Source organism: Telmatherina bonti, assembly GCF_933228915.1.
Source record: "Telmatherina bonti genome assembly, chromosome: 21".
NCBI classification, from domain to species: Eukaryota; Metazoa; Chordata; class Actinopteri; order Atheriniformes; family Telmatherinidae; genus Telmatherina; species Telmatherina bonti.
Window position 1 is genome coordinate 10,190,538 of NC_136630.1, and position 131,601 is coordinate 10,322,138.

General features: G+C 39.0%; 1 protein-coding gene across 1 annotated transcript; it reads right to left on the minus strand.

Moving 5' to 3' along the window:
- Positions 1–32,670: 32,670 nt before the first annotated feature.
- LOC306771960 (glutamate receptor ionotropic, NMDA 2C-like) lies at positions 32,671–96,680 on the minus strand (the record flags this gene model as incomplete). The annotated part of the gene is made up of 15 exons (XM_079261327.1): positions 32,671–34,209; positions 35,331–35,563; positions 42,460–42,647; positions 43,859–44,019; positions 45,626–45,855; positions 49,299–49,424; positions 49,913–50,066; positions 52,691–52,859; positions 62,501–62,712; positions 68,469–68,583; positions 73,197–73,537; positions 74,609–74,797; positions 75,428–75,493; positions 93,058–93,156; positions 96,330–96,680. The coding sequence occupies 15 exons, from the start codon at positions 96,678–96,680 to the stop codon at positions 32,671–32,673; spliced, it is 4,173 nt and encodes a 1,390-aa protein (XP_079117453.1).
- Positions 96,681–131,601: the final 34,921 nt, after the last annotated feature.

The window sequence follows — 131,601 nt, forward strand, 5'->3', positions numbered from 1 at the left end:
TGCTAAAATATGCAAAACCTGTCCTGAGGAAGACATCTCTGCATGAAAGCAAAAAAAAGAAAAAAAAAAAAAAAGAAAAAAAAAGATATGTACATACATTAAATACCTATTAGCTCTGGATAAGCATGCTTCTACATAGAACAGCTGTCATTTCCAAAGGCACTACTTGTGGATGCAAATGTCAGCTTGTGGACAGGAGAAATCCCCAGTTATACTTGGAAAAAAAAAACTATTTATTCGCTGTCTGAAGTTTAGCTGGACTTATTGTGGGCTTATAGTTTAGTTGTCACTCTGCTGTTAAGGATACTGACTTCTTCACAAAGTATACTGTGTAACATGACTCTATACCCGTCAGTTTCTGCAAGCAGTGTTTTATCAGGCCATGGTTGCATAAAATGGATTATCTGGATTCCTGGTCCTGGGAAATAAAAGAACATGTTTTCAAAAGAAACTTAAACTTCTTATGTACAACAGACGTGATAATGAAAGAGCATAGATAATATCAAAGTATGCCCAGTGATTAGTTTGAAATAGCTACTGTTTTGTGAATAACTATAGATAGTGGTTTGTGCTGTTTTTTGTTGTTTGTTTTGTTGTTTTCTACATTGAGATGTTGTATTTAATTTTTATTTGTGCTTTTATATATGCGTGTGTGTGTGTGTGGGTGTGTGAATGGTGTATAAAACGATGTAAATAACAACATTTGTAATGCAATTGGGAGGAGACCCCAAGAAGAATAGTTCCTGATGTTTCAGACACTCATGGGGATCTTAAATGAAATAAAATTAAAAACTCATAGAGATACAGTCTTTGCATCTCGGCACCTACAGCAAGCCAGATGGTCCTTGTCAAAATGAAAACCAAGAAAAATATATATCTGATCTCTAATCTTTCATATACCATCTTTAGCAAAAGTGAACCAATAAAAATAAAAACGTCAGTAGTTTAGTAAGAACTTTCTTTTTATTAAATAAACTAAAACTAAAACTAAGCTGTGCAAGTAGAAAAGCAGAAGCTGAAATTCAGATTACAAAGCACTTACCTGGAAATTTACCCTTTACAAGCAGCTTTTTCAATTAACATCTATTTACAGTTTTGAATTAAGCTATTTACTCCCAGATCAAGTTCAGCAACTTGCTCAGAAAATGAGCAAAGTTACATGTCAAACGGGGAGGAACCCTCAAAGCCACACAGACAAAATGACGGTGCCTAATGTGATTAAAGTCAATTAAAGAGTATTAAGCGCTGCGGTGCAATTACTCCCTTGCTGGGCAAGTGTTTGAAACAGATGAACACATCAGGGTTTATTTAAATGCAGCAAAGGTAATTCACATCAGAAATTAAATCAGCATGAATAAGGAAGTAAACAAACAAGAACAGCCAGGCTCTGTGTTCATGAGCTGCACCACTTGCTGGGTTTTAATCGATTTCCATTTTGGCCTAGTATTGTTTATCAATAGGAAAACAGTGTGTATGATTTTTCTTCATGTTCCTGCTTAAACCTTGCTTGTGGGCATGTGTGGACCATCTAATCTGCGTCCACTTGAATTTTGAAAACTATTATTAAAATTCTTTTCTTTCTTTTTAGTCTCTTATCTGGTTTGACCCATTTGCTTCCTCTACTTGTCTTGTACCTCCCTACCATATCAGTTAGCAATCAGTAGCATACAGAGGTTGTAATTCCTGGTCCAGAAAGTAGAAGTCCTGCCATGTTTTTGGATGTACCGGTACATTTAGAACAGACGTTTTCACTAACAGGCTCGTTTACCTGCCAAATCAACTCTGCTCATTAAATCCAGCTCGTTTGGTGACTGGTTAGAACAGCTGCCGGACAGGACTTTTACTTTCTGGATCAAGAATTACCACCTCTGGTAGCATGGCGGTGACAACATGCAGGTGAAGATGAATGAAGCCCTGACTTAGCTCTGCAGGCTAAACCGGCTCTTTGCACAAGGATCACTGGCAGTGCTAATTTGGACATAAACAGATTCAAAAGCACACAAAGAAATTAATGAAGCGCGGCTGATTGGGCAGTGCAGACAGTCATGCTCATCTAAACGCCGACGCAGACAGATGAAAAAAAAAAAAAAAAAAAAAAGGAGGGCTTGGAAGTGCGCCGCTCTCCACTGAGCCATGTGCATGTTCACCTGTCAGTGCTTCAGGGAAAACTGATCAAGTGTGTACAGCTGTCTCACCTCCACGCCTCTTTTTAGCTTTTCTTTCCTGTAAACTCGTCTTTTTCTTGTTTCACCACCATACTTTTCTTTCTCATACCCCTTGCTTTGCTCTTTACCTTCCTTTTGTTTCTTATCTTCTTCTTAAATGATCTTCAACTGTCTCCATGTCCTCTTACCCTACTTCTGAATCTCTCTCATGTTCTCCTCTCTTTTCTCTTTTTTTTCTATTTTGTTTTTGTCTGACATTCTGTCTTCTCCTTTTCTTTACTTTGCCTTTTCTTGCCTCTCCTGCTTTTTCCCCCTCTTCTCTCATCTCATTACATCCAAACCAGTGAGTCTGGTTTGATCTCTGGCTGATGATGAGCTCTCTCCCTGAGCGCTGACATGTACGATGGGCTTCACATCCCCAACTTGGCGCTCGATGACTCAGGTAGGAGTGATCAGAAAGTGCAATGCTCTTTCCTCCATGAAATAAATAGGCCCAGATATGGGAAGATGAGAAACGAAACAGGTGACTGCAGGTGAAGACAGCGAGTCACGAACTCAAAAGAAAACTGAACAACACTCTATGCTTGCTTATGAATTTGTTTGAGAGAGGGGGATTAGAGGCATCTGGTGCAGAAAATGACTCAAATTCACTCCAGTACTGAACTGTAAGTGAAATTAGCTGTAATTTGTTTTTAGGTAAATTCGTTAAGACAAACATGCACGTTGATTATATCGCAGGTGCAACCTGTGAGCTATAAATTGTATTCCCCTCTTTTCCTCTCCACTGACTTTAACAAAAACAATCATGATTATCTCCTGAAGTTCACCAGAGCTCACTCCTCAAGTGTGTTAATAATCTGTTTGAACTGCGTCGACTGAATAAAAAGATCACAAAAAGATATTTAGACTGGTTTAAAGCTGGTCTAAGCTGAAAACACGTAGCCTGTAAATGAATGTCAGTCATTCCACAACAAAGTGTCTTCAGCTACGGTGTGATGCTGCTGGGATCTTTTATGACCCTAATCTCAGCCAGGTCAGCCAGATGTGATTGCAGCTTGCAGTGGACAAATCCGCTTTGTCTACCTGACAAATAGATTACAGCCAATATAATAAACTGCAGCGACTGTCGTGAAAACCAACAACAGTCATGAGGGAAGAATCACAGAAGACCTGTTTTTTACAACCACAAAGGAAGTCTCAGAGGTTTTGTTTGTGCCGGCATTTATCTATCTGTTTGTTAGCAACTTGATGCAAAACTACAGGATGGATTTTCATGATTTTTTTTTCTGAGAATGGGTCCTGGTTTAATTTAGATTAGTTTCAATTTTGGACTGATCCAGATTACCACCCGATCAAGGAATTTTTGAAAGGATTTTTTAATTGCGAGATAGGAAAATTTTCATTATATATGCATACAGCTCCACAATAACTGCTTGGCCAAACAATACAGAAGAAGATCTAAACAGGTTTGACAAGATGAAAGATCTGGATCCTGGCAAAATTCTGGATACTACGATCTAGAACAAGACAAAATTGGGGATCTTTAGAATTTTCACCACTGCAAGAGAACAAATGAAGTTGAAAACAAACACCACAGTATCTCCAAGACACTGTGGATTCATTATCAGTATATCTATTTAGCTAATAATGTGTAAATGTAAAATTAATTAAGGATTATAACATATGGTGGAAATCATAGTGTGGGTGGAAATGAGCTGCTTCTTACAGGCGCTTTTCTAGTTATTATTATTATTATTTTATAATCTGCTTTGAAAAATGACCTGGAACAGAGTGCAGTAACAAAAACAATATCAAAACTTAGAGTATTAAATGACCTTTAGCAAGTATCCTTTCAGTGTTGGATATATTGATTTATTTTATTTTATTTTATTTCATTTCTTATATATATGGAAGAAGTGTTATGTTGGATTAAAATCCAGTGGTGAAATTCAAGATCACATCAACTTTTTACACCCTTATGTTTTTAAATTATGTTTTTTTTCCTTCTTCTTTTATAAAAACATACTCTATACATGAGAAGCACAGACCAAGTGTACATCCATTAGTCGCACACTGTTTCCTTCTTACAGGTTTTGCAGATCAGTCAAATGAAACAGTGATGTCTCAGAGATAAAAAAAAAAAAAAAACAACTCTCTTGTTTTCAAAGTAGTCACACCATTTCAGATCTAACCAGGCCTCAGATGTCAGGATGCAATTCGAATGTGTTGTTTTATGTAACTGTGAACATTGTAAAAATTACATGTCCTTAATATAAACAACAAGTATTTTTGTGAAAATATGTGATATGTCTGTATTGGTTATGTTTACCATTGCCATAGAATTTAATAGAAGAGTGCCATATAATTGTGGCAGTAAACCTAAGACTACGTGTGAGTTTGCAAGCCAAAAATCCTAGTTTTTCTGTCCACTCAAGCTTCAGAGTTAATCGTAATATATCCTCATTTTTAACAACACTGCCATAAAAGGAGAAATGTTCTGTCACTGGCTAAAAAAATGATGGTCAGTTGTAGATGCAGTAAAAACATGTTTTTGTCGGTTTGGTGTACTGAATTTTGAAGATCTTAATGGTCATTTATTAAAAAATAAATAAATGCATAAATGTGGGTGCACCTGCTCATTCAGCAACTTACCTTAATTTGAAGCAATTAGGTAGAAATTCAAGCTATTTTCTTTAAAAATGTTTGTGCTGACTTGGATAAGGTGCATGTATCTTATCGTCTCCAGTAAACAGCAAACTTGTCCTCCATATCTGCTCTGTTCAGCTGTGATATCTCACACCAACATGCACACACTTTAGTGCAAGACATGACCTTCCACAAGCTTTTCTTATCACTTCTTGTGTACTGATAGCTCTCATCTGTGATACAACCTCAGCAGCTGGCAATAAATAGGCAGCACAATATCAGCTTCCTGTTAGGAGAATGGGAAATCATTCAAAATATGGGAAAAGTGTCATAATTAAGATACACAGTTTTTAAGACAGAATTGTATCTTCATTCACATTTTTGTCAAGACAACTCCTTACACCAGCTGGTCCTCGATTCCCGCTGCCATCAGGTTTTCTAAGTGTCCCCACTGCAACATACCTGATTCTAATCACTAGCTGCGTTTCCACAAACAAGAATTGCGATTTGCAGCTGTTTCCATTGAACGGTGTTTGGCGCATTAGCCTCAAGTCTCGTAAAATCTTGTTACTCTTGCGAGATTTGACGAAAATTGCGGTTTATGCAAAGTAGGCCCGCAGCGTTATTTTGAGGTTTTCTACTTGCAGCGGATAATTTGCTACTGCTTTTTGAAGCTTTTATCCCACATTTTCTTCTCTAAAACTGTGAAATTCTCTGTTGTTTGTTACACACCATGCAATTTTTACCGGAACTGAACTGGTCCTGACGCCCTCATGTCACGTCCGGGGACACTTTTGCGATATGTTTCTACGTTAAAACGTCTGAAGAACCACCTCATGAGAGTCTAAAAACTTTTTAGCGATATTTGAGGCTTTTTTTTTTTCAAAATTTAGGTGATTCCATTAGCAGTTTTTTATTGCGATATTTAGTTTTTGTGCACTTCTAAGTGTAATGGAAACGCACCTAATGTGGATTTAGCAGACATGTGCAGAGCTTGTCTGATTGTGAGTCAGGTGTGTTCCAGCAGGACCACTTGAAAAAAAACCCGGCAGGTCACCGGCCCTTGAGGACCAGAATTGAAGATCCTGCCTTGCATCTAGACAGAACCATCATTGTTAAGGCCTTACAAGCCTGACTTTCAGCAGGTCAGAATTATGTTTTTGTCCCATGGGTGAAACAAGGATCCTCTGAATGTGCGGCAATATTATCTATAATATCTGATAATGAAATAGAGTGAATATGAGGCCAATCCATCATCTCTGAAGAGCTGTTTGGCACATTTAGGTTTCATATGACAAATCAACACATTAGAGAAGCTGCTGGCTGATATTCTAAACAGAAGGGAACAACTACTATTCCTCCAGCGGGGATCATATCCTTCCTGTTACTCTTATTGCAGGCTTGTGTGGTGAAATGCATGCAGATGGCAGTGATACGGCAGGTCAGAAATATGCGGATTGTGTGCTAGTTGAAGATGTTGACAACTGTGTAAGTCATTGTGTTGCAGAAAATTGATGTCAAACACAGAAGTGAAAACTTGCTCAAATGTTCAGGAATACATTGAGGTTGTGTGGCAGCCCAGTGAGACGGTGAGTCTGGAAACATGACTGGGTTCATTTCACTTACAAAACAATAACACAAATTCCCCCAGCTATTTATTGACTCACGCCTAAAAACATTTTGTATCAGCAATACACATGAGTAAGTGACAGAATGAGTTTATATATTCACAGACTTTGTATGTGGTCCTGATGAGGGTCGCTGCGTTCAATGCGCCCACTGGGTTGGAATCATCGTTCCAAATTTTTAATAGTTGCAGCATCCTAACTGATTTCCTGAGGGTAACAAACCAAAGTAGACTCAACTCATCATCCCCCCCAGCCCCCTCCCACCCCCTTTCTGGTTTGATGTTGCTCCTTTAGATTCATTCTGACAAATTTGTCTTGTGCACATTTCCGTAAAAGGGTTTAATGCTTCCTAATGTAATTATATAAGCTATTCAGGAACTTGTTGCTGCCACTCGAGGAAAAAAATAGGACCTTAACACATTTTACTTTTTTTTTTGTTTTTATTTTTGTTATTATTATTATATTTATATTAAATGTGTAAAAAAGTGTTACCTAACGCTATAATTCATTGTTAAAACTTGAAACGCGTATGCAGATGTAACTTACTCAGGCTTAGCATTCAAGCTGCATGTGTCACATTTCACAGTTTTTTTTTTTTTTCACTTTCTTTTTTTCATTTAAGAACTTTACTACAAGCTCAGCGTACGGTTACGAGTGCAACAACATTTTAGAACTGAACTAAACATACATGCTTACATGCACATATACATATGCATACACACAAAGAAAAATGAAAGACAATTTATAACCAATATGTACAACCAGCGTCATATTGAGGGAAGAGGCCCATCCTAAATATATGAATAAAAGATTTCTATTTGAAATATACTTTTGTATTTCAGACCATTCATCCACGAACGATTCCATTTTCTTTTTTATTTATTATTTGTTATTATTTGTTCCATATTATACACTTCTTTTAAGTTGTTGTTCCACCGCGTAGCTTTGGGAGGCTGCAGCTTAAGCCAAAAGATAGTAATCTTCTTTTTTTTGCAAATAAAAGTAATATTCTTAGTGAGAGAAAAATACAATTTAATTGTAAAGTATTAGGGAGAATTCTCAATGCCATAAAACCAAGCTCTAATGGCTACTTCTGCATCTATGCATTTTTGTTTTATATCATTTTGTATGTCTTTCCAGTAATTTGCTGTTACAATTCAGTTTGTTCTTTTGTTTACTGTGATGTTCATGGTTCATGTTAATTGGTTTTGTGTTATGTTTCATTTTCTTTGTTTATGTTTTGCTGTTTCAAGTCCTTTTCTGTTTCTTTTTGCTTTCTGGTAATTAGATCACCTGGTTTGATTAGCTCATTCAGCTCACCTGTGCCTTCTTAGTCCCTGTGTATTTAAGCTCCTGGCATTCAGTTACTCTGATCCGAGCCTGTTCATTCCACTATTTAAGTAGTCTTGTTTTGCCAAGTCAAGTCTATATTAAACACCTTTTCCTGCTTCTCATCTCTGTTGTTCATCTGGGTCCCACTCTGCATCAACCCTTACAGGACTGTAAATTCTGTTGAAATAGAAGTTAAACACAAAGGCTTATCATTTGACCTCTTTTGAAAATCTTTACTTTCCTGATATAAATGTTCTTTTTTAAGCAACACTACTGAATGTTTGGCAAATTTTCTCTCTGAGAAACTCCCTAACTCCCTCCTCATCATGCTCTTGTGGTGGAAAATACTCTGGTCTTGAGAAGTTGTAATACATCTAAGAGTCAACTGTCTTCTTACAATGAACATTTTATTATAAACTAATACAAGCACACGCTGGAGCTTGGAGAGAGAACTCTCTCTGCAGATGCTGAAGTAACACCCGATTATAAACCATGCTTAACTCCTCCTAGTTGTTGGGCAGACCACAGAAAACAATCATTCTCTTCCTGACCTTTAACCTTAAGCAACTGGTCAACCAAGCAGTTGACAAAAACAGATGCCCTGCAGGAAACTCTTCCTGTCTCAGACTTTGTCTGCACATTCCAGACAAGGATCATATAACTTAAAGAAAGCTTTGTGCATAGACACAAAACACAGCAGGATCACAGCAAATCAATGCATATATGTCTAATACTTAATTCAAACCAAACTCATAACAATTTTCCCCAACACTCTCCCTCCTCTTGGTCCTACAGGACCAACAATAAGAAGAGAAATTGTTATCAGAACGCAAAAATACATACAGAAGACAACATTCTCAAAACATCAGGAGCCTCATGCCTATAAGGTTTTAAAAGAATCTTTCAGAAATTACAATAGTGAGGAGCCATTTGCTTCAGCTTCAAAATCTGAGTCTAACAATAAATGTAAGAAAAGTGGAAACAAATCATTCCTCTTAGGTGGTGACAGAGGTGTAGTGAAGACACTGTCGGCGTTCTGGTGGGACTTGGCATATCACAGTCGCAGTGGAGCGCTTTTTTTTTCACCTCTCACTGATCTTGCTTGAGAGCGAAGGCTGGTCTTCAGGTGTGAGAGTAGACTATCTCACTTACCCACGCAACCACAGGGATTATTCTGCCCTTTGTTGGATGGTGCGTTATTCGTCCATAACTTCAGACTGAAGAGCTTCAGGAGGTTCAAGCAATCTGTAGTGCCAAGCAGCTCACTCTGCGACCTTTACCGCTGTCTGGGTCGTCAGGAAAACCTGAAATGGCCTAAACCATCGATGTTGGTTCCAGCGCTGATGTTTAAAGCTTCTTATCAGGACAAAATCTCCAGGCTGAAGTGAATAGAGCTGCGTAGATGCTGATTCATGAAGGGCAGCTTTCACCTGTGTGCAAATGCCTGAAAAGGGTTCTTATGAGGTTAGGACAGTATGTTAAAACATTACTTTCACACAGAGCTGTGTCTGAACAGGCAGTCTTGGAAGGAACCATGCCCACTTGGGTGAGGGTCCTGCAAAAAGAATCACAAAAAGGCCCATGTTTCCATATTACGCATGCGCATATACATCAGAACCAGAAAAGGTACTTTTGGTCCAAGGAAGACCTGAAAAGAGAGCCAGAAGGAAATTTCCCCATCTGCAACCTGGGAGGAAAACATTCAGGAAAATGGCATCCAGAAAGTCATTCATAAGAGAGCACCAAAACATGGACTTGTTTTCAGCTAAAGAGTAAGCTCAAGTAACGAGAACTGAGACGGGAGAGCTGCAGCCTCCACCGTGTCACAGTCAGAGCAAACAGCATCAAAAGGAAAATCAAGTCAGGGTCAACTAGAGGTCGGTCAGGGGCCAGGCCTGGGGGGTGCAGAAGATAGTCAGTTTCAGCTAAACAGTCAAAGAGTAAATCATGAACAATACAAAGCAACAGTTAGGGCCACTCAGTTATCTGGTAGGTAAGCATTCAAAGTAACCAAATTCATTTAATTAATTATTGCAAAGTTCCTATCAGGTAGTCTCATCTTAACCAACAACCAGAAAAATCCTCTAGTACTGCATAGCAGGACATGTGTCAAACTGGACTCCCAGCAGTCTGACCAACACTTATCCATGCTGGAATTTCCTTTCTGATTTACTGCTCGTGTTGTTTATGTCATGTCTGCTAAATGACAGAAGCAGAACCAAACTGAAGAATCTCTGCATATATTAAATAAAGCTCATTCAGAACTGTTGATTTAATCAGTAATGTAGTCTAGTTTAGTCTCATGGTTTACTCTGATTTGTCTCTCTCAGACTCCAACAGACCCATTCAGGAGCAACACACACATGCAACAGCCAGCATCCTCATTAATGCATAACACAGACAAAACTGAGATCATGATAAGACTGGCTTTCTATTCCAAATATATTGTAAACATAAGCATAAGCATAAAGCAACAAGATGTAAACCCATCTTTAACAGCTGGACTTCAGGTACTGAACAGCCAGAGACCTTCAGGTCATAATAAAGCTGTTTGTTTTCTATCTACATTTGAACTAAAGCAGCATTTAGAAACAAACTTCTAATACTGATGGTAAAGCTGTTTTCATCTACAACAACACGACACACGCATGTACGTGCACACACTCACAGCAGCACTTCTTCCTTAATGATTTTAATGCAAAGAAAAGGCCAAGGCTAACTGTTTAGCATAGTTAGCTTAACTTTGGAAGTATCAATACTGTTACAAATAATCTGCCTCATATTCATGTTATTTTGAGGACATACAGGGCTTAAATGACTTGTTTGTTTACTTATTAAGCGTGTTAACTAAGAGACTGGTCTGTTTACTGGCAGCCATCGCAAGAGTTGGTTCTACTCTTTAAACAAAAATCATCTGATGTGTATTTTAACCGCTGAGCATATCTGCTTTATTTCAAAATAATGAATTCAGATTAGGGATAAAACACCAGCTGTCAGCAAATAAAACACGGAGATTGTTGTACTTGTGTTGCATTCACTGAAGTCGGGAAATTACAAAGCTACCTTCTTATTTAATGTCATACAGCGGCTTATTTTTTCTCTTTTGACATCTATTCTGTCTCAAACATTAAAAACGTAGTATTCATCACTTTTTTTTTTTTTTTTTTGAAAAGGCGGCAGAATTTGACACCTTTTTTTTGTTTTTTATAAGGCACAGCGTGCCAGAAGTTAACTTGTCTGTATGAACTGTTCAGCTTCCCTGCAGCAGAGCAGAGATGTCTGTGTCATTGTTCAGTTGCAGAAGTCTGCAGGAGTGCAAAATTTTATGCATGCTCATAAATGTGGTATAAAGCTAAGCAGAAACAGTGAGTAAATGTTTGGTTGTAGGGCCTCATTTCTTGGCCTGGTCTTGTGGATAATCATTCAGCTCGTATCACTCGATCTGCTCAGGAGTCAGACGCGCCACAGCCACCATGCTCTCCTCCAATCAGCATACAATCAGAAATTCATGCCAGGAAGTGCCCAACACATGTTCATCAAAGCTTCCTGGTAGATAAATCAGATTCGTATGTGTAATTAACAAAGAGTGACATATAAAGGATCAGAGAGTGGGCAAAAGTTCAAGGAAGCAGATCCAGGTTTTCCACAGAGAACTGAGTGAACCCAACAGTCTTTCTGACAGAATCAGGGTGCAGCTTATTCCAGAAAACATCATCTGACTCTGTAGTCGGGGTGGGACTTGTGCTGCCTGCCGGCCACATCCGTTAGTCTTTTACTTCCAGAAAATTCCACAACTGAAACACAGTCTGAGGACAAGGAGGATCCATCACCTCCAGAGGTCAAAGGTGAAAATCCAGCTCAAATGTCCACCATAGGAGCCATATCCACACTGTTCACAGTCACAACCAACAGGGCTCTGCCAGACCCTCTGGTTCTGGGATCTCCAGGCCATCAGCAGCGGCCGGGTCCATGCAGCCACATCTGCATATCAGGTTCTGCTCCAGGACTTAGATCGGTCACAGAAGGGAGGTGGAATGATGCTGTAGGTTGTAGGGACCGTTTCTGCTCCAGTCTCCTGACTGACCACGCGTGACACCCAGAACTCTGCAGTGACCCGGATCAAGAACTCACTCTCCCCCAGCCCCTCCTCTGAATCCCCTCAGGCAGGATAGACAATTTTAGGACCCTGTGGATCAAGCTGCATGCTGACAAGGGTTTAGAAGGGAACGCTGCAATGTGTCCAACACCATACAGCAGACGAGCTTTTGAGACTGAACCATTTGGTCATGTGGTGTATTTTCTTCTCCAGTAAGGGGAAAATAAAGATCATAGCCTCATAATTATAATAGTTTTCTTCTGAATCCTGTGGCAAACACATTATGTGGACCATGTTCTGTGCTGTGAACATCCTGTAACTTGAATATTACATTGTAATTGTGTGTGTGAGAGACTATATTGTCAGTGGATTCATAACTCAGTTCTCTCCTGGGAAAGCTGAACATGATCTTGCTAAGAAGATACACTTGTTCTGAGAACTTCTCTTCTCGCCGTTAGCTCACATTTAGCTAAAGTGAATTTATTGCAAGTTACGTTGGTTCACCATTCCTATTTTAAGGTCAAGAATTTTCTTTTTTTTCCCCTAACATTATGCTTAGTTTCAGCATCCTTCAGCTGCATTATTTATTACCAGTTTATCTAAATTTATTTAGACATGCTAGGTGTAAATTAATAATTGCAGTAGTAAAGGAATAAAAATCACCTTATGAATGTCTGAAAGGGAACAGACAGAAACCTAAGCTTATTGCCTACACAATGTACAGTAATTTAACATAGTAAGTTCCTAGTACTATAAATCACATCTCTCACATTTCTGATTTTTCTTTCTTAATATGTTGTTGCTCTTTAAAATGTTCTCAGGTGATAATAAAGAATGCTTTTCCTTAGGAAAAGGGTTCCACATTCATACAGGGAGTGGCTTTTATGCTCTTATAAAAGCTTTAGGAAGAAAAGCACAAGCAGCTATTTTACACAGGATTTATATGTTTGTTTCTGCCTAACATGCTATGACATCATCTCCTTCAGTGAGCAGAAGGCCTTTAATAAACACACTCTTTTCCTCACTTCCCTCTCTCATACATTTTTTGTTGTTTGTTTTTTTTTTTTTCTTACTGCAGTAAATTAGATTTTACACAAACAATTCACTTCAACAGTTGGATGAATGCATGTGAATGGGTCGTGCCCCCACGTTTGTCTACCCCCACACAAGCTTCTAGGCTCTCCTGCGAGAGTCCGGTGTGGCTTCACAAGACGTGGTTTTAATTCTCCACACAATCAGTCCAATCAAGTTTAACACAGGAAATTTTACACAACCACCCCAGTTTCCCCTCACATGAAGACAGAGATTTCAACTCTTTAATGGTGCTGTACATCAACCTCCTACTGCAAAGGAACTAGTTCTGTTTGCAGCGGATGTACACAGAGGGTCAATCCCACACCTTTGTAGAATTATCAGGCAAAATTCTCAATGTCTCCAGAAACCAGCCCACACAGTTTCTTCTCTGTTCCTCCTCACTCAAGATGGCTTTCCTCTCAGTTTTCTAACTCAAGGTTGGCCTGGTCTTGCTTCTCGAGCTCACAGGACTTACTGACTAATTTACTGGTCTCGGTCTTGTAACTCACAAGATTTACTGGTCTGGTCTTGCTACGTCTAGCTCACAGCACTTACGACTTGGTCTTGTTACTCACGATTTTTAACTTAAACTTTAACTTAAACTTAACTTAAACTCACAGGATTTTATTTATGACGTCAACCTGATCTCGTCTTAAGTTATTCTCTTATCCCTTGAGTTATTTCGATGAGGAGGTGAGGAGGAGAATCCCTGTCACAATGAGAATAATGAAGACAATTGACCACAAAACAGAAAAATATCGTGATTATTAATTAAAATATTGATTATTAATTTGTGATAAATTTCTAGTAATGTTTGACTCCAGTTTGAGTCTGAAAATTAATGTAAATTTAGAATAACACTTCTCACCATTGTCTTTTCACACTGGTTCAGAAGGAGTCCTGGCGCAGTCGACCACGGGTGGGAGAAAGACGTCCTGTCCTCTGAAATTCTCTAATTGAGGTTCTTAGGATGAATCTGTGGATTCAGGTGGCCAACCCGTCTAACCCCAACCTGGGCGGACTGACGCAGGATCCCGAGACGAGCCCCCAAAAACTGTGGTGGAAAATACTCTGGTCTTGAGAAGTTGTAATACATCTAAGAGTCAACTGTCTTCTTACAATGAACATTTTATTATTTATTATTATTAACACAGAAGGAATGTATGCTAATTTTGAGAGACTTCCTGCAGCACCCTATGTTTTTGAGCCTTTGTTAATTGCAGTTCTTACAAACTTTGTGATGCTTTTACAATCCTACTATACTACGGTACTTAGAGCATGTTATCTATAATACCACAGTCGAGTTTCAAAGAGACAGTGCTATGAAAACAATGAAGATCAACAGTAGGTCACATGTAGTAAAAATATATCTTCCTCAGCCCTGCATCGCCAACATCCCTGTTCCCTGCAGAAATAAACAATTTGCAAGTAAAAGTGGAATCGGTGGGAACTTGAAGGAACACAAGAGACAAAGATATCCTGTCTGTGTATACACACCCATGTGCATGAATCAGTGAACACATTTAGAGATGAACAAGTATAGATTCACTGATGTTCTGTTTCAGTGATCAAAAATGAACTATAACACACAGCTGTTACGCTCCCGCTGAGAGTATATCAGCTACTTTTTAAAGCAGGTCAAACACGGGTAGGTTGCCTGTCCCGTCTGTCACCACAGTTTCATAATGTGTTGTGATGATAATCAGACCACACTATTGCAAACACCATATTGTCAGCATAAATGATGATTTTTTTTAAGAAATCTGTTATAAATTTGTTTTGTAAATTTGTTGGATTGAAAGCTGGAGGGTTTCTTTCCTTTATAAGAAAATAATTCCTCAAGTGTTTCACCAGATAAAATTAAGACTTATATGAATCAAAGTTTGTTCTAAATAAATGTTATTAAATGAAATGGTATGAACATGTCATCCATTTATAAGGATTTTATTACAAATGATAAGCTTACATCCATCCATCCATTTTCTTAACTGCTTATGTCGAGGGGCTTGGATGTCGGCAGGATCCTCTCGAAGTACGGACAACATGGCAGATGATGAGGCACAGGGAGGGATGGATGGTACTTGTAATGTACTTGTAATGCCGTGGCTGCTGGGGGCACCCTGGATACCAAAGTTTGGAGAGAAAGAGAAACCAGAGGGGATATTTGACTGGTGTGCTCAAACTGAGATTTTTCTCAGGGCCCAGAACTTAAATCTGCCACAAAGGGTTGATTTTGTGTTAAGTGCTTTACAGGGGATGCAAGACGGGAAATATTGCTGCTTTCAGCTGCAGACCACAACACCGCTGGTATGACTTTCGACACACTAGAGAGCTATTATGGGGACCAGGCAACCGGGGTCCAGCTAAGAGCATCGCTTTTTTTTTTTTTACATGCGAACAGCTGCCTGTGGAGGAGGTGGGAGCATTCATTTTGTGATTGAGTGAGTGTCTTGCCAGGTGGCGGGTGAAGGAGCCTGGGTTTGTGGAGGTCAATGATGAAATGTTGCAGTCTCAGTTGGTGGCTGGACTCTGTCATGGGCCTGTACGTATTGAACTCCAGAAGCTGGTAAGACATAACCCCACCCTTACAGTTGCAGATTTAAGTAAGGAGGTGAAGGTGGTAAAGCGGGACAAACAGATGGAAAAGGTAGGCTCACGGAGGGCTTATGCTCCCACTTAGACTCCAACTGCAGCTCATGTTTCCATGTCTGCCCCACTTGCAGAGGAGTGGTGTGAGGCCCTGAAAGGCTGCTGACTCATGCAGGCCTTGAAACCAGAGCCCCACTCCACCCTGTGGTGAGTCACTATCCTTTTGAGATCCCGGCATTGGACTATCTCTCCCTGGGTCAAGTTGGCGCCACTTACCCAAACATACTGGTAATGACTGACTTGTTTTCTAGGTATGCTGTGGTAGTTCCAACTAGGGACCAGTCAGCCTCCACCACAGTAAATGTCCTATGGAAACATGTCCTTCAGATCTTTCAGTGCCCAGAGCGCACCCTTTACAGAGCAAGGGTGAGGGGGAAGGGCTTTGAGTCAGAGATAATGAAACAACTTTGCCAGTTGTATGGATGTGTAAAGAGCTGTATAACACCGTCTCAGCAGGGGATGGGTGCCTGTGAGCAATTCGACGAGAACCATTTTGGGGTTGTTGAATACCTTGGATCCAGGGGGCGGGGTGGGAGTGTAAGTGGACTGAGATGTTGCCATATCTGTTGCATGCCTACAATAACACCCCATACAGTTCTACAAGCCTTTCCCCTTATTTTGTTGGTTTTGGTAGGCATGCTCAGCTGCCGATTGTTGCCTTGGATGTAGCTCCTCCCCAAGTTAGAGTGCCCTTCGATGATTGGGTCCAACACCATCAGAGGCAGCTGATGGCTGCATACAATCAGGTGGGGAGACATAGTTGCCGCCACCATGTGTAGGATCAACGGCAGTACAATTGTATGGCTCAAGTCCTTCCCCTGGTGTTGGGTGAGAGAGTCTTATATCAGAACTTCCAGCAAAAAGCCAAGGGAAAAGTGGCACGTTTTTGGATCCTGGAGTCATTTGTTGTCTCTCAGTTGAGCCCAGATCATCCAGTTCATGTAGTGCCTCCTGAAGGAAAGGCTGGGCCTACGAGAACAATTCACCGGAATAATTTGCGCCACTGTACAGGGGGTTGGGCTCTGGGTAATGTTGGGGGGCCAGAGTTGCCACGAAAGGGCCCTGAGGTGATGGAGTATTTTTGGCCTGTTGATCCTTATCAAAATGATGGAACCACTGAGATCCCCCTGCCAGATATGGGGTTCCTAGAGGGTTTCTTAGAGGGGTTCCCCCAGCAAGGTATGGCCATTAGCTGGTGGTGACACAAGGGTCGGAATGAAAAAGGGGATGGAAAATGTTGAGGGGCATGGCTTTTAATTTGGGTTTTGTTGTCTTGTGTATGTGTGTGTCTGCTCAGTGGCATCTGTGTGGGTGCTGATTGTTATTCTGTAGTACCGTGACCAGTGTGTTCTCATCGTTACCATTTGCTCAACAGCTGCTGTGGCCTGCTAGAAAGCTGTTTGAGATGATTACAGTGGATATCGACCAGATTTTGTGATTCAAGATTTACCCATGATGCTTTGGTGGTGTGAGTGAAAGGAACATCAGTGTCTTCTGCCTCAGAATGCGTGTGGGGTTTGAGGATTTCTAAAGCCCTGCAAGAAGGGAGAATAATTGGGTGCCCACTCCCCTACAGGAACATCAGTGGGGTGGAACTGGACACCACTTCTTGTGAGGATTCCCTGCAGGATGTCACACTGGCTGCTTCCTTCAGTGGGAAATGGGACGATGAATACTGGTTGGTGTTAAAAAAAAAAAAAATAATATATATATATATTTACATATATATATATATATATATATATATATATATATATATATATATATATATATATATATATATATATATTTACATATATATATATATATATATATATATATATATATATATATATATATATATATATATATTTACATATATATATATATATATATATATATATATATATATATATATATATATATATATATATATTTACATATATATATATATATATATATATATATATATATATTTACATATATATATATATATATATATATATATATTTTTTTTTTTTTTTTTTTTTTTAAATTTATTTATTTTTTTTTCATTTCTTTTTTTTAAATTTTTTTTAAATTTTTTTTTTTTTTTTTTTTACACCAACCAGTACTTGCAGCCACGACACTTAGTCCAATTCATGGTCCCATGGTCCCAACAGTAATTGATTGAGATGCAGGGAACAACCTGGACAGCTGATAAGCTCGTATAGATTATCAGATGTAGAACTATGCTTACAACAGTGATGCTTGCAGGCTCAGGGGTACCAATGGAGGACCAGCAAGCCCATATGTGAGAAAATATTCCTTCTCTCTTAGTTAAAGTCCTGCAGGGTACAGATGAATGTTTGCTGGACTTGTTAATTCATTTTAAAATCATTTAAAGAAAATCAAACGCTTTCTTTGTGCACTTGATCTTTCTTTGTGCAAATGGCTGAGTGGTTGAGTTTGTCTAATTTATGTAGGTCATATTATGACCTTGGAACAAAAATCATGGGGCAGAGTTAGCAAACCCATTTTCTTGCCACTGATACCTCCTTTTTTCCGACCTGCAGCTGGAAAACCTTCTCTGATTGTCAAAGGGGCTTTAACTTTGAAAACCTCATATCTATCATTAACATCCTAACAAGTATCATTCTCCCCTTCATTTAGCCTCCCTACTTGAGGAGAGTGCCAGGCTGAGCCGTGTAGGAGGAAAAGTCTGAAAGGGGGAACGATGTATCTGATAATAAAACCGCTCTCGGCTGCTAGGTCAGGAGGGTGGGACTGGTTAATTAGAGGGCTATGGTTTTGGCTTCTGTAGCCTGCAGTGTGAGTGTGTCTGTGTTCATCTCGCATACCATAGGATGTGTGGCTTGATTCCTTGGCTGTGCATTTGGCACTTCTTTCATGGGGTTTAGTTAATTTGCTGAAGTAATCGTTGCCAAAACACCCCAGGAACTGTCACCTCAGAAGGACAAGAGAGGCATGTGCTTTATAGTGTTGTTCACAGGATGTCAACAGTGTAACACTCGCTATTCACAGCCACGGCTGTGGGCTGTTCACCCACACTACCTTCTCACTCAGAAATCTTTTAAAGAACTGATTTGTACTTCAGATGAAAAGGAGAAAAGTATTAAAAGCCCCGTCGTACCTCCTTTTTTTTCTGGCCGATGTTGCATCTAATGATATATAGCATGTGCACAAGCCAGACCACGATGTGCCACACTGAAATTGCTCCCCAAAAATCTCATTGAGCACCAGTGTGCCTCAGGATTGGAGCCTGTGGTCTAATAGAGATTGGTGACAGTTTGAAGGGGATGAAAAATCAGGCTTATCAATAGGGAGCTAGAGTAAATGCCACATCAGGTGCAGGACATAGAACCACATCATTTTTCAATCCTCCATTCTAAAACAAAAAAAAAAATCCCTTTATAAAGTATTCCTTTTTTTCCCCAAAAACAAACTGTGGTGAGACATAATTGCTGGATAAATTGTTTTCACAGTCAGAGCAGTTATCCCTTCATTTTGTCCTGTGGGACTTTAGCACATAGAGTAGCTTAATGTTTACCATACATAAAGGCAGCTGTATTGTGGTAATATCACTACATCTGCCAACAATTATGTTCTTTAGAATATGTGTGGAGAAAATTCAATTTCATTTGGTTTCTTATAAGAAACATGCATTTAATTTAGAGAAGTGTTGGTGTCTGAGAAAGTCCAGTTACGACATTGTTTCTGCAAAGTAAGTTCACAACTTAGTTTATCTAAGACATTGCTAAATGTCAGACACCAGATACAGTTTGCATCAAGAAGACACAGAACTTCGCTTTAGTTACCACCCGTCTGACACCTGAAACCTTTTCCCCATATGCTTTAGATATAAGGCCAATATCGTGGAAGCCCTTCGAGTCGTTTCCCCTCCTGTCTGGACCATTGTTTCTGCTTCTAAATGAGCCCTGTAACAAATGCACATCTCAGGCAGTCTATAAAAGCTCGGTTAAACCTTTGCAGATGATCCAGAACGCCGCAGCACGTCTGGTCTTCAACCAACACAAAAAAACCTATGTTACTCCACTGCTAATTACACATCACTGGCTTCCGGTCGCAGCATGCATCAAATTTAAAGATTTGACTCTGGCTTACAAAACAATAACTCAAACGGCTCCCGTCTACCTTTACTCCTTAATCCAGACCTACACTCCCTCTTGACTGCTATGTTCCACCAGTGAAAGATGACTCGTGTTACCACCACTACGTGGGACTAAATCACTAGCCAGACTATTTTCCTCTGTTGTGCCACGATGGTGGAATGACCTCCCAAATTCTGTCCGTTCTGTAGAGTCCTTGTCTAGTTTTAAGAGCAAACTGAAGACTCAGCTCTTTAAGGAGCACTTCTGCAATGAGTTTAGCTATATTTGTCAGAGGAGTTGGAGAACTTAGCCCAGTTCCTTACAACTGATATTATGGGATTCACTCTTTGTGTGGGGTGGGAAGAAAAGAAAAGAAAAAAAACAAAAGGTCTGTAGCACTTCATGTCAACACCTGCATCCAACTGGACTCCAGTGGTCCACTAACACCTTACAATGATGTCCTCTACTGTTTGATTTCATGCTTGTGTTGTTCTAACTCTCATATGTAAGTCGCTTTGGATAAAAGCGTCTGCTAAATGACTGCAGAATAGAATAGAATAAAAAAGGGTGAAGTGCTCTCCTGTGTGCAGAGTCCTCATTCAGATGGCTGGTGGATCTGTGTGACAGCTTTCCATCCTTATGCATAAGTTTTAACCTCATTTTGATTTTCTTATCGAGACTAAGGATTACCTTTTTCTTCCTACCACATATGATAAATGTGCATGTTGTAGTTGACTTTCACTTTGCTAATTAGATATTAGGAGAATGATATCTCCAGCTTGTCCATCCACCGTTTTGTAAAAGCCCCAAACACCTTGTCCACATAACACTTTGTGGTTTTTTTTGTTTTTTTTTTAGCACGTTCTGTCTAAAACTTGTAATGACCAAATGATGATTTAAACCACTTAAAGCAACAATCAACTCTCCCGCTGTGAGCATTACTGTGACAGTAATTCTAACGGCAAACAACCATCTTTGCAACATGGATGGAAGCTAAAAAAATTTTTTTTGACTGGTTAGTGCAGGAATAAACACAAGACTGTAGTCGCAGATTTAATCCAAAGCCATTATTCTTTACTAACTGTGGTGATTCCTGTTCCCTGGTGGGCGTGGTCAGCTGGGACCTGGAGGCACAGCTGATCCACATTTCAGCAATCAACGCACCACCTATTTAAGACCAGCTCTGCCTGCTATCCAGCGCCAGATTGTTGATTGCTCTGCGGTAAAACAGCTCTCGGCCTCAGCTTACGTTGTTTGTGCTTGACCTTGATTCGTAACCTGTCCTGTCTTCCTCCTGCCAGTGAAAGCCTGCCTGCCTGCTCGTTCGTTTGCTCCCCTGCCTGCCTCCTGATGCTCGCCGGTCTGCCAGTCTCTGAAGGTTCCGCTGGAAGAATTCACAGGAATCTGTGGGAAATCAATAAATCTCTCTCTATACTCAAAGTGTCCGCTCTTTGGATCCTACTAGCCCCTCACCTACAACAGAACAATCTGGCCACTGAATGGATCCGACGGATGCGAACCCGGAAGCCACCGCTGACAGCTTTCAGCGCACCATTTCAGGTCAGAATGCACGTCTCGCTCGACATGAGCAAATGATGCTAACTCTGGATCAGAACTATCGTGCGATCCTCTCTCAGCTAACCCAGCTTACAACACACGTCGCCGGCTTGGGCCGTCCCGCACCGTCTCAGCTGCCTGCTCCCGATCCACCCGCTTCCCAACCTGACTCAGCACACCCCGTAAGAGAGACGCATATTCCAGATCCCAAGCCGTATACTGGCGATTTAGGCAAATGTAGAGGATTTTTGCTTCAATGTTCACTGGTATTCGATCAGAAACCATTCACCTACGCCACGGATCACTCAAAGATTTCTTTTGTGATCGGACTCCTTGAAGGGAGAGCTCTGGATTGGGCGGAAGCAGCCTACGAACAACAGGGTTTCAGACAGCAGTCATTTTCATCTTTTGTCCAAGAGATGAAAAAGGTTTTTGACCATCCTGTAAAAGGCAGAGAGTCTGCTACACGTCTCCTCAGCCTCCGTCAAGGAAGTATGAGTGTGGTTAACTTTGCTGTTGATTTCAGGACAGCTGCCGCAGATTCTGGGTGGAATGATGATGCTCTCCGTGACGTTTTTGCTAACGGTCTGAGCAGCCGGTTGAAGGATGAACTGGCAACCTGTGACACGCCTGAGTCCCTGGAGGGACTAATTTCCCTCGCCATCCGGGTGGACAACCGACTGCGGGAGAGGGACCGGGAACGGAGATCCCAATCTAGTAACAAGCAGGAGTATTTCTCTGGAGCAATACCATCTTTCCCTCACACAGCCACTCCCACAGAGGAGCCAATGCAGCTGGGAAGAGCGCACGTTTCCCCGGAGGAGCGGCAGAGGAGAAGGACCTCGGGAGACTGTTACTACTGTGGACTACCTGGACATCGTATTTCTTTCTGTCCCAACCGATCAAAAGACCAGGGTCGTCAGCAGCAGTGGGGGTACTGACGACCACATCCTCTGAGGTACTTCCCCACACTAAAACTCTCATCCCAGCAGTCCTGTTCAGCGATAATGTCCCCCATTCTGTTGATGCCTTGGTAGACTCTGGTGCAGAGGCCAATTTTTTGGATAGATCCTTAGCTAGCTCGCTACATGTTGGCTTGAAGACCCTCTCATCCCCCATCTCTGCGCAGGCCCTGGATGGCAGTCTTTACACCATCACACTGCAATCCCTTCCTATAAAGATGATTGTTTCGGGTAATCATCAAGAACTTATCACATTTTACATTGTTGACTCACCTAAATCCCCTCTGGTTTTAGGCCACCCTTGGCTGGCTCAGCACAACCCCCACCTGGACTGGCAGAGTGGGAGGATTATTAACTGGAGTTCCTTCTGTCATGCCACCTGCCATCATTCAGCTGTCCCTGCTACCCTTGTTTCCAGCCGCCAACCTGTTCCCCTTGACCTGTCCACCGTTCCCCCAGTCTATCACAACTTAAGGGAGGTCTTTAGCAAGGACAACGCCTCAGCTCTTCCCCCACATAGACCTTATGACTGTTCCATTGATCTGCTCCCGGGGGCGCCATTACCCACCTGCCGTCTATATAACATCTCCCGACCAGAGACTGAGGCTATGGAAACATATATCTCAGATTCTCTCGCTGCAGGACTAATCAGGCCCTCTTCGTCACCCGTAGGGGCTGGATTTTTCTTCGTCTCGAAGAAGGATGGTTCACTCAGGCCTTGTATAGATTATCGTGGCTTAAACGCTATCACTGTGAAGAATAAGTACCCTTTACCTCTGCTTGACTCTGTATTCAACTCCCTTCATGGCGCCACAATCTTCACTAAATTGGACCTCCGCAACGCATATCATTTGGTGAGAATAAAAGGTGATGAATGGAAGACTGCCTTCAGAACCCCTCTCGGCCACTTCGAATATCTGGTCATGCCTTTTGGGTTGTGTAACGCTCCTGCAGTGTTTCAGACCATGGTTAACGACGTGCTGAGAGATCTTATTAACCGTTTTGTGTTTGTTTATTTGGATGACATCCTCATTTTCTCCCGGACTCACTCGGAACATGAGCAACATGTCAAACAGGTACTTCAGAGACTGTTGGAAAACTGCTTATTTGTAAAGGCAGAAAAGTGTGACTTTCATAAAGATACCATCTCATTTCTGGGCTATATCTTCGAGCGTGGACAGGTCAGAGCTGACCCTGATAAGATCAAGGCTGTTGTGGATTGGCCGACTCCTACCTCAGTAAAACAACTGCAGCGCTTTCTGGGTTTTGCAAACTTTTATCGACGCTTTATCCGCAACTTCAGCCGTACAGCTCTCCCCCTAACACGTCTCACTTCCCCATCAGTTCCCTTTTTCTGGTCAGACGTAGCAGCCCAAGCTTTCGACAAACTTAAGGAACTGTTCACCTCAGCTCCAGTTCTTCTCCATCCGGACCTGAACCGCCAATTTGTAGTGGAGGTGGATGCCTCGGACACCGGGGTAGGAGCCGTGTTGTCCCAGAGATCTCCTGAGACCCAGAAATTACACCCCTGTGCCTACTTTTCCCGACGTCTTACCCCTGCGGAACACAATTATCATGTTGGGGACCGAGAACTCCTTGCCATCAAGCTGGCTCTAGAGCACTGGCGGCACTGGCTGGAAGGATCCAGAGTTCCATTCCTCATTTGGACAGATCACAGAAACCTGGAGTATTTGCAGTCGGCTAAACAATTGAATCCCCGCCAAGCCCGTTGGTCTCTATTTTTCAACCGGTTCCATTTCACACTGTCATACAGACCAGGCTCCAAGAACCAGAAACCCGACTCACTGTCCCGTCAGTTTGCCCCTGAAGCCACCACCTCCGTGGAGGAAACCATCCTGCCAGCCTCCTGCATCGTGGCTGCAGTCTCATGGGAGGTCGAAAACCAAGTCATAGCAGATCAGCAACATCAGCCTGACCTGGGTACTGGTCCCCCGGATCGACTGTTTGTCCCCGACACCGCCCGATCCCTGGTCCTCCAGTGGGGTCACTCCTCCCGTCTGGCTTGTCATCCTGGTTCCTCACGCACTCTCTCCCTTATCAGACGCAGGTTTTGGTGGCCAACCATGGAGAAGGATGCGCAGGAGTTCGTGGCTGCCTGTACCACTTGTGCTAGGAGTAAGGCTTTGCATCGACCCCCAGCTGGTCTTCTACGTCCTCTGCCTGTCCCTAGCAGACCCTGGTCGCACATTGCAGTGGATTTTGTTACCGGCCTACCTGTTTCCAAAGGTAAAGACACCATCCTGACAATTGTGGACCGTTTTTCCAAGGCTGTGCATTTCGTCGCTCTTCCCAAGCTCCCCTCAGCCAAGGAAACTGCCGACCTGTTGGTGCACCATGTCTTCTGACTCCATGGATTGCCCACTGACATAGTATCTGACCGGGGACCCCAGTTCACTTCCCAGGTGTGGAAAGCCTTTTGTCTATCCATCGGTGCCACGGTCAGTTTGTCCTCTGGTTTCCACCCCCAGACTAACGGTCAAGCCGAGAGAGCCAACCAGGACCTGGAGACCGTCCTTTGTTGTGTGGCTGAATCCAACCCGTCATCGTGGAGCGACCATCTGGACTGGGTTGAGTACTCACACAACTCCCTCACATCCTCAGCTTCTGGTTTATCTCCTTTTGAAGGCTCTCTTGGGTACCAGCTGCCCCTGTTCCCTGTCCAAGAGGTTGAAGTAGCTGTTCCATCAGTTCAGTACCACATCCGCCGTTGTCGTCGGGCCTGGAGGACGACTCGGACTGCTCTGCTTCGGGCTGGGGAACGGAGTCGACGCCAGGCCGATCGCCATCGCACAGCTGAGCCCAAATACGCTCCTGGTCAGAAGGTCTGGTTATCTTCAAAGAACATTCCCTTGCGAACTGACGCCAAGAAGTTGGCTCCCCGCTACCTGGGACCTTTTGAAATCCAGCGGGTCATCAATCCCACGGTGGTTCGCCTGCAGCTCCCCCGATCTATGCGAATTCATCCCTCATTCCATGTCTCCCAGTTGAAGCCTGTCTGTGGTGATTCCTGTTCCCTGGTGGGCGTGGTCAGCTGGGAACTGGAGGCACAGCTGATCCACATTTCAGCAATCAACGCACCACCTATTTAAGACCAGCTCTGCCTGCTATCCAGCGCCAGATTGTTGATTGCCCTGCGGTAAAACAGCTCTCGGCCTCAGCTTACGTTGTTTGTGCTTGACCTTGATTCGTAACCTGTCCTGTCTTCCTCCTGCCAGTGAAAGCCTGCCTGCCTGCTCGTTCGTTTGCTCCCCTGCCTGCTTGCCTCCTGATGCTCGCCGGTCTGCCAGTCTCTGAAGGTTCCGCTGGAAGAATTCACAGGAATCTGTGGGAAATCAATAAATCTCTCTCTATACTCAAAGTGTCCGCTCTTTGGATCCTACTAGCCCCTCACCTACAACACTAACCAGCCTCAGACTGCTGAAAGTTTACATTTAAAAGCTCTATATGCAACAAATAAAGGACAAACATCCATTACAAATTTCACCATGTCTGTTATCAATATTATGCAGCCTGTCAAATTTGCAGGATGTGTTGATAAAATATTTGGTGGAGCGCTACTTCTTTCTCAAAGTATATTTGCAAATGCAAATTACAAACAGATGGATGTAATTTCATTCTTCAGTCTTGTACATTTTAACATAGTTTGCAGAAAAATGACAATCAGCCTGATACAGGGGAGAAATTTATATCAGATGACTGCAATTTGTTTAAAATAATTCATTTCTTAAGATACAATCTGCTTCATTTTGTCACAGTTTCTGTTTATAAAATCCATGAAAAACATTATTTTGCCTAGAAATGATGACTTATTAAATGAACATTCTGTTTCGTTTTGTGGAAGCGATAAGAATGGCAGAACTTTTCCACAGCCAAACATGGTCTGTGCTCCTTCCATATATTATTTGAATTCCTTTTCTCTCCAAACAGATTTGAATCAGGGACTCTATTTGAAGCTGGCCTTCCCGAATGGCCGAGCTCATTCCCATCCCAGAGATTGAAGTGATTGTGGGAAGTGAAAGTGAGCCTGAAGATTGCTGAAGTAATTAGCATCAGTGCTAGTTGGCAGATCCAATCGTCTTGTCTCGGATACGGGAGGAGGTGCTGCATGCGTGCATATACACACAACTGACTCCTAAATTCAAGGTTTAATTGCGTACTGAAGCATGATTAAAAATGCGGTATGCACAGACAGCTGTCACACAGAATGCTGTGCTGCTTTGATGATTTAGTTCATCTGAAAATGGAAGTGAAAACAACCAGAGCGGCCGTCATTTAAATAGTTTCTGCATGCATGTCGCTAATATACATTTGTATGATTGTGTATTTTTCTTAAATGAGACTTGTATTACAAAAATGCTGTTTTCTACAACAGGAAATGAAGATGAGTGGAATATTGTTTAGATTTCATGAGCTTTTATATCATCATCCTACAATCCAAAATATAATAGTTTTTCCTCTCAGACTCTCAGAATAACATCCCCTTCCTCCCTTCTCTGCTCACATCTCAACTCTTGTATCAGGTGTCTTAACATCTCTCCTTTCCCTTCATCTGTCCTCCCTCATCCCCTCATTTATTTTTCTATTTCCTTTCCTTTAGTACTCTTGTAACATAATCCTTTTTTTCCCCTTACTGCTGCTTTTGCAAACTCAAACCCCAGTTTTGCTTCTGAAAAATACTGTCATCCTTTGTCGAAGTATCCTTTTTTTTTTCCCCCTTTTCCACACCTATCAGGGTGTGTGGGATAGACTATGGTCTCAAGGTGACCCAGAGCATCTGGAGCTGTTGCTGCATTATGTGAAGCAATTTAATCGCAGGCTGAAGGTGTGAGGAGACCGGACTCCTGCCCGCTGGTGACTCCAGACGTTGTCTGGGTTGCCACTTGCACTTAATCTGCATATTGGAAAACTGACCATGCTACTAAATTTAGTTGATACTTTTTGGCAGCAATCTTATTTAGAGATTTCAAAAGCAAGAAACTGCAATGGATGAAAGAGAGTGTCTCTGCAAGGAAATTAGAAAGTTATGTGTCTCAGTGGGTGCGTGACTGAAAAAATAAATCATATTTCAGCTTCAAGTGTGGTCCATTTAAATTCCTGAGTGTTCCTGTGATGAATATTAAACACCCCCAAATTTAAAGGAACATAATTGTTCTTCATTTCTTTATTCGCTTCGCTCTCAGGGGAAAGATTTTTTGAACATGGACGTTGTTTTTGATGTGAGAATAGCGGTGTTATTTGGTCTGTAGGTGACGTAGGCTGCCTGTCCCGCAGGTGCTCCACTGATACTTCCATATGCATGACTCACATCTCTCATCACTCGGCAAGACGGGTCCTTCATCAGTCCTGATGATAGACGGACACACATGCTCTGCAATCTGTACAAGCTTTCAGGCGCCGCGTGACAAAAGGGATTGAGTGAATCTTAATTTACTGAATTTCATTATGAGAGTAAGCACTCAACATACATACATGTATATTGTATAAATGTTGAAAATAATTCCTGCCATTATCTAGTTTTAGTCATTTGCCAACAATTCCATCAGGTTTTGCCTAAAAATATAAGATGTTCCGATGCCTCTGCAGCCCACATGGAAGAGCACACACTCCACATTCCACGTTCTTTTTCCTTTCTCTCTTGTTTTTAATTTTAAATTATGCTTCTTATTTTCTAATGTTTCAATGCGATGGACTGGCAACCTGTCCAGGATGATCCCTGTCTCTTGCCTGCTAATTGCTGGGGTATTGTCCAGCTTCCCTGTAAGCATGAATTGGACTAAGATGTATAGAAAATGAATGAATGGATCAATGTCTCTGTAAAGGACTTGGAATCATCCTGTGGTTGTGCTTTACAATTAAACTTTCCTCACTTTGGTTTCCTTTTGATACCTGTTATTAATTACATTCCTGCCCGTCACTCTCCTGTTGATAAAGAGAAAAAAATTCCAAAGAGCAATTCAATCCAATTTGATGAACGCAACTAAAAAAGTGCTACAAGACGACAGTAAGGACAGTAACATCAATGAGAAGGAATAAAGAAGCTTAAGGGCTGAAATGGGAAGCTGAAGATGTGGATGGTGAAGGCAACAGTGGTCCAAAACACTTGTAGCTCTGAAAGCAACATGGGAGAACGGCTTCATTAAGCTGGACCTTCGACAGAGGCCCTCTCAACATACAGATGGATTTTGTGTCTCTTATTTCATTCACATCCCTCCAGCTGGATCTCCTTTGACCGTCACACTTACTTCTCCCCCAGTGCCAAATTATTGCAGCGGTTGTGGCAGTCCAAGAGTTTCCCTCAAATTGTCCCAGTCCTTCCTTTTCCTTGTGTTTTAGTCCTAAATTCCACAAAGCCCATGTTTGATTTGGCTACTAAAGTTAATCTGACTGTGTGTGCAGAGTCTTTAGGATTCCACTTTGGATTTGTCTGGACTTATTAACCTGTGTTCCAACCTCCACATGCACTACAACAAGACACTTGTGTTTTAACCCATCTGCTGAGCTTTAAAGTCAGATCCTAACTACACTGGCTCCACATCCTGTCTGAGCAGTACTTCTGTATGTTTTTAAAGACAGTGCACATTGTATAATTTTGCCATTACAGCTGCTAAGTCAGCAGATAACACCCACAGTTATTGGTAATGAAAAAAAATGCAATATGAAATCATGATAGTTAAATACACAAACAGATTACAGCTAAACATTAATGCTGCCATTGGAAAAAATGTGTATTTCTTCAATAAGTTCATTACTATTATCTTGGCTTTATTGTGGTGTCTAAGGGTGTGTTTCTAGTGTCAAGGGTTCTAAATAAGACGTGGCATCTATCCTCATGATGGAAATGGAGACATTAGATATCATATGTCAGATATGTATACATAAGATATTAGACAGGTGTACATGAGAGCACCAGTCTGGGGTTGATAAATGGTTGGCCTGTTGGGCGTTTCGGTTGCTTTTCTAATGTAAATGACTCGTTGGTTTGGCACAGGTCTTTGTTTTCTGAGTGCTTCTCGTATAAAGCAATGATATACTACCAAATCTATTTTATGTTGCTTTTAAACAGGTCAATTATTCTCAGAATTTCCCCCAACTTTGTCTTTACTGTTTAATTTCATTTTGATCAGGTTTGCTTCTTTCTTTTTTATTTATAACCCGTAACTGAAAATTGATTTCATAGTTACTAGGCCAGAAAATTGCAAAAACATGCTGCTAAACTTGTTGTCAGTTTTTAAGTGGTTAACCAATTATTTGCTCTGGTGTTAAAATAATAATCCATTCATTTTACAAAACATAATGGATGAAGTATTAAACTTCAAAGTGTAAATGGAGTGCACAGTTTTGCAATACTTTCCTTCTGTCCATAATGAATAACATAAACCTCTCCCAGAGCAAAGCTCAATGTTACACAAACAATAATGTTTTAAATACACAGTCACCAAAGATTCTGAATTCTTTTCATGCTTTTAATGGATAAATGTTATTATCTCCAACTCAGAAAATATGGGATCTGTAGCAAAGTAGAGGATTAAATCAATATTATGGCCCAGTCTAAAACATGCTCCTGTAACAAAGCAGAGAGTAATGGAAAAATCAGAGTGGTCAGTGTTTGGAGTCTGTAACATTATTCATCTGGTCTCCTGAATGGAGTCTTATCTTGTCACGAGAGCTGCACAGAAAGAGAGTAGTTTCCATGGCAACAGGTGACCTTGAGTTTAAATAACTTCTCTTTGAGTCAATTTAAGTCAGACAGGTGTTGGTTGAAAATTTACGCCATGCCATCAATAGGACTTGGTTTAATGAACCAAAACCTACAGAAATCTTAGCAGAAGCTGAATTTGACAGTGAATGTGAGGTGAAAGAACATCAATGCCAGTTGGCAAGTTTTTTTTTTCTTTTTTCCTCTGCAGTATGTTGCTCAGTGAGAGGCCCACAAGCGACCCAAATGCCAGACAGATATTCCTCCAGGACGCTGCTGCAGATGATTGACCTCCATATGACAACATCAGAGATGGAGGCTTTGGTCAGCTACCAGATCATTTTCTTCATTTGCTGTTCAATCATTTTCTTTCCCTTTAAAATACCCCCCAACACACAGCCCCTCTTCTTTACTTCTATTTTTTTCTAACAACCTTCAACTCCTCATGAATTTCTCATTGGTAACTGCATATTTATGTAGTTCTTGTTGGAGGTGTCCCAACCCAAAATAGACCATTTTCTGGCTGGTCAGTTAGTAGTATGCAACATTGATTATGTATTGAAATACAGAAGATGAGCACAAAGTCAAAAATCCTTTGTCTGTACATTCCACAACACTGCAGACATTTAATCTTCACCAACACGATGCCTTCAAACATCCCAAAAGCTATCAAAAGGAACTATCCCTAATAATTGTTTGTTTGTTTTTTTTCTGTATAAACTTCTGATTACTCATAATTTCTATTTTTAACTAATTGTGGTGATAGTGATTACAAATAGCTAGCTCTTTCAACTGTTTAAATTGAGCACACAAGCTACTAGCTAGCTAGCATCAAGTTAGAGATGCAAGCGGAATATCAATTTTTTCACCTGTAGCTTCAAAACTGTGCTATAACTTTATGTTAGAGTTCTAACACTTAAGTGTGTTTTTCCATATTTTTTTCTGTTTCTGGTCCACATCATATGAAAGATTCAGCCCTGGTTTACTTTTTGAGGTCCTGTTGGGTCTTGACAGCCTTCCCGATGTATGTTTTGTATACAGAGCTTACCAGCTATGAAAATAATGCTATGTATAAGCTCAAAGCATTTAAGATTTCAGTAAGAACTCTCCAAATGCATGAGTCAAAGAGTCAGGATTTCCTCCAATGCACACAACAAAACAATGTTCAAACATTTTCCATCACCTTGCAAAACTGTAATGAACAGCAAAAGAACTAACCAAGGTTGAACGACAAATGTTTCATTTGTAGGTTCCTACTGCTTGATATTTATTTAACTGCACCAGATAGTTTGTAGGGAAACTGCTTTTTTGGTGCACATCCAGATTTTGTGAGTATTTGTATTCAAATAAACTGTGCTAACAGAACCATTTATGTAAACCTTAAAACAAAATGCCTTTTTGTTCTTTATAGTACTTATGTTTGCATTAAGCAAAGGCTCTACAAAGAGAAAACACACATATATGTTCATCCAAAAAGGCTCTTTAATTGGTCTAAGTGATTAATTACAGGGTGAAGGAGCCTGGTAATAGAGATACTAGAATAGCTTTCAATTACCTCATTTAAATTTGATAATTAAACAGTTAGAGAAGATAGGGCAAAGAGGGATGGTAGGGAGATATAAAACAGTGGAAAAAGGGGAGTGATGAAAAATCTTCATCTGCCAACAGATAGATAATATAGTAATGGCAAATGATCCAATTATTCAGCAACAGTTTTTGAATTGAAAAACTCAGAATGTGCTGAGGTGCGTTTTAGAAAAAGTGTGATTATAAATTTCTATCATATGTAGAATACATGAATATGACACTAACCAACCTCAAATAACACATTCATCTATATTGATATAATACGTAGAATAGGGAATTAATCTGACGTGAGGCCCTGTGTGTGTTGTGTTGTGCTGTACTGTGGCCTCACAATGAGACCAGGAGAGGATGAAGAGTCCATGGTTTAAGACACCTAGTGCTGGTCAATACTGCCTCAATCTTGCAATCATTTTGCAGATTGTGTTCATATGGACTGCTTACACAAACAGATGCTTCCTCTCACTTACTTGTAAGTGAAGACGTGAGGGGTTTAACTCCAAAACATACACATATAACAAATGTCACGCAAATTTATTAACGGGTGTCTGAAAATGATTATTTTCAATCTAGTAAACTCCTCCTCTGCTGTGTCTGATGGCAAAGTGATTAAATGTTGAATGCCTTGTGTCAGAGTTAAACTCTTCACATCTGGATAGCAGTTGTCTTCAGATTACCTTGCTACACTGGCTGCTTGTTTTTCCCCTCCAGCTGTAAACAGTTCATTTACAGTACTAGACAACACCCAAAACTGAATCCCAACCACGCACAATGTAACATAAACAACACACACAGCATGAATAATCATGCGGTAATACCACAAACTGTAATAAACTTAGTGCACATTAAAGTGCAGAAAACACAAGTACTGTTCATGGGAAAGCAGCAAGTGAGTTAAACCAACAATTCCAGCTTTCTTGAGGATAAATTGGTGACAGTGCAGTCTTCTTGCACTGTATCAGTCCTTTGCACCAGTAAAGTTTGAAGACTCAAAACTATAGTCTTTATGACACAAAGTCACATTCAAAATTTAACAGATATTTTAACCATAACTATACCCTTTTTTAATCATACCCAACCAAATCACTTCTTTCCACAGTGGATATGTTTAAGTATTGTCTTCTGTACCTCCACAGTTTCCTATTAATTAGGTCTTTTATGGTTTCCAGTTATACTTCAGATTCCAGACTGGAAACCCGTCGCCACGGCCGAAGTACACAGGGGCTTCCCATAGGCTGGCCCCCAGTTCCATGGCCTGTCTGGGCTTCTGATCCAGTTTGAGACCCCTGATAGACACCATAAGCCCCATAAACACTGTCCTGGTATAACAGGGGCCCCTGCCCTCCACATGGCCCACCACCACAGGCCAACAGTTGGCACACTGGGCTGGAAGCCTGGCTGTGGTGCTGCAGGTCCAGTGGACCGTGGTAGAGCGGAAGCCCAGGGTATGAATTCAGGTAGTGTGCGTACTGTCGGCTGAGCAAGCTGGTGGCCCTTCGCATCACACCCCGCCCTATCCCTGTTCCATGTCGCACTGCTTCTCCATATGTAGGCAGGTGGGTGGACTGGGAGTATCGCAGCCTTTGGCCTTTACGCCCATTAGGCTTTCTCTGGTCCTCCCTAATGTGGAGGTAGGCCTGGCTCCTTGGGAGGCACAGGTTGTTTCGAATATGGGCAGGGTTGTAAGCCTTGGCAGATGTGGCTGGAGTGAGAATGCATGGAAACAGGTCTGGTAGGGTTGAAGGGGACTGGCTGGACAGAGAAGACTGGGATTCATCAAGCTGACGAACTTGCTCTGTACCCCAAGTTGCTTTGAGAAAAGAAGGGCGGCGGTTCCTGCGTCTCCCTCTCAGCACAAGCTCCTCTGGGGGCCAAGAGCTGTAGTTCTCTACCCGAGGACAAATCCCTTCTCCTGAATAAATGTTTTCAACAGGTGGGGAGGAGATGTGGTTGTCTTGGAGGTGGTTGGCTTTGAGCTCACTCAGACTGATTGGGCTTTTGTCACTCTTTATCAGCTCTCCATGTTTTCTCCTCTCGATATCGCCATCCTCACATTGAAAACTCTTGGACCTCCTTTTCCGTTGAGTAAAACCCATTTGGACATGCTGGTTTTGGGATGACACAGGATGAGATGCATATATGTCAGGAAGTTGGAGATCAGTGTATGGTATGAAAGGTGAATGAGAATGGGAATCTATATAGATTCTCCCAGTAGTTTGGTAGTGGTGTGGGTGCTGATGAGGCAGCGGCTCTCCCACTGCAAGGTGGGGACTGCTCAGGCTAGACACAGGAAGTGGTCTGTCATACAGACATGATGAAGAACGAGTTGGAAGTGTGTAGCGTAGTGGCGTTGGTCTGGTTACACCCCTGTGCTGTTTCAGAGTGGTAACACCAGTTAGAGGTGGAGTAAGGGAGCGCTGAGGAAGAGTACAATGGTTTTCCGTAATGTAAGCGAAGCCTCCCGGCACGGCCTCTGTAGCAACCTGTGGAACTCGAACAGGCAAGCTACCCCCATGGCGACTTAAATGCTCTATGGTCTTGGTGGCATTATCCAGGGAGCTCTCAACATTAGCTGTGGAGACCAGATCTTTGGCAGTGCGAAGCATCTTCAGCATGTTTGCTTGGGCATAACTGGAGGTAAGATCAGGTTTGGCCAAACCAGATGAACGTCCAGGATCCTCCACTCCTTTAAAGCAACTGTAAATACCCTGGTAGATGGGAAAAGACAGGAACAAAATCAATAAGATTACAGAGAGATGGTAAAATGAATTAAACATGTTTAATTAACCTTAAATTAACCTAGCAGTCTGAATGAGACAAATTGCTCAGAAATCATTTGAAATAATTTCAATCAATTTTAAGCAGTCTCAAAGTGATAACCCTCCTTGACGAGCAAAATCCCCCAGTGACAGAAAAGTAAAAACTTGATTTCATCAATGTCTAATTTCATCACTGAGACAAGTCATCCACACATTCATTATGCATTCTCCTGGGACTCAAATAAAAACCATTTAAGCTGAGAGGATTGCCCTAATAAACGTGCACAACACACAAACCTAATGTCCCTTTTGAAAACACACTGTCTCCTACTGCATGGGCAAATAGTCAAATCCCATGACTTCTTGCTTACAGTTGGCCGAGAGACCCTGAAAGAGACAAATTTAATTTGGTCCTTGGGGCCGCCCCATAAGGATTAATGATCAGATAGTCATTTAGCCGTTAATCTGATAAAACCCAGATCCAGGCACAATGGTATAATTACACAGTAGAAGAAGCTGGAGTCTGCAGACATTTCATTGGCTGTAACTTGAGCCAGCGCTGTCTGCCTCCATAACTCCATTGCCAAATAGCATCAATGAACTGAATTTGTTATTGCAATTAGCCTAAATTTCCACCCATAGTTAAATGCTGAGTAAACTGCAGAAGAAGAGCTTTATTTTCTGTTTTTATCTCATTCCTTGTAAGAGCACAGTACATTTTAGTTACAACTAAAAAAAGATTTTCCAATGAAACCATGTAATTAGATGCCAATACTCAACCATTTGCGTTAAAGTGGCTCATTTGATGAGAAATTATGTAAAACAGCATATCAAACAGAAAAAAAGCCAAACAGCCACTTAGCAACAAAATGATCAACCAGCCAGGCGTTCAATTTCTCAGCCAAGCTGTTACCCAAGTAATCCAGTTAGAAGGATAAACACTCTAATGACTTAATAATAAATGTCAATTATCTTGCTCCACTTCTATCAAAGCATGTGATAATTAATGAAGAACTCAAATGTTTCACTGAAACAACTTCACGGTGAATTGAAAAATGTGCAACTCTCACCCTACTGATGGCCAACAGGAAGTCAAGTTTGTCAGACTTGTGCAGGGAGTGTCGCAGCTTCCAGTAGAGCAGGTGTTCCCAGGCAAAGACCAGTAAGCTGAGACCCATAGCTACCAGAAGCATGTAGAAGACACCTGCCATGTTGTCTATGTCCAACTTGCTGCTCATTACTTCGTTCTTCTCGTTCTGGCAGATGCCTGATAACCAGACTGTCTCCAAGCGTTCAGTGTCTCCTATGGGTTGTCAGGAGGTGAAAAGGGGGTGAAGAAGCAATGACAGTAGTTGAGTTGAGAAAACAAAAAGAAAAAGACTTTAATTTATTATAATTAAGAATTCCTACTGTCTCAGCCAGACTGGATGTGTGATGGATATTTGTTGTCAGAACAGTCACACTGCCGAATTACAGGTCTTGAGGTCTTTTTTTTTATTTTTGTGATCACCTTTTTGATTTATTTTGGGTGTTATACAAAATAACTTTCCATCCCCTGTGATGGACTGGCGACCTGGGTGTACCCTGCCTTTTGCCCAAAAGACTGCTGGGATAGGCTCCAGCTTCCCCACAACCCTTCATCAGATTAAGCGGTTAGGATATTGAATGAACTTTCCATCCCAAGGGGATCAGTTGTACATTGGCACATATAAGGTCAAGTTCCCTCTACCCTCCCACACCCATCCACCCACTCACCCGCAAAGATGGAGACAAGACAAAGTGCAAAATGTAAGATGAAAGAGATATACAGTATATCAAAGAAAATCTTGATGCTCACATAGGCATTTATATGTCAATAGATATATTATTTTACAAATTACATAAGAGCAACAAATAAATAAATAATAAAAAAGGGAACCAAACTAAAGACAAAGTAAATAGTTAAACAAATTAATGGGGGGGGGTAAGGGGGAGGGCACCATTCTTACTTGACATAGATTTGACAAGTCAGAAATTATCTCCTCCATCATGACAATAATCAGAGACGAACACCTTTATTAAAAATATTGTTCTGACGAACCACAAAATTACCTTTTACAAGATATAAAACATTTTTATATACACACACACACACATATATACGTGTGTGTATATATATGTGTGTGTGTGTGTATGTATGTATATATATATATATATATATATATGTATATATATATATATATATATATATATATATATATATATATATATATATATATATATATATATATACACATCTTTTATTTCAGCTGGGGTTTTGTTTCTTCTTTGTTCACTGTGGTTAGTAACTGGTTTCAGGTTCTTAGCCAGATAAACCAACACTAAACAGTGATGTTTAAACACAAGACCTCTTGTCATTAAAAAAGCTCACATGCAGTCATGAGTTTTTGGGGGGGTTTTTTCTTCATAAAGAAGTCATTTGCAATTCTGTGCACACAGTACAGGCATTGCTTGCAAAAAATAGGACACAGATTTCCTATCTTATGCATGAACAGCACGTAAAGATGCATAAATCCAAGAGCATAAACAAAGACTTTGGTTTATCTTGGAGCTTTTTATCTTTCTTTTTCTCCACTTAATAAAGACTAAATCTGTTTGACACCACAAAAATGCTTTGACTCTTTATTTTCGTCTGGCATCTGCGTCGCTTCAGTTTCATATTGCATCACTATGAAGAGCAGATGAGCCTTCCCACCATGAAGGGATAACATCTACAGCAAACAAGAGTCAATTTGAGTCGTATCACGTGATAGAAAAAAAGTCCAGCTTTATATTACTAGCCCAAGCTATAAAGCTGGATGGATTTATGCTTGTACGGCGCATACGTAAGGTCAGTTATGACATCACTGCTGTAGTCTCCGAGTAAATCTGTGGAGGCCTGATGAGCATCTCTTCTGGACCTGACGTGCACCCCTGTTTGCAGCAAATTCGTGCAGAATTGTGTCTGATCCGTTTGTGATTACATGTTTCCAGATTTCTAGAGCTTCTCACTGATTTTGTGCAGAAACCACAGTAGAGAAACAACATGACAGCATTACTATACTTGAGTGCGAGAGCTCATTTAACCATGCAGCGTCCATGCCACCGCCTTACCGTACCCATGCAAGTATAAATCCAGCTTAACCCCTGAGCAGACCTATTGCCATTAAACAACTGACAAAGGGAACTTATGCCTCCAGATCATCAGCTGGCAGTTTCCTTGATTTGTAATCCAGCCCTAGCGATTAATCTGCTCCTCATCAGTAATGCATGTGCTCAGATTTGACTTTGCCGGTCAAGAGCGTTTCACTGTTCAAACCAAATAGACCTCCTTGAATTCCTTCTTTGCATATTTGCAAATGTTTGTCTGGCTTCTGCACTGTCTTAGAAATGGGAAACAGTTGCATTTGTGTTAAATACAACATATAACCAGAAACAACCATGAAAATACTCAATTCAACTTAATTTCAATTTATTTTTATTTAAAAGGGACAATGCCAGTTAATGAACGTCATGTACAGTTAGCAGACGTAAACAAGCCAGATTATAGCCATAGGCTAATTTCGATCTGTTGTCCCCTAACAGATGTTCCCTAAAATTACAACATAAAACATTGTAAAAGCTTATTATTCCATTATTAAACAATCATTATTATAAGTCATTACATTCATTACATTAGTTAATACACCCAACAGACGTGCCTAAGTACAGCCATAACAGAGTGTAGTCAATATAAATATCATTCAAAATAGCAGTGTTTCAGGGTGAAATACAAAATGCACGTATCCTGAGTTTCTGCTGGCCGAGAATGCGTTCAGCTTATTGTCTATTTCATACAAACGGGCTGTAATAGTAATAGTCGAAGTATACAGGTGAATAAGTTATAATAATTTTCTGTTACATACTAGTGAACTAAAATAGTATTAGTCGAAGTATGCAAGTAAGTGAGTTTATAATCACCAGTATTCTCTATGTAATAGAAGCTATATTACTAATAATTACAGTTGGTGATCTTTATTTATGTATTGCCCTGGCTATTGTGTCTAAGAAGCTATACTAATAATTACTACAAATATTATGTCGTTGCTATGGGTTCTAGCCTATGATTGATTAGATATGTTAATTGTAATTCAACTAGTAATTTTAAAATGTTTACAGGACTGGTTAGATAACAACCAGTCTTTTAGCTCCATTTTAAAAGACATATATGTGGGGCACTCTCTGCTTATGTGTGGTAGGCTGTTCCATAGCTTCCCACCTGTGACAGACAAGACTGTCTGGCCGAAAGTGGTTTTCCTATAAGGAACTACGCAGTCTCCTCTCGCTGCAGCTCTCGTTACCCTGGCTGCAGGTTGAGTATTAGAGCGTTTAATAAATTTCGTCAGTGGCAGAGAGGCCAGGTCGTGTAATGTTTTGTACACTAAACATGCTTGTTTAAAATCAACCAGGTGTAAAATATTACATGTGTGATGTGTTAACATTTTTTATCCAATAGTGACTCGGCTGTCTTAAGTGTTGTTGCCCCAGTAAAGGACCAACTTGTCAGACAGTACTCCAAACGTGAGAGGATCACTGAGGATAAAAACATCTGAGCTGCAGTATCAGTCAGGTTATTTCTTATTTGCTTAAAATTTTGAAGATGAAACGTGGTGGATTTAAAGAGTTTTCACGTGTTTTTTAAATGATAAACAGGGGTCAAGGGTGACTCCGAGGTATCTAAATTCATTCACTAGACTGAGTTCCTCACCATTTAGTAACACGTTTGAATTTGTTATTTCTAGATTGCGCTTACTCAACATCATACAAACCGTTTTTTTGGAGTTCAGCAGGAGGCAAGATTTAGTTAGCCATTCTTGAATGCAAGTCAAGGCACATGTGGGAGAATTAGAAGCCTCGGAGCTTGTTTTTGCCGCCCTGAGGATTACGACATCATCAGCATACATTATGGTATGTACATTCTGGTATTGACTAGGCAAAACATTAATAAACAGAGAAAATAAGATCGGCCCAAGGACTGATCCCTGTTGGACCCCAATGCGGCATTCTAGGCTAGTTGACTTGACACCATCAAAAGTTACATATTGTTTCCTCTCAGACAAATAAGAGGCAAACCAGTGCATAGTGTGTTCTGAAAAATTAAATCGAGTTAATCTGGACAGCAGGACCTGATGGTTTACGGAGTCAAAGGCTTTTTTTTTAGATCCAGGAACACAGTGCATTGCTATCCAGCATGCTTTTAACTGTCTCTAGAAACATACACATGGCCGTTTCAGTTGAATGATGGGCATAAAAACTGAATTGCATGGGGTGCAATGGAGTGTCACCCAGATTGAGATGTTTTATTAAGGGCTTGTTAACCCATTTCTCAGTTACTTTGGATACTATCGGCAGCACACTTATTGGTCGATAGTTTGATGCATCTGTTTTTTTCCCAGACTTAAATGACTAAAATTAAACAGAAAATCATAATCTAATCTAACAGACAAACCAAAGATCCACCAAACAGTGATGTTATAAACTGGTTTGAGAATAAAAGAAGATATCTGGAATATTTGTATTTGAATCTGCAGCCATTAGAAACATAATTATGTGTGACAACATTTTACTTAATGTCTGTCTTAAATGTCAAATGTACAACTAATCTTAAAATGTAACAGATCGACAGAATATAGGTTCCCAAACTGAAATGGAGACCTTATTTTAGGCCCTTTAAGGATTTTGTAGACCCTTTTACCTAGAATTATAGATTTCTAGTGAGCTTTTCTGAAAGTTTTTAACATTTTGAGCCAAAACAACAAAATCATATCACTAATCTCTGTTTCTTCTTAAAATGTGTCTGTTTTGCTGTTTTTGTTTTTAAAGATAAGCATGTATATAGCACCATTTCTGTTCAGAACAAATAATCACATCTCCATTAACTATCATTTCCAAATAAGTTACTCCATCAGATCCATAAACAGGTGGCACCAACTTTAGCTGAACTCCTCAACATTTCCCAGAGAGCATAGTCTGTTTTATCTTTCAGCTTCTGTATGTTCTCCAAACACTCTGAGGGCTGACTTATGATCAAATAAATAGTTATGGAGTGTTTGTGGGCACTCTTAAAGCTCTGAGGAAAGAGGATATTAACTCCACACCAGCAGACATCATGGCAAGTCTGTATGTATGTGGAGGAGGTGATCATATCCCTAACGCTCCCCGTTGTTCTCCAGGATATTAACTCTTCCCTGTAAGCCCACCTTCCTGCTGACTGAGCGCATATTCATCTGGACTGACGCCAGTTCCTTGGTGTACATACACTGTAGCAGAGGGGCAGAAGGAAGCTCAGGCAAAGCTTAACATGTGTGTTTGGAGTGAGTGTGTTCAATGACATATGTAAAGCGTGATTACAAAAGCTAAGTTACTATACTTTTACACCTGAAGCAAATGTGAAATTTTGACACCATTGCATTTGACGCTCTGGGGACCAAGGGTATTTTAGAGAAATAAACCTCGCCTGACTCTTTCTAGTTTAAATGGTAATAAACACCACCTTTCAATGCCCCATAATGACCTGTACCTTGTTTTGTTTTTTTTATTTTGAATTGAAATTTCATAAACTGCTATGTAAATGAGGCTCTTTGCTCGAAATTTTTATTATAATTTCGAAGCATAACTAAAGGTACTGAAAGGGACTGAAGCGCCGCAGCTTTCCGAAATCACTGTCAGCTGCACACACTGTATCTGTTACCAAATTATACATCTGTTATGATGCCGTCGTGTCGTTTATGTTGAAATAAACTACTTGAGTAATGCAAATGTTTGTTTGAACAATTACGCATGGTATGCGTGCGTAAAAGCTGTTATCATAATTTATCGGCCTTGTAAATACAAACGGCAGCTATCCGACTGCTAATGACACCGATGCATAGTGATTGACACTGTTTGGAGGCGTTTCCTGATGCATCATCAGCTCTGATTGGACAAACACGTGTCATGCGCCACAGACAAAGGCTCTGATTGGAACACCTATTTTGACACAACACTGTATCACCTATGAATGGGCTACAGTGATGCCAGAACTACTGTCTGAAAGCCCGGAGACTCCTGATTGAGAGGGGGAAAAAGTAAGTTTCTATCTTTTATGGTTCGAAAGCTATGCTCGATTAAACACAACATGGTCCCTGGCATCGCCGACGATGCCGGAGTCCCCAGAGTGTTAAAGAGCGAACCACCTGAGTGCACGTAAAGTCATGATCAGACATATTTCATTAATTCAACAGCAAGTTGTACTGCATTTGCCCTATTCTGTCAACCCAATGAACTTTTAACTTGGTCTCTGTAACACTAATGACTTAATGTGGCTTCTTTATGCTTCCCTCAAGATAAACCAAACTGTCATCACCACTGGAGATCTTCACAAAACATCACTGCAACTTTAAAGGGGTCCTATTATGGTATTTGGAGTTTTCTGAGCTTTCTACAGTGTTACAGTGTTGAATCCTCATCAGACATGCGAATGGCACCGCTTTTTATCACCTAAACGCATGTTTGAGTTTGAGTTTGAGTTCCAGCACCATCTCCGTTCGGTTTCCATGGTGACGAAAAACGCGTCGTTTTAGAGAGTTTTTTCTACTTCAAAATCCTTGTGACGTCCCGGGAGATAAGGTTCGGTGATTGGTTACCTTCTACTGGTTAACAAGGGCATGTACAAATACATCAGGCGGGTGGAAAACGTTGGATAAAGTTATTTCCAACGATGGCTGGTGAGTTTACCAAAGAGAGACATCCTGCTGCATTCGTTGCTGTGGGTTGCTGTTTTCCACTTCGCTTTCAGGGTCTGATTCAGGTTCCAACATGTAGGGCTGTATGCTATGTGTTGACATTGTATTTTGTTTTTTTATTGAGTTCATATTAGCCAAATCCTTCTGTTTATGAGATGTTAACGGTGAAAGCAGGTGCGGTGCGCGCTCTCGATGTAGTGCAGTGGCGGGAGGCGGGGCTTAATGCGGAAGAGTCTCGATCCACTCGTTTTGCCCACAGGCTGATCTGACAGCCTACGGAGAGGGTCGGTCTGAAGTAAATAAAGCGATTTGTGACAATAACTCGATCAATCCCAGCCTTTCTGGTCTCAGAAATAAAAATAAATGAGCCTGAAATGCACATAATAGTTCCACTTTAATTACTCAGATCTGTGCTTACCATCTCCAAGGAACTGCAGCAATGCCAAGTCTATAGGCCGTTTCCAACGGGAGTCCTTCTCCAGAGCAATGCCATATCCTGTGGTGGCAAACACTTTCCCGCTGCCAATGGTCACCAGTTTGCAGCCCTCATCCTTTCCAGCCATGTAGTTCAAAACCGCAGCATCATAAATGAAGGCATCAAGCTTCCTGTACACAAGTAGATTGTTACTATTAGTCCTTAAAGATCATCGTGTTTGTGTGAGTTACTGTATTTAAATCTTACATGTGTTAAATTGCTCCTTACAACCTTCAAAGCAAAGTAGTTTTCAGACTTTTCTACCTTCCAGGCTGCCTCTGCTTTCATTTAATATCTGGGACAAGCAGCTCACTTGAAGCTTGCTTGAGACCAGCAATCCATCACACTGATCCTAGTCAGCTCTTTAGAAATGGTTGTTCGAAGGTGGCAAAGCCAAATGTAACTTTGACTGAAGAGAATTTAGAGAGAGATGTGCTACAAGATCAATGCTTGCATAGAACAGATGTCTACAGCTGGGGGCACCGTGAGGTCATTCTTAATCGCTGCTTTGCTTTGAGATATATGCTGATGCTAATTTCATAATGTGCCTTCTGTCATTTCTAGACCTTAAATGTTTGTGCCAAAGCATTTTGTTTGTACAATCACTGATTAAAGGAGGAATAACCATTCCCAATCCGGGTCCAAAGTGTATTATATTTGAGTATAAAACACAGACAAGTGTAAAATCTCTGCAGCTTGACTGATTTAGAGAAAAACAAATGAAAGGCAGTTTCTAAATGGATGCAGTTATGTGATAAATGCCCTGTGGTTTAACATATAAGCTGCTTAGTGGTCACCACTGTGGGTCCCACTGTTGCAGTGGGAACATTAGTAGTTCACGTCATCACGTGACAATCATGAAAATTGTCAATTGTGTTTTAATGAAATTGTTCCAAACATATCTCTGTGCGGAACTAGCCCAACCTGCTGGATGATGTGGCTAAAATGAAAGTTTTACATGCCATTTTCAGGTTTCGGATTATTTCCTTTCTGCACTGACACAAGGAAATCAATTAAAAAAGGATGCAATACTTGGACATAGTTTGGAGTTATGAACGCTCCTTTAAGTACTAGCAATCTAAGCTAGATCTTTGCAAGGATGAAATGTTTGACAGCACTTTTTTATACAAATTAAGCTGCACTGAATATGACTTTATCTCTAAAAATACACCCATCACACTGCCCTGATTCAAAAATAGATGTGTGGCACAAAGAGCATCAAATCTCTGCAGCATCACCCAAATTATTATAATCATTCCTGTGTCATGTCTTTATTAGCATGACGATCAGGTAAATACAACTAAAATTGTGCTTTACAGATAAAATGTAAGCAAATCTGTACCCAGTTTTCAGGCTCCTCAGGGCTTCTTCTACCCCCTTCTGGTTGTATTTCATCATGTGTGTGTGCATGTCAGGGTAGTTGCTGCGGATGTTCCTCTCTGTGCTCCCATTTGGGACCGTCCCGAAGCGAAATGGAGGGTAGTGCTCATGTGGTTTCTGAAACTGTGGAGAGACATGGTGGAAAGATGTGAGAGGAAAGGAAAGGAAAGGGTGGGTAGGGGAAGATTGGAGAAAGGACGGGTGGGTGACGATGGATGTACGGTAAGGACAGGTATGTGAAGAGCACATTTAAAAAGAAATGTAGGGATGGAATAGAAAGAAGAAAGAGACTGAAGAGAGGGAGAGAAGGGGGTGTGAAACCAAAATTTAGGAAAAGTGAAGATATAAAAAAAAAGTATATAAAGGGTGCATGAAGAGGGGGGGAAAGAGGAGAAAAAGGGGGGCAGAGGAAGGAAGATGAGAAAAAAAAAACATCACAAAGGAAGACCAGAAAGTGATTAAGTGAAGGAGGAGGGTAGGGGGAAAGGAATCGTTACAGGGGGGACACAAACCAGGAAAGTGAAAAGAGAAGAAAATGAGGGACAGGAATGAAAAAATGAAAGTACCAACAGAGGAAGTAGGACTACACCATTAAATGAAATTTAATTTTGGATCCAAAACATAATTTAATCAGCAGCTTAACCCAAAGCTGGATAAATAGACTGCCGACCACTCATTCAACACAATTAGATTGCATCTGATGTCAGTCAACATGAATTTGAATTACTCATTCTACACAGATGATCCTAATCCAGTTCAATCTGGGCCTGAAATTCACATTTCATGATGCATCGTAGGGTCAAGCAGAAATAGACCCATTAGTACTCAATTAGACCAGAAAAAGAGAAGACCTTTTCATCTCTGTTACACTGACCTTTTGGAGCTAAGTGCAAATGACTGGGCCAATCAGCATGCGAGTGGGTACAGAAGTGTGTCAGACATTGTACATTACAGGATAGGTTTGTATTATTTCACATTTTAATGTAGTAATCCCATGATCAGATGTTTACCGCAAGAACTATCATCATTCCTGTCATCAGATGTCCTCAGAGATATAGTTTCAGCCGTCTGAGTGAAGAGTGTTTAGTCTGGAACTACAGGGAAAACTGCTGCTTTGTCTTGGGGAAAAATAAGTATCTTATGAAACTCCTCTGAGACTTCATTTCTAAACAAACATTTAAGTAGAAAAAAAAAAACTCCATTTTTTTTTTCCTCTGTGGCTTTACTTGTTTTTTGTTTTGGATTTTTTTTTTTTTTTTTTTTTTTTTTTTTACTCAAGTGACATTTTGCGCTCTTGTTCAAACAGTGTGAAAGCGACGAGAAATGGAGACAGCACGGTGGGAATATTGATGGACAAAATACTGACAAGACAAGTTAAGACTCAGACACCAACTGTATTGACAGATGGCAGTAATCGATTAGTTATTCATACCGCTGGGCTTCCCGCTGATAGGAAAAGGACAGAGACATTCACAATCAAATCCTTTCAGCTGGTCGTTTGGCTCTCTATTGTGTACGGTTTATTAATCAATGTAAAGTGAAGAACAGAGAAAGGAGAAGAATATGCTGCGTGAGGTGCACTTCTGTGGAAAGACGTGATGGATTCCATATCTCCAAGATTCACAAAAGCACCCTGCTTGTGTTTTTGGTAGCGTGAACTTTCAAGAACTGTCACATTTCTTCATCACTCTGAGGTAACTATTGAACGCTTGTTTATTCGGTCTCCTACCTTCTTGTCAGAGAGGCCAGACACAGTGTCGATGTACTGCTCCTGTATCATGAAAGCAGCCAGATTGGCAGTGTAAGAAGCCAGGAAGATGACAGCAAAAAAGGCCCAGACCAGAACCATGATTTTACTGGTGGTTCCTTTCGGGTTTTCAATGGGAACAGAGTTGTTGAAGACGATGCCCCACAGCAGCCACACTGACTTCCCAATTGTGAACGTTGGACCGCCAGGAGCTGAGGAAAGAGAGAGATTTAGTTTGTGTTGAAATGCCCTTATCGCAATGCTAAAACATCAACAAGCCAGAGTTAAGAACTGTTCATGTGTAGCATCTGTACAAACATGAAATCTTTGAATTCTTGTCTTATCATGAAGACAAAATTAACGCACTCTCTCCTGCTCCTCCTTAGTAAGGTTAATGCCAAGGCTTTCCTTGGCTTAAAAAAAAACCCATCAAAGTCTGCAGCTGGACAATAAGTTCCTGGATATTTTTTTTTTGCCCTTATAACGGAGTTTGAACTTGGTAGGATGCAAGACTGGAGAGTAAATCCTTCTCTTTGGCCTTGCACTCAACCCCTGTGGGGAGTGTAGTCCAAACATCGGTCCATCCAATTCAGGATTGCATGAGGAACTGGAGCCCATCCCCACTGCAATTTTGCAAGTTGTTTCTGGACAGATTACCTGTGCCAATTTTGAATCCTTCATCAACCTAACTTTGTCTTTGATCCACACGAGGAAAATGACTTGACTAAAATTAATTAATTTAAAAAAGGGCTTTACCAGGATTCAGCCTATCCAAAGCAGACAAATGCAACATAGCTACAATCAAGATAATAAAATATTGTTGTTGGTGCCCGAGAACACTGCATTTTGACATTGACTGCTTAGGATGTCTTACTGTGCTAACACAGAAGTTGCTAGCGCTGCTGATTTTTTTTTTCGTTTTGCAAATCTTTTTTCTTTTTCCAGCCTTATTCAAGCTCTTTTAATGCATACTAATGTAGTACAGTTGTGGAATAAATATGTCAAAATTCAAGCAGAAAGTCAAATGAAAGATGACAATGAAATGAAGCCAAGAAACGGAGGATATCAAACAAATATTGCTTCTAAGTCAGGCATCTGTCCCCTCCCCTGCATAGTTCATAACGCAGTCTGCTATGTGAGCAGCCAGTGCATGACTTGCGACTGCAGAAGAACACTAACAACATGTCGCTGTAAAACACTTAAGTCAAAGACTGATGAAAAAGATCCACTATGCATCAAGCTAGCGGCCTGCTGACGTCAGGGAAGCTTGACCAAGCAATGCATGTGACGAGTTGGGAATGAGAATGTGTTGCCTCTGTGAGAATATTCTGACTCACAGGGTGTCATCCATCAGGTAAACCTTCCAACTGGCCTTTGAAGCATTCCTTTCTTCCACTTTTTTGTGTCCTTACTTTTCCAAAATCAACTTTGCAACAGAAAGACTTTCTCAAATCAAAGCTACATGGCACATACTGAAATAATTTAATGACAAATGCCAGCCCGGTTCTAAGGATCAGGAGCGGCCTCTGTTGTTTTGTTCCTGAAGCTGTAGAGTTTGAGCTTCTAGAACTTGCACAACACCCATAATTCAAGGTAATAGTATAAATACTCATTGAAAAATGTTTTAATTAAGTAAACTAACCTTTAAAATACACCCAACCAATTTTTGCCAAGAATAGTTTGACTGTCAGATTGATAACATTACATTTGTCTGCTGTTCATAGGGCATGTAATCCTAACCCATCTGATGCCCTTGTGCAAACTTCCAAACAGCAGAACACTTTCACTGCATCAGCCCGTTTCCGTTTCACTCTGCCATCATTGCTCATGTGTAGCAACGAAGGGCACCACCGCCATCAATCACACTTCGATTAGTGCAGCCACCATTGCTAATTAAAACAGGGAAATGACCTTTCGGACCTGGATACAGGCACGCTCTGTCAGTGCTGCATTGTGGGATTGATTAGCCTGCTCCGCAAACTCTTCTTGAAGAAGTTGAACCCTTAGAGGACATGTGGATGGAGTGGATTTAGGCAGGCTTACTGAAAAATACTCAGGATTTAAATTAAGCAGCTTAATATATACACTGCTCAAAAAATAAAGGGAACACCTAAACAACTCAATGTAACACCAAGTCAACCATACTTCTGTGAAATAAAACTGTCCACTTAGGAAGAAACACTGATTGACAATCAGTTCCACATGCTGTTGTGCAAGTGGAACAGACAACAGGTGGAAATGATAGTCAATTGGCAAGATACACCCAATAAAGGAGTGGTTCTGCAGGTGGAGACCACAGACCACCTCTCAGTTCCGATGCTCTCTGGCTGATGTTTTGGTCACTCTTGAATACTGGTGTTGCTTTTACTCTAGTGGTAGCATGAGACAGAGTCTACAACCCATACAAGTGGCTCAGGTAGTGCAGCTCATCCAGGATGGCACATCAATGTGAGCTGTGGCAAGAAGATTTGCTGCACGGAGGCGCTACCAGGAGACAGGCCAGTACATCAAAAGATGCGGAGGACGCCATGGGAGGGCAACAACCCAGCAGCAGGACCGCTACCTTCTTCTTTGTGCAAGGAGGAACAGGAGGAGCACTGCCAGAGCCCTGCAAAATGAGCTCCAGCAGGCCACAAATGTGCATTTGTCTGCTCAAACAGTCAGAAACAGACTCCATGAGGGTGGTATGAGGGTCTGACGTCCACAGGTGGGGGTTGTACTTACAGCCCAACACCATGCAGGATGTTTGGCATTTGCCAGAGAACACTAAGATTGCCAAATTTACTACTGGTGCCCTGAGCTCTTCACTGATGAACAGTTTGGAGACGCCGTGGAGAACGTTCTGCTGCCTGCAACATCCTCCAGCATAATCGGTTTGGCAGTGGGTCAGTAATGGTGTGGGGTGACACTTCTTTGCAGGGCTGCACAGCCCTCCATGTGTTCGCCAGAGGTAGCCTGACTGCCATCAGGTACCAAGATTAGATCCTCACACCCCTTGTCGGACCATATTTTGGTCCGGTTTGCCCTGGTCCCTCCTAATGCAAGACAATGCTAGACCTCATGTGGCTGGAGTGTGTCAGCAGTTCCTGCAACACGAAGGCATTGATGTTAAGGACTGGTCCGCCTGTTCCCCAGACCTGAATCCAGTTGAGCACATCTGTAACATCATGTCTCGCTTCATCCACCAATGCCAAGTTGCACCACAGACTGTCCAGGAGTTGGCAGATGCTTTAGTCCAGGTCTGGGAGGAGCACCCTCGGGAGAACATCTACCGCCTCACCAGGAGCATGCCCAGGCGGTGTAGGGAGGTCATACAGGCACGCGGAGGCCACACACACTACTGAGCCTCATTTTGACTTCCATTTTAATTTTGAGTATAAGTAAAATCCAGACCTCCATGGGTTGATACATTTGATATTTTCATTGATCATTTTTGTGTGATTTTGTCAGCACATTCAACTATGGAAAGAACAAAGTATTTAATAAAAATATTTCATTCATTCAGATCACCGTGTTACTTTCGTGTTCCCTTTATTTTTACCTTAAAACCTTTAGTTTTTGTCCCTCTTATTTGATAATGCTGAAAAAATGAGTTCATTCTCTATCATTTATCATATTATGCCACTGAAATTACACAAACACGAGCAAAACTCACCCTTTGCACTGACCAGACTGCGGTTGTAGCCGACTGGGCTGAAGTATTCAAACACAAACACCGTCACAGCCACAACCGTCAAACACATCACAAACATCATGACCCAAACCGCCGGGCTGTAGGGCTCTGGATGAGGAGGAGACATAAAGACACAAGCATGGCCTTAGCCTCTTTTCTTTTAAGACTTCCTGCTAATAAACATGAGATATTGAGGGAGGCCATACGTAGTAGGAGGATAGCAGGGGGGAAAATAAAAAACTGTAAGATACAAAAATGAAAGATGGCAAATACTCTGAGGATTTTATGCTGAATATTGTTGTTTGGGGTTTGGAAAAAGGGATTTAGGTATCGGTATGGTGTGTGTAAGGGGATTTAGTTGTGGGCAACAGTTGTTGTTGGGATAAAAGCTTAATGGGAAGTTTCCTGAAGCATCTGCAGAGACAGAACTTGTGTAAGTAGGCCACGATATAAGAAAGTAGTGGGGGGGGGGGGGGGGGGGGGAAGGTGGCAGCAACATGGGCGAGTATGTACAACTCATTCTGAGATAACAGATGCTGTAACAGTTTGAACCTACAGGAAAAGATTAAAATGAACATGGAAGAATTATTACGCACCAAGAAAAGCAGATGGGGATACAGTTCCATTGCTGCGTGCTACCATGACGCTGATGCCTGTCTCAACAAACGGCACGGAGAAGTCGATGATTTCGGAGCGCTCCTCATTGATGGTGAGAGAGCCAATGGCCATGTCAGCTCGTCTGTACACAACCTGTGAAAACAAAGCATAATTATAATCTTTTTAGCCAAAAAGAAGGAAAATTCATTATTTTATGAGCAATCCTTTTGAACAGGGATGCCCTTCTCAGAATGCTTTGACTGGAATAATGGATATCTGCAGGGGGAAATATTTCTCGTTTCAGCATACATGGTAGGGGAATAAAGCATCTGAAGACATCTCATTCCAGGTAGCTTTATAAATGTTGTACACAAACACAATTATACAGCTACTGCAGTGTGCCCTCAGGCGCAGAAACACAAGCAAGAAGGCTCTTCTGAAGAACACCTGTTCAGGAGGGTGTTTCATTTTCAGCTGCAGCTGTGTTTGAGAGGATTTGGCTTATAGAGAAACTGTGTTTACAGTTGACTGTGCACCACTTACCTACAAAAAAAAAACCACATGAAAGAAACTATCTCGACATGCACGGCTACTGTCAGATCTATCACAATGGCCATCAAAAGGTAGATTTGGACTGATCATATCCAAGCAGGTGGAGACTGGTGAAGTGCTTGAAAAAATAACACTTCTGGTTATCAGTCTGTCATAAATCAGTCAAAATTCTCTTGAATTTGTTCTCTTGCATAAAATGTTTATGAAATAGTCGTGGTCTCTTGGATTTTAGTTCAGTTTGTTTAGTCTTGTCATGTTTAATTCTGTTTTCCATGCCTTTTTTTGTACCTTTTGTGTTTTGCTTTGTGCTTTCTGTGTCATTAGTTCAGCTGGCTTGATCATCTAACTCAATTCATCTGTTTCTTGCTAGTTTTCCTCAATGAATTTTGGTTTCGGTTTGTCCTCACCACATTGTTGTTGCTTACTTGTGTTGCACTTGCACAAAGTCTAAATGTCTGTTTTCCAAGTCCTGCTTGGCTTTTCTTTTGATTAAACATGGCTTTTGCATTTAGATGACCATTTCACAGATTCTATTGAAATTAAGACAAAGATGTGGATTTGATGTTTTAAGCAAGCTAACTTTTTATCATTTCAGTCAGGTACACTTTAGTACTGGGTTGAACCCGTTTCTCAATCCAAAACTGCTTTAATTCTTTATATAATTATATTATATTCAACAAGTTGAAAATATTCCTCAGATATTTTGGTCCATTTTGACATGATTGCAAGTAGTGTTGTAGTAGATTTGCAGCAGACTTGTCAGCTTTCCATCCATAATGAGAGCGTCCCATTTCACCACGTTAAAAAGGCGGTGACTGTGGAAATCAGTTAACAAATTTGCATGTTCAAGAAACAAGTTTTAGAGGGATGGATTTGTGACATGACATTATTCCCTTTTTTTTTTTATTCGTCAGACCAGCCCAACTGGGACCAAAAAGTATGCCATGCTCAAAATAATTCAAATTCTCTTTCTTCCCCATTTTAATGCTCAGTCGAACTTTTCAGGTTTTTCTTCACATCTCGCATTCTTTAATGTAGGGGTGCCCAAGTCCAGTCCTTGAGATCTACCATCCTGCTGTTTTTAGGTGCAAACCTTCCCCAACACACCTGAATCAAATAAGTGGCTTGTTAGCAGGCCTCTGCAGAGCTGAATGACATGCAGAAGAGGAATTCAGCTATTTGACTCAGCTGTGCTGGACAGGGGTTGCATCTAAAGGTTGCAGGATGGTAGATCTCAAGGACTGGACTTGGGCACCCCTGCTTTAATGCATTAGCTACTGGCATATGATTGGTTGATTAGCTATTTACGTTCTTTTCTGTTTGTTTTGTTTCTTTAAGTTATTGAACAAGTAATAAAGATGCCAGTTTGTGTATGCTTGCTACCACAGCAAGCAATTAACATGGTGTCAACATGTACTGAGGTTGTTTGTGCCAATAATGCTAGAGTTATGTCTAGGTTAAGACACTCAAGATGCCCCAACCAATGGATTATACATAAATGGTTTTCTTTTTTTTTTCCTGTTTTTTCGTGTTTTGATTTTTTTTTTTTTTTTTTGCAGTGCATATCGAAATATTATTTTTTCCTCCAAATGCTGGATCTGTGATTAAAGTTCCTCTGTCTCAGACCTAACAGTGTTTAAAGTTTTTATAGTGACCCTGGTTTCACCAAAGTTAGGGAGAACTGTCTTCTCCTACTGCAGATCTTAGCAGGAAATAATCTGTTAAAATAAATAAATAACCTCATCTATTGATTAATCAATTACCCAATTAACTTTTTATGTGGATTGTCTTTTTTATACGACCTTTATTCTATTTATTAATTGTTTTTACACTAAAAATGATTGTATAATTTTATTATATAATATTTGGTGGCATTTCAATATTTGTGTGGGAGCAAAATAAAAGTCCATGTTAACTTGATTGAGCTTGTATGTTATTGCCACAGAATCTATTTTGGCTTAAAAATTTGTAAGAAAGGCTAAAAAGATTAAATATATATATATATATATATATATATATATATATATATATATATATATATATATATATATATATATATATACATATACATATATATATATATATATATATATATATATATATATATATATTAAAAGATCAAAAAGTTATCTGATCAGTGAATGTACACCTTAAATCTTCCCTTTCTTATACTCGTATGCACAACAGCAAAGTCAGTATAAATCTACCAAATGCTGCATCCTCACCTCCCCAATCATCCCGTTCCAAATCCCATGGACCAGCTTGCCGTGTTTTCCGTTGGTTACCAGATAAAGGTCAAAGGAGAACTTGATGGTTCGGGACAGCTTCTTAAGGATGTCTATGCAGAAACCCTTGCAGCACAGCTTGGTGTAGGTCTCTGAGTGACCAATAATGCTGTTAGAAGGGTGAGAAAGAAAAACAGTCACACAACTCTCAAAGTCTTATGTCTCAACCTGAAGTAATCACAGACCCTCTCCGGCAGCCGCAAATGTTACTATCTTTAGCTTCAGGGACAAAAGCTGCTGTTTTTTTTGTTTGTTTGTTTCACAGAGCAATTGCTAAATACTCACAAGCTGTCGTACTGACAGCCACCGTTGTCTACAGCTGCAAACCAAAGGGCAAGCGCTCACTGGTTCATTAGCTAAAATCAATATCAGTTAACAAGGCGTCTTTCAGAGAGAGAGAGGGAGGAGATGCCTGCACATCAGGAGCATGCACAAATACACTTCCAACGTAGTGTGACAGAGGCCACAGTGAATGGTGGGGTGACTCTTATGGGTCCTAATCAAAGCCCATTAAGGTGGAAAGCATCTATGGGACACATTCACTTCCTGTGTGGCCTTGCTACTTAATGGGGTGTAGAAAAAGAATAACAGGAGGTCAGGAAGTGATGGAAATGGTAAAAAAAAAAAAAAAAAAGAAAAGAAAAAGGTGACTTAATTTTCAGCTGCCAAAGCAGAGACCTAAAATCTACAAGGGATGAGTCATACTATGTGTAACTGATAACTTGAGTATGTCAGTGACTCAGCATAAGAGTGATAAAGAACAACTCGGTGAACAAATCAGCAAAAGACTGCATGAAAGGAAGTTTTGATTCATTAAAATTCCATTTGATTGTTTTCAAAATGATATTTAAAAAAACAAAACAAAAAAAAAGAACTTATTTGAAAGGCTTGTTTCTTCCATGGGAATCTAACTCTGATAAACGCAGTGTTAATTAATTGCTGCAGGAGCTGGCCACCTGTCGTCATTATACACACTCAACTAGAAATCCACCAGCGCACACACAAGTGTGCTCAAACTGGGACGTCTCTCTCTGTCTCTCACACACACACACACACACACACACACACACACTGCAAATCCTCTGAGAATGCTGCACTGTATGTGAACATGTGTTTGTGTGTGTGTGTGTTTGTATGTGCGTAGGGTCTCCACAAAAATGCCCAGAAACTGGTGCAGCGTGGAGGAGAGGATGAGGCAGCTGGACCACAAAGAGAGAGGAAAAGGTAAATTCTCAGATGTACGACTGACAGAAAACACACGGTGAACGGGCAGACGAGTCGTGACAGGGCAGAGACTTCCATTCAGTGTGGAAAAAAAAATTAAAAGAGGACGAGCAGGAGACAGTCTTATTGGTGAATTTCTGAAATTCACCCTGCAGGAATGAGGGTTAATGCCTTGCAGTCATTTTGCTGTATGCATTCCCACTTGCTGCATTTCCTTTTGTTTTTGCAAAAGCTGTGATGAAGCGATACTTCTAAAAATGTTCACAAACTACAGTTTGTGTCAGACCCCAGGAAGAATAGCTACAGTTTTGTTGCAGCTAATGGGGATCCAAATAAAAAGAAAGAAAGACTACAGTTGTGATTTCCAGGTGTTTCCATTGAACAGAGTTCAGCACATAAGCCGCAGTTCTCATAAAAGCTCATCCTGATATCGAGATTTTGCCTCATATCCCAGTAGCGTTATTTACACGTAGCGTTCTCTACTTGCTGTAGAGGATTTACCACAGTTTTACAAAGGCTTTCTTCCTTGTTTTCCTTTGTAATTCAGTCATCGTAATTTATAGTCACATGACCTTCCACGTTACATCTGGAGATGCATAAATGTGGCAAAAGTGTTTCCATTACACTTTAAGTTCTATATTAACAAGCTTGAACAACCCCCGTAATGAGAGCGTAAAAACTTCTATGGGATGTTGGAGATGTTTTTAGTAATGTAGGTTGTTGGTAGAAATGCACCAAAAGCAGCAACACAACTGTATATTATAAAATAAACATTTCCAAGAGTTGGTTAAGACTTTCTTTGAGGTTTGCACTTCTTCAACCAATCAGCTATGTAATACTGAAACTATTTTGTTATAGTTTTTAACACCTTAAAACAGAACTGGGTAGACTGGCCTGGAAGCCCTTATAGTCTCAATCTCACATGGGCCCAATTTTGCAGAGTATTTAAATGCCCAGAAAGATGTAAAACCTGACGAGCAGCTATCAAGCATGTTAATGGTGAAATTTTCAAGTTCTTTTTAGTGGTAAGTAAAACGTTTTAGTGTAATATTACATTTAAAATGTATGTCTGTTTTAGTATAGATGCCAAAAATACCACACAATTGCTGGTTGCAGTAACTATAAAAAGTCTTCTGGTGGTTTTTGTGAAGTTCTCAATGTTTCTTGTTCGCATCTCCTTTACAATCTGAAGACAGATGGACATTTGATTGACATGAGGAGCATTTGTTCAATTCTACTGCCATTAGCTTGGCCTTTTATCATTCTCTTGCTTTGACATGGAGAGTATCAATATGATTGTATAAAATTATGGATGAATTTCTATCAAAACTGATGGAGAAACCTTAAAACTATTACACCAAGTTACACATGGACACTGTTATGATGCATGGTTTGTTTTCACAGCTGGTCATGTGACCACCAGGTTGTGATGTAGGTTTGCCTCTATTAGGGATAATGTTGCCATTAGAGCTTCTAAATTAAAAAAAAAAAAAAAAAATAGACAAAATCCTTGTAAAAAAGACTATATATAGACTTATATATAGTCATATATACAGTCATATATATATTTGCAGTATATATATATATATATATATATATATATATATATATATATATATATAAACTAAATAATAGACTTGTCAGATGTCTGCACTCTCCAAGTGCTTCTACTTCTCATGACTTTTATATGTACCATTTTCACCCATAGAGAAGAATGCAAGGATGCAAGGAATTTAACATGGAAAGAAAATGAGTGTCCCAGATATGGAAGGAAACTTTATTAGTTTATTCAACTGTATTTCTTTGGCACAATCAGAGGAAAGGTGCATGGCTATAAGGATGCAGCTCCTCAAATCTTGTCCTGTTCTGCATCTTGTTTCCAAAATCTAATTAATCAACATGATGTGACAGAAAAAGTGAACAGAAATTAAAATTCTAATAACAAACAAACAAATTCTGTGTTGAGCCTCAATTTAGATGTTTACATTCAGAAAATCATTTGAAACAAGTTTTTTCCTCTATTTTTTCTCTCTCCCTGTACTTTTTTCCTATCCACTTAAACACAGGTTTTCAGGGTGGCTGGAGTCAAGCCAGAGGTGGATTACACCGTGAACAGACAATCAGCCTATCACAACGCTGGAAATTTGGAAATTGGAAATGAAAATTTCTGACACTGAAGAAATATACTCATAATAAAAAAAACAGGATATTCTTTAGAATTAAATGACATTTTTTTAGAAATTCTAATGGAACATTTAAACATCCGCAATAAGCTGCAATAGTTAAAACATGTTGCCAAAATGGCTTCACCATTGTTTGTGCTTTCAAATGACATGCTGGTGTGCAGCCTTTATCTAGTGTCCTGCTAATCCAGCCTTCCACTGATGGTGTAAACTAAATGCCATATCCCACCACCCTTCCCCCTCCACCACCACTACCAAACCTTCTGTAGTTTTCATAGAAAACAATGCACCTGAATTAATATGTAAATTAACCAGCCTTAAATAACTCAGAAATTCCTGAATATCACAGTTTCTGATAGTAAATGCAGTAAATCATCCTGAGCATTTTTCTTTTGATTATACTGTGGGTCCAAAACGTGCCAAAATACAGAGCCGTCTAAGCTTTAGAAACAAGAATCTATTTGATGTGTGTAACTTTAATGAGTTTGCACTGGTTTTATCAGATGTACACATCACTACCCTTCCAGTAGTGTATAATTCAGATGTGCAACATCCACCGATCCACTGACAGAAGAAGCATGTTTTCAGAAGCTCATCCTAACAGCAGAGACATGGTCACCATGACCATTGAACGGTCATTAAGGTACAAATCAGAGACTCTAACAAAGTCTGTTTTTGGACTGTGGAGGGAAGGCAGAGTACCCATCCTTTTCACAAACATTTAAACTCCACACAGAGGAGCCTCAGCCGAGGTTCCAGTCAAGAACCTTCTTGCTGTAAGACGACAGTGTTAAAGGGGATATTGCACGCAAAAATAACTTTTTTAAGTGCTCAGAATTGACTAGTAAGGTGTTTTAAGTCACAAACGGACAAAAAACTCCAATAAAAAACACTAGGACTTGTTTTTAGTGGACTAATTAAGCGTCTAAACAGCTCGTTTTATAAACGTCATTTTTATGATGTCATAAACTATTAAGTTCCTCCCTCTGCTGGTCTTAAACACCACCCCTCACACTGCCTGTCTTCAGCCCGACAGGAGCTGTCGCCAGTCGCATGGAAGAGGCTTCTCTACATAAACGCCTAGAATCAAAGGAAAAAGGAGCTTCCTGGAACAAACCGTGACCTGAGCAGTGCTGTCTGGGGGTGGTGTGGTTGAGAGAACCGGCTGCACTAAAACTATAGACTGCGTTTACCAAAGCAGGGCTCCACAGTTTAATTGATACTGTTTCAGATTGGGTATAAAGTGCATTAATGCCCTTTATAAACTATGTGAAGATGTTAAGTAATTTTCATTCTGTAATTTGTGCTAGAAATATTCAGGGCTGTACGGAAGCTGTAGCATGGGTGCTACAATGTAAACTGAAATGTGCATAATGTTTTCAGAGCAGAAGAGCTGCTGACTGACAGACTGAGCAGAGTTACAGGAGCCAGTGGAGCGGAGTCAAGTATCAATATAATCATGACATCAGTTTATTGGATCAGGCGCCAGTCATCTTGTTTTAGGTTTTCAACTAAGTTTCTTGGCACCTGCCTGCAGGGATTTGCTCCCACTTTGCCACAAGAGCATGAGTGAGGTCCAACAGTGATGCTGGCTTGCTGTCCACAGTATAGTTCAGTTTACAATGCATGAGTAGCGAAGGCCCTATGGGATAAAAAAAAGAACACAACACTTGAAAAGCACAAGCTGATCTGTGCATCCAAACTGGATTAATGTATTAGATTTATCTGCTGTACTGCAATGACCATGATAATTCAGGATGTAGAAGTGGGACAATGAACATAAATCAACTAAGATTCCACCCTAATTTAGCTGCTAATATGTTCGTTATATCCAAGGTTTTTTCCTTTAGTTTAACCACAGTCCTAAGTGCAAACAATATGGGCAAACAAGACTGTTCAAAAACCAACAATTCACTCATCGGTAATCAGAATGTTTGGCAATTAATCCAAAGAGCCAACAGACATCTGGACTTTTCCTGACACGCTTTTTCTTTAGCTTATAGTCAGTACATACTGTGCGCTAACCCTGCGCTGTTATATAAGATGCTTAATAAACTGGATTTTTAGCAGAATTTCTGCTTTTAATCAGTGCAGAGAGGTGGGCACAGCCCTCTGGCAAAAATAAGCTATCATCTGCCCAGAGATACGTTTTTCTTAATGAGCAAGACCAAAACTTTTAATCACGCAAAACATCTGCTCCACGGTGAAGCTTCTCAGACCACACTGCAAGATTATGGGATTGAAATAGCAGCAGCATTCACTCAGCCCCTCTTCCACATGCTTCCTGTTTGTTGGTTCATGTGCAAATGGGACATGCCAGCCAGAGAGCAACGTGAAAAAGAACTAGAAAGACGCTACGATGGGATAACATTGTTCCACGCTTTGACAGATGTCTCTGTGCTGGACAGATAAATCTTCTTTACTGGCAATCAATGTGCCATTGAGCCCAAGAACAGCCACTACATATCTCTTTCTATAATTAATGTGCCAGACATGGTTAGCTTTGCAATCTGCATAACCGATATACCCATAGACACACATGTGGAGTCAATAAAATGAACAGGAACACAGCATTTATAGGTTCAGTTGGTTGATCAAGTGATTAAAATGTTGTATGCACACACAGCCCCTGAATAATCGGCCATTTTTGATGAATATACTTATTTTTGGGGTTGAGGAATATATAATCAGCTTAGCTTATTTTTAGAAATGGGAACAATAGAAGTCTGTGAGGATTAAACAGGAAATCAGGTAACTTTACCATTTTTTTAATTCTAGATTTAAGACTGAAGCGATGTGAGAAATTTTATGAGAAAATCAGCAAGAAACAAGAACAACACCAACAACAAACTGAGTAAATATCCGCTTTCATGCCCCAAACGAGCGCTATGAAATGTGGTGACTGTGACAGGTGAGCTTTCAGGTGACTCATCTTGGCAAGATGTCTGACTTATTATGCTGCCAGAACTAAAAGGTGCAGAACAGGCAGTAAATGCTAAATGAGGTCAATTCCCACTGTGATCCCTATTTTAGGTGGGGGGTTTTTTCTGGTCAAAACACCCTGAATCAGACAAGGCCAATAGTCTTTTAGAAAGAATGCTTCCCTTTAGATCTGCCGTCTGTTTTCTTAAAAGAAAAGCACTTCAAACTGGTGGTCAGAGGTATTACAAACAGGCGTTACTGACATAAAAATTATGTTTCCACTAAGAAAAGTACATTGAGCTGCTCAAACATCCCCAGGAGACCATCGTTGGGAAAGTATCCCTCGGCATCAGGTTGTAACACACAAGATAAATTGTTAGCATATTTTTTCAACACTCATAGTAGTCTGACAGGTTTTAAACAAAGTCCCTAAAGCTTGTAGCAGAAGGGACAATCTCTTGATAATCTCCCTTGTTGGAGTGTTGGATTTCTGGCTTATTGGTGAGGATTTCTGCAGGTAACACACTAACCGTAACGCGTAATGCAAGCTCTACTTCAGAGAAACAATGCAATCCTTTCAATAAGTAACAGAGCAATATAATCTTGCAGGATCACAAAAGAAAAAAATTTGTTAGTGGGGAAAAAAAAAATAATCATGAATTTTAACAATGACATCCCTGCTGCAAGTTGTATTAATGTAACTGAACTCAACCTGCTGACAAAGTCTAGAAAGACATGCATTTGAGGGCTTTTCCACTGCTCTGTTTCGGCAGCTATCTCAGTTCCTTGCAAAAGAAGCCGATGATAATGTTGACCATTCTTCCACTCCAAACCGTCATTTAATAAAATCTTCCAATTAGCATTCCTGCTATCACACTTTCTGAAAAATCCAAGGATATTCTGAGGATTAACTTTTCATATTTCTGACTACTTTGTTTCTGCTTAAACACCATTTCACTGAGCAAACACAAGTCCTTTTTCTGAACTTATCTGCTGCTAAGCCTGTCAAGTATGGCTGTTCCAAGGTCGGAGTAATATTACTTTACACTATGGTTTATCCCCCAGAAAATTTGTACAGTGCAATGTGATGCATGTATTCTGCTGTGGAGTTACATTATTGTGTTGCACCCAGAAGGAGTTTGTCTGCTTTCCACCTATTCATTTTGAATAAGTATAATAACATGTTAGCGAATTATAATAAAGCAAATTGCATTGTGGGTTTTTTTTTGTATTTAACATTCATGACCTTTCATCTTAAATCATAACTGTATTTTATAGTTATCAGATTTTATAGATGTGTTTTTATGCAAAACACTGGTCAAAATAATCTTTTGTTGTAAATTGGTATACAACTAAACTTTCATTGACTGATTTTTTTTTTTTTTTTTTTTAATTTAGTTGTGTTGTATTCAGACAATGAGACTTTAAGGCTTGTTTTCTGATTTTTCTGAGTTCTGGTCTTAAATAAGGTTTGGTTAATGTTTCGTTAGATTTGTACCTAAAATCAATAAGAATACCCAGCATCGACCTTGACAGCAAAGGAAATGACAGAAATTTAAATAACATGGCAGCAACGTGGGTAAAATTGAAACCAAACAAACAATATTTATGCATCAGAGTGCTTCTGTTACCCAACAAACTGGAAACCGAAATGAGAAAGAAATGCCACACAGATCTACCATTAAACTCCTGCTAGTCTTGTGTTCTGATTGTGTGTGTTTACTTGAACATAACGATGCTGTGTGTTCTTGATGAGGTGTTGGTAATTTAAGTTATTTAATGCTATTTTTTTTCTCAATGCCCAAGTCTTTGTTTGACACCAAGGGTTTAAAGTGCGGAGACACTCAGCAGATGTCATGACTGTGTTTAATGAAGTATGGAGCTCTGCACTGAGCTAAACTGGAGCAGAAGAACACGGAGCATGCAGATGTATTAGTTTTGTAGAATATGTAGCCATTGTCCTCAGGAGCTAGCCTGATTTAGTCATGTATGCACTCCACCTGGTGAACACAACAAAACAGTTCAGTTTTATCAATATATAATGAAAAAAAAACCCAACAATAGTCACTTATTGATTTTTCTTTGGTAATGCAGCTTTACACATCAACACCCTGTTTTTAAGAGATAAAACAATTTCTTTTTTTCTGTAATTGTTTTTCACACAAGAACATCACAATGGAGGGGAGGGGGGGTGCTTTCTGATGGAAATGGAAAGGCTTTACAGAGGAGGCAGCCCATGATGTAGAAATGACATTGTGAAAGTTGTTTGTTTCTTTACAACACACTGACAACAGCGTATGAGTCTGCTTATGCGGTTGACGAAAACACTTTGTGCAGCATACAGGCAGGCAGAAAGGAGAAACTCTTACCAAATACAAATATTCTCCCTCACACACTGCAAATGGATGAATAGGTGAATAATAAATGGATTACCAATGAGTCCTTAAAACAATGAATCAGGTATAACAGCAAAACAAAAGAAAGAAATAAAAGGGTCGCAACACAAAGAAAGTAAACAATCTACAAGTTTGTAAATGAGCAGGAAGACGTAACATTTCATATCGAGCTAACAGAGTCTTTAAACTGTGAATACTGCTTTAAATACTACAAGTAGAAAAACTTTGTCGTATTTCCTGACTCTTCTCTTCTTCTCCCTGGTGAATGTTTGTCCTGATGCACATGTGTCTTTTTCATCACATCATGCAAAGAGCTGATCTGACTGACATGTTTGAATAGAGGCTGCAGCACTTATCAGTCTCTCAAAGCAACACGTCTCACAATAATTAATAAATGGTTGAACAGATAAATTAGCCATGAAGACAAACTCTGTATTCACTACAAGGCTGTAAACATGCTTGTTTCTACTGTAAAGTGGTGCGTTTAACCCATAAGTGCTATGATACATCCAGTTTGAGACATTTAGCATCACTTATTCTTGTCTTCTGACCCTTAATTGACACCACAAAGCAGAAGATCACACTGTATAAATTTTTGTATTTAATTTGGTAATAAATGGTAAATATTCCTAAAAGATGTTGGTACTTTTTAGTGCAGATGAGGGAAGCGTGATACAATTAACATCTCCAAGATGAGTCAGCAAAACGTCCTTTGATAAGACAGTTTTTAAAAACACTTAAGCTGTGATATCATTCGTTAAACTTTGTGGTATCAGAGCACTGCAGGACTACTTGTCCCCACAGTCCAGGGTGAGTTAGGTAAAGGTTTGGTGTGCAGAAGCAGCCAGATCTACTTTTAAAAAAAAATCAACATTTTATGTTGCCCTCTTTCTTCTGGCTACATCTGACCAGTTTGAGGTTTCAGTGCATGAAAACTGGAAGCTTTGTTTGTGTGGAACACGACTAGGCTTGCTTCTAACACTTTTCAGAACAGACTGCAGATCTGTTTGCATTTCTTTGCGTACCTTTCTGTGTAGTTGGACTGACGCCTGCAGGGTACAGTGTTGCGAACACATGTGCCAGTTCCTGGATCTACGTTCTCAACCATGACAAAGGGATGCTCCTCCAGGGTGGCAACAGTCAGGTGACGGTCATCAGACACATGCTCCAGGAAGCTGCCATACCGCGGCCAGATGGGGTAGCGAACTTGAAGGACGCCCCGAGCAAATGTACCAACCTGAACAGGGAGGGCAGGACAGAAAGAGCTCATTGGTATCATGAACATGCATGTTTGAATCTGAGCTGCGACCTTCATGTCAACCCTTTTTCTTTTCACCTGTCATTCCCTGCAGGCTGAGATTTTTTTTCGTCATTTTTATCTTATTAAAAAAAAAAAGAAATGCCTTTACTGACCCAGAGGAAGAGGATTAAAAGATGAAAGGAGAGTAGAGTTCATTAACAAACACTGAAGAGAGTCTTTGAGCAAGGGAGCAAAAAAAATCTGAAAAAGTAAAACAAAAAAGGGCAAACCAACTACATCCCATTAATTATACATCCCAGTATATTTCCTTTCATCTGTGGTCTCTTATAAACGGATTATTTAATCATACACTTTCTTTTTTCTTTTTTTTTTTTTTTTTTTACTAACAAGCAAATATAAATGTCAGGACTGTTGAACCATTTCAGGCATTAATCCTATTTATCATGATTTTTGGATGCACATTAAAACTATTTGCTGTATTTGCAGATCTTTTTTAAAATAACTGAGAAAATATTTTTGTGCTTGATAAAGGTCACTGAACTGAAAATAAATCCATTAACCCAGAATACTTCAAGATAATTACTCAAAAAATAAAACAATGGACAGTTTTTTTTTTTTGTTTGTTTTTAATGTCAAATGGTGCAACTTTGTACTAGAATCACATTATAGTGTCACATTACACAGTGAATAACCCATTAGATGTCAGCATGAAGCACTAAGCTCAATGAAATCCTCTCCATGAGAACCAGTTTGTCACATCTTGAAAACCTAATGAGGCGTAGACTGCGCTCAGCCTGCGCTGACTTACTACATCTGAAATGGGCTTACTCATAGATTTAATGAGACTGCTTTTTCATACCAAATCTTTATTTGTTCTTCAGCTCATTCAAGCAAATGTTTTCTTTTATCGTACACGGATGGTCTCCAGACTTGAATGAACACACATTTCTGCATCTGTGTGTGACGAAATAACAAAGATTTTTCTTTTGCAGATGAACCTTTCAGTCTGACCTTTATGTCATAGTTATGCACCATTAGTCTTTTGGAGAAGCTTTTTCCTTATCTTGGTATTCTGGTAGAAACTGTGTATTTGACAGGTGAGTGAAACATAACTGAAGATAAGGTTTGCAAGAATCTGCCAATAAAGATGACTTTAAAGCTCCATGTTTTCTAATAGACGTGACCATATTTTACAGTAACTGATGTATTAACTGGAAATCCATTCAAAGTATCAAAGTAAAAGACAGACCTAGATATAAGCTGTGTTTATATTGTTACATTTAATAACAATGTTGATTTAGTTTAAATTAACAGTCCAGTCAGGACAAAAATTGTAAGATTAGACTGATCTGACTTTGCCAGAAGAGCCATGTTTGCATGTACACAAGTATTTGGATTAAGATGCTAATCAGAATGAAAAATGCTTCATCCAAATCAGAAGATTTATGATCAGATCAAATTTTCTTTCTGATCGAGAGGGGGGTTATGCAGAGGGCTCATCAGCGTGCACGTAAACACATATTCCAATTGTTTGGTGAAATGTTCTTATTGCGTGTGTTGTCAAGTTAGCCATAAATGTATCAAACATTCATTTAACGTTAATTAATGAACAATATTTCCACAATTCATGTAATGGTTAATAATTCACTGTTTTTTCCTCAATAAAGGTTATTTAAAAAAGAAAATTCTGTCAAGTGACAGATGTGATAACACTAGACTAAACTGGTCATTATGTGAGAAAAATACATTGCTTGAGATTTTAGAAGAGGGCATAACTATGCAGAAACAGTGGTGTTTATTTACATCAGAAATCACAGCTTTTCCTGCTGGAAAGTCAGAGAGTAGCACAGTTCTGAACATTTCACAATGATTTACTCCTTTTAAACATAGTATGCATGTAAACACACATGATGGGAATTTTTCAGGTTCAGCTAAACAGTAAAGGTCTGGTTAGAAATATAACCACTTTAATAAGTGCAATTGTTCATATTGATCTGTCTTTCCTGTCGTCTCCACCCCAACCAGGCGAGGCAGATGGCTGCCCTCCCTGAGCCGGGTTCTGCCGGAGGTTTTCTTCCTGTTAAAGGGGAGTTTTTTCCTTCCCACTGTCGCCACGTGCAGGTCAAGATGGGGGATTGAATCGAAGTCATGACTCGATGCAATCAGTTGGTTTCTGTTATAGCCTATGTATGAATTGGCTCGAAATGATGTGTATGTTGATTCATGTATGTAAAGTGCCCTGTGACAACATTGCTGTGAGGTGGCGCTATACAAATAAAGTTGAATTGAATTGAATTTAAAAATGATGCACACGTAAGCATGGCTAAAGACTTCTTAATCAAATGGAGAGCTGTAAATTTCTCAATTTGATATCTGATCAGGAGGAACTGTAACCAATAGGAATGTTTGATATTGGCTTTTTCAATAATATCCAATATATTGATCATGTTCAGCTCTCCATTTCGGGAACCAATATCAACTGATACCACTATGTTTTAAACTATTTGTGCCAATCAACAAAAATATCGGGAATAGATTACTTCTCATATATTTTGTCGTTTTGAATTAGAGGAGACTTAGCTGAAGAGTGTGATATATAACATGTGCATGATGGGTCATTGAAAAAGTAAAAACTGATACCAATAATGTTATTATATTTTAATGTCAATATCGGCAGATAATATAGGCATGCCACTAATATCAGACATCTCATGCATGTTTTATCTGTCTGCTATCAGGAGAAGCTGATGCACTGAATTTCTGAAGGAAGGAAACAGGGTTGCAGCAAAGCAATCCTGGTCTGTGACAAGCACAGTTAAGGATAAAGCTAAACATTCTGGTACATTCATTGGGTGACTACTATCTTGTCATATTCGGCATTGGACTTTCATTCATATCCTGGTTTACTTGTGGGAGAAAAACGGTGATCCCAGGTTTACTTTCATTCTGAATCATTTTCATAAAGCAGAGGACGGCCAACGTGATAGTTTTCTATTTTATTCAAATGAGTGATATGAAACAGGGAAGAATGAGTCTACATCGTCTTCATCAGCTGTTAATTACAAGTAAGGCCATTGAAAATGGGATTGACTGCTTAATTCCAATGATGTAATTTTGCAGTCTATAAAATGCACAATTAAAAACAAGGCTTTTCCCTGAAGAGAAAGTGGCCTTGTTGTTTTCAGTGTTACATGCTTTTTGTGGGAAGTGAATATGCTAATATTGAAGAACTTTAACTATAGTTAGTTACTAATAATCATCCGCGTGTTTAGATAAGTCCAGGGCTCAACATGACCATCTAATAAATCCTGCAAGTGTTTCAGAAGTGGAAATGAAAACCTGATGTTTATCTTCCTCCAACTTTGTAAAGAATGGGTCCAGAAATCTAAATCTATTTCACCAGTTTTAGCCTCTCTACACTGGCTCCCTGTTAAATCCAGGATAATAATTAAAATTCTTTTCCTCACATATAAAGCTCTCCATGACCAAGCTCCATTGTACATAAAAGATCTTATAGTTCCATATATTCCAAACAGAGCACTTCGCTCTCAAACTGCAGGTTTACTTGTGGTTCCCAGAGTCTCAAAGAGTACTATGGGAGGAAGAGCCTTTAGCTATCAGGCTCCTCTCTTATGGAACCAGCTCCCACTGTGGGTTCGGGAGGCAGACTCCCTCCACACCTTTAAGATCGAGCTGAAAACCTTCCTTTTTCATGATTCTTATAGTTAGGATATGAGCATCTCCTGAGTTGGAGTCTGCAGGGACCCAACTGTCCAGGTTATGCTCATTGCTCTTATAGTTATGGGTAGTCTAGCCATCCATTACTTATGTAGCAATGGGGATGTTACCTGATGCACCGAGATGTACCTCGCTCTATTTCTCTAATATATTAATATATAAATAAATGCCAATATTGCCGTCTCTAATTTATTTCTCCTTTTATCCACAGGTCTTCCTGAATAAGTGCAGTTGTACATGTTGTTCTGTCTTTCCTGTCGTCTCCACCCCAACCAGGCGAGGCAGATGGCTGCCCTCCCTGAGCCGGGTTCTGCCGGAGGTTTTCTTCCTGTTAAAGGGGAGTTTTTTCCTTCCCACTGTCGCTGCGTGCAGCTCAGAATGGGTGACTGGATCAAATTCATGACTCGATGCAATCAGTTGGTGTCTATTGTAGGATATGTATGAATTGGCTCAAAATTATGTGTATGTTGATTTGTGTATGTAAAGTGCCCTGTGACAACACTGTTGTGAAGTGGCGCTATACAAATAAAGTTGAATGGAATTGAATTTATATATCTATCTATATATATATATATATCTATATATATATATATATATATATATATATATATATATATATAGAGAGAGAGAGAGAGAGAGAGAGAGAGAGAGAGAGAGAGAGGGAGAGAGAGAGAGAGAGAGAGAGAGAGAGAGAGAGAGAGAGAGAGATATTACCATACAGTTATTGACTGTGTGGATCCTGCAACACAGTAATGCTCAAACACAACCACACACAAATCTCTCTCTGTTAAAAAGCTTTCCTTGAACTTTCTCTTTCACATCACTGAATAATGTGATGCTATTTGATCTATGGTTCATATAGAAATTATCATCAGAAATCATTATTTCAGCTCTGCAGGTGGAAAAGTAAGAAGCGGGAGGGAAAAAAAGGGGGAAATGGGAAAGAATTCTGGCAATAAATGTGGATTTAAAATGTCACCCGGCAGCACCCTTCAGTTGATGAAAAGGAACAACATCATGTTAAACTGTCAGATTGTCACACTGAAGGAGAGAAGCTTGACAGGAGCACCGTGCCGCGCTGTTATAACAGACGAGATACATGACAGGACATGAAGAGGAGGTACAAGTGAACGATCAGAAAGTTATGAGACAGGAAGGGAAAGAGGGCTTGGAGAATGCAGACATTTGTACAGCATGTTTTAAAATGTCTTATGTTGTGTGTTTTATCAACATCAATAAGTCATGGGAACACAAATATATCATATTAATGGAAATAGTGTAAGGTAGTTGCACATATATGACCCCTATCAGCGTGATTACATGACCATGTTCCTCCAAACACAAAGACATAAGAACCCGACATGAGATGACATTGATAAAATGGGTTGGTCTTTTCAGGACAGGAATAAATGAGTTCAACTGTAGCTGTGAGATTAGGTTCAGGCCTCTCTGTTATGTCAGGGTTTTTCCATACCACCTCAGGCTTTGATTGTGTGTGTATGAGTGTGTGCGCACATGCATGTGTGTTCAAGGAGTTAAAAAATACTGTAGTTTGCAGGGCATAGTTTTAAGGAAACAGGTCAAGAATATAGCTTCAGGAAACACAAGGATGCCCAGAACTGATGTGAAATGTAGTTTACGCCCTCAGAAATGTTCTGATATATGCTGGATAGACAACTTATAACACGTTATTATGCACTTCCTGTCATGGTGTTCTAGACTCCGCGTCGTGCATTAAAACCGTGTAATGCACGGCTCCTCATTGTTAAACTTCTGACTGCAAGCGCATAATGTTCAGTCATTTAATGCTCGTCTTTGTGAGGCTTTATTTGGTGAGCTACACTGTGAGCTTTGCTGTGTTGCATGGTGACACAAAGCAGTAAAAGTTCAGATCTAACATATAACATGTTACATGAAGACAGTATTTTTGTGCACCTACTTACCACACTGAGATCTTATTATGTATGTTACAATTTTCTCATTTTGCTCCATACCTTGTCCCACAGTCTCTCCCGGTCCAAAGCAATGATAACCATAGAAGGGTTGGAAAGGAAGCCTTGGTTGTTGAACGACAGATCTCTCTTTTCCCACGTTACATTCAGCATGTGTCTATATGTCAAACAGAAACAAGTATGAAGTATGTAATCAAAGAAGTTGACTGATACTTTCTACACGATATTCAGCATATTGATTTATGCTAATGCGCGCACACACAACGATCAGTTCCTAACTAAGACTAAAGCTCCCCCCGGGAGGGTTTAATTTAATGTCAGGGACTGGAAGTAGCTCATTAGGGGATGATGGCGGCAGGTGATTGGTTGGACGGCAGGATGTTCCTACTGAGTGGTTTTGCTGTCTGTTAAGGTATAAATTCATAATGGACCTGGCTCTGAGTAATGAATCCAGAGTCATTTGCATTTTAGAACATATGCATAAGAGGAACTCTTTATTTTCTTTCTTTACTTCATGCATTGATCCGATGAGTTCAAAGTTAAAATCTAAAGATGTGCTGTCTCTCCACATGTCAGTAAAAATGTATTCTTTTGTTTTTAGCACATGGTGGTGACGTTTGATACACAGCGTGGCAGAAAGTGGCTTTAACTTCACGTCACGCTTCGGCTGTGGTGTTATTTCATTAGGATTAAACAACATTCATTTCCTTCCAGACATTCATTAAATTTTCATGAAGATCTTTAAAGGATCTCCATTAGCTGCAATAAAAACCTGCAGTTAAACAACATAATAATAATACAATAAATATGAGAAAAACAGCAGAAGTCAGGAGGTATAAGGTAAGGAAGCTGTTACCATTTGAACATTTATCTACGCTAATTGTTCAGTTAAATCCATGTTGTAACTTTCTTTGGTCCAGCAGTATTGATTAAGTGCTAATATGATAATTGAAATGATCATTCTGGCCACTATCATTCATTAAGATGTAATGTGTATTTTATTATTTAGGTTTCCTTGCATTTACTTATTGGTGAAGTTTCATCCCCTGGTGTTTAGCTACACTTTAGGCTCCAAAAGAATGGAAAGAATTAGGGGTATTTACAATTAGTTAACTACAGAAACATTAATGTGTTAAAAAAAATAACACGTTTTAATTGCAGAACCTTTGTCAGAGCACAATTTCCTAGTACGCCGATTATACCGATGCACACGACATACTGCAAGCAACTTAGCCGCAGTGGCGCTACATTTAGCGTTGTTTCAGACCCTTCAGGAAGTTTAGCTAAAGACCAAATAAGCATAAAAAAGTTTAGTGTCTTTTTCTGGTGGCGTCATGGACTTTTGGTGAGTAACAATAAAAGAACATGTAGTTTTTTCTTCTCCATTAGCAACATCTCCCTCCCCCCCATCCAAAAGAAGATGAACAACGAAGCTCGATCCTCATGCAGCTACACGTTGCAGTTAGAGCAGGAGGTGATCACCTCTGCTGCATGATCAAAATGAAGACGATAATAAGTGATCTGTCTTGGTTTACCATCAGATATTAATGTATATTAATGAAGATTGTGAATAAAAACATTTAAAAAGTTGAAATTACTGTAACATGTTGTAGAATCTTAATTAAAGAACAGCTGCAGCTGTTGGTTTAGGTATCTAAAATGACACTTGGCCAGGGATGTTTTCTATTTCCTTTTTACTGTTTCAAAGTTAAATTAATTTACCAAGACATTAATAAAGTTTAAGTTTACAATATTAATTTCTTTTTCTATGATTTGATTTAATGATCCCTTAAAATCCATAAAAAACAAAAAAAACAAAAGAAAACGTCGCTTTATGGGGCAATTTTTATTATGCAATTATACGGCTATTAATCAAAATTAAATAATTACAAAGTCTGTAATTAATTAGATTAAATTTTTTAATTGAGGCTCACCCTTAGAAATAATAGAAGGTTAAACAAAAAGTGCCAAATTTACTTATCGTTTAGAAAAGACAGTCTTAGATAAAATTTATTAAATAGGATTTTTTTTGTTTAAGTTGCAGGGGTGGCAAGTCCACCAGACTGTTGATATGAACCAAGGCCACCAGAGACCACTTCTTTCAAATAAACCTCCAGATCAGATAAAGTTAACCTAGCTAATGCTACCATTTTTTTTTTTTTTTTTTTTTTTTGTCTTGTCCAGCATTTAGGCAAGCAGAATGATGGTCTGGATGCTGTGTTCTGCTGAGCAAATTTTCTCTGCCAAGGGAAGCTTTATAGATATAATGATCCCCTTGACTTTCTGAATTTTTATTTTATTTCTATGTTTATTTTGTATTGTTGTTTGAATTGTAGAGTTTGTACTGCTGGACCAGAGAGGACAGACAAAAGACAGAAAGAGAAAGGAGAAGAAACACCTCATAAGAAAAGGGAAAGAGATAAAGGGAGAGAAAAGGGAGAGAAAAAAACAACAACTAAAAAATAACCCAAAAACAAAAAGAAAGAAAACAACCTACAGATGTATACATGCACACACATACATATACACACACATACACACGCATACATACACATACATATACACACACGTATACACACATAATATATATATATATACACATATATATACATATGTACACATATACATATACACATACATACATATACACACACACCTCTATGCACACACATACACACACATACATACGTACAAACATATACGCACTTGCCAGTATTAACACATATACATACACATACAAGCCAACTTTAGATCATAGTAACTAAACTATGAATCTAAAAAGTTAAATATAAATGAGAAAAATGCTAACAATTTTTACTTCAGTGAAATTGTGATATTACTGTTGTGATTATTATAAAACTACTTTTATAAGAGGCTTTTAAGAAACTTCCACATGTCTTTACTCTGGATAGTGAGTGCATCTTCCATGTTTCTTTGCATAAATATCATGCAAAAGTAAACAACAGTCAAAACTGTCAAGTGCAAAACAGTGGAAAAAAAAAATTAAAAAAAATTATATATATATATATATATATATATATATAAATATATATATATATACACTACTCACATAAAGTTAGGGATATTTGGCTTTCAGGTGAAATTTATGGAAAATGCAATATGTTCATGCTACAGTTATATAATATCATAAAAGTAAGACATTTAAGTAGAAGGATGCACTACTGATTTCCTCATCTCAAAAAATTCATTCAACACAAAAGGTAACAACAATGGTAGTTACACCACAACAAAAAATTTGAACGTCTCAATATCTCGTCATGTGCCCTTGAGCATCAATTACAGCTTGACAACGACGTCTCATGCTGTTCACAAGGCAACTTATTGCCTGCTGAGGCATGGCATCCCACTCTTCTTGAAGGGCAGCCCTCAGGTCATTGAGGTTCTGGGGTGCAGGGTTTCGAGCCTCTACACGACGGCTCAGCTGATCCCACAGGTTTTCAATGGGATTCAGGTCTGGAGAGAGTGCAGGCCATTCCATTTGAGGTACACCAGTCTCCAACAGCCGTTCCCTGATGATGCGGCCTCGATGAGCAGGAGCATTGTCGTCCATGAAGATGAAATTAGGCCTGTGCTGTTCATGTAGGGGCACAATCACTGGATTAATGATGTTATTCAGGTAGTATGGGCTTGTCACTGTACCATTCACACAGTGTAGGGCAGTTCTGTACCAAGTGGACACCCCTGCCCACACTGTAACACCGCCACCACCAAAAGCTGGCCTGGTGACAACAGTGGCTGATGCATAGCGCTCTCCCTGACGTCTCCAACATCGTTGCCGGCCATCATTTCTGCTCAGTGTGAATCGACTTTCATCAGAGAACAGCACTGAGGCACACTGGTTCCTCGTCCAGCGTAAATGCTCCCTGGCCCATGCAAGACGATGATGCCTGTGCTTGGTGGTGTGGTCAGGTACCCGTGCAGGTCGTCTAGCACGCAGACCACGCTGATGGAAACGGTTTCGAATGGTCTGACGTGACACTTGGGTGCCTCTCACCTCTCTTAAACGTGCCTGGAGTTGAGTGGCATTCATCATCCGGTTTCTCAGGGCAGTGTTCACCATGTAGCGGTCATCAGCACGGGATGTGGCCAAAGGATGTCCACTTCTAGGCCTTTCTGTGACTCTTCCAGTCTCTCAATATCTCTGTTGCAACCTGCTGATGACACTCTGTGACACTCCAAGCTCAGTGGCCACTTCTGTCTGAGAACGTCCTGTTTGAAGCATCGCAGTGGCAAGAGACTGTTGTTCCATTGTTAGGTGTCGTCTTGGTCTCATGATGTCAAAATATGAACAGCATGATGAGGACAACTGTTAAAACACCAGCTCTAATTGAACCAGGACATTTATTGGTCAATTCAAGGATCACACACCTGCCGTGATTTTTGCCGTTAAGCTCCTTGTTAGAGAACAGCAACTTGTGCAAAATTTATTGAAATATTTAACATTTGGACATGTGCATTTAAAAGCTTAGAGAAGATCACATTAAGTTCACCTGTACAGGTTTGAATGCATTTTAGGCTTGTTGTGAAATTTCACCCAAAAGCTGAATATCCCTAACTTTTTGTGAATTGTGTGTATATATATATATATATATATATATATATATATATATATATATATATATATTTAGATATATATATATATATATATTTAGATATATATTTAGATATATAGATATAGATAGATAGATATATAGATATAGATATGGTGGAGATGCAAAAGTTGGAAAAAGAATTTTAAGTACGGCTTACCTGAACAGAGTATTGTTGCCCGACTGTTTGGCTGGCTTGTTGCAGTCACCATATCCTTCAGGAATGAAGCCATAATCCCTCTTGAAACTCTCTGCCCCTTTAGCTACAATAGCAACCCCCTCCCTCACCCTCTGCCGCAAGCTTTTCCTCCACTGGTCTGTAATCACACCAATCACACCTACAGGGAAGGTGGCAGGTGGGGGGCTGTCGGGGTTGCCCACAGCCAGGCTGGGGAGGATCCAGATGTAGCCTGGCCCCAACAGACCCACCTGAGCTGCCTGACGAAACAAGTACTGCGCCTCCTCGTGGGAGCAGTATGTCAGCAGGACCTGGGAGTCTACCTGCAGACAGAGAAGGAAATCTGTTGTTTTATGTTCATGAAACAGTTTTGCTTGAGGTCAGCCGACGCCAATAACACCAGCTGTTCTAAGTTTAAAATGTGGCATAGTTACAGAGATAAAATGTTCATGATTGCGACACACATTCTTAAATGTTTGTTGGACAGACTTAGAAAAATGTGTCAAGTTTCATGTTTGGACGTTTAGGAATTTATTTTAATTAAGTGTGGTCTACACTGGAAATGGTATTGATACCGATTACAAAAAATACAGGTTCTATAAAATCTTATTTAGTAAATTTGAATGATGGCAGCTTTGGTTCTATTAAAATAATATTAGGGACAAAAACTATTTGCTAAAGGCCAGCACATCAACAATTACCAGGAAAATCGTGTTTGCTCCTTAACACCTCATAGTGGTCAAATTCCACAAAATGTTTCCACTTCAAAATCAAATTAAAGTCTGATTTTAATCAGTCAAGTGAGACCATCTCTTCTTGTTCAGTAGCTTTAACTATGAGATTAATATACTTATGAACGCTGCAACAGTTATGCCTCTAAAGGTCTCTACGTAAAAACGTTTGTAGATTTTGCCAGTTTTGCCGCTTTCGTTTCTAAATATACTATATAATATAGTCATTTCAAAGATATTTCAAAACGTTTTACGATACTTTACTAGCTGAGCTGAATTAGACAGACATAAAAAGAAATCATCAAACGTTTTCAAAAAGATGATGTGCTCTGGCACAAGGGTGCCCAAAGTCTGTCCTCGAGGGCCGCAGCCCGGCAGGTTTTCAACGTATCCCTGTTCCAACACACCTGGCTTCCATCACATTGATCCAACAGCCAATGAAGTTTTGCAATATGAGTGATTAGTTTGAGTCTGGTGTGTTACATGCATACAGGGATACATGGAAAACCTTGAGGTTTTCCTCGAAGGCCAGGATTGTGACTAGAGATGGGCACCCCTTCTCTGGCAGCTTTGCTTTTCACCCCAAACTTAAAATTACAAAGCAAGAAAGTTTAAAACCCGAGTTTTCATGCAAACTTTACACAAACCGACGTCTAATCATACCTGCTGCAGAATGCGTTTGATCTTCAAATCGTTCGCCCCAACAGACATTTCCAAAGATATAATATCCTGTACATTCCACAGGAAGTAGGATGTGTCTGTGTATGACTGAACTATATCCACAAATGTGTCATAGCCTGGCAGCAGGCTGGTGATCACAGCAAACTCGCTCCAGTCATACTCCTCCAAAATCTGCAATGGACACACAGAGAATTGAATAAGTAATATTATTCAAGATAAGATTAGAAATATCAATTTTAAAAACATCCTATACAAGACATTGTTATGGATTTAGAGAGGTAATTATGGTTTGGAGTCCTGATGAGAATATCAACAATACTCTCTAGACTGTGCTAAACTGAACCCAGAAGCTGTGATCGTCATACATTTAAGCCTCAAACTTCAATGCGGAAGAGCTGAGCACAGCTAGTGACAAGAATAAATGCGAGAATTATTCATAACATAAACCAAATGACCATAAATGTGCATGTGAGAAATAAAATTGTTGTAAAAATGAGGGTATCACAGACTTTACTGGGATTATCCCTTCAATTTTCAAGCATTTGTGACAATGATGTCATCAAGCCCCATGAGAATTTGTAGCCTACAATCCACATCATAAATCCAGATCGTATTAGTTTGTGCAAACTGGGCCAGAATTTCAAATCAGGGATTCCCCACTGACTCCTGGGTTGCCCCTTAATGGTGTTAATCAGCCTGAGAGGTCCCAGTTGTCAAGCTTGACCCTCTAAACCAATTGTTTTTTTAAACCTACATGTTCCCTGTGTTGAAATGAGATTTTTGCTGCTTGTACTTCTTTACCTTGAACATGCAGATGACCTGCTGCTCCAGTGATGCCCCCATCTGTAAAAACGAGGAGCCTTCAGCCTGTGAAGAACAGGAGAGTCTCTTTTATTGACTCAAGTGGTTAGGATGGGAAAGGTGTATGAAAACACAATTGACAAACTTAGTAGGATGGAAATTTGCGGTTGCATAGATTCAAAATACTGTTGAATGTGCACAAAATTATTTCTGCATCAGGTCTGTGATGTTTTACAATAATACATGCTTTACTTTCAAGGTGTATATATATGTATATATAGGAATGAAGCCATAATCCACGGTTAAAGAAAAAAAAAACAAAAACAAAACAATATCAGTCGTGGACCAATTAGAGCACTTTTTGATGAACAGTGGTACTAAGTACGTGTCAACAGGCGCAGACGTCTAATTGAGAGAACAGAAAACACCTCACTGTTTTGCTTTTTGCAGGAGATATTGTTCTTTAAGCTTAATTACAGCAATATCTCTACTGATGCACTTGGGTGGCTCACAGCTGAGAATGAAGCTTTCAACATGAAAGTCAACTCCTCTAAGTCGGACATTGTTCTCAACAAGAAAAGGGAGCTATGCTCCCACAAGGTTGGGAATGAGTTTGTGCCTAAGATGGTTCAAGTATCTTGGGATCTTGTTTGCGAATCATGGTAGGATGAGCTTTGAGGTGGACCGACAGATTGGGGTTTCATCAGCATTAATGAGGCCACTCCCTGGGTCCGCTGTGGTAAAGAGAGCGCTGAGACAAAAGGCAGATCTCTTGATTTTCTGGTCTGTCTTTGGTCCAAATCCTGCCTTCATGAGATCTGAGTTGTGACTGAAAGGATAAGACCATGGATACAAGCGGCGTAAATGAGCTTCATTCGTAATATGGCCAGACTCAGTCTCAAGAGACTGGGTAAGGAGCTTCCACATCCAGGATGAGCTACAAAATAAGCGAATAAGTCGAGATGCTGCTCTGACATAATTGAAGGAATCAGCTAAGATGCCTTCTGGTCACTCCCCCTTGGAGGTTTTCCAAGACATTGGACCCACTGGAAGGATAATATACCTGTTCAGAATGAATGATGCTATATCAATCTGTCAATGTATTATAATAATATCCTGTGATCTCTTACAGTTGAGGACAATGCAGTTATTTAAAAAGGTATAAAATGTATAAAATGCATGACTGGAAATACAACAAAAAAATGAACAAATTGTTGTACAAAACTACATGGCGAAGAAGGCTGTTTGTTTAAATTTTGCATCTGTCAATCTTTAATGCTTGAAGCCTGGAAGCTAAACTATAGACAATATTATGTACATTTTAAATCCCAGGTCCAGCTAAGAAAAACATAAGCATGTAAGCAAACAGAATTATTTTCATTTGATGCAATAACTAAACTGGCATCAGTTTTACGCTGTTTGAACAGAATTTTAAAATGTGGCCATGATAATCATGAAGTTGTGGTCATAGCGTGATTACTGATTCACACATCTTATTAACGCATAGTCACAACTTAATCAATGTTTTTCCGGGCATTAGTAATCCATGACTTAAAAACGTGTGATCACACAATGAAGTTATTAAAAACACTTGTGTTAGCGCATACATGGGCATTAACCTCTGGCTTTAGACTTTCAAACCTAAGTTTGCATCACGTAGTACTAAGGATGCAAATGTACAGCAGTGTGTTGCATCAAAATCTGTCTCCATGAATATTAATATCACATTCTGCACCTTTATTGATGCTTTCATTGAACAAGAGAGCTTTGATTCTCCATTTTCAGCCTCACTCTGGTACAAGTGTCTTTGAAGAGCAAACACTCAGTCCCGCTGCTCTCTTTCTGTCAGAAGGGGTGGTCCACCGTTGTATGTCGGTGTGTGTTTGCATACATTTGCATACCCACTCACTGCTGTATGTGTTGACAGCAAAGAGGGTGCTGAACCCATTCAACTAGCTTTCAGAAAAAGAGCAAGAGGAGGAGGAATATTGGACATTGTGGAATTGTAACAAGGACAGACCAGAGACAAATATCAAAGATGTTTTGTTTCAGTTTCAGGCTGGTATTCACACCCCAAAGCAGTCAAAAACATTACCTTAAAGCTGCTTCTAGATCTAGTTTTCTAAGTGAAGCAGTTCCTAACTTCATTTAATTGCTGTCTTCATGCATTAACTTTTAGCATAAATTTGTTAAATTATGCAAAAAAAAGTTAAAATACATGCAATATTAAGAAACTTCTTAACAGTCCTTGTGTATCAGGTTTTTTTTAAATATATATTTAGTTGTTTCTTGTTTTTTCTCATCATTACACAGATCCTGTTTTTCTCTATTAGATCATATAATACAATCAAATGATACTATCCAGTCCCCTTTAAAGCAATTAGATGAAGACACCCTTCCTTTGGAAATTCCTCCCATTCTTCTTGAATGTAACCTTGAAGTTAACAGGTTTGGATGAGAATAGTCTATGCACAACCATGTTAAACCCAGGTCCTGACTGGGTCAACGTAGGACTCTCACAGAGATTTCCTAAAGTCTCTCCAGCAGCAGCTTAGAAACACAACCTCCATCAAAACAGTTATTTCCCCTATTAAACATAAATAAATTAGATAAATCATAATTATCATCTAATTACAGTATACAGTATGGATTACTCATCCAGTGTGACTGATATTGCCTACTTTGTGCACTGATTGGGAATAGATTGCATTTGGTGACTTTGGTGCTATATTTGGCAGTTATTGTAAATACTTGTTTCATGGAAAAGGCCCATATGAAAAAAGCCAGCTTCGTGCCTACACAATGAGTGTGCTATGTAGCGTAGCCCTATATCGTAAATAAGGGGTTAGGGACTTAGTGTAGACATTCAGACACAGCCCAAGTAGTTTATGTAATGAACACAACTTGGCACGTTTGGACCTCGTAGATCCATCTTGAGTAGTTCTAATAAGAGTAATCTGAACCCCAAGCTGGATCAGGTGAATAATTAATCATAAACAGTCTTAGTCTGAATAGCCTACCCTTCCCAAACAGTTAATTGGAGATCAAACCGCCTAATGGTGCTCCATGGCTTTAGCAGACCTGTGATATAGGAAAGTGGAATAGCATGCAGGTCTTTGACGGAGGAAGTTATTTAGAATTTAACACGCAGCAAATAGCAGGAGGCATTGGCTAAAACCATTTAGTTTTTATGCCAGTACATGGTCCTCCTATCCAAACTGAAGACATCAATGCACAGTGGAAGCCTAAAATAAAATGGCATGCACATATATGTGACAAGTCATGCATGAGAGGAAGGCAGAAAGGAAAAGAGAGAACAGATAGGGTTAAACCATCAGATACCACTTGGGGCCAAATCTCAGATCTTTTTAGTCTGTTCTTGTCTCAGAGGTGACTACCTGTCATCTCTCCCTTCTGTTGATCTTTCCTCTCCCACAGTTCAGAGCCTCCACAAAGCCCAAGAGAGCTCCGCAGCCCAAGGACTACCACAAGAATATCACAGCTAGACTCCTCCTCGCTGAGTTTTACTAGTTTTATCTCTGTCTGAGCTTGTTTGAGACTCACCTCCAGAGCTGAAGTGCCACCACACCACTGACTGGGCTACACACCAAAATAACTGCAGAAATAGCAGCGCGGCCATGCCAGGATATTACTTAATAAATAAAAAATGGTTAGGGATTGACAGGCCTGATTAACATATATTGCCCCGCTTCAGCTGATATGCCAGTGAATTGCTGAATTGCTATTAAACAAACTTTTAATGCAGCGATCCCTTTGGTCTAGTCAGCGTTTTATCACCACCTAATTAAAGTCTAAATCAAACATACGGCAGGACCTTCACTGTCTCCTCAGTTGTGAACTACAACAAAGTGACCTTCTTTTCGATGTCTAAATCTTACAGTAACACACCCACATGAAGAGACAGAGTTCACCCTCCCCTTGTCTCATCCGCCTCCACCCAGCCATCTTGTTCCGATCGCCTTGGCAGTGCGGCTGTCATACACAGGCGTAATTAGCAGTCTTTCTGCAGGAGCGTATGGTAATGTGACAGGAAGATGGTGGACATGGTGGCTGCACACACACTTGTTTCTTCCCGTGAGGGGGAAGCTTTGTGCCGTACCACCGCGTCAGTGGAAAGACTGGCTTCGGTCAACCATGTGGAGCCAAAATCATCTCATATGCAGATGTCTTTTTACCATCTCTCCTTATGCACTTGCATCAAGGTAACTGGACTTATTTTCTTTTTCTTTTTTTTTCTTTTTTTTTGCTTGTTCTTTTAGATCCTTCATCTTCTCCTTCTTCAGGTCTTTTCACTTGTATTGAGGTAATGAGGACTTATGGTAGCATCCCAGTCATCTGTGAGTTGTTTACCTGCATGATCAAGACTGTTTTTGGTCATAAAACCACCAGGAAAGTACAGTCAAGGCTGCATCAGCCTGATGATGGAAAGTTCTGGTCATATAGCATCAACTCGTCGAGGGACAGCAAATGGAAATTAGCAGCTTTACTGAAGCCTGGAACAAAGCATGCTTCCTCTTGAGGTTAATGTACTGTTGTGTATGTTCCAGTCAGATACATAAATCCAAATTCATATTATACCATCAGTAGGTGCTGCAAATCACTGTAGACATTGGTCTGTTTGTGCAGGTTTGCACCGACCCTGAAACTGCTTCACTCTACACCAGTTAATAAAAGAAGAAAAAGCCAACTTGCCTCTAACATCATCCCTAGTGAACTTGATGTTGTCCACTGAGTAAATGGGTTCTGTGAGTGCTTCTACTTCTTGAGTATGAATTTTAAGTGTTTTCCTCATATCTGAACCAGTGGCTTCCTTTGCACAAGCTTCCCCATATCTAAACCACTTATAAGCTGTAACTTCACAAAGCCTATTTAGTACTGATTTACTGTGAACACTATAATATGGACAACAACAGTCCATGGCAAGATCTTAAAAAAAGATTGAGACTCTACGTGAGTCGTAGACGTCTACGACTCACTTTAAACCAGTAGAGTCAACATGCTGCAACATTAAGACACACACAATTGTTCTGCTAGATTGGAAATGTTAGAGCATCAAACCAGGAGCTTAAAATGATTGTATTTTAAGGAACTTCAAAATGTAAACATTAATTTACATCTGGACATGGATCAGGACCATCAGCTTCAACAACACATTATGAGACTGTGCAAAGGAATGGCTGAAAAGAAGCGCTTCTTACAGAACAGATCCTCTCGTTGTGCAGGAAGTAGGATGGCCCCCATGGCTGCCGCTGCAGTGAACAGCAGATATCAGTCATGCTTAACTATCATCTAAACTTCATTAAGTGACCTTTGAAGTGCAGAAAACCACCATGTGTTGAATCTAACTTAACGTTGCGCATTTACAGAAACAGAAAAGTCCAACCGTAACTAATAGTAACTGAGATCAATATTCATCATCAGAAGATTACAGATGTAAATTAAACCATTGTCTGAGAAACATTGCCATCTACGAGGCCACAGTATCATACAACAACTCAAATCAATGCTGCACAAGCAAAGAAATCTTTTTTTTAATCTGTTATTCATCCGCATAGATTACTAAAATATCCAAAGGCACCGATTTTCCCTCCCTGATAAATCAGTTTCCTAATTTCCTCTTCAGGTAAAACACACTAGACACTGAATTCAGTCCATCTCCATCTCCATCTCCATCTTCTGCCGCTTATCCGGGGTCGGGTCGCGGGGGCAGCAGCCTAAGCAGGGAAGCCCAGACTTCCCTTTCCCCAGCCACATTTTCCACCTCTGCGAGGGGATCCCGAGGCATTCCGAGGCCAGCCGAGAGATATAATCCCTCCAGCGTGTCCTGGGTCTTCCCCGGGGTCTCCTCCCAGAGGGACGTGCCTGGAACACCTCACCAGGGAGGCGTCCAGGAGGCATCCTGACCAGATGCCCGAGCCACCTCAACTGGTTCCTCTCGATGCGGAGGAGCAGCGGCTCTACTCTGAGCCCCTCCCGGATGACTGAGCTCCTCACCCTATCTCTAAGGGTGAGCCCGGCCACCCTGCGGAGGAAATCCATTTCAGCCGCCTGTATCCGAGATCTCGTTCTTTCGGTCACGACCCACAGCTCATGACCATAGGTGAGGGTAGGAACGTAGATCAACTGGTAAATCGAGAGCTTCGCCTTCTGGCTCAGCTCCTTCTTCACCACGACCGACCGGCGCAGAGCCCGCATTACTGCAGACGCCGCACCGCCCTTCTCTATAACTGAAATGAAAGAGGTGATATCTCTGGAGTATATTTTCAGACTTAAAACATCTTGTAAAACTGCTGCCATGGTGACTGATGATTGCTTTGTGCACACCTTCGATTTGTAACCTGTCCTGTCTTCCTCCTGCCAGAGAAAGCCTGCCAGTCCGTTGACGCTACCTGCCAGTCTGCCAGTTTTGCCTGCCTTCCCGCTCGTTCGCTTGCTCTCCTGCTTGCCTGCCTACCTCCTGCTGCTCACCAGTCTGCCAGTCTCTGAAGTCCTGCTGGAGAATTCACAGGGATCAGTGGAGACCCAATAAACCTCTCTCAGTGCTCTGACATTGTCTGCTCTTTGGATCCTACTAGCCCCTCTCTTACAACATCAGATCGTTTCTACCTGTGTCTGTCTCATCTAAAGTGCATACAGAATAATAAATATCAACATGGCAATGTACAAATGCATAAGCCAAAAACTATTATACCAACTAAAGGGGGTTTCATTCAAGAGTTCCAAGAGTTTTTCTTAGTTGTAAAAAACTCAAACATTCCAGTCTCCTTAATCAGATATAATCTACAGATCTATATGTGGTGATAACAAGGCAAGTTAAAGGGTTAGAGCTTTCGTTTGCCAATAAAAATTAGGCTGTTGAAAAAGTTTCATCTTTCCATTAATTTAACCACTTAGTCCAATTAAGGGTTACAGGGAAGCTGGAGCCTATCCCAGAAATCATTGGGTGAGAGGCAGGGTAGCCTGGACAGGTCACCAGTCCATCGCAGGACCAACACAGAGAGACAAACAACCACTCACACTTACACTCACACCTAGGAACAAATTAGATTAACCAGTTAACCTAACATGCATGTCTTTGGACGGTGGGAGGAAGTCAGAGTTCCCAGAGAGAACCCACGCATGCACAGGGAGAACATGCATAAACCACTCCACCACCGTGCAGCTCTGAAAATGGTTCAGTCCTAACAAAATATAAATGCACAAATAAGTTTTGTGTTAACAGCAACTGTTCTTGGATCTATTTTTAGTTCTTTCATGTCCACTAAAAGCACTTATTCTTTTCATCTGCCTTTCATATTTGTAGTCATCTGTGCACACCTTTTTTCACCTCAACCTACATTTGTATTATAAAACAACTGACAAAACATAATTACTGCTGGCACACCCATTTCAACATATATATATATATATATATATATATATATATATATATATATATATATATATATATATATATATATATATATATATATATATATATATATATATATATATATATATATACAATAAACTAACGTAAAGGTGGATAATCATTGCTTTGTTAATCAAATCTGAAATTTCCGGAAGCGATAGTTAGAATGAATATCTTTAAAAATACAGTGTGCTTGTGTTTTATTAAGGCTGGTTGAGGAGCTCTTAGTCATTGTCACACATGAACACTGATGTAAAGAGAATATGCAGGTGGTTTGATCCAGTCTTTTCCTGCAGTTGCTGTTCATACAAACACTTTCAGCTGCGTCCGACTAGTGTTCAGTGGAGACTAAATGTGATGCAAAAAGTGCACTGTGCAAATTTTCTGTTTCCTTTCAAACGTGTTTAGAAAATTGTTTTTAAAGTGGTTCATTTTCTTTGATGACATTTGTTGAGTTGATATTAATACCACATATATGTGAAAGTAAACACAAAAGCACATACTGAACAAAGAGCAGCTCACAGTCCAGAAAAAAGAAAAGAATGAACTTGGCAACAAATGCAACATAATAGTTGCTCCAACATTCAGGTATCATCTTGTCCAGATAGCAAAACATGTTTGGACACATGGTTTATATCAGCAGTGTTGTGTGTCCCATATTTGACTCACAGCATTGACTCTTTGTGATAGAGGTGACCAAAACTCAGCCACATGACCATCATATTTACAGTACATTCTGGTACTATAATACTTGTACAATACAATACTTGTGATAATCTACATCCAGGCCAACATCTGGAGCACATCTGGTAAACACAACACTTGCCAGTGTCAAAATGATCCTATAGGCCCAAACGTGTTTATTAGGTACTCAGTAGCTGCGTTTCCATTAGTTTTTTGCAAAATAAAAGCAACACTTGTAAGTTACAACAAAAAAAACAGCTGTGATTTGCAGGTGTTTTCACTGAATGGTGTTGAGAATATTTTCAGTTCTTGTAAAATCTCGTCAGCCAGATGAGATTTTACAAGAATTACGGCTTTTGCAAGGTAGCCACGTGGCGTTATTTTGGGGTTTTCTACTTCCTGTAATGAATCTACCATGGCTTTTCAAAGCCTCTCTCCTTCATTTCTTTTTTGTAATTCATTGTAAAACTCTGAAATTTGCTGTTGTTTGTTCCCTACCCCGCCATCTTTACCAGAAATGAACTGGTCACATGATACGTAAAGGAAAAAGGAGTGTTTCCATTACACTTTAGCAATACACCTCTACTTTGATATGTTTGAATAAACCACCTTAATAAAAGCGTGAAAACGTTTTAGTGAAATTTGAATGTTTTTTCTAAGTGTAGGTGTTTTTTTTTATTGCAAAATTTAGGTTCTGCACAATTCTAGGTGGAAAGGGAACTCTGCTGCTGAGTTTCTAGAGATTTTACAAAGGGATGGGTGGAAAATCTCTGCAAAAATACAAAATGAAGGCTTAAAACTTTGTATGACTTAAACGCCACCTCTGTGGAATAACCCCAGCACATTTCAGGACTTCAGCACTTGTGTTGTAAAAGCTACAGAATGAGATCTCAAAGCGCCAGTGCATAAAAACAGAACTATTTTCATTGTTAGCTACAAACAAAATCAAACAAAACAAAAAAGTTAAAAGACAAGTACATCAGGTAAACTGAGAATTAAAAGCAAAACTATTACTTTCAATGTAGTTTGTACTAACAGATTCTTAAAGTGGAACTATTATGTGCATTCCAGGCTAATTTATTTTTATTTCTGAGACCAGAAGAGCTGGGATTGATGGAGTTATTGTCACGAATCGCTTTATTTACTTCAGACAGACCCTCTCCGTAGGTTGTCAGATCAGCCTGTGGGCAAAACGAGTGAATTGAGACACTTCCGCATTAAGCCCCGCCTCCCGCCACTGCACTACATCGGGAGCGCGCACCGCAACTGCTTTGGCCGTCACTGTAACATCTCATAAAGAGAAGGATTAGGCTAATATGAACTCAATAAAAAAACAAAATACAATGTCAACACATAGCATACAGCCCTACATGTTGAAACCTGAATCAGACCCTGAAAACAAAGTGGAAAACAGCAACCCACAGCAACGAATGCAGCAGGATGTCTCTCTTTGGTAAACTCACCAGCCATCGTTGGAAATAACTTTATCCGACGTTTTCCACCCGCCTGATGTATTTGTACATGCCCTTGTTAACCAGTAGAAGGTAACCAATCACTGAACCTTATCCCCCGGGACGTCACAAGGATTTCCAAGTAGAAAAAAACTCTCTAAAACAACACGTTTTTCGTCACCATGGAAACCGAATGGCGAGAGTGCTGGAACTCAAACTCAAACTCAAACATGCGTTTAGGTGATAAAAAAAACAGTGCCTTTCACATGTCTGATGAGGATTCAACACTGTAACACTGTAGAAAGCTCAGAAAACTCAAAATACCATAATAGCACTCCTTTAAACACTGTCATAGATTAGACATTTAGCTTCTAATTATGTGAGTAGAAGCAGAAAGCCTCCAGTCAATCCCTGCACCATACAATTATCTAATTCTCACCCTGCACACTGTGTGATAATATTACCGGTGTGACCAACTACCTCTCTGAAATTGCTGGACCCTTGCTGTCAAGCTTGGAGGTGACCTGGCCATTAACGTGGGCTCTGCTTTCCAATGGGAAAACTGTGTAAAAACTGGCTCTGGGCTTCTCATGACCTGTTTATGGAGTCTGATTTCTGGATCATGAGGCCAAGAGAGAGTCAGAAGTGAGGGAGGGGTGGAGAGACGAGATTTGTGTACAGAAGGACAAACAGAAAAAGCAGGTCAGTCTGGCCACAGAAACAAACCCCCAAATAAGATCCAGTAAGAGACGTCTGGCTCGTTGCATCACTTCAGTGTGTGACCTTAGACTGCAGCCAGTTCCCAGACTGTAACCGTGGAAATCTAATCTACTACTGACAGCCTCAAATTGTAATAAATGACTTTATATACTCAAATACTTGAGCTCAATAGTTTCTGTACTTCAAAAATCCATCATGTGCTCACTTAAAAGACACTTCTGTTCCTGTTTGCTAGCATGCAAATTACGCTGTCAGCTTTGTTTATTCTAGACTTTATCATCACCTACAGTCATAATCACTCATTATTTAATGTGGGTGGAACAAAAAAAAAAAAACTGCTTCATTGGGAATCAAAAGTTCACCATAAATATTTTTTTCTTTTTATTCTTTTTTTAAACCACTTAATTGTGCTCCAAGAATATTTTCTGCTTTTTGTGCTTTTAAATCATGAAAAAAATTATTTTTTTGCTGAATCTTTTTGATTATACAATTGATATCTGTCATATACAATTATTTTGTATGATTAATGTTACTTGTTCAGGGACACCTCCAAAGTCATAAAACAAACATATTTACCTTGTTATGAACATTGTTATAATTTGGACTATTATGGATTTGTTTGAGCATTACACAAATACAATTATTTTGATTTAAATCTCATGATCATTATTATTATTACTGTTATTATAAATACTGTTATTATTTTTATTAATATTATTATTACTATTATCATTATTATTATATGTCAACTATAAAATGTTATTCTTCAGTGGTGGGCTATCAATAAGTAACTCCGACTGAATTAATAGCGCATTGAATAAACACTAATATTTGTCTGAGTTGATCTCCAAACCCACTAAGAGTAGCCCACAGTTCTGATTATTCTACATATTTTATCAGACTGTATTATATGGATTTAGGTTTGCAAAGAAGTGAAGTAGAAGAAGAAGAATGGATGGATGAAGAATGGATGGATGAAGTAATCTGAACCCAAACATGTAGCTTCTCTGTGACACTTCTTCATCCATGGATGGATGGATGGATGAAGAAGTGTCACAGAGAAGCTACATGTTTGGGTTCAGATTACTTCAGACGAATGGAGAGGAAACATCTGGACTCCAGACAAGGAACTTATCTTTGATTTTAACTTAAGCTGGATTTATACATGCGCAGCATCTGTGTAAGGTCAGTAATAGCGTCACCGCATTATGCTGCGGGTAGTCCCTCGGATACTCGAGATTCACCTCTTCCAGACCAGACTTTCACTTCTGCTTGTAGCAAGGTTACGCGGTAGAACTCTCTTGTGATTGGTCGGTTAGTGATTTGTCTCATTGGGAAACCATGGAAACCCTGGCACGCCCTATGTGCAGCAGTTCCTAGTATGATGAACCTCAGAAAACCAATTTCAGTTGAACACCCTCTTACATTTTAGTGCAATTAGCATTAAATCCACTTTAAAAGACTGCTGAGGATACAGGTTAGGCCTCCACGTGTTGGAACAGGAAGGATGACAAAACTGAACAAAACTCAAATATTAATACAAAATGCACATTGACTCACAGACAATAACAGCTCACACAGAGGCTTTCAGAAAGCAACAAATGAGATTGATTTTTCTTTTTAGACCTGTTAGTAGGACTGCTGTCTTCATGTGAGGACTGAAGTCTGGAGTCTAGTCAACAGTTAGAGAACACCAGTGAACTGAAAGTTGTGAGAAAAAGCACTGAAATGCATTCACAGTTATTCAGGCTGAAGATAAATCACTAAATGCAGAGAGTCACATTAACAACCACAGTTAAAACAATATGTTTGAAATGTTGCCCACAGATATGTCCAAAACTGGGACAAGCTTCCAAAGCAAAAAACAATGTGTTAATGTGTTAAACCAGGGGTATCCAGCTCCGGTCCTCAAGGGCAACAATCCTGCAGGTCTTTCATGCATCCCTGCTTGAACTCACCGGACTCAAACTTATCAGTCGCTATGAATAACGTCATAGGCAGCTGGAGCCACTCAGAGTGAGCCAGATGTTGGAAGCAACCCTCGAGCACAGACTTTGGACACTCCTGTGTTAAACCTTCGATGTTAAAATGAATCTGAAACTGGAAGCAGCACCCCCTATCGATCGCTCAGCTCATTGCCATGACGACCAGGAAGAAAAGCACTCAAGCTCTGATTCCTGACTATCTCAGAGAGAAACGTTGCAATATTTAATTTCGTCTTTGCACGCAGGCCCTATTGAAAAGTCTTTATGCCTTTTCTCCGCCGTTCTTCTCACTTTCTCATTTCCTCTTCTTTGCTCTTGCTTGATGTATGTCATCTGACAAAAGACACACTTCCTCTCCTCCCCTCAATCTTTTCATCTTTGTCTTATTCCCTCCTTCCTTGTTGTTTGCTATAGAGCGAGATCACTGAGACAGGAACCATAAATAGGCGGCCCGGGCGGCTGTCGCTTCTTTTTAAACCACCATCAAAGATATTCATCATCAGGCTATTGATAATTAAGCAGTATTGAGCTCTTTTATCCTCTTAAAGAATCATGCACTGATGCATACGTCTTTCTCTGTCCAATCCACCTGTCTCATTGTGTCAGACACCACTGACAAGAGGTTATAAGACAGAAAAAGGAGCAAGTGAAGGAGGACGGAGTGAGGGTTTCAGCATGCAGACTGCGGAGAGAACTGTCACTCAACAGTTTCAGCTCTTCAGAAAAATGGTCACTCGCTGCAATAGATAATCTGTTGTTTGTTTGTTGCCGTTGTCAGGCAGAGATAAAAAATTATCCAGAATGAAGGAGGCGTGACTGGCTCTGCAAATTGCAAAGCAGAGATTGTCGATCGCTGACAAACTTTGACTGTTTTGGAGCCAGAAGAGGACCTGCATGAAAGTGTGAACACAATACTGAAGTAAAGAAGTAATAAGTTGGAAGAGTTTTTGCAAGGAAACAGAACAATTACAAAGACAAAAGGAAAACTTGGAGTTTGGGGGTCGATGTTTTGTACAAAAGTAAAGGTTTAATCCTCAATGTTGCCAGACTATTCATCCTTTTATTAGTATTGTAAATGTGTTTTACTGCTATTCGGCTCACTTTGTATGACAGTACATTAATCAGTCTGTCGCTAATGGTAAATTCCCGACTCTTACTGTTAAAATAAGCAGAAGTCACGAGTCACATGACCCACCTGCCAAACCAGTGTGCGACTTTGTGGTTTTTTTTTAATACTATACACACTCAAAAATAGAGGTACCAGCTTGTACCTAAAAAGGTACAAATGCTTGTCGCTGGGGGTGTACTCCTTTGAGAGACATTTCTGTACCCTTCAGTTCTGGTCTATTTTTGTACCTTATCAAGTTCAACCTCACCTTATCAAGTTATGTTTTTTATGTTTTCCACATTAGGCCTGGTCCATGCCACTTAGCAATATTATCTTATCTTTAATCTAGAAATAATCTTCAAAAACTCAAAATACTGACCAGCCATAAACTTAGTTTGCAGCATCTGACCTTCATTGTCTGGTGTAGTAAATGACTGTTAAGTAGTACTACTGCCATCACTCAACTCTGCTCTAGTTTGTAACATTACAGCCATTAACATTACATTTTTCAATGCTGCAGGTACCCTTATGGTCGAAATGGTACAAATTTGTACTTTATGTCACTTTGAACCCTTTTTCGTACTCTGAAGGTGCGCTTCTGGTCTCTTAAAGACCAGTATTGTACTTTTGAGAGAACATTTCTTTAAAATGCAATAGGTACAGAAATGTCCTTATCTTGTACGTCTATTTTTGAGAGTGTAGGCCCAGAGCTTTCTTGGGTGGGAAGTGCTGTGGTGCAGTTGCCAGGCTGAGGCCAAGATCAGGAACATCTATCTCTAGTCCTTTAGGGACAGTTATTGTTGTTTCCCTGCACCAACACACCTGATTCATATCAAATGGATCCAACAGCTTCTTGTTTACCCAGGAGTGTCCTCAAAGGCCAGTTTTTTCCTGTATCCCTGCCCACACCTGACTCAAACTAATCAGTCATTGTGCAGAACTTCATTGGCTGTTGGATCCGTTTAATGGAAGCCAGGTATGTTGGAACAAAGATTCATTGAAAAACTGCAGGACCCTCGAGAACCAACTTTGTGTTAACCTATTCATTCATTTCAGTCAGGTGTGTTGGAGCATGAAGACAACAAAAACCTGCAGGATACTGGTCCTCGCAGACTGGAGTTTGACACCTGCAGTCTAAACTCATGGTACATCTGAGTGTCTTCTTATTAATCTTATAAAATCTAAAACTTTATCCAAATCTAATCTAACACTGTTTTCATGGGGGACCTACAGTCGGCTTTGTACTCAAAAACAAAAAGAAGCTGCCTCACTACTGGTTATTTCAAGGAGTCAACATTAAAGGGGTGCTATTATGGTATTTCAAGTTTTCTGAGCTTTCTACAGTGTCAGTGTTGAATCCTCAGACATGTTGTGAGGGCAGCATGAGCTGCCACACAGTAAAGGTCTGGTAACTTTCGTTTTTTTCCTTCTCATTATGTAAACACTTTAAAGATACTTTATCATTTTTCATATTTTTATTAGCTGGGTTGACAGGGGGTTAACTAACTGGGTGCACACACTTTACTTATATTGTCACCTTGTTAATTTGGTTTATTTTGTCACCTTATCAATTTGCTTTGCTTTCAGTTAATATACTTTCCTTTTGAGTTGCCAGTTCCTTGGAGTTCCCAAGCCTGCCAAAGAAGAGTCCTGGCTGCACTGGAGCTCCTTAAATCAGGCTGAGGCCTAATTGGGCAGAACCATCTTTTTTTTATAGGAGGGGTTTAGGTTTTCTATTGATTGTTTGTCAGTTGGTTTGTATTATTTAGGTATTTCAGATTGTTTAGTTTATTGTCTTAACTGATTATTTGTAACACTTTTTGATAAGTTAAGTTTATGTTACAGTTGGTATGTAGTATTGTATTGTCTCTCCCCCTCGTGTGTCAAAATGGCCTGATCAGTCAGTACATATGTGTCCCTTGTGTGTCAGTTGTAGGTCAGTTAGTGTTTAAGTTCCTTATGTTAATACCTAGGTTGACGTTTGGTTTCTTTGACCTCTTTTATGGGCCCAAAGTTATTGCACTGAAAGGTTTCTTTTGTTATTTTTGTTAAATAAATGTAAACATTATATTTTTCTAAAAACATTCCTTGTGCTTCTCTGGTTTTTCAGCTCAGTCCCTCACACATGTGAACGACACTGTTTTTTATCACGTAAACGCATGTTTGAGTTTGAGTTTGAGTTCCATCACTCTCTCCATTCGGTTTCCATGGCGACGAAAAATGCGTCGTTTTAGAGAGTTTTTTTCTACTTGGAAACCCTTGTGACGTCCCAGGGGATAAGGTTCGGTGATTGGTTACCTTCTACTGGTTAACAAGGGCATGTACAAATACATCAGGCAGGTGGAAAACGTGGGATAAAGTTATTTCCAACGATGGCTGGTGAGTTTACCAAAGAGAGACATCCTGCTGCATTCGTTGCTGTGGGTTGCTGTTTTCCACTTCGTTTTCAGGGTCTGATTCAGGTTCCAACATGTAGGGCTGTATGCTATGTGTTGACATTGTATTTTGTTTTTTTATTGAGTTCATATTAGCCTAATCCTTCTGTTTATGAGATGTTAACGGTGAAAGCAGGTGCGGTGCGCGCTCTCGATGTAGTGCAGTGGCGGGAGGCGGGGCTTAATGCGGAAGAGTCTCAATCCACTCGTTTTGCCCACAGGCTGTTCCGACAACCTACGGAGAGGGTCGGTCTGAAGTAAATAAAGCGATTTGTGACAATAACTCGATCAATCCCAGCCCTTCTGGTCTCAGAAATAAAAATAAATTAGCCTGAAATACACAGAATAGTTCCACTTTAACAGTTTAATTCATCCTGAAGCTCCAACAGAGAAAGAGGAAGAGGAGCACAAGCCTGTGGCTTACATTTAGTCATAGCCTGAACAAGATTCAGCAAACAAAACAAAAAACGGAAAACAATTGATCGAGAAAAAATATCAAATAATGGAAACATGAACAAGACATGGAAATGAGAGAAGCTGAAAAGAGAACAGGGGAAAAAAATAAAGAAAACAAGTGAAAATAGAGTGAAAGGCAAGTTAGATAACCAGACTGACTACTTCACACACGTAAGAGAAAAGGGAGACTTCTCTGTGAGACTATAAAACGCTGCCTTCTGGCAGCTGTCAGCCAAGCTTCACCGAAGCATCTTTCTCCACTCTCCGTCTCTAACTCATTGACTCTGCCATTCCTGCTCTGCCATCAGAATACAGCAAATCAATCACCCTCCTGCAGCTATAACTCCTCCTGTTTAATACCCATCTATGACGTGACATCTGCGGATACCTTTTGATTAACAGGAAGCGGATAAATACAACACGGTTTACAAACTGTCGCCTGGGGGTGAAATCCACCACTCGCAGCTCAGTCAGGATTCCTCTTGTGGTGGATAGGTGTGGATAAGCATCCACTTAACACTTTGTGTGTGCGCTTTCATATGTGACAGTGTTTATTCACATGTGTGTGTCTACGTGTGAGAGTTGGATCTATAAATACAAGGTGCTGAAGATTGCAGTTCAGTAATTAAAGGGAGGAATGGCGGATGAGCAGAAAGCATGGAGTGTGACAGGAAGAAGGGGATGGAGCCTTTTCCCACTCAAAAGTAGAAAAAAAGTAGAGATTAGGAATCCATCTGGTGTCATCAATCTCTTCTTTACAATCTAACTACACAGCTCACTGCTCTGCATCTCCATTCATCAATGAGATACATGCTAAATCATGACTGAAGAAACCTGCCGCTCCTCTTGTGCACCCGGGATGATTGATTGAAGCAAAGATCGCCTGTAAAACTCATCTCCCCCCCTCGCAAAGTTTCCCTTCCAACAGCCCCGACTTTTCCCAGCCAAGGATTAAACAAGCTAATGAGGGTCGAAGGCTGCAGTCATTGCTGCTAATTCACCCATCTGTATTGCTCATATCCAAATATTTGCATGCAGTAAGTTGCTTGCCAAAGTAGGTTTCCCTGCTTTGACCTACTTAAGTTGTCTTAAGCTGAATGATGTTGGCGCAAGAAGAGTTCTCACTAAGACAGGAGGTTGTGAAGAGTGAATGCTGCTGACAGGGTTTACTGTACAGGTTGCTGTTTATCTCACACCAAAAATCAGTTTCTTTCGGGTTTTTTTTCTCGCTTATTTCGTGAGACTAATCTTGCTCATCATAGTGGCAAGAAGGCAGACTGCTCAAGGCTCAATTCAAGCTCCAGGGTGCTGATCATAATAGCCAGTGTCTAAATGATTGGCTCATTATATTGGTGGTACCTTGTAGGGTATGACAACCGCAGAACCACCGCTGATGCCCACAATTGGCAGAGCTGTCTGAGTGGAGAGGAAGTCGAGGATTTGTGCTACTTCTGCCACCTGAAGACAAAAAAACAAACATGATCAGTTCTGCGTGGTAAACACGTTCCATACAGCGCTCTCGTTTTAAATACATACAACAGGTTCAGATTTTATTTTCAGGTTTAGTTTAGTTTATTGAGGATCCCCATTAGCTGTAGCAAGCTACAGCTATTCTTCCTGGGGTCCGGCACAATTATAATATCAAAAACAAAAACTTGTAAAAAGTTACACAGCACATAAACACTTCAGTTCAATCCTGGAATACAAGCTATTCACAAAATCATCTCTTTACATCCATTTTTACATAAGTAAACGCACGCATGTAATGTCCATTCATGTTACATCCTATCATGTAAACTATTCATTTACCAAAAATACGCTTACTTATAATTGGATATCAACCTATATATTTGATTATCTATAATACAAATCTTCTAGTACACCTCTATCGACATTATCAATTAGTTTACTCTAATACATATTCATTTGTATTTATTATACTTATCACCAAACCCTTATAATTATGATTTATATAGATACCTGTACTTTTGAAAAATAGTCTTTTAATAATACTTTAAAGTTTTTTAGGTCAGTGGTTAATTTCATGTTCTTCGGTAGAGAATTCCATATTTTCATGCCTCTATACATGACAGTTCTTTTATGGCATCTGATTTTGCTTCAGGCAAGCTAAAATTTCCATCTTTTGCATATCTTGTGGTATATTTGTGATTTCCAGCACGAAAAGTAAGGTTATTAAATAAAATAACAGGTAGTTTTAACATATATGTTCTAATTACAACTGTCAATGAATATAAGAGTCTGTCTTTGACCAACAACCAGTTAAGTTTCTTATGCAATGTGATGATATTTGTCCTGAAATCACACTTCAGTACCATTCGGGCAGCTCTATTTTGTACATATTTCATATCTATCTCACCTATTTTGTACAGGTGAAAATATAAACAGTCGAAGTGACATTTAAAATAGATGTGCATCTTTAAAGTTAGTTTGAATCGTTTCTGTTTTAAGAAGTTTCCTCAAATATTTAACTACTACTCTGAATAGGAAAGTGTAATCTTCATGGAGAGTACTTCCTAACATCCTGCTTGTCAAAACAGAAGCATTAACTTCTTGCTTAGGGGTTAAACTCAATATGTCTTTCTTCAGTTTTATTAATTGTGAGATGTGCTTAGGTATTCTCTTGTAAAATGGTAAATAGTTGCACCTACAGTGCACAAGGCGTTCTAACCTAAGCTAGGTTCTGCACAGCTCTTAGCAGTTTGTTTTAGTATATTTAGTTAAATACAGGTAAAAAAAAAACTTTTTTTTTTTCTAAAACCTATGCTTGTTTTATATCACAGGTTTTAAAAAGGGATTTTAAACACAAGTACAGCTGTTAAAACATGCTGATATTATAAACTTTCCCAGCATGTTTACCCTTGATGCTCCGAAGGGTACAGTGTACCCAGAACTGATCCATCTTCTACTATCTCTCAGGGGACAAAGGGATGACATTAGACTGTTTTCTGTAGGGTGTTTTGACTACCAATTTATGATAATCACAAAATTTTGAGATAAAAAAAAAAAAAATGAAGATGTTTATTCTGTATTATCCCGTGCACATCAGTCCACACTGCAGGACTGAGCGTGTGCTGCCTGCTAGCATGCAGTCAGCTATAATTGATCAATGTCATCTCTTTTGCGTTGTTGTCAGCTTCTGTGTCTCCATTTGAGTCTTTAAACTCTTGGTTAATGTGTGCTGCTGTAACCCTCAGGTGTTATGTTCCCATCAATGGCAGTGGGAGGCAGAGCCTGTAAACACCTATAACTACTGTCACATTAAAGGCTTTGTGTTAGGGGTGAGTGGATGTTTGTGTTTTCAACAAGTGCAGGAAGGACTTCATACAAAGTCACACATCAATGAGCACAAGATGCCGAAAGAGGCTCAAGGTCTGTCTGAGGATGCACATCGAAAAATTAGGGATTGAACTCCCAACTTTCGGGTCAGTGGACTTATTTCCAAAATGCATAAGACTCATTTAGACTTTAATTAGCAAACGTTTGATGGTGGATTTGTGTTAAGAGTGCAGGAAAAGTTTTTTTTTCTGATGACTCCATCAAGGTCAAGGACAAGATCAAGTTTGGATCGGACTTTCTAGCAATGCTCCAAGCACTTGACTCTGAAGGTTTTGTTGTTCTTCCAGACATAAACTTCACTTCCTATTTCTTTTTCAATCATGACCTGAGGATGTCTCAGGATGTCGCCTGCTTTGTGGGCATCATTTACTTTAATTTCATGCAGCTGTTTAATTGGTCTGCGGCTTCATACTATAACATTTTTTTAAGGATTTAGAGAATTTAAAAAAGCTTTGAAAAAACTCTGAATGTGTCATAGTGTAAAAGAAAAATGAATGTCTAAATGTCAAAAAGAAAGCTTGTTTTTTTCTGTTTTAGATTGAATGACTTCAACCCAAATTGTTTTTTCTTTAGGTTTCTTCATGTTATGTCTGTGTGAAAAAAAAAACATTGACTATTCCTTGAAACACTTCTTTTGAGCATTAAAGGTGGAGTATGTAGGATTTTCAATATTTTCAAAATAAATTAACTAAACAAATAACTACAATCATAATTAGTTTTTTGAACATGTAGGTTCCAGTCTGTCCATATTTGATGTGTTATTAAATTACAAGTGTAATTAATGACAAAGACCCTTCTTAAATATTTACCTACCAGTAAAAAAAAAAAAAAAAGTGCTTTTCGTCATTTGTCATTAATTAAACTTGTAATTTAATAACGCATCAAATGTGGACATACTGGAACCTACATGTTCAAAAAACTATCTAATTATGATTGTAGTTATTTATATTAGTTAACTTATTTTGAAAATATTGAAAATCTTACATACTCCACCTTTAAGTCCTTTTGTGACTCAATGCCACTTATTTTACTTTAATGAACTTTTTCAAACACCAATATTTAATTTCAGGAAAGACAGTCCACGCTTAGCATCTTAATTAGTTCTTCTTTGTGATTTAAGCTGACAAAACAGATGCTTTATCGCATAAAAACTTCCATGCGTAGCTTTTGCTTACAGATGTGAGTGACTGAACAGAGTGACTCTGAAGAGGATATTTTATAATTAATTTTTTTTAAAAAACCCATAAAATGAATTTAAAAGTGTTTGTATTTACCTGAGCACCTGCACCCAAGCCCACATCATCCTCAAACACCACCCCATGCAGTTTCTCTGTTGCCATGGTATCACAGAGATGTGTCAGCAGGTCTCTGGGATTGGTATCATTCACCAGCACAGTCACTGGGCTGACCACCACAGGCAAGTCAACAAAGTTCTCCCCGCTGAGACGACCTCTGACCTCATTCTGGTAGCTGGAGCCACTGAACACCACCGCCACGTTAATGGACGAGTGGATGAGGAGCGGCCGTGCCCACAGTGGCATCGGGGAGCTGATGAGGATGAAGAGGAGAAGGAAGAAGACTGGGCTCCAAGAAGAAGGAGGAGGATGTCCCCTGTGAGATGCCATGTTGGCAGCCTACTGCCTGGAAAGGAGAAGAAAGGGGAATCAAAGCAAACGGAGCAGCAGTCCCATATTCAAGCTGCTTCATTTTCATATTTTTACATTACTCACAAGCTATAAAATCACATCTGCCCCTCATTTCTCCCCTCATGTCTGTCTTTCTTCCTGACGTTTTATGTCTGTCGGTACTGGCTCTACATTTAGACTCTTGTATCATCATGAAAACTGTGTGTGTATGTGTGTCAGCGTCTGCATGCATTTAATCCTCCATAATCCAACCGTAGTGTCATGAGTGTAATCACCTTTCCATCTCTACACATCTGTGATTCAACACACACACACACACACACACACACACACACACACTCTAACACACACACACTGACAGACAAACGGACACACAGTACAACCAGGATGCCAAAACTGTCACCCAGGTCCTCATGGGATTTTATTACATTACACGACTTCAGACAGCATCTCTCCAAAATGAAACAGCAAAAATGCTGTCGAAATTAAAACACAACAAAGATTTTTTTTTTTCTAGCAACGTTTTGTCAAGTTATGTCCAACATTTAAAAAGAGAAGAATATACAGTATATTTCTATTTATTAAGTACAAAGATACGTATACATTTCATTTTCAATGTTTATTGTTGGCTACAGTTTAAGATTTTAGCATCTATAGATGTTTTAAGACTCATTCTTAAAAGAAAACAGGAAAAAAAATTGTGGTGAGCTCAAACACAGCCGTGAAATGTAAGTCTACAAAAACATCACCACATTTCTTCTCATCAGACACAAATCCATTTTTATATAAGTCAGGATCACAGGGGGCCATCTGTTAAGTTTAGTTGTAATAAATAAAAATATTCCTCTTTACCGATTTTTATTTTGCTAGTATTCTTTGGCTTATTTTAATCCTATTTTATCTTAGTCTTTTTATTACTGCTTAATATTGTCACCCAACTTACCTGTGTACTTGTACACTCTACAAAAATGTTTCAGTTTATGTTTATTGGCATGCTGTACGTGTACGTGTGTGATGTAACCAATAAACATCTTCATTCTTGTCCTTTTTGTGAAGAAGTATTTCAGTTACATAGTTTGCAAAACATGTACTTTTGTAATCATACTCCGTCTCTATTATCTTGCACCACTACTGATCAAAATACAAAAATAACTTCCCTTGAGAGACGTCAGGCTTACGTTTTGCCAACCAATGTCCTGAACAATTTTTAAAATATGTTTCCTTATAAAGTAGCACCACACAAAAGCTAAAATCAAAAACACATGCATGTACAGAGCTCTAATGCACAACACAGTATAGTAGGACAATAAATACATATTTAAAATATATCCCAAAAGAGAAAATATCTATAAGATAAGCTAAAGAGAACAAATAAAGAAGAAAATTTAAAATAAAAAACCTTCTTGAAATGCTATTAAGATTATTGGTACTCAATATAAAGTGGGTCACTGTCCCACTGAACATCACCCAACACATCACTGCTTCTCATTCACTGAACAACTCCCAGCCTCCACCATCTGCATATGGATTAAGCTACACAAATGGAGCATTTGCTGTTTGAAGATCTTTCCTATTTTGAATCAATACCTTTGAACCGTTTGATAAAGGCAGGTGGGCTTTCACATTGTAAAAGGGTAGTGTTCAAATCCACACACATGTATCTGGTTGATAAGATGGGATACATGGTGTGTCGGCCTCTTCTGTGAGCATCAGAGACTCTGCTGATGAACAGCACCTCCCACGTTTCATTCAAATCAGCACCGGTTAAATGTGTGCCTCCAGGCAAATCAATTACTCATCCTCATAAGGTTTTAAGCTCCTGGGCTTTATGTGCCATAAACAGTAAATATACAGTTTGACCCATTGAAACAATCCATTTTTGTTATTATTAGATAAAGCTGGATTTATGGATATGAAGCGGCCTTTTAAAAAGAAATAAATGCATATATATTTGTGTGTTTCCATGATTTTATGCAGATGACATGTTGCTAATACTCATTGAAAAGGTTTGTAATAAAGGTCAACGAGTTTACAGGTTTATTGTGGCGTGCATGTGACATTTTGAACTTGCCTTTCCCCGTGAGTCTATATAGGAATAAATTCACTATCTAACTATCCACATGGTTTGTTTGTCAGGACCATCTAAGGAAAAGGTGTGCTAAAAGGAAAGCACAACAGGTGATTCAATGGACCATCTGTCCATCATCATTTGTCAGCTTCAGCACACAGACCAAAGATCTGCCATCGGTGGAGTCGGCTGTCACTAAGCTGTAGTCACTCGGTCAGAAAAACAGCAGAATCATTTTTTCCACAAAGTCTTAAAGGAGTCTTTCAATCAACGTGTGGAAGTCTGTTGCAATAAAACCAGAGGAAGGTTGACCTTGATATTATCCTCCTGCAAGTATTTTTTACAAAACAATGTGGTTCATTCAGCAGTGGAAAATCTTTGCAAACACACTCAGCCAGAGCAGTGAGACAACAGCAGCTTAGACTAAATAATCACTGCTAATGATATGAACGTAATAACTTTACTTTATCTTTGCGATATAATTGTTTGCTTCTGTTTACATGGTTCAAAATATTATATATTCATGTCTTTTGGTTTGCAAAGATGTATTTTACAAGGAGGATTTTGCTGTTAGTTTGTAAGGCATGTGGTTTAGCAAAACCTTAATCATTCCATCCTGTCCTTTAAGGGGAGAAATGTGCATTGAAATATATAGTAGTGTTATTGCCACTTAAGGTGACATTTTTATTATTTTAAGATTTTAGTGTATTGTCAACAGAAAAAGGCACGTAATGATGGCAGATATAAATCATCCAGTTAGAGGTGCAACAGGTACAGGTTTGGTATGCTATCAGCAAGAGCAGTTAGCAGACATGATTGTGTCGTGCCATTCACAAAATTCAGATTTTGACATGAATGGAAATGAATGTGTTCAGTTACTTGTGATATCGTTTCATGACAATGGGTGGATCCTAGATGAAATTGAATTAAATCGTATGACTGAATTTGAGATATTGTAAATAATGAAATTGTTATCCACTAAATATATTATATTGTATCATGATAAAACTGGTGATTTACAGCACAAATTATCTGCATCTGCATTGGTAATGCAAGAAAATTCAAACATTGTATTTTTATTTTATAATTTATTGACTTGTGGAATTCATTTCAAAATAGAGAATGTAAAATAATGGAATCAAAATTACATTTTGCAATTTTATGAAGGCAGTTTCTGGGTTCAGTGTGTATTTTGCAATAAAGTCATGGGCATTCATACATTTTTAACAAAAAACAAATCAGTTTGTATCTCAGTTTTAAGTGTAAATCTATGATGGAAATGAACAAAAAGGTCTTAGATAAGGTTCACAAAGGTCATCTGCCAACTTCTACGTAAAAAAAGTAAATCTGATTTAATCTTTTAAAAATTTAATAATTTACCAGAAGATTGGCATTAAATACCGGAAGAGGAACAATAACAGTACAGATATTGTTGTTCTGTTTGTTTGTTTGTTTGTTTTTTGTTTGTTTTGGTTTTTTGTTTTTTTCTTTGGTTTTTAATAATTTGCACAAAACAGTGAAATATTTTTTTTTTTATATTTGATTTTACAATAAAATGGTCATTTATTACACTTTAATTATTTTGTTCATGTATGCTTTAATAGTTGCATAATTCAATTCAATAATTCAATAATAATTTTTTAACATGTTATCTGATTTATTTATTTAATTATTCTCTTGAATTTAGAAAGAAAATAAATCTTGATGAAGCAATTTAGGTATTTTTAATCCATAGCTTTTGTTATTTGTTTCAAATGAATAACTACAACCTCTTTTAAGCACGGGACAGGAACTTCTTTATGCTTATGATTAAAAAACAATTTCATATTCTGAGACACATTTATTAAATACACAGAGAAAATGTATCTTTCTGGTGCCTGAAGTATGACCCTTTTAAAAAGTAAAAAAGTGTCAATTCCAACTTAAAGTTAAACATTAAATATGGGTTTTGTTTCAGCTCACTGGTAAAGTCACACCTGCTGCTGTACTGTAAGAAATCAACCATGAACTTTTGTTTGTAAAAGGCAGTACTCTCATAATTCACTTTACTTTCTCTTCTCAGACAATTGAAAAGCAGTGTCTATTGTAAAGTTATTAACCTTTTCTTTAATGTAAAGAATTAAAAGTAGCTGCAGTCACGAATCATGACGGCTAGGACTAAAAAAAAAAAACAAAAAAAAAGAACTCAGAAAATGGGTGATATGTACATATGTGGTCATTGCAGGAAGATTGTAAGATATAAAATCTTGTAGTATAAAAGCAAATAAGAGGGTCAAGCATTGGACATTTGTTGAAATGAAACAGCGAACATGCAACTGCTTACCGGGTGGATCATCTGACTAGTGGAGATCAGGTCAAGTGTTCATTTCACAGTGTAATCTCTGGAAAATGGCAGCATAATGGGGCCACAGATAAGCAGTATGTGTGTGCAGTGGGGGTGATGGTGGGTAGGAAATAGCAGTCTGCTCCAGATTGCCAGTAAGAGTGTAGTCAGAGCATATATGAAATTCACAAATGGTACACAACAGGCTGCTGCCTACGTTTTCATCTTCTTGCATTATTATAATAAATAACAGGAATATGTCAGTCAAGAGGATGTCAAACTACTGTAACTATGAGACACACCAGGACACTACCAAACCAACAACAGCCTGCACTTTTTACGTCCTGAAGCCCTGTAGTGATTCTACTCTTACTTTCCAACATGAACAGAGTAGGTGAGCAAGCAAGGCGCTTCACTCGCAGGCTTTCTATTATTATGGAGATTTCCAGATGGAGTGCAGCTCTTCCATGTGGGATGAACCCTCTCAGTGGGACTCGTCCTTGTACCTGCACTGGCAGTGACATGACTACACAAAACCAAACTCATCCTACAGTGTGATGAACACTAATTGTGCAGCTGCACTGATCAGGATCAGTAAAACTGGCACAAATAACAAAATATTAGCGTACAGTTTTACTAATCAAGCAGGTAAGCACACAAAATTCTCAGGTCTCATCAATATAATGCAAATTATTTCCACTCTGCTGAGGGAATAAAGAGGGTTTTTGTCTCCGCATAACCGACTGTGCACCTCCGCACTCATTCACCTGCACTCGGGTTATCTAATCTTTCATCGGTCTTTCAGCCAATTGACAAACTGCTCAATTTATTCTGCTTCGTGAATTTTTACAGTTAAAAACTGAACTGTGTTGCGACTTGTGTGACCTGATTAAACTGTATTGTAACGTATATGTAATTACACTAATCTGATTAAACATACCTTATTGGGCTTCCTGTTTACACAAGGTGTGAGGTTTTGTTAATAAAAATTACCCCATTCAGGATATTGTACATAAAAATAAAAGTCATGCAGCTATTTAGCTGACTTATCATGGTGTCCCTCTGCTGTGTCCCCAGGGAGTGAAGAGAAAATTCACAGACAGGATGTAATTGATGGGATGAGCATCATCACCAGAGAATTATCAACAAGTCTGTCAGAAACCTTCCCTTCTTTTTTTTTTCACCGTACCTTATCTGAGCACATTAATTAGCGAGCTGGAATTAGAAAGCATGTGTTAATGCAGTGCACTTGCTCATCAGCATACTGCAGGCGTGATGTTCAGACAGCTGCATGAAACATCAGGAATCTCTAGAGTCCATTTATGCAGAGTTGGGGTCCAAGAAATCCCTGTGTGAGCATTTACACCGCAGCTGTCCTGCTGGTGGTATTCTAACTGACCCTGAATATTCCCACCCGGCCCACTGGTGAACTCCTCCTCGCACCTGTAGCGAGAAATTTATGGATGGAGAGAAAAGGTGGGATCACAGGTTAATTGTTAGAATTTTACAAGGAGGTTGTTTGTTGTTTTTACTTTTCATTTGTTTGACAGTTGAACATTTTTAAATTGATTATGCCAATATATATCTATGTGAGGGTAATGGTTTCCATCCTCAGGGTCAGATTAAAATGGGCACCAGATGATGGGACATTAAACAATCAAATCTTTGCAAACTTCTTGAGTTATCGATTGTCTAATGACACTAACATTGTCTGGTTTGCTTTTGGTCATTTTAAATGACTTGTTATGAAAGTATGAAACTATCAAGTCCCTCAAAAAAAATCTTGTAGAAATACTATTTTATTGCAATACCTTTATCAAATCTAGTGAAAAGTTCAATCTTTTTGTAGAAAATAGTAAGTTTGGACAATTTTACATGTGTAATTCTATGTACGAGTGATTTCATGCAGTTGTGTGTGTTTTGAGCAGTTGAGGCTACAATCTGGTGTCTCTGAGAGTTTGATTGCTATACATCAGAGAAGCAGTGGGGCCAAGCCGATTTGGAAATACTCTCACCTTGTCAACGTCAGTCATCTTAGACGATACGTCTAGCCCGCAACGATTTCCTGTAAAGCTGTCAAGTCTTTAAGTGTGCGAGCAGAACCCCCCCCAGAGAGATGGAGTTGCAGTGCTACCACTGAAAATCCTAATTATGATAAATTCAAGTGGCACACGTTATGTGATATGTTTCATAATAGGCTTGTGGGTGAAGCATGACACATTCATTCATATTGTGAGTTTAATTTGTATGTGGAAGGTTGAGTAGTGGTATTAACTGTATCTGAGCATGAGGGTGTGAGAGCTGTATATCAGTTTGTCTTCATCAAGTCATCCACAAGGCTGGAAGAAGCATGAAAAGGGAAAAAAAATGGGTTAGCTGTTGAGCAGATTGACATTGACGGAGTGGCTATTCATTCTTCAGCATCAGTGGTGTGTTAACCGGCAAATATATTGTTAATTCAAATGATTTGATGAGGATAAAGGAAACGGTGGAGGAAGTGCTTCATTGACCAGAATCCCATCAATTCAAGAGTGAATGAAATCAGAATTTTTTTCTTTTCTTTAAATAAAAGTTTGACATTAACGAAATAAAAACATTAACGAAAGATACTTTACACCAGATTTTAGCCTTAGCTAGTTTCCATCTGCAGTCCCTGGGCAGGCAAAGTTGTACTATTTTAAAAGCATTTAAAAATCTAAAATCCCTGCACCTTGTGGGAAAATTAAATCGAAAAATTGAAAAATCGAAAATCAGGATTTTCCTGCTTCACAATTTTAAAATGTTTTTGTTATAAAATCTTTTTTTTTTTTTACTATAAAAAAATTTGTCCTTTTTATAATGCTTTTTTTTTCTTTTTTTTTTTTTTTTAAATATTTTTACCTTTCTTTGTGGGCATTATAGCAGTCTTGTTTTTTCCTCATTGAAATTAAGTAAAATGATGAAAAAAAAGAAGAAAAAAAAAAGATTTATACATTATTTTTGTTTTTAATTTACAAAAATCAGCAATCTCAAAGAATTGGGAGAATCCTAATTTGAATTGAATCAGCACTCAAAAAATCGGAATCGAATCGAATCGGGACAAAAGTATATCATCACAGTCCTACAATTTACAATTCTCCACACACTCAACATCACTTTGTGCTCACATCTACAGCTGAATTTATAAGACTAACAAACAAAACTAACAAACTAGTTATGAAACAGAAATCAACTTCTGAGCAACACACCATGGTGTAAAGATGTTTTATCTGTTTGATTGTCTCGTCAACTAAATATCTTAGCAACAAAAATGACCACATATAAAAAATGTTCTTTATATGTTTAGTTGCCAGGGAGCAAATTTGATCATTAGATGTTAAAAATTTCTTTATTCATACTTTAAAACAAAATATAGAAAAATAAAACTGAAAAAAAGGGAAAGCTATCACACTGATGGTAAACAGTGATTTTAGATCGAAGACCAAAATAATGTACAGTCATTGCAATATAAATAGCTTATCATTGTATGTTCAGAAGACAATAAGCAGCAAATAGATCTATAATCTTTTATGCAATATTCTACACACATTAACAGATTATTTATTTCTTATTTTCTTACCTATTCTACCTATTCATTGTGCGTCTAACGTTTTAAGGTTAATTCTATATGTACAGCACCATGCTGTAATATGTGTCTCTTTCTGATTGTGCTCTCCCATGACGACACACCAGGATTTGTCTGTTCCTTGCTGAGTGGTTCATGTAAAGTTGATTGATTGTTTTAATCCAAAAACAACCTTGGTGTTCGTTCCTTAATGCAGCTCCTTCCAGATCCCGTAATGTGTTGCATCCATGACTGATTAATTTTGATCATCTAATGACAATTAAGTGTGTCCTGTTGTGCAAACAAGTCAAATCCAAGCTAATTTTTTTTTCTTGTTTGAAATTCTTAAGAACAAAATTTGCTTAATACTAGAAAAATTACAGAGAGCAAATCCAATACCAGTGTTGTTGTTTTGTTTCTGTTTTTCTTTGTTTTGCTTTTTAAGTCAGTGACTGTGAGCATTATTTTTGAGTAAGAAGATCTAACGGCAAAATCTCCACATAGTGAATAATCCTTTATAATGTTCCTGGATCCAAGCAGAGATCCCAATCACCTCTTAAATCTACCCACTTGTGCCTTATTCTGTTTCTGAGATTTCCTGAAAATTTAATCCAAATCTCTTAATAACCTTTTGAGTTAGACAGAAAAACCACAATGCTGAAGATAAGATCTGCACCTTGGTGGAGGTCTCATTGCTGCCCCTGGTGGCAGGGTGATATACTACAGCAGAGAACTATATTAGAAATATTGTAATATATAGTTGGTTCAAAGCATCTCTTTAAAAAAAAAATGAAACTAAATAAACTGTATGATAAATGAATGTAAAAACCAGGAACTTGTTTGAACTTTCATTGAATTATGAATTACTAAAGGGGTGGACCCTTTGCCTCCTACAGACATACATGTGTAGAAGTCAAGCGTGTCTATAAACCTTGAGGTGATGAAGCCAAAAGAATCATCACCATTACTTATTTATTTTTTATTATGATTTTACTCCATTTCTAATGTCCTTCATATGCCATTTATTTTAATAGTTTTTACTTTTACACACAGAAGACAGAAAACTATTAACATCTGAAAGGAAAAACTTAAAAGCAAATGCTGTAAGATGACAAATTTCCAACTAGCAATTTTGGACAAATTAGTCAATCATTACATTTGTGGGTGTTTCTTTCTTTAAATAAAAAAAAACAAAACATTTTACCAATTCTTGATGTAATAAAAAAAACCCAAACATAATACATTTAGATCAATAAAGTTTATTAATCAATCCTGTAAGAAAACTAATCTACAACTGGTGTCTATTTGTTGTTACTGGCAAAACAAGACAAAAAAAACTTCAGGGCTGAAGTGGCAAAAATGGACTGAACCAAAGTAAGACATAGAAGCGGAGAGATTCATCAAATACTACTTTACTTCATTTTTAATTTGGCTTCAATGCAGTTATCTATAATATTTTCATTGCATAACATGTTTACAATCAGATATTGAGGGAGCTACCACTCTTTACAAGGAAAAGAGGTGCCATGACTCCTGTTCTCCCATTGGATTTCCTCTTTTGTTCCAGCGAACATGTAAGTGCCTGTGAAAATCTTCCAAAGAAATCTCAGGAAAAATGATCAATTTTTACCTCAAACTGTTTAAGATGTTTCCAAACCTGAACAGCTGCACTTGTTATCCTTTTCAGAACCATTACCTGTACCCCCAACCCCATATTGCAAACCACCGATGCACAGAGATAAACTGCCTTAGCCTGAAGTCTCAACTAAATCAAACTAATAAAGTACTTTTTATTCCATTTCTTTCTTTTAGAGATCATGCAGTATCTCCTGACCCTTCAGGTTTACCTTATGAACCTTTTGAAAGGGGCGGAGCTACAATTCTATGTAATGTGACTTAGCAGCTAGAAGAAATTGTGGTGGATGATGTTGCAACATGATGGATGTCAACTAGTTTAGTTGTAGCTGCTTTATGTTACGATACACGTCAACAAGCAACACCAGACCAGACTGTAAAACACCAACACTGACACATCCACCATCCCAAAATGAGTCACCCTAAATAAGCTCACAGGTACTCTCAAGCACACACACACACACACAAGCACCAGATTTGTAAGCAGCAAATGTATGAGTGAGAAATGCTAATATGGTCTTTTACAGAGCCGTCTGTTCTATTAACAACTGGCTGCTCCGTTTCTGTCAGCAGCAGATGGAGCTTTCTCTCGAGGAAACTCGTCACTTATGAAAACTGGAAGTATGACTGCACTCGCGCTCCCCCTGAGCTTCTTATTCTGCCTCCATCTACGGCTCCGTATCTGTCCCTTATACTTAAAGGCTTACGTCGACAATGGCTTTCTGACAGACAATCAAATTAGGAGTGAGTGTAAATATTTGAGAGAAACACAGCGTTTGACAGACTTACCTGTGCATTCTGCTGTCATCCAACTTGAACTCCCTCTTCTCCATCATGGTCCTGTTTTCTTCCAAATGTCTTTTCCTCTCTGTCTTCACCTGCTCTTCACCTGCCTCGCTCCCCTCTCAGCACCTGTAGGAGTCCGCATGTAGACCGAGAGCAGGAGTGTGTGAGTTATCAGTGCGTGTGCATGTGCGTGTGTGTGTGTGTGCCAGGATGTCTGTACACTCCCCAGGAGGACTTCACAACGTGACAGCAAGTGTATGTGATCTCCTCGTTTTTTTTTCCAAAATCTCTCTGTCTGTCTGCTCGCTTTCCTCTTCCACTTCTCTCCTCTTTTCTTGTGTGTATCACATTTGCAAGTGGTCATGGAGGTGAAGACAGAGCGTCAAAACGGGACAGGAAAGGAAAGTGAGGGAAAAAATGAGGGTGAAAGAAGATGAGAAGTGCGAGCCCCTTGGATGAGCAGCCAGCCTCTGTGTGTGTGTGTGAGTGTGTGTGTGTGTGTGTGTTTCAGTCTGCGTAGCCCCACTTTGTTTAGCTCCTGTTTATATCCTTCAAGCTCCTGCTGTTTGGACGAGAGGAGTGAAAGAGGCAGGGGAGGGAAAGTAGAAAGAAATGCCTCTTCAGAGGAAGGAGCACAAACCCTGGTGACACTTCAGCAGCAGCCGCGGTGATGCCTCCCCGTCATCTTTTCCCTTCTCCCCCTCTCTGCCTCCTCTTTCGCTCTTTCCCTCTCCTTGCTCAGGGTTAAGAGGCGCAACAGATCCATGAAAAGTTAAGGCATCACACGCACACACACAAGAAAAGCTCCTGTGCACAACATCTTGGGAGGAAAAGTTTTCCCTTCCTGTAGTCCGTTCAGCCTCTCAGGTGGTGGTAACTCCTCTCTGAGGGATCCCCTGAGTAATGACGTTGCTCCTCTGGTCCTGCGTGATCAGAAAAGATGAGAGGAGGATAAGATTCACCCACTTTCCCAGATGGATGTGAGGTGATCCAGATGTTGGTGGAAGCGTCTGGAACAGGGAGAAAACAGCGGGACAGATGGCAGGTCTGTGGGGTCGGCCAGGCTGTGCACTAGCAGGTCCTCATCCTGTTGCACTGATTTGGTTTTTTTTTTCCCCCTTTTCCACCAGAGTTTCTCCCTCGCCGCTGTGCTGTCGCTCATCTGCCGCCGTCACACCAGTAATCCTGCTTCCCCGTTCCTCTGTAACTCCATCTTTTCTGCATCTTTCTCCATCTCCTCTCACTCCATCACAGCAGGGTCTGTATGTGAGTCCTGATAATAATGGTGCAAGGATTTAGCCTGCCTCCCTTCCTCTCCTCCCTCTCCCTCACTTCAGTTCAACCCCTCCTCCTCTCCCAGCCCACTTTTGCTCCTGTTTTCTTGTTTTCTCTTTGTTATTCACCTACATCAGCTTAGTTTCTTATGCTTTCTTGTTCCAAAATTCATCACGCGTTGGTCTCACTCTGTTGCTTTTCCCGCTTTTGCATCAACAGGTCCAAGATAAATCCCATTATTAGTTTTGGGGGTTTTTTTCAGTCAGGACCCCACAGGCTGTGTCAGTTGTTTATCAGCGTGAATACAGTTTTACAAAGTCAATGAGCCAGCAGGCCGTTGCACACCAGCAGCCTTTGGACAAACTGACAAAGAAAATATTGAAATAGATCAGGTAGCGCTGAAATACTAAAGGGGGTATACAGCAATTTACATATTTTAGCTTAATTATCAAAAACCTAGAATGGTGCTCTGTGTTACTTGGTTACAGCATACAAAACATGAGCGTTGAGCAGCTAGCCCACATATTCAGACCAAACAATCAGGTCTCATGGCAAAATGTTCTTAAATCATAAAAGAAATTTGTTTGTTCAAATGGACACAAACTTCATCTGATTTTGTTTCATCCAGCGTGACTAAAAGTAATGCTTTTCTGTACAGTCCTTTGTTTATGATGGCCATTACCCCTTTGTGTGCTCAGCCAACAGCACTGAGGAGTAATCATTAAAAAGGATAGTTCCAAAGTGTGTCATTACTGTGTCTGTTTTAGCCCTTTATGGGGCAAATGACTATTTTTGATCATTTAATTTTTCTTTCATATTCAGCATGAAACTATGTTTTAAAAATGTAACAACCGAATGGAGGTCTTCGTACAATTTTAGGTTAAATTTTCTAATTTCAGGGTATTTCATTGAGTGCCCTATAAAGGGTTAATGCAAACTCTGTTGTTCCACCGTCTTATACGAGAAATAATTGTTCATTTTTACACAAGCTGATACAATTTACTGAGGTGTTGATGAAATGTCTGTGGTCAAAATAACATAGGGAGACATTAGCAGCTCATTTTCTTCCATTAATTTACACCTCTATTCAAGTGCATCCTGTTGAGGGGCATGGAGTGACCCCCACGCAGGCCCAGCCCAAGTTTTTATTGGGCAGGATTTGATCTGGTGCTGCCTGTACTTAACTGTTACTGGTATTGATCATTACATCATTTTATACAGTGTAAATGTAAGACCACCATTCATTTGCATTACTAGTAGTTGACCTTCGTCATACTGATGTCATCTTGCTGTAGTCTGTGATTTTACTGAGGTACCAAATTCTGTAATAATGGTTATATTTTCACTTATGCTTGTTATTTTATGAATGATATGCGAGTGTGGCATTCTTAAGTTGTGTTTGCACATGAACTGTATGACACAGGAGTTTATGAAACCAGCTTTATATTTGTGATAAAATATTTTCATTGGTGGGGTGTAGTTTTTGAAATAGTGTAAAAAGGGAGTTTTGGTTTTTTATTTGTATTTCATTTTGTATAATTGTTTATTTTTCTGGAAAGACATCATATCTGTAGTATTCTGTAACCCTTGGAGAATGTTATTCTTGAATGAGAGAATGAAACAGTCGGTGAGCTCAAACTAAGTGAAAAAATGCTTGACTGGCTATTTTGTCATCAAATACTGACATACCTACCTGTACATTTTCAACTGGCCCAACTTGTGTGTGTACAGACACTACCAGTCCAATAGGACTGCACATCCAATAGGAAAAATGTGTCCAAACTTTTGATTGGGATGTATATATATATATATATATATATATATATATATATATATATATATATATATATATATATATATATATATATATATATATATATATATATATTTCTGCTTATATATATATTTCTGCTTATTCCAGGGGTGCCCATCAGTCCTTGGGAGCTGCTGTCTTGCACATTTTCAATGTATCCCTGCTCCAACAAGCCTGACTCAAACTAATCAGTCGTTGAGCAGAACTTCTTTGGCGCCCAACTCTGGGCACCCCTGGCTTAGTCCAATTAAGGCTTGTAGAGAAGATGAAGCCAACCCAGCAATTATTGGATCATAGGCGGGGTACACCCTGGAAAGGTTGCAAGTCCACCACAGGGACTGACACGGAGAAACAACCATTTACGCTCACATTCACTCCAAGTGACAATTTAAAGTGATCAATAAACTTAATATGATTGTTTTTGAATGGTTGGTGGATGATATACTCTCTCCTGGAGTACCAGGAGAGAGCCCACACATACACCAGGAAGATGTATGTAGAATGTAAACTCCATACAGAAAGGCCACCATAAGAACCTCCCGCCCTACCTGAGGTTCGAACCGGCGACCTTCTTGCTTTGAGGCCACAATGCCAATCATTAATCATTAATCACTAATCACAAATCTGAAAGAAAACAGCAACATCACATTTATATATATATATATATATATATATATCTATATCTATATATATATATATATATATATATATATATATATATATATATATATATATATATATGGCTTTGCTCCATATATATATATATATATATATATATATATATATATATATATATATATATATATATATATATATATATATATATATATATATATAGATATAGATATATATATATATATATATATATATATATATATAGATATATATATATATATAGATATATATATATATATATATAGATATAGATATATATAGATATATATATATATATATATATATATATATATATATATATATATATATAGATATATATATATATATATATGGAGCAAAGCCAACAAAAGTCTCATTTTCCTGAGTTGTGAAAAGGTTGAACAAACAAGTGAAAGAAACAATAAATACAGCAAACAACCCTGCAGAGCTTCACACACAGATATGCATCACTGTTGTACACTTGCTGCCTTTCTAATCGGCAGATCAAAGCGCTCATTGTGGAGGCAGTTGTCTACCTGCAAGTCAACTAAAAACCGGAGCGATAACAGGAAAAAAAAAAATCAATAATTCACTGGTATCTTTCCTTTAAGTTTGCAGGTTGAAAACAATTTTTCTGTCACTGAATACTGAAATTATTGATTACTGAAGAAGTGTGTCTAAGTGGAGAAAGTGACTAATACTGGGTGCTTTTTGCTTTTTCTCTCCTCATCCAGCTTACTTTAAACATTTATTTTGTCTGCGGAAAGACAAACAATTTCCTTTCCTCCCCTCCCTCTTTCACTTACGCTGTTGGACAGCCATTTCATAATTTTAAAGAGTGCTGTCTTTTGCAGGTTGCTATCACTCCTAATAAAAGCCTCTTTCTTCACTAGGCAGCTTGGGCAGGAGACAAGCCTTTTAACACAGCTCTATAAATACAGACGAGTGTTAAAATAGTGTTTCAGATGTGAGACGTGTGACTGAGGTGGTGTTTGTATCTATATAGGATGTATGCAGAAGACAGAGTGATCCCTCTGATAAATGGAATACGACAATAGCGAACAGATGTTTGAAAGGATAGTCTCCCTGCCAGCAGCTGGACAAGTGGTCAACTAGCCACTAAGGAACATATGTTCACTGGCCAGCTGCATCATCACTTTCACAGATTAACTCAGATTGATTCAGCAAGTCACAAAATGATGTTTGCAGTGCTGCTGTGGCTGACTGGGCAATAATTAATTCAACAATTGTGTTTATTATCAGATAGGATTTTCTTATACAGCTTTTTTGATATTGCCAATAAATCCAAATTATGAGGAGGTCCTTGGAGGAGCATGTGCAGATCTGCACAAGATGTATAGACAGTTGTGTGATTTAATTGTTTTCAAGCTGCTTGCCACATGTTTTAGATTATTTTCTTCAAAATGGGGAAATTTGTTGGGGAAATTCTTTATTTTTTGCTCTAGTCAGTTAAAATTTAACAATGGATTTTATTTTGTTGATTAAAATAAAGATATTGTTGAAAGATGTCTTACAATTTTAAAAGCACATTTTTCACGATTAAAGGACATTTAAGGGCTCTGCCAACATAAAGAGTTGTATAAGTAATCGAAAAGGGGGGGTGGATATGTAGCTGCAGGAGAAGCAGAATGCAAAATTAAATTAAATAAAAATTAAACTAAATTAAAGTCAACATTCGTGAAATTTTGAAAAAGAAGCATGACATAAAGTTATCATTCATAATATATCTTTATTTTTATTTTAAATATATAAATGGAATGAAGAATCTCTGGCAGGGTTTTAAATGTCCGGTTAGGAGGTAGATAGCAGCTGACAATCCATCCATGCAGGAGTGCTTCTTAATTTTCACTGAATAATCTCATTTATTAATTACAAAAAATGTTAAAAAAAGCAGGAGGTTTCCACATGTAAGGAACCTTGTACGTTTTTTTCATGTGACCCTTTTAACTGCTTCTAGAAAGGAAGAGATAACATATCTCCTTGGTAAAATAAACAAAATAACATAGAACACAACTGTTCACAAAAAAAAAGCTGTGTAAAAGACATATTAAATACAAAACCCCATTAGCCAATGTATTTTTTTTACAACCTAACATAGAGAAAATATTAAATCATGAAACTGAGAAATGTCCATCCTAATCATTAGGTCATATGGAATGTGTTGGCTGCAACACATCTCAAAGTTGGTGCATGGACATCACAAGGCTGAAACATTAAGTAATACAGAAAACAAACAGCTCAAAGAGATAAATAATGTCAAAGTTACTCTTTTGGTTTTGTTCATTTAGTTAAATCCAAACAGGATTCCACCTCAGTACAGACGTACAGGAGGTCTCATGTTTCACAAGATGCAAATCATGCAGGTGCTGACAACAAGATATATCAAGCAAAGTTTGTCAACTCCTCACACAGACAGCAGTAAGAGACCAAACCTAGAATTTTATGTAGCAAAATATGAAAACATGATTTAAACTTTGGTGAAGACTTTCAGATATTTTACTCTCTACATAGCACACCAATACGTGGACATTATGTTTGCAAACATCCCTACATGCCAACCAGACTATTTAGATGTTTTGTTGGATTTATTATAAAGCAACTGCTTCTTGAAAATTGGCAACAAAATCTTCTTTTTACAGATTTTCAGTCATACTGGAAAGAAAAAAGTTGGCAAGTAATTCAGCACCCTGGACAGCGCCTGTTGGTGCGGCCGGTTAAAAGCTCCTCAGGACAAAAAAAACGTTGTTTGAGGTTTTGGTCGATTTGTTGAGTCAACCTCCCACCTGACAATCCTGCTTTTGTGCCAGAGGTCAGGTTATATTTAGAGTCAGCAGTGCAACTTATTTTTCAGTGGTGAGGTGCAAAACAACAAAAATTCTGGAGCCAACTTGTAATAGTTCAGTCATTTTGCTGCAGCTCTTGCAACGTTTTATCACATCATGTGTTTTTTTCATGTTTATATGTACATATTGTTTATGAATGTATGTACATACGTATATATATATATATATATATATATATATATATATATATATATATATATATATATATATATATATATATATATATATATATATATATATATATACATATGTATACATATATGTATATATATATATACATATGTATACATATATGTATATATATATATATATATATATACATATATATATGTTTTGTCCTTTGTTTTGTTTTAAGGAAAATATGCTTATTTGTTTCATGATAGAAAAAAGACTGATATCATAATAGAGCCTGTTTAAAATCCACCTACGCAACACACAACTCAGGTCATTATTTGACTTTAGTGAGACTGGAACAATATACCAGGTAGATTTTAAGAAGATGAAAACTATTCAGAGATACTTTGGAAAAGAAGTAGCTGGTTTTATTTGTAATAGACTATATGTAACCAAGCTGGAAAAGATATGGTAAATACATGCAAACTGAAAACCGACTTTAAAGACAGAAGTCTTACTTCTCTTTGGCCAAATCGTCTTTGTCAGGTAAATGAAAGCAATTGTCATTTAAGGCATTTGAACAAATGACTGGGACCGCTTAAAATGCCCTATTTCATTTAGCTCTGTTGTTTCTGCCACTGCTTCCCTGCTCTGCACATTAGTCTCTGCTGTCTGTTTTGCATTCAATCAGCCCCAACTCCACCTCACCATCCACTTATACTCAAGCTTTATCTTCCTTATTTGGGAATAAATCTTGTATAATCATCCTCCAGTCTTCATTCTATATGTCGGATTACATTCATGTAACAGGCAGGTCAAAGATGCTAAAAATAAGCTCTATACTCTCATACAAATAATATTTTCTAAACAGTGCATGAAATACAAGAAAAACTTTATTCAACCAGCATGTAGCAGTTCAATACAATGATGTCATGCACCAGTGAAATGTGCCGCTTGGAAAGTGACTCAACAGCAAAATAACAAAAACGGGAAATGAAAACGGCTGAATAAAAGAATAGAACAGAGTGAATGCTGGGAAAAAATCATACTTTAGTTTTCATTCAAATGTGTTTTATTTAGAAAAAAAGAACAATGGTTTGATGTAAATGAGTCAAAAACTGGCCTTGTTTGGTCCTCACATTTAAAGGGATGTCAGTAAAGAAAAAACAACAGTATAGATATTTCTCATAAAGTTTTGCCAAAGTAAACTTAGTAAATAAATATATAAATAAAGTGTCTCACAAAGATCCCCCAAAATGTTCTGCAATAATCTCCTGTTGGTGCTCACTCTTGTTTTAGGATTTAAGTGCTGCCAGATGTAAAACCTGACTGTCCCTCAACTAGACGGACGTTAGAATGCAGTTCTAGAGCCTGCTGTGTTTCCATATCTTCAGAATGTGGGACCTAACTCCATCCTCCAGGATGACAACACTTTCCCCCACAAAGCCAGGATCTTTACAAAATACCTCCAGAATTTAGGGGTGGAGAGGATGGACTGGCCTGCTGTGACTCCAAACCTCAACTCAGTTGAACACTTAAGCTCAGCCAAGCTGTTCGACTAGAATAACCAACACAGCCACACTGGTTGACCTTCAGCAATTCCTTGTTGAGGACTGGGATGCCATCCCACAGCAGACTATAGCCATGCTGGTGACCAGCATGAGGAAGACAAGCCAAGTTGTTTTGGCTGCTGAAGGAACTTCCACAAACTTCTGAGGTCTCTGACCGTGTGAAAAAGAATAAAGTCAACAAAAGTTCAAACCAGAGCTAAAACCAGCAGGAGTACGTAGCAAGGGATTTTTCCATTACCCACTCATTTAGCTGTGTTGCTCATTCCACAGTCACAATCTGCACAACTTAAACCTCATAGTAAAGGGACCGATCAGGCTTTCCAATGATGTAAAATAAAACATTCATTCATTATTCATTATCTGAACCACTTAATTGGATCAAGGTTTGTGAGGAAGCTGGAGCCTATCCCAGCAGCCTTCGTGTGAGAGGCGGGGGACACCCTGGACAGGTCACCAGTCCATCACAGGGCCAACACAAAGGGACAAATAACCATTCATGCTCACTCCTATGGACAATTGAGATTAACCAATTAGCTAACATGCAAGTCTTTGGACGGTTGGAGGAAGGCGGAGTACCCGGAGATAGCTTACACTTACACTCGGAGAACAGATAAACTTCATACAGAAAGGCCACCGTTTGAGCATCAACCCAGCTGTGAGGCCACAGTGCTAACCACTACACCACCATGCACCCCCAATATGACATTTGTATTATTAAAAGGACAAAAAAAAAAGCATTTAAACTCAGAAAGACATTGATATTATGAAGTTATGAGAATTAACTTCAATTCAATTCATCTTTTTTTTTGTATAGCGCCATTTCACAAAAATGTTGTCCCAGGGCACTTTACAGAAACATCAGGTCAAACCAATTCATAAATATCCTAGCTAATAGAAACCATCTGATTGCATTGAATCTTTATTTCGATTCAATCCCCCATCCTGAGCAAGCATGAGGGGACAGTGGGAAGGAAAAAACTACATTTTAACAGGAAGACAAAACCTCCAGCAGAACCCGGCTCAGGTAGGGCAGCCATCTGCTTCGACATATCAACTCAACATGTACATATATTAATGTCAATACTGTCATATATTTATACATTAGGGAAAAGGGGCAAGGCAGCGCTCAATGCATCAGGTGACATCCTCATGGCTGCATAAGAAATGGACCGCTAGACCACCCCTAACTATATTAGCATAACCTGAACAGTTGGGCCCCGTTCATGCAGACTCATACTCACTAGATGCCTTTCCCTATGGCTGCATAACTAACTAAACTAATATCCTGACAGCTTCCTGAAGTGGATTCTAATGTTTTTATTCCTCATTTTAAAGACATTATAAAAACAAATGGACTGAAGAAAACTAAAAAAAAATAAGGTAGCAAAAGCCAAGAATGATAAAGTATGATAAACATTGAGCATTTTGTGTCTTTTTGCATCTAATAACAGAGGTAAATATGATTTACATCTGTAGTTTAATGTCGCTGGGCAGTAAGAAGCTATGAGACATCCATTACTTAATATCCAGGTCACAGTGTCAGTGAAGTTGCCAGCATCACTGTGCGTCAGTTCAACACAAAGCTGTGTTATCTGCATAGCAATTAGGCGCAATTTCATGCCTACAAATGATCACGCTTACAAATAATGTGCCCTAGAGGAAGAATTCAAATTCAAAACAATGCAAATCAAAACCTAAGCCCTGGGGAACGAAGGAAGTGAACAGAGCCAGAGATGAGCCAACATCGCCAAAATTCACATTTTTTATTATACTGGATGTTTTCAGTGGAAACTTGAGCCTCTGCTGCCAAGTAAATTTATTCTGGCAGCTGATTGTAAGGTCAGCTATGTCGAAAGTAAAGTAGCACCAGCATGCCGAAGATCATTTGTTTCAGTAGCGATGAACACTTGTCTGAGTGGAAGCTATTAGTTTCTTTTTCTTTGTTTATTTTGCATTCATAGCATGAAGCTACATGCTCTAAAATTCATATTCCAAACTGGAGTAAAAGCTTCCATGCAAACTATAATAGGGAAGAAATGGCAACATGCCTTTTTAATTGCAAATGTGACTCATACTCATTATCTCCTTTTATTCTTGCTCGGCTTTGTTCATCCAGCTGGTAAAAAATATTTATATTTGAGCATATTTGGTTCTTTTCTTTGGTGGTTCATTTCCTTCCTTAAACAGCCAACCATGAAAGACAGCAATATCACAAATACCACCAGTTACAGTAAAGACCATAAAATTTCAGCAAACTGGATTTAACCCACATTAGAAGAGTGATGTGGGTATGTAGAGCAGCAGTCTGTCGGCAAACTTGAGGAAACAACCAAAGAGGGAACTTGGAATCTGTGTTAAAGCGCATAATTATACCTACACTACAATGTCCCAACACACCTGGCTTACATTCAATGGATCTGTCAGCCTATGACGTTCTTCACAATTCATTCATTCATTCATTTTCTGAACCGCTTCATCCAATTCAGGGTTGCGCGGAAGCTGGAGCCTATCCCAGCTGGCTTTGGGCGACAGGCAGGGTACACCCTGGACAGCTCGCCAGTCCATCACTGGGCCACACAGAGACAAACAACCACTCACGCTCACACTCACTCCTATGGGCCATTTAGAGTAACCAATTAACCTAACCGTTCCTCACAATGACTGATTAATTTTAATCAGGTTTGTTGGAGCAGGGATGTATAGAAAACTTGCAGGATTGTGGCCCTTAAAGACTGGAGCTGGACACCCCTAGTTTAGGTGGTACGTAGATGGCTTGCATGTTATCTGATGTGAACCTTCGTATGATGCAACTAAATTAAACTAAGCATTTGGTTTGGTCATGGAGACCAGCTCAGCCAACAATCCCAGTTCATCATCTGATAGCAGCTGAGCTCAGTTTCCATATCCATGAGCTGACAGGTCAGCTGATTCGTTTACATTCGAATTTGCAAATCCCACACAGAGCAAACTCTACAAGCTGCAATGGCTCGCACAGCTTCTGTGACCGACCTCTGCCCAGGCCTCTGTTTCAGACTTAATCAATGTCATGCCTGATGTCGCAGATGCCTGGTTAGATCTGAACCCTGCTGGGTCTTTTTCCGCTGCTCTCTCTGCGTCTGGCTTACTACTGATACGCACAGAAAAGCAATTCCAGAGATTCCCGCCAATTTTTAATGTAGTGCGCATTAATCTGTTTAACTCATGCAGCCTTTATTGAGCTGTCTTTTTCATCTTACATCTCTGTTATGTCATGATTTATGAAAAAATACATTAACTCACCTGCTGAGGACAGCAGGCTCCATCTGCCATGTTTCTGATTCTATAAGCACTCACCTCTGACCTTCACTACAAAAGTCTGTTTCGCCTTTCTGTTCTGTTGTTATCTGACTGGGAGAAAATACTTCACTTTTTAAGTACTGGGGAGTAAAAGTCAGCTGAAAATAATGTTTCTATTATATGTAAACAATCATAACTTACTTCTTACAAAATACCTGAACACAGAAATATCATGTATGATGAGGGATACTAACAACATTCTTCATGTGTGATGCAAGTGGTTCAGCATTGCTGACAAAAAGTGTGTTCTTTTGGTCCCACTGTTATGTTTGTTTGGGCATATATATTGATTTGCTTGTACTGCCTGTTAAGAAAATGTTACAATAAAATGAAATGTTTAGCACAAAAATAAAAGATGCTAAGAGATTAAAACAAAAATAAAACAAAGAAAACTGACCGCAATTCTGCAAGTGAAAATCTATATTTTCACAAAAAGGTTAAGATAAAGATCCACCATCAATTTATTATGCACATTATGTCTTATGTTTTGGTTTCTGCAGTTATCTAAATACCTTCCTATCTCTACATCCTATTCAGAATATTTATGCTAATCTGGTAACATGGTCATTTGTTATAGGTGTCAAGATTCAAGACAAAGGCAAAAAATATTTTAAAATAAATTTTTTGGGGGGGGGCGAATGGTTTTCTGGTGTTTTCGAAGATGTTTAAGCGAGTTCTTTTCTTTCTGAAACAGCCGTGAAGCCTCTAACATCCAATATATTTCAATATATTTGAAACATGTAATTTATTGCATTTCTTCATGGTAATAATCTTTGCTAAAAATCCTGTTACGTATATTTCAATTTTTTCCTTTCCCTGGAGGGAACTTTTTTAAACTACAAAAACTAATATTTCACATAGTGAACTACTATACATCGGCAAATTCTTATTAGTGTTGAGCAACTATTAAAAGTTTTAACTGCACTTAAAAAGCATTCATTTGTGCAGTTATTTGCTCAAACTCCAATAATTAATTCAAAAGCAATGTATTGCACAGTATTTTTCTCTAAGCACGGCTATATGAAGAAAATACAGTAACTTTTGTTTTACAAAAACTAAACAAAACAACTGCTTTGTGAAAAATAAAAATAAAAAATAGACTGTGTGGGTATTGAAGGCCCAGCTTTGGACTGGTTTAAATCATACCTCACTGATAGATCTTTCGCTGTGCAGCTGGGCCAGTTTACCTCCTCGGTGGACCACCAGACCTGAGGGGTTCCCCAGGGGTCAGTTCTGGGCCCTCTGGGGTCAGTATTTGCTGATGATGTGCAGGTTTACATGCCATTAAATGTCCCTTCTAAGGAATCTTTTCATGCTGTGTTTAACTGTAGTGAGATAAATTTCTTAAGATTAAATGAAAATAAAACAGCGATTGTCCTGTTTTGTTGCCCTGAATTGGTTCAGATTCTTGCCAGTTCCTTTGGCCCATTTGCACCTTACATAAGGTCAGAGGCTAAAAATCTGGGTGTTGTTATCAATAAGTCACTTAAATTGGACAAGAAGATCAGCTCAGTGGTTAAAGCTAGCCATTTCGGCTTCAGCTAAAGCCAAAGATAAACCTTACCGGATAAAAACTGATCTGGAAAAAGTCGGTCTCCTGTAACTGTAAGGTTGGTGTCAGGCAGTCCAAACTCCGATGTCTGCAGCTTGTTCAGAACGCAGCAGCTCATTAACTGAGACAAAGAAACATAAACACATAACACCGGCGTTGTCCTCTCTTCACTGGCAGCCGCTCAGAATTAATTTTAAGATTCTTTTATTTGTTTTTAAGTCTTTGAACGTCTTGGCACCATGAGGTTCATCAACCCTCTGGAGCCCTTAGGTCAGCTGAACAGATGGTCTTGGATGTTCCTCGATCCCTCATGAAAACTAGAGGAGATCGAGCCTTTGCAGTCGTGGCTCCTACATTGTGGAACACATAACCCCTGTCTGGACAGGCTGAAAACAGCCTTTTCATTTTTAAAACATGTCTAAAGACCCACTTGTTCACCCTGACCTTTGGCTGAGCATTATCAATTTTTTATTGTTTATATATGTCTTTTTATTGTCTTCTGCTTTTATTCTTTTATTGTTAATGATTATTTTATTTTAGTATCTTTTTTAGTTTTAGCTGATCATCTTTATGTGTACATCCCTGGGAAAAGCACGCTGGCTGGCCGTTGGCTTTTAAATGTGAATAAAGTAGACATTGGCATTGATATTTTCAACAGCAGTATTTTATTAACAAAGTAATAAAACAAATATTTTTTTTATAAATGTCATCCTGAATATAGATGTAATATATTCTAATATGGTACTTGTTGACATAAAATAATTATGCTTCCTTGAGCAAAGAAACCCCTTTGTCAGTCTTCCATTTCATCCACTAACAGGCAACTATTTCTTATTTTTCTTCTTCTTCATGGTCAGATTAGTAGCTGACGACTCTACATTTAATATTATAAAAGCTGTATTTAACATCGTCCATCTACCAACATTTAACAACATGATGAAACCCAAATTATTCATAGAATTGTTAATATAAACAACATAATTAAATGTAGAATATTCAACAATGTATATGTGTTGCATAAAAAGGAGTTTATTGACCGCAAGCTGTTCGGGTGTATTTACTTTCCTCCACCGTGCTTGACAGCTGATATTAATTGTTTTCTTTGACACGGTATGTTTAGTTTTCTCTGTATGCACCGCTGTTCATTAAATAGACAGATAGATAGATAGATAGATAGATAGATAGATAGATAGATAGATAGATAGATAGATAGATAGATAGATAGATAGATAGATAGATAGATAGATAGATAGATAGATAGATAGATAGATATAGATAGATAGATATACATAGATATAGATAGATACAGATATAGATAGATAGATACTTTATTAATCTCCCAAGAGAAATTCACATTTAAATTCAAATTATTGCCACATATATCCACATAACTTGGTCTTGTCACTCCAAAAGAAATTGTTCAAAAGGGCTAAAAAAAAAAAAAAAAGAATTCAAATGAAACTTTACAATCGTAAGCTGTGCTGCTATTTTCATTTTAGAGAAGCAATGCATCTAGGGTTACAACTTACCTTCCCAGGTCCTACAGAAGCAGCGAACATTAGCTGTTTTTTTATAATAGTTTTAGCTGAAAAACAACACATTCAAACATTGTGTTGCATTGTTTTTATGAGGTTTTAATCACTCCAGTTTTTATTGGTGTTTTGTCATCTGATGGCATGTAAAATGCAAAACATTTGTACTGAAATATTTGTATTATTTTGTCTGACATGACTGCTTCTGATTTACATCCAATGTACTGAGCTTAAATGTACCATTTGGTATTTTTTAAATCGGGCTTGATTTAAAGACTAAATAAAGTCTAAATATCCGATTACATTCTTGATTTGCTGCCTGAAATGCAATCAGATATGGAACTGTGTATGTGTGTGTTCCTGGTTGTGTGTGTGTGTGTGTGTGTGTGTGTGTGTGTGTTTATTGCAGTGTACACTGCTGAGGACAGATGTTTAAACAGGTAATCATCACCCTCTGAGTAAACAGCTCTTGATATTGGACTACGTGTGTATGACTGGATGTGAATACTAAAAGAGGAGAACAGAGTGACACAAAAAAGACAAAGGGAGTTGGCACGTGGAGGAGGAGGAGGAAGAGGAGTAGGTGAGGGAGGAGTATCTAAAGCCCATCAGCTCATGTTAGAAAGCAGCCATCAGGGCTGAATGCAGATTTGTGATTAGCCCACATTTGGGGTATTTTTATCACTCAATGCAACTCTTTGATCACAGTCTTGTGTCACATGTGGACGAATTGTCTTGAGGGACATTTCCTCCAAGTGTTGATTAAAATACCAACTCCTTAGTGCTTCACCGGCCAATTTCTTCAGCCGCTGGCCCTCACACCGTTCCCAGGGTTTGACCTGTCTGTCTGCATCTTCATCCCCCCTCCTCATCCTCTTCCTGATTCTGAGAAGACACACTTTGAAAACCAAAATAGCATTAGAGCAAAAAGACATGAGAAGTGTCAGATCCATAAATAAATTGGGTCTTTGTGCACCTTTTTTGAGATTGGCTGACATTTTAAAGCCTTCCAGGTATTAATACCATTTCTCATGAGACAAAGATTGTATGCAGAGGAATGAATAACTCTGCGTGTGTTTTATGTGTGTGTGCTTGTGTCAAATTTGTGTATGTGAGAGCATTCTGTGTGGGGAAAAAGAAAGACAAAGCTTCCTGCACACATGCATGGGATAAAACCAGACAATCGCATGGCAACGCCACATTTATCAAATGCAATCTGACTGAACGGATTAAATTCTGGAAATGATTAATTTAACAGTTTCTGTGACACACAGGAAAATGTTTTTCACCACTAAAGATACTTTTAGGGGCCAATTCCAGCTCTCAAGGTGTGTGGTGTGGATGGGCTTCCCACTTTCAGTGAATATAATGATATGACAGAGTATAAAGTGTTAAGATTTATTTGTAAAATCTGAACAAATTATTTTCTACACAAACATAAAAACATTTGTAATATTTCCAGGCTTACAGCAACAGTCAGTTAAAAGGCTTTAGTGAACAAACAAGTGAGAAGAACACTTGCTTTGACTATTGTACTCAGAAGAAAGCCACTCATTATGTTCCCTCATGGAGCAGTTTTTGCCTAGTGAAACATGCTGTACATGTACATGTACATGTACTTGTATACATAAACATGCAGGCTTACTGATGTACATACTGATATCAGAACGTGTTGCTGTGAAGTGAAAACAAGACAGAAAGTAAGACTGAGACTTTTCGACAAAAATATTCCTTTTAGATTGGATCTATATGTTTGATGTGTGGCATGTACGGACAGGATTGCCAGTTGCCTGACTGTACTTGCTTGCAGATGCGGCTTCATTTTTTATGATTACTTTTTCTTTTTCTTCTTTTGTGCTGCTGGACTCAAAGAAATATGGCAGAAAGTTTATTTTAAGAAGGTCAAATTTAAACAGTTCTGTGGTCAGACAAAGTTTAATTTTATTTTCTTTTGAAATAAAAAATATACATACCAATAAAAATTTTGACAGTATTTTTTACATTTTTTTATATTTGATGTTCCCAACTAAAGATGTAAAGCAACTCTAGATGTAGTGGGGGTGCATTAGCGCCTGTGAAACAGCTAACTTGGACATCTGGACATGCAACAAAGCCTAATGCACTCTCTAGAGCATTTCTCATGGCAATGTCTTCCATATTTCAGCAATACAATGCAAAACTCCATACTGTATTGATAATAACAGCATGATTTTGTGTGTAGAGTTCTGGTTCTGGACTGATCTGCCTGAATTTCAGTGTCATGAAACACTAAATATTACTAAAACGGCACAGGATTACTAACCAGCTAAAATCATATTATATTACGAATAAGGCAAAATCTTCCTCCTTAATGTCCAGTAATAGTCTTGTGCTTTTCCCGACCTGTAAAAAGAGGAAAAGAAACCACACCGCTGCAAAACAACTGCATGTGTTTTGTTGCAATAAGCCTGAAGATCAGCTTTTATGAAATAGTTAATAGTACGGCTGTTAAAACAGATCTATTTGTGAAAATTAATTAAATCGTTTTTCAAATCTATTAGTGCTTATGCATGTTAACCTTTTTGATAAATCACCCAGTTAGGCACCCAGTCGTAGCATCTCAAGTTCTGCTCCACAAACCTTAAACAAATAGTGGCAGTAATGCAAAAAATCACTGGTTGCCAAACACCAAGAAAACAAGAAGTCTTTGCATCTTCGTAACGGCTGATTGTGACCTGAGCAGGATGGAAGAATCTAAAAAAGCCTGTTGACATTTCAGACAGGAAGGAATATGCAGGTGGAATGTTTTATATCGTTGTATGTTATCGATCATTATAAATAACAGCAATGCTATGATTAATCAATAGTTTGACAGGCCTATATAATACAGTTTAGTTCTTGATTCAAGCAAATTGTCTTCATTTTAGGAAGTTCCAACTTTGCATTTATTCTTCGGACATTGAGGTGATTTCATCGCTGCTCTAAACAAATATGGCGACGTTTTCTTTAAATATTATAATTATATTTATTGTGTATTAAATCTTTGTGTTGCTTTACCATCACTGCATTATAGGTCCTCAGAAAACGTCACCTCCTGCGAATGTGTGTGTATACTTATGTGTGTGTGTGTGTGTGTAATCACTTCTCACAGTCGCCGCATGATGACAGGTTTACGGTAGACTTGAATCAGCTTTCACACAATGATCAAAGTCCTTGAAAATAAAGAAAGGGGGGGATTAAAGGGGGTTAAAAAAAAAGGCTGTGTGTAAGGTTAGAGGTTAACAAAGAGAAAGAGCAAGGAGGTGTTAAGGTGGGCCTGTCAAAGGTGACCTAAATGTAGCTGAAGTTTCAAGGTCGCTTCTCGTCCCCTTCACTCACTTTTCTCTTCTTGGTGGAATTTACGAGGTGGGAGGTCATTGGTAATTATCTGCTCTTGTCAAACCTAGGAGGCTCAGCAAGAAATCAGGTCACCTGTGATTCTGATTGAGGTCCTGAGTAATCGCACACACTTTCCACACACACACACACACACACACACACACGTACACATGCATACATGGGGAGGCAGCAGGCGAATGTGCGGTGTTTCATTACACTCCTGATTTGGTCATTCATCATGTCACAGAGAGGTCACACACAGCGGCTAACACATGTTTATGTCTGCAAAAGAGAATGTGTGCAGTATGTGCTGTAGTGTGTGTGAATGTATGTTTGTCTGTCCTGCAGAAGTTTATTTTTCCATCTGTTTCTTTAAAAAAAAAAAAAGATTGTTTGTGTGTGATAAAGTCTGGAAGAGATTACAGAACAGCCGCTGATTGGTGATTAATGTATTCCTGAGGGGCAGATTTTTGCTTTATTTGTGTTTTGTGCTGTTATTTCTATAAAACAATCAAAAAATTGTTTGTTGTCTTTAATAATTCCCTTGCCTGCTCGACCTATCAAAGCTTATGTGTCTATCCTCTGAAATGCCCCCTTATTTCCTTTCTCAATTTATGCATTCTCAATTCTTCACTTTGAGTCGTCTCCTCACATAATCCCTCCCACTTCAGATGCTAGATGGGTAAAATACCAAAAAAAAAAAGACAAGGGAACAGGTATGTCAGGCATCTCCAGGCTTCTTGAAGGGCATTTCAAAGCCTTTCTGTGGATGTGGGCTGCCTTTTGTTCCGTTTTCTGTCAAGATGATCCCACACTGCTTCAATGATGTTGAGTTCCAGTCTCTGGGGATGATCCATCACCCCATGAGAGCTGTTGCACTTGATTTTTGGTCAAGATCTTGTGTCATTTGGCATATGTTAGCCTTTTCTCTCAGTTTCCTTTTCTTTAAGAACAGCTTCTTGACAGTCATCTTGTCGTTGAAACCATTATTGATGAGGCTTTAGTGAAAAGGGAATGGAAAAACTGAAGGTTCGGATCGTTCTCTCAGGTCTTAGCTGGAGTGTTTTTACTATTTTTGCTGTAGATGTTTTGTGGTTGATCATTTCTTCCTTTATTCTCCACTTGTTCAGTTTTCTCTTTTTCTTAAGGACTACGCTGAGATATGCAAAAAGCCTGAAGCACTATTGCTCAAGAGCTTGTTAAAAGATTGCAAGAAAGCCCAACTCCTTCAAGGTAGAATCTAAATAAATAAGCAGTGGCTCAAGAATTTTGCCCATTACTGTACATTTTTACTTTTCATTTCATTTAAATGTTGGATTTTATGTAATTGCCCATTTACACCTCATGAATGCAGACCTCTTCAGAGATGCATCTTCATTTATAGCTCTTCCAGCAAGCCTCCTCTCTTCTTACTCCTTTGCATGTACTTCAGGAACTGAGTGGTTCTTTAAGATGCTTTGCAGAGATTAAATTCCAGGTCATGGGCAGGAGGATGGAGAGGATGAGGAGGCCGAAATTTGAAAGGTATGAGAAATGTCATGACAGAATTTAAATTTTGTGTTTACAAACAGCATCGCCGGTCCGACTCCACACCCTAAACTCGGCTGGTTTTATGGGCCACAGTAGAGACTAAATGTGAGGTGACAAGAAACAGAAAGGTGAAAATAAGATACACTCAACCAAGCAGAAATGTTCTCCTCCTTAAAAGCACCAGTACTCTCAAAGGTAATATCACCCAACTGAAATGACTTTTTTGGGGTGGTAAAATAACTGCAGTCAAAAATGCAGCTTCACGTTCCCACTAAAGTCCATTAAAGGTCTGGTGTGAGGGATGCAGTGACATCTAGCGGCGCAGATTGCTAATTGAAACCAACTGGATCTGATCAGAGGTCATTTAAAAAAACATCTTGAACATTTGGCATTAACTTTAAGGGCTTTGTGTGCTCAAGCTCCTCAATGCATTTCAGATTTAGTTAAAGGCTGTCATGTTCAAATCAATGCCTCAGGTCATCCAACCAGAGCGTGTTTTTAGTTCCCAACATCTGATATGCAACCCAGTGGGGATTGCTCCTTTCAAGTATTCGCACGTTAAATATGGAATGCACTTCCCTTGTTTTTCTGTTGCATTGATTGTGTTGCTTTACTTTAAAATCCAGCTGAAGATGTTTGATTTAGACAAGCTTTTAGTCAGAGAGGGTTTTTATGTCATGTTTTTGGTTTTATGTCCTTTTCTCAGGCGCAGCTGTAGCTCAGTAGTAAGAGTGGTCATCTGCTAGGTTGAAAGGTCAGTGAATCAATCCCCTGCATCCTCTGACCACATGTCAAAGTGTCCTTGGGCAGCGTTCTGAATTTCACATTGCCTCTAATCCATTCACCAGGGTTTGTGCATGTGCTGTGATTGGGGGTAAACACTGGGAGTGTGAATGGGTGCGCATGGCATCCAAAACTGATCAGAAACTGCTTTTCTTAATGTTTTTCTTTGTAATTTTATATGTAACATCATATTCTGCTGAGAAATGCTGAGGGATTTTTATCAAAGAAACGTGCTTTATCAATAAACTGTAATTAATCATATTTGAACTCCTTGACTGGAAATGGAAGGTGAATGTTGGGACATTTTTACTCATATAATTTTCAGTGTTTTGGTGAGGTTAAGGCACCAAAATAACTTGATTTAGTCTAGGAGAACATTATTGTTTGACTTAAACATAAAACTCTCATAAAGCTTTGTCCCGCAATGTTATTTATTGATATGTGTGTGTCTCATGTGGACACAAATTTGCCATATGATATCCTGCAAAGAGATTATTTTCACTCACTCTTAACTAATAGGTTTTTGACAAGTCAAAGACTTAAAGACTTAAAGACTTAAATGACTGAAAATGGTCATTTACAATGACTGAAACTAACGGTAAACATACATTTATATCTAAATGTACATAAATTAGAGTTAAAGATAGTAATTTGTAAACTTAATCTCTGCGTAGAAGTTATAAAAGGCATCAGTGTGCAAAATGCTAAATAAAAGCATCGACTGTGGTATCTCTGCTAACATTAGGAATTGTTGCTGATGTTGATTTTCCAAGTTTTCCAACTTTGTCAACATGAAGACTTTCGACAAGTCATTCCCAATTCCGACCTCCAAGTCAAATCGAACACAGCATATAACTTGTTTGGGCTTCACCATCTGGTTATATGACCTATTGAAAATCTATGATATTGCTGTGATTAAACTTTACAGCCTCACAATGCTTACATTAAAGATGTGATTTTATACTCCTTGTTCAAATTTAATGTGCTTTTAACCAGTGGATGATGTGATTTTACCATTAAAACCTGGCTGATTAACATTTTGGTGGAATATTTCTGTTTGAAAAAGTTTTAAAAAATACCAGAAGAGCTGGTATCTTTTCTCTTGTGATCTACAGAGAAAGCAGCTTTTATATCCCTGATTACTGTCTTACAGTTACTAACAAACATGCTCAATGATCAACTACGCACCAGAAATCTAACACATAGGAATCATTTGAATCTAAGACACTGAACAAAAATGTAAGAAGAGGTGCAGCGGTGTCTACTTTTCAGGATCTGATTCAAATATTTATTACCAATATGTAAAAGGGATAGATTCACACCTTCAGTAGAACCCATGGTATCATTTTTCTTGTGAAGCTTCATCCCATCTCCAAAATTCACATATGACTCTTCTGTTTGTTGAAAAAATGTCTATGTGTAACGACATAATTCCTATTTTATGTTCATGAGACATCTTTGCAAATGAAAAACTGACAAATTTCAGGAAAATGTATAGATCAAATATTTTTCTCAGGAGTTTTTGAGAGTTTTGGCATAAATGTTGTCAATCTTCTCAACTAGAAATAATTAACTGTCTCTTTTTTTTTCTTTTTTTTTTTTGTTTTATGTGGTTTGGGTCCAATTTTCTGCTGAAAATTTTGTTTTATTTTTTTTAAAAGAGAAATCCAGTAGAGGGTAACATGAAAATAAAACAGCCTTACGGCATGAATCAGATAATGAACAAACTCCACAACTTTTATCCCAAATTTGTGCATATCTTTTGCTTGAGAAATTCATTCAACGTAACAACAAACTCTAAGGGCATCATTATAAGATGAATCCATGCGAATGCAGTTTTAATTTATGCACACCTCGGACAAAAGCTAAATAAATTCCTTCCTTTTTGGATTGCTAATGCATGAGTGGACTGCATGTGAATGTCCCAGAGTGAGAGTTGTTAGAAAGCGATCAGATACTTCTGTTCAAAGATACTAAAAAAAAAGAACACAGACAGATCAAAGCTTTGCTGCTGTCTTTGTTCAGTCACCTGATTGATGTTGTGTCTCTGCGCATCAGTCGCTGACATGTGAGACAGAAGAAATGACGTTAACAAGAAGAACAGATGTTGGCAAAGTCGCTTAATATTTGTGTGGATATCAAATATTTTACCCAAATTTCTATGTTTCTATAAGAAATAAGAAAACTTCTCAGAAGCTTTCTATTTAAGTAGCATGATAAGTTTTCTTTATTATTTTCCCATGTAAATTAAACAAGTAAAATGCAAAAATGTATTTAAAAACTCTTTAATATCAATATTTTGATGCACTAACATGTATTTTATTCACCCCATTTGTGCTCCTTCCATTCCCTTTGCTACATTGCCACCTATTGGTTCACCATCATCATCACCTCTTAGTGGAGTCAGACATCGGAACATTGTTATAAAGACACTCTTTTATTTAGGCACTTGACAACAAACCATGAAATGTACATATCAAATACAACAAATTTAAGGTTTTTTTTTCACATTCTGTTTTCTGCATCTGTAAACATGGTAAAGAAATTACATTCTGTCAGTTACTTCATGTCTCACCGGCCTTGGCCAAAAGGAGAGACAAGAGCAAAATATCAACACCTCGTTCAGAGTAGTGTACAGTAACAACAGCCACACAGTGTGTACAGAACAGCAGTGGAGCCTAATACAAAACTATAACCCGACTCTTATCACAGTAACTCCTCCTGCACAAAGAGCACATAATCTGTAGACAAGTTGTTTAAGTGCTCTTGTTTTACCTGAAATGCATGTACTCAGTATTTTCACATGTGCTCAAGAGGTAAGTCCATTAACAAAGAGGCATCTAAGTCTACTTTGCAGCACAAGAACATTTCTCTACTTAAATATTTTGATACATAATCATCTCAAGCAGGCATTTGCAACCAGTCTGTAGGCGTCTGCTTTGGCTCAGTGCACTTTTTAAATGTTATAGCTTCACATTGTACTTAGTATTTTGTGTAAAGGAAACTACAGCCTCTCTCAGGCCTGAGGTTTTATGTATCAGGACATGAATCTACAGTCAAAACTGACACCATAACTGCAGGTAGAGCACAGCTGAAACTGGGTCATGCAACAGGACAACCGCAGCTGCTAAAGAAATGCCACAAAGCTCACTGAACTGAAGCGATGTTGTAAAGCAAAAAGAGTCAAATTTCCTCCACCAAAATGTTAGATACTCATAATCTCACACAGAAAATCCTTAATAAAAGTAAGATTTTTTCATCCCAGGCCCTGTCTGCCTCTTTAACAGAAATGTAAAGCTGTTTGTGGATGGTACTGTACAAATTACCCTGCACTTGCAATGATGCTCATCCATATGGTACGGTGTGCACGCAATTACAATCTTGTATGACGATATTTATTAATCTACATACCTTAAATCCTTATTTCTTAAATCCTAAATACTAACGGCTATTATTTATTCTGACTATAATGAGTCCTATTAAAATAGCATTTATGCTTTTAACAGCATAAATTTAATACATATAATATAGTATAATATAATATGATATGATATATGATATGATGTGATGTGATGTGATATATAATATAATATAATATAATATAATATAATATAATATAATATAATATAATATAATATAATATAATATGATATGATATGATATGATATGATATGATATAATATAATGTCCTGATACATAAAAGATTACATTTAAAGCAGAATGCACTTTCTCCTTCTTGATCGTCACAAAAATAAACAGTTTCTTTGCATTCATATCTTTTGTCATGTGGGTTTTTGTTTTGGGTTTTTTTTTTTGTTATTTTGTTTTTATTTTTTGTTTTTTTAAATAAATTATCTGTGTGCCCACCTGATTTGGACAAACTTCCCGAACTTGGTGAGTAAGGCTGCTGCTGGGCTACAGTTTATGAACAGATACACAATGAGGTTTCAATATGAAAGCTACATCTCAAGTTATGAAAGGGCCTGAACTTCCATACGTCCTGCGGTTCTCATGGAGAGTGGCCCCTGTCAAAACTAACCTCCAGCCCGGGCTCAGCTGGCGCTGACGTTAAGAGTTGGTTACAATAAGGCTAAAGTTAAAGGAGCAATCCACCAGAGTTTGTG